The 144,179-nt window shown below is 43.0% G+C and overlaps 3 protein-coding genes across 7 annotated transcripts; all 3 read left to right on the forward strand.

The window, feature by feature from the left end:
* Positions 1-16,107: 16,107 nt before the first annotated feature.
* LOC117349183 (C-factor-like) lies at positions 16,108-55,258 on the forward strand. 2 transcript variants are annotated; one of them, XM_033922320.1, is made up of 6 exons: positions 16,108-16,371; positions 26,601-26,652; positions 40,033-40,220; positions 41,467-41,622; positions 50,410-50,580; positions 54,858-55,258. In XM_033922320.1, exons 1-6 carry the CDS (start codon positions 16,225-16,227, stop codon positions 54,969-54,971), a joined length of 828 nt encoding a protein of 275 aa, XP_033778211.1. In that variant the 5' UTR covers positions 16,108-16,224; the 3' UTR covers positions 54,972-55,258. The 2 variants fall into 2 exon arrangements, with proteins under 2 accessions (XP_033778211.1, XP_033778212.1); XM_033922321.1 differs by having other exon boundaries at positions 16,109-16,371; positions 50,410-50,520.
* Positions 55,259-60,439: 5,181 nt separating this feature from the next.
* On the forward strand, positions 60,440-67,855 carry AURKAIP1 (aurora kinase A interacting protein 1). 4 transcript variants are annotated; one of them, XM_033922556.1, is made up of 5 exons: positions 60,440-60,590; positions 60,733-60,916; positions 61,209-61,306; positions 64,477-64,913; positions 67,364-67,855. In XM_033922556.1, the coding sequence occupies exons 3-5, from the start codon at positions 61,255-61,257 to the stop codon at positions 67,472-67,474; spliced, it is 600 nt and encodes a 199-aa protein (XP_033778447.1). In that variant the 5' UTR covers positions 60,440-60,590; positions 60,733-60,916; positions 61,209-61,254; the 3' UTR covers positions 67,475-67,855. The 4 variants fall into 4 exon arrangements, with proteins under 4 accessions (XP_033778447.1, XP_033778448.1, XP_033778449.1 ...); XM_033922557.1 differs by having other exon boundaries at positions 61,212-61,306; XM_033922558.1 differs by lacking the exon at positions 60,733-60,916 and having other exon boundaries at positions 60,533-60,590.
* A 23,726-nt stretch (positions 67,856-91,581) lies between these two features.
* Positions 91,582-141,137, forward strand: MXRA8 (matrix remodeling associated 8). The gene is made up of 10 exons (XM_033922736.1): positions 91,582-91,770; positions 108,682-108,705; positions 110,981-111,286; positions 112,254-112,355; positions 114,214-114,672; positions 122,401-122,559; positions 134,023-134,053; positions 136,504-136,577; positions 139,216-139,293; positions 140,310-141,137. Exons 1-10 carry the CDS (start codon positions 91,722-91,724, stop codon positions 140,333-140,335), a joined length of 1,308 nt encoding a protein of 435 aa, XP_033778627.1. The 5' UTR covers positions 91,582-91,721; the 3' UTR covers positions 140,336-141,137.
* Positions 141,138-144,179: the final 3,042 nt, after the last annotated feature.

Here is a 144,179-nt window from a genome sequence, read left to right on the forward strand (position 1 = left end):
GCAGCTAAATGAAATCGCCAGACCCTGAGCGGCGAAGTTCAGCCTGGCAAAGATCCAGGTCAGGTCTTTACATGAGGGTCACCCTTATTTTGTGACCCTAATGTATGCAGCCTACCAAAAACATAAATGTTAATCCACAGGGTGTTAGCAGGGAAATAATCTGATGGCTACCTCCACAGGGAGAAGCCCTGTTAAATCTGCGGAGCTGCAGAACCCAGATATCTAGTCAGAGAAGGACTGGGATGATTTGGAGTCAGACACTATACCTTTGCTGTCTGGGGAAACATCCTCTTTGGAGGATTCAGTTTCTCATTTTGGGGCAGATAACTAGGAATCGGTGACCAGGGAGTCTCTTGGCTGTGCAAAGACTCTTCAAATTGTCAGATTTATCAGAGCTTATTACAGTACAGTCTCTGCAGGAGCTCAAGTTAGAGCCCCTGCAGGCTTCGGCCGCTCAACTTTTGCTGTTATGCAGTGACAAGTCTCAATCCACATGTTTCCCCTCACCCTGAGCTTACCAGGATGATAACTAAACATTGGTTTTTGACAAGAGCAATGCCAAAATTGCAACGGGCATCAATAATTTACCTGAGTATGAAATAAAGTAGGAAGCATGTTAACATCATGCATGGTTGCAGCTCAGCGCAAGTCTAACATTCCAAGAGACAAGATGTCAGGAGAGTCCTCGTGTGAATCAAGTAAGAAACTGATTGTTGCTGCTTCTGTCTCTCACCTTATCTGGGTAGGTAGGACCGATGTTTCAGCCATCATGCTGTGGCTTTCTTCAGAGTATGCTGTGAGGTATGCAGTTTGTCAAAGCAGCGTACAATGCACCACAGAAACATGAATCTACACTCATGTGAAAAACGTTAACTCTGCCCAGTCCCTCCTGTCCGACACTACCCCTTTTATAGATGGATGGATGGACGGGTTTTTCTTGCTTCCGGCCGGCAGGCTCGCCTTCATAGAATGGCAGGCCTGCTTCTTTAGAGGCCTTGAGCACCTGGGCCAACCAGAATCTTAGGCCTGTCTCCCAGTGCATTCTGGGATGTGCTGGGAGTGGCCTAAGATTCTGAGGGTCCAGCAGGAGAGACTGGGCATCCCTCCTGCCGTGATCGTTGCAGGGGGACAGCTCAGCGGCCCAATCCAGAGCTTATACCTGTTTTGACTTTGTCTAAGTTCTGTTCAGGCAACCTGTCAAACTTTCGATTATCACTGCAGGACGACTAAGTCTAGGTCGGCCCACTTCCATGCCTCGAAAAATGCCCCTTTTCACTTTGGGTGCACAGCGGCAGTGAAAAGGCCTAAGCTGCTTTTAGATACGTCTAAAACCCATTTTGATTATCGGCACTTGGACGACCTGCCTTTTTGATCGTCCAAGTGCTGATTTAGGTGGGATTTTAGACGTATTTTTGTTTTGATTATTAGCCCCTTGGCTCTTAAGAAATTTGAGATTGGAATATAGGATCTAACTTTCAGTTGTTTGAGTCTAAGGAATTTTGTTATCACCTGCTTTCCTCATCACTAACCTTTGTCTTTATTTTCATACTTTTTCACCCCTTACCTAGAATCAGACCTTATTTGCCAGCAATGACAGGAAGAAGGAAGTTAGAGGAGTGCTGAACCCAATCCAGTGGTAACAGGAGCAAGTAAGATAGTGTGCAGGGAGCTGGCATGTAGCCAGTGGTTATTAGAAGAAAGTACAGATGGGGCTATAGGTCACTGGGTATTTTTCCATGACTATCTTGAGTGTGGAACAGCAGGGGATATGACTTCCACTGCTAGAAATGGTATTAATAATGTGATCCAGAGGAACTAAAACAATCTGTAAATCCGGGAGCTATAATGGGTCAAATTGACCAAGAAAAAAACAGCAGCAGATCACTTGAATTGGGTGCTGTGCATCTCAGAATGCTGAAAGACCTCTAAAATAGATTGCAGATATACTGTTAGTATTCAGGTACTGTAAACAGTGGTAGAGAAGATTGCAGGGTGATCAGTCTACTACCCTTTAAATGTTTTTTTGAAGGTATGAATACACATGATTAAGGTGAGGCCAGTTGATTATATAGTGTATGTTTTCAAAAAGACAAATTTGGGCTAGATTCACTAACCCTCCAATCAGTGTACGATTGGAGGCAGGCTGACTGATGCGCCAACCATCTGCATGGAAATGGGGGCGATTGGAGGCACACCCCCAAACGACTACACAGATTGCTAGAGCCCTGACAGTAGTGACAGGAGAAGCAGCCTCCTGTCACTGCTGTCAGGGCTCCAGCTGGCTTTTAAATTTTTTTTTTTTTTTTAATCGGACAGATATTTTGGGTGTTTTACACACGCAAAATATCAGCCTGATTTAAAAAATAATTAAACCCCCCTCCCTCTCCCGACAGTGCACCTTCCTCTCTCCTTCCCCCAAAATTGACCCCGCTTTTAAAATTATGGTAGGAGGGTTCCCACTGCCTCCTCCCTTCTCTACTACTTCCCCACCGGCCCACCCCTGGTTGGGTCGGGTCTGGCCGGACCCACCCCCCTCCCTGTACCTTTAAACATGTTGAGAGCAGGAGGGGTGCCCAGTCCCTCCTGCTCCTTAGGCCTCCAGTGTTCTGATCTTCGGGAGCAGGAGGAAGCGCAAAGTCCTGCTGCTCTGCCTGGCCGTGACACAATACCGGCCTTACACCATGCCCTGGTGTATCATCTGATGCACAGTGAGGGGGTCTAAGGTCCTGATTGGCTGAGGTGCTTCAGGCTCCTCCCTTGGGAGGGGCGTGGGGCACCTCAGCCAATCCTGAACTTCCTTAGGGAGGAGGCTTTGGCCTGATTGGCCATAAACATTTTTAACTCCGGCACACTAAACGGAAAAGAAGGCCTCTTTGGTTCTCAAAAGTAGGTGAGAAGGTAAGGGATAAGAGGTTATTTTTCATAAACTACAAAAGATTGCTGAAAGAGAAAGACAGGCAAAAATATCTGGAAAAGTTAAGAGGCCGGTCGTGTAGTCAGGAAAGCAAAGATGCAAATGGAAGAAAAAATAGCTGACACGGTAAAATGGAGAGAGAAGACATTTTTTAGATATATTAGTGATAAAGAAGAAATGCAAAAATGGCATTGTGAGACTCAAAGATGAAGGGGAAGAATATGTAAAAGCTGATAAAGAAAAGGCTGAATTGCTTAAATATTTCTGTTCTGTGTTCACGGCTGAAGCGCCAGGAGCAGGACCACAGAAGACATAATGTGAATAGGTATGGAGGAGTAATATACTCTGATTGATTTTCAGAGAGTTTTGTTTGTGAGGAGCTACCTAAAATAAAGGTAGAAAAAGCGATGGGCTGGATGGTGTACATACAGGGTGCTGAAGGAACTTAGGGAAGTTCTGGTAGCTCAGCTGACTGACCTTTTCAATGTGTCTCTAGAGTCAGGAATGGTACTGGGTGGATGTGGTCCCTCTCCACAAAAGTAGAAGTAAGGAAGAAGTAGGGAATTACAGGCCAGTAAGTCTGACTTCTGTGGTAAGCAAATTAATAGAAATGGAGATCGCTCGGAGGAAAGGGATGTGCCTCAAGGTTCTGTTTTTGGGCCTGTTCTTTTTAACATTTTTATAAATGATATTGCTGAAGGGTTGTCGGGTAATATTTGCCTATTTGTGGATGATACCAAAATCTGCAATACAGTAGACACACTGGATGGTTTGAATAACATGAAGAAAGACCTGGCGAAGCTTGAAGAATGGTCTGAAATTTGGCAGCTAAAATTTTAATGGTAAGAAATGCAAAGTCATGCGTTTGGGCTGCAAAAATGCATGGGAACGGTACACTTCAGGGCAGGAGTGTCCAACCTTTTGGCTTCCCTGAGCCGCATTGGCCGAAAAAGATGTTTCTGGGACTGTGCAAACGCTGCAGCAAGACAAAGGAGGGAGCCGGCAAGCCGATCAACACCTGGGGGCAGCAGAGGAAAACACTGCATTGCCCTCGACTGGGGCCGCACAAAATACTTCATGGGGCCGCAGGTTGGACACCCATGCTTTAGGGGGTGAAGAACTTATGTGCCCGACAGAACAGCGAGACTTGGGTGTGATTGTATGTGATGGCCAAACAGGTTGAAAAGGTGATGGTGAAAGCTAGAAGGATGCTAGGTTGCATAGGGAGAGGTATGGCCATTAGGAAAAAGGAGATATTGATGCCCCTGTATAAGACTTTGGTGAGACCTCATTTAGAATATTGTATACAATTCTGGAGGCCGCACCTTCAAAAAGATATAAAAAGGATGGAGTCGGGCCAGAGGAAGGCTACTAAAATGGTATGTGGTCTTCATCATAAGGTGTATGGGGACAGACTTAAAGATCTCAATCTGTATACTTTGGAGTTAAGGCGGGAGAGGGGAGGTATGATAGAGACATTTAAATATCTATGTAATGTAAATGCGCATGAGTTGAGTCTCATTTGAAAGGAAACTGCAATGAGAGGGCATAGGATGAAGTTAAGAGGTGATAAGGTTCCAGAGTAATCTAAGAAAATACTTTTTTACAGAAAGGGTGGTAGATGCATGGAACAGTCTCCCAGAAGAGGTAGTGGAGCCAGAGACTGTGTCTGAATTCAGAAGGGCCTGAGATAGGCATGTGGGATCTCTCAGAGAGAGAAAGAGATAATGGTTACTGTGGATGGGCAGACTAGATGGGCCATTTGGCCTTTATCTGCTATCATGTTTCTATGTAAATTATAAAATTGCAAAACCAACAAAAAATTAAATTTGAGAGTTATTTATTTAAAGTTCTTTAAGCTTTGTATGGGTAATTGTAAGAATGGTGAAACTAAAGTAGATAGAATTCCTAATCAAGGCACTGGATGTGCTTTTTTATGAGTAAAAATTAACTCAAAATGTGACTTGATAGTCAACGAGCAAACATGCATTTCATCATCCACCATCTGCAGTTATTTGCTTTTTTTGGTTTAATTTCTGTCGGAGCTGAAAATCCAAAGTTTGCAAAGATAAGAAGATCCCAACAGTAACAAAGCCTTGATTGCTTTGTTGCTCAAGTTAGAAGAACTGTATAAAATAAAAATCTTGCTGTTTCTTTTCAAGGATCAATGACGTCAAAGAATGATTCTTGTCTGGGCAGTTGTATCCTTATGCGCACAGATGCTTATAACTTTGACAGACTCTTGCATATGCAATATATGTGTCATCTATTCTTGTGCATACTTATGAAGGGAATTTTTAAAAATAAAGTCAAATTCTAGAATCTCTTGTGCCACAACCGGAATCTCATCAGGGCACACCATGGCAAAGAGTTTGAGAGACACTGCTTTACACATACGCTGTTAAATCATACTTTCAAAGTGTTTGTAGAGAGTGTATGACTAACATGACCATTTATTTTTTCCTCAAAACAGGACAGGGCTCCCCCCCCTCCCCAGACCCTCTCCCGGATCCCCCCCAGAACCCGTTAAATATAGTGCAAACTAAAACAGCAGATATAAATTCTCAAAACTGATACATTTTGATCACTAAATTTAAAATAAAAATCATTTTTCCTACCTTTGTTTTCTGGTGATTTCATGAGTCTCTGGTTGCACTTCCTTCTGACTGCATCCTTTCTTTCTTTCTCTCTCCCTGCTCCCCCTTCCTTTCTTTCTGTTTCTGTTTCTTTCTCCCTGCCCTCTTTCTCTTTCTCTCCCTGCTCCCCTTTCTTTCTTTCTCTCTCCCAGCCCCCCCCCCATGTGTCTATCCCAGGACCTTTTGAATTCAGATACAGTCTCTGTCTCCACCACCTCTTCCGGGAGACTGTTCCACGCATCTACCACCCTTTCTGTAAAAAAAAGTATTTCCTTAGATTACTCTGGAGCCTATCACCTCTTAACTTCATCTTATGCCCTCTCATTGCAGAGTTTCCTTTCAAATGAAAGAGACTCAACTCATGCAAATTTACATTATGGAGGACGGTATTTATACATCTCTATCATATCTCCCCTCTCCCGCCTTTCCTCCAAAGTATACAGATTGAGATCTTTAAGTCTGTCCCCATACGCCTTATGTTGAAGACCACATACTATTTTAGTAGCCTTCCTCTGGCCCAACTCCATCCTTTTTATATCTTTTTGAAGGTGCGGCCTCCAGAATTGTACACAATATTCTAAATGAGGTCTCACCAAAGTCTTATACATGAGCATCAATACCTCCTTTTTCGGACTGGCCATATCTCTCCCTATGCTATCTAGCATCCTTCTAGCCTTGTGGTACCATAGTCAGCTCTCTGGTGAAATGTTGACATGAATATCCTTCCACTGAACACCGCTCTTCTCGATGCTCCGCACCTCGACGTCATTTGAAGCATTGGAGATTACATTCCCCATCAGTGCATCGATCTACCTCATCGAGACATCGATATTCTTTCTCTTCATCTCGACGTTTGAAGACCAGATATCACCGTTCTTCATCCCATACTTCAAAAAGTACCTCCTCCTCCTCTTCTTCGAATCGGTACCAGAGCCAATGCAAGTGCCGATCCTCTTGATGTACCCCATCACTGAAGCTAGATTATGATTCTGACTTGCAGACTGATACTGATGCTGATTTGGGTTCTTCCACTGAGGCTTACGATACTCCTTCAGAGCCTTCTCTGCAGAAATCTCCACCTAAGGCAAGATCTCCTACTGAAAGACTTTCCTTCACAAAATTTATTAGGCAGTTGGGCAAAACCTACCTTTTAAGCTGGAAGCTTGAGGCTGAATACCTTGAGGCTTTAGATTATGATGAGCCTCCTAAGGAACTTCTTAAACTACCATTGCATGGTTTCCTCAAAGAAATTCTTCATAAGAATTAGGAGAAACCCTTGCCTATTACAGCGGCTCCCAGGAAGCTGGATTCTTCAACACCAATCCTTAGTGGTGGAATCCACTTTGAAAAAGTCTTTTGCTTCTAAGGTCTATTTATTTATTTCTTGCCCGTCTTCCCTGAATCTCAGAACGGGCTACATAATGACATTCATGATGCAAACATTTCACAAAGGCTAAGGACATGACTAGACATAAGGTAGTGGAAACAAAGGGGAAAAAAAGTTGGAATTTCAGAAAGGTTAGAGTCAAGATTGGTCATTAAATGAAGGGGTACATGGTGGGGTTACAGAAGAGGAGGATGCATCATGGACAAATTTGGACGTTGCCTATATCAGTATTCCATGTTGGTGAACAGAGTCCTGAATTATTTATTTATTTAAAAATTTAGATACCACAACTATGCAGTTTCCATACCACATACATAAAATCTCATTTCCCGCCGATTATCACAAATAACATAGATATGTCTAAACAACATTGTTAATTGTCCCTATTGTAATAGGGACAGAGCACAAATTCTATCAATTCAGAAATACAAGCAAGCTATAAATCATACATTGATGTCAGAAAAATTCTAAAAGATGATAATCAACTGAAATATACCTTAGCATAAAAAGGCATTGGCAAATAATTGAGTTTTCAGCATTTTCTTAAAATTCATCCTCCCCATACAAAACTGCAGGATGCCAGGCAAGGCATTCCATAGTTGTACGCCAGCCACAGATATCATTGATGCTCTGATCCTAGCATGCATAGTTGACATTCTACCCTCCAAACTTAATTTCATCCCATTTACATCTCTAAGCTCTCTTCTCGGTTTATAGATCTGGAAGAATTCTTGTAAGATCTTTGGGGAAGCACGATACAATGTCTGATGTATAATCACAACAATCTTAAACTGCACTCTTTTTTGCATAGGTAACCAGCGTAATTTCTTCAACACAGGAGTTATATGGGTACTCCTAGGAGCCCCTGTGATTAATCTTGCAGTGGAGTTGATAAGCATTTGCAAAGCCCTCAACTTCCCTTTCACAACTCCTAAGTATAATGAATTACAATAATCCACCCTACTCAGGATTAATGTCTGAACCACAGTGCGAAAATCGTGTGCTAGTAATATTGGCTTCAATCTATAAAGCATTTGAAATTCCATGTATCTCACCCTGATTATTTTTAATATTTGGGTTTCCATTGTCAAACAGCTATCTAAGCACACTCCCAGGACAGTCGTCTCCTTTTTTACAGGCAGTTTTTCCCCCCATAACAACCACATTTTCCAACTCAAAATTATCTCTTTGGCCTTTCACTACCATTACCTCTGTTTTGTTAACATTTAGTTTCAAATCATGTTCACTCATCCAACTTCTGATCATTTCCATATACTTTTGTAAGCAAAGATCTATATTAGGGATGTCTTATCGGGAAGAAGAACAGAATATCATCGGCATATATTCTGTATTGCACACCCATCTCTTTAAATTTCTTCCCCAATTTCTACATGTCCTGCTATGTGAAACAGTTACTAAACAAACACTGAAGAGGCACTCAAGCATTTGTAGAATGATAGAATAATAAAATTCACATAGCATTTAGAACAGTGCTCAGAGGTTAATCTTGAATTTGTCAGACCGTTACACTAGGTGAATACCACGTGTTTGAAGGCTGTGACCAAACTCTCAATCATTGCACAAGTTCAGTAAATGATTAAGTTCTTCTAAGAGTAAATAACTTATCTTGTAGGGTCCTGACGCGTCTCGCCAGATGGCTGCGTCAAAAGACCCAAAGATAGCAAAAAACTTCAGTCTTGTTTCAAACAATAATGGTCTGGTACCATTCCCCTTTGTGTTGACTTTTTGGTGATTCCATTGAGGTAGCCACACAAAAACTCACTAGCCATGGAAAGAATTGGAATGCTTTGGTTAAAATCAAGTCTAAACCTCCTTCAACGTCTCAATCATTTAAACCCTCATCATATCACAGGCATTTTTCTGCCAACCCTTCGGTCTCTCGTCCGACTCTGCAGAAAAAACAAAAGCAACAGCGGCCTCAGAAGGCTCAACCAGCAGCTCCTCAAAAGCCAGCACAGTCTTTTTGACGGACTCATGGAGAGCACAGCTGCTGTTTCACTCTCTCAGCCTCTTCCTCAGCCGATCAGAGGTCGGCTCCAACTTTCCCATTAACGTTGGCAGTTGATTATTACGGCCCGGAGCACTAAATGCTCCAACACGAATAGGAATTCTATGAGCATTCAACCAATGTCAGAGCATTTAGTGCTCCAGGCCATGGTAGAAACCTCTACCCACGCCTAGGAAGTAACATCAGAGATAAAGCCAATACTGGCTTTCAGCAATAAAGATTTTTCAATAATTTAAAGTGCTTTCAAGTGCCAAGCTTATTATAACTTGAAGATTTAAAATAATATCAGACCAGTGAAGAACATAACACGTTAAGCTAACCACCATGAGAGTATGCTGAGTGGCGAGTGGTGTTTCTGAGGTCCGCAGTAGGGTTAAACCTAAGAAGAAGAATTTAAATACTGTTGATAGTTGGGACTGGAGGTTTGTTGAAGTTTTACATGTGGACCCAAGTTTAAGACTTAATATTAAGGGATATATAAATCTGATTTGGACCATTTAAAAAATTTAGCATGTGAGCACATATACCTGTTTTTGAAGGCAGTAAGGATTCGTACACTAATCCTGCGCTAGTCAGCACATGGTAATGTACTGTTGCAGTTGTCCAGGTCTCGCCACATTTCGGTAAGTAGAACTGGCATTTTAGCCATCATGCACATGGCTTTCTTCAAGATGTCCGGTGCAGTACATCTCCCCGCCACTGCTGTATGCCTCTCGAACCAGCAGCAGTGGTTGTAAACTTAAACGTAGTCATCACTGGACCTTGCTGCACCTCCCCGCAGCTGCCGGCTCTGCTCTGGAACAATGAAGTGACATTGGAGGTGCAACTATGGGGAGGTGCAGGAAAGTCCCGCCATGACTGAATTAAAAGTTTACTGCTGCTGCTGCTGGTTCAGGAAAGCAGCAGTGGGAGAATAGGGAAGGAGGTTCCGGACCTGGTGGGCAGGCTGTGCAACCCCTTAGAATGTGCAGCCGGGGCGCCTCCCTCCCCCCCCCCCCCCCCACACACACACACATTGTTACGCCACTGCTTTTACTTGTAAAGAAGTACAGGATAACATTTGTTACTTTTACTGAATAATTTTGCCAATTTTTACTACTTTTACCTAGTGAAAGTGGAAGGGAGATGCAAATGACAATTCCTCCGTAGACCAAATGAAACAGTCAAACTGGGAACAGGAGTTTGCTATTGCAAATCTCGCCATGCAAACAGTGGATCATCCCATCTTAAATTTTGCTGTTCAGTGAATATAGCCTATAAGAACAGTGGAGTTGCCTGTGTTTGAACTGGTTAGTTGAGTTGGGTCACTTTAAAGCAGAGATGAAGCTGAAGCTGGTAACAATTCTTGATAAAGACATTGTAGTTGCAGTACATTGTACATTGCAGTACATTGTAGTTGCATACCAATTACTGTAGACCGTGCCGAGCTCTACTTCTGTGGAGATGATGCGGTATACAAACTTAAGGTTTAGTTTAGTTTAGTTTTACTTTTTACTCAAAAACATTATTTCAGACACTTAAATCCTCCTTTGCCCCAAGTATATTATTATTATTTATTCTTATTCTTATATACCGCCATACCCAGCGAGTTCTAGGCGGTTTACATCAGTTAGATTAGGATCTGCGTTGACAGCAGATTTACAGCAATTTATCGGCTATATAACAAATTTAACCGAACCTGATAGAGGAGGGAGGGGGAATGGGGGAGGTCGGGAAAGGAGCAGCTATCGTAGAGGAGGGTAAGAGCAAGGGGCGAATTGGGGGGGCGAAGAGTAAAGAAGATTGGGGGTTCCTTAGGGGTCATGTTCACTAAAAAGGTAAGTTTTAAGTGATTTTCTGAAGCCGAGGTAAGTGGGGGCCTCGAGAATCATTTGGGCAAGCCATGAGTTCAGCTTGGCTGCTTGGAAGGCGAAGGTTTTGTCTAGGAATCTTTTGAGGTGACAAAGTTTTAGCGAGGGGAAGGCAAACAGCTGAATTCTACGGGATTTCTTGTTTGTGTAGTACCGGTTAAAATGAGGATTGATGTAGCTTGGAGAAGAACCATTTACCGATTTGTAGCAGAAGCAAGCGAATTTAAAAATAACTCTAGATTCAAATGGCAGCCAGTGAAGTTGGTGGTAAAAGGAGGTGACGTGTTCCCATTTCTTTAGGCCGAAGATGAGACGCACAGCAGTATTTTGGATTATTTTTAGTCTCCTGGTAGTTTTCTTCGTGGCGTTAAGGTAAATAATGTTGCAGGAGTCAAGAATGCTGAGGATGGAAGATTGTACAAGTAGGCGGAAAGAAGTGTCGTCAAAGTATTTTTTTATGGTGCATAGCTTCCAGAGTACGGAGAAGCTTTTCCTGACCGTGAGGTTAGTGTGGTTTTCTAAGGATAAGTTTTTGTCGAGTGTGACTCCCAGAATTTTTAGGGTGGGCTCGAGGGGGTAAGTTGTTCCTTTCAGTTGAATAGAGTGTCCTTGATTTTGTCATTGGGGGTGGCTAAGAAGAATTTAGATTTGTCGGGATTAAGTTTCAGTGTGAAGGATAGCATCCAGAGTTCAATTTGGTTGAGAATGTTTGCAAGTAGTCAAGTAGTTCTTGTAAGAAATTGGTTAGGGGGATAGTTATTGTGATGTCATCTGCGTATATGAAAAATTTGAGCTTGAGGTTATGTAGGAGGTTACCTAGGGAGGCCAGGTAGATATTGAACAGAGTGGGTGATAGGGGGGAGCCCTGAGGGACCCCGCAGGTGTTGTCCCAGCTGTATGAGAAGGAGTTGCTCTTGAGAACCTTGTAGGATCTGTTTCTAAGGAATCCCTGGAACCAATTGAGGACCTGGTCGGAGATGCCGATGTGAGCCAGGCATTCTAGTAGAATGGTGTGGTCGACTAGGTCGAAAGCACTGCTCAGGTCGAGTTGTATAATCAAGGCACTTGAGCCTTGACTAAAGAGCGAGTGGAGGTGGTCCAGAAGAGAGGCTATGATGGTTTCAGTGCTATGGTCTTCGCGGAAGCCTGATTGATAGTCGCATAGAATGTTAAATTTTTCTAGGTATGCGGCGAGTTCCGTCTTTACCAACCCTTCTGCTATTTTGGTAAATAGGGGGATGCTTGCGATCGGTCTATAGTTAGATGGGGAATTTGGTGATTCTTTCGCGTTTTTTATGATTGGGGTGATCATAATCTGACCTTGCTCAGGAGGGAAGTTTCCTGTGGATAAAAGGAAATTGACCCATGTCATCATGTTTGCTTTGAAGTGGAGCGGGGCGGCTTTCATGATGTTTGGTGGGCATGTGTCCAATTTGCAGGACTGTGAATATTTATCGTAGTAGGTATTAAAGTTGTGCCAGTCGATTGTAGCAAATTGTTTCCAGCTTAGGTCTGATCTGGTTCCTAGGTCTGGGTCTGGGTTCGGTATATCCGGGTCTGGGAGAATGGGGAACAACTCCAGGGGGTTGGGCCTAGTGGGTAGTGTTGATCTTAGTTGTTGGATCTTGGAGTTGAAGAAGTCTGCCAGGGTGTTGGCGGTTAGAGTGGATTCTTCATGTGTATTAGTGAGTGTCTCGGTGTTATATAGGTCATTAACCAGTTTGAAGAGGTTACTACTATTGGTTTTGATATTACCGATTTTGTGGGAGTAGAAATTTTTCTTTTTTCATTAGTGAGGTTTTTGTAATTTTTTAGTTTTTGTCTCCAGGTCAATCTATGTTCGAGGGTTCCAGATTTTTGCCATAGTCTTTCTGCTTTTCTTAGATCCTTCTTTAATAGCAGCAGTTCTGGATCGAACCAGCCTTCTTTGTTAGTGGTTCTTATTCTGCGGGTTTTAATGGGAGCAATCTCGTTTAGTATGGTAGTACTCTCCTTGGTCCAGGCGGCCATGAGTTGTTCTATTTCTTCGGTCGGAGTGGAGTTAATTTCGAAACGAGACCAAAATTCTATTGGGTCAATCTTTCCTCTGGTAGTGTGGGTTTTGGTAGTTCTAGTATTAATGTTTTTGGTGGGTTTGTGTTGGCATCCAATGGTGAAGGTACACAGACGGTGGTCAGACCAAAGAGAGTCTGACCAGTTGCCTTGTTTCCAGTAAAAAGTGGGATTTGTTAGTTCCTTGGAGGAGAGAGTCACCAGGTCTAACTGATGACCTCTTTGGTGGGTTTTGATAGGGGGGTGTTTGTCATAGCCTAGTTGGGTGAGCAGTGACCAAAAATCTGAGATTTCTGGTTGGTCGGTTAGCTCAAGATGGATGTTAATATCCCCACATAGTAGGTTGTACGGACTTGTTAACGAATTTGTTAGTAGGGTTTCAGCGAAGTCCTCTTTGGTCATGGTCCATTTTTTTGGTGGGTTATAGAATAAAGTGATGGTTAGTGCTGAGGGCAGTGATTTTGATGTTAGAGAGATGGTGAGAATTTCTGCGTTGGGCGAAGAAATTGTATTGAGAGTGGTACAGTTTAGATGGTCTCGGAAGATTATTGCAAGACCACCTCCTCTTCCCCAAGTTCTAGCTAGTGAGAGAATCTTGAATCCTGTGGGTAGACAATCTTTAATGATGATGTCCTTGTCAGATAACAACCAGGTTTCTGTGAGAAGGACAAAGTCGGGGTTAGTTTCAGTCAGCCAATCTTTGATCAAAGTCGATTTATTCCTCATAGATCTGATATTTAGGTAAAAGCCAAGTAAGGTCTGGTGGTTGGTGTGGTCAATTGGGAAGTAGTGGGAGTAAGTCAGTTTTTTTAGAGTTTGTAGTTTTTTTGCGTGGGGTTTGGTCGGTTTGTGAGGTTGCGGGGGGATAGTGGGCTGATTGATTTGTGGGTGGTCTTGTGTGGTGTGGAGAGTGTAAGGGATTTTGGGTTTTACTGATCGGTATGGTGTGAAGTGGATGGGGATGGGGGATGGGCTAGAGTTGTCTGCATTGCAGAGCCTAGTGGTGATCAAGTAGATTAGTAGTAGTGCTGCGCATTGGTGTGTGCTAGGCCTGGCCATTGCGGAGGGCTTGTCAAGCCGCAGTGGCTGAGGTTTTGCTGCTTGCGGAGGAGCTATGAGGGGCACTGGATGGGTGGAGGATGGCGCAGTGTGCTAATGGAGCGTTAATTCTCTTGTCTTGTTGTTTGGTTGATCAGGGGTAATGCAAAGTGGAGAGGACTGTTTGGGGGAAACTGCTGGAAGAGATAGGAAAAATGCTAGACTGAACCTGCTGGAAGAGATAGGAAAAATGCTTGAGTACCTGTCTGCAAACTGCTTAATACGCACGCCCAAGCAGTATATCAAATCCCAAAACCTTAAATGTAATTCCTTTGTTCTATGTCTGCTTATTAAGATCTTTGAACTTTCTCTTATGAGCGTGATAACTGTGTTTACACAGTGTCATGGTTAGGATTATCAGATGTCCAGGAAAACCTTTTTAGAGGACGGCCAGGTGCCCGGAGGGATTTCCAAAACTCAGTAGTTGTAGAAGGCCCTGAGGACAGGGTCGTCATAGGGTTACCATATGGCTCCAGAAAAAAGAGGACAGATTGAGACATCCGGGTTTTACTTCCATTGCTTTCAATAGAAGTAAAGACCAGATGTCTCTATCTGTCCTCTGTACTTCCATTGCTTTCAGTAGAACTAAAACCTGGATGTCTCAATCCGTCCTCCTTTTTCTGGAGCCATAGGGTAACCCTATGTCTAGATGGCCTCTGCACATGCTCAGATGTCAACATGATGATGTCACACATGGGGAGGTGCAGGTATCGGCCTCCCAGGCTTCCTTCTGCTGCATCCTGCCCTTACTTTTGTCACTTCCTGTTTCCTGTCTGTCAGGACACGGCAGAGGAAAGCCTGGGAGGCTGGTGGCAGCAGCAAAAATGGATCACTGCTGGCTCTGGAGATGCCTTTAAGGTACACCAGGGAGGGAATGGGTTCAGAGATAGGAGGGCAGATGCTGGAAGGCCATGGAGTTGAGAGGGGGAAAGATGCTGGATGCGGGTAGGTATAAAAACCTGTATTTTTTTTCATATCTCCAGGCTGAGGGGGTGGAATGGATCTTTCAAATCAACTGTGAGCCCATCCAAAATATTGGGTCTGGCTATGCTACTGCTACAAAGCACTGGTCTTCCTACTGTATCCCTATATCATACTCAGTAATGAAATAAAAAGGTTCTTTCTTACTCTAGCATCCCTCACCTCTCAGTCAAGGAGTATTCTTTCAATACTTTGCTTTCACTTGCCCTCTTGGGAAGGAGAAGGTAATTCCCTAGAAATATTTCCGCCCAGGAACTAATAGAGTTTTATTGTTCTGAGCGCAAATACACTGGAGGTGTTTAACTTAGATACCTGGTTATGGTTTCAAAAGTACTACTCTGTAACTTCGAGTGTCCCCTATTCTTTGTAAATCTTGATGAAGTAAAAAAATCGATCCACATTTACCCATTCTACACCACTCAGGATTTTGTAGACATCGATCATATCTCCCCTCAACCGTCTCTTTTCCACACTGAAGAGCCTCAACCTCAGTCTTTCCTCATACGAGAGGAGTTCCATCCCCTTTATCATTTTGGTCGCTCTTCTTTGAACTTTCTCTAGTGCCGCTATATCTTTTTTTTTGAGCTGAGAACAGAACTGAAAGTAATACTCAAGGTGAGATCACACCATTGAGTGATACAGAGGTGTTATAACATTCTTAGTCTTGTTTGCCAACCCTTTTCTAATAATTCCAAGCATCTTGTTTGCTTTCTTGGCTGCCGCCGCACATTGCATGCAAGGTTTCAGTGTATTGTCCACGACAACACCCAGATCTTTTTTCTTGAGCACTGACCCCCCAAGGTGGACCCTAGCATCCAATAACTATGATTTGGATTATTCTTCCCAATGTGCATCACTTTGCATTTGTCCACCTTAAATTTCATCTGCCATCTGGACGCCCTTTTCCAATTTCCTAACGTCTTCCTGCAGTTTTTCATAATCCGCATGAGTTTTAACAACTTTGAACAGTTTAGTGTCATCTGCAAACGTAATCACCTCACTCGTAGTTCCGACACAAAGCAGATACTGGGTTACCAGCAAAATTCTGTTCTTCATTTACACTACACTATATTACGTGGAGGTGGATCTTGGAATGGGGTGTGGTGTAAAAGTAGCTGCTGGGAGGTGTTTACTTTGCAGAGGTGACTAAGAGATGGGTGTAGAGTAGGAGTAGATGGATATATAAGACATGTGACAGCAGCTGAAGCAGGTTCAGCTGTTTGTTTTCTGTCAGCTATTCATTACACTTTGGACCCAGCCACACATTTTCCCTGACAATGGCAGCTGCTCCTCTCCGCTGCTCCTCCGTGCTAATTACCGGCTGCAGCAGAGGGTTGGGGCTGGGCCTGGTAAAGGGCCTGGCAGAAGCACCCAACTCACCAGACCTCATCATCGCCACATGTCGCCAGCCCGAGGCAGCACAGGTAAGAATGCCAGAGAAAAGCTCAGAAAAAGGAAGCATAAATTGAAAGAGAATGAGTGGCAGGAAATGTTAAGAATAAAAAAAAAAAAAAAAAAGATGAAGCAGTGAAGAAAAAGATATTTTCTCTAGCTGTCTGCATTAACATTGACAAAGAAGCAACTTCTATGACCTTGGATAGTGTCCTCCCTCCACAGAGACGGTTCAGTCATGTAAAACCAATAAAATTGGTCACTTGTGTTTTACAGAATGGCTAGAAATTAAACGCATGTGTCTAACATGAGAATGTAATATCTTCACTACATTGATAACTGTGCTTTATTCGTTAATTTTGATCTGTTGGACTTGTTCTGTGTCTGTGCCTACTTCAATGCCAGTTTTGCTCTATCATTTTCTGCTGTCAAATGTTTGCAACCCAGGGGCAACCTTGATTTTAAAGAAACTCTTTTTTTAATTTTGTCAGTGTTGTTTCGGAGATGGCTGCACTGAATCTTCTTTCGGCACAGCCATGCACTGGGTGGAATGACAAAGATTGCATGGGATAATTTTTTTTTTTCCCCCTCAGGCGTTGAGGGTTTTGAAACAGCGTTAGTGGAGCAATTATGTATGAGATAATTACCGTAGGCTGGAATTTCAGAACATAAGAACATACAATAAGCTATGCTGAAACAGACCAAAGTCCACTGAGCTGAATGGGAGTCCTCCACCTACTGTCCTACTAGTGGGAAGTGTGAGTTCAATATCACATTTTCAATAGTGAGAGACAGGCAAGTGCTAAAGTACTCTCCCTGTCCTCAGTGATTGAAAACAAAATATTGTAGCACCGCCTCCCACTGGCAGCAAATGCAGTTGGACAACTCCCGCTCAGCTTAGAGGGAACAGTGGTTCTAAGCAAAGGGCAAATGCCAAAAAGTAGACCTATTTCACATAGTTCATTTCCAGGGACAAACCATAGCTTTCCCAAATCTACCTAGCTAATATTGTAATATTTTATGGACCAGGTTGTACTCAAATTCTGTACCTTTCCCCATTATTATGTTTCCAGGGGTTTTTGTTTTCAGAAGAAACAAATCTATGGTTGAAATTTACCAAAGTTTTGGATAAAACCAAAGCCAAACACAAAAGTGGGCAGCACAGCCCCCCAGTCCCTCCAACAGAAAGCTGTCTTCGCCCTCCAGACCCCCAAAAAGCTACTCCCTCCCACCATCTGTAGGCCCTCCCTGGGCCTATCTCAGAAGCGCATTGTCATCTAGTGGCCTAATCAAGATAGGCAGGAGAATCCCCAGTCACATCTGCCCATGCTGGCACAATGGCTTCTGGGACCTCCCATAGCATGACAGCCATTTTGAAGTTGGAACTGGCATGAGCAGAAGTGATTGGGGATCACTGCTATCCTGACAAGGCTACTAGATCACCAAGGTTTCTAAGGTAGACCCAGGGAGGGCCTACACGTGGTGGCTCTTGGTTTGTGGGAAAGTAGAGAGTAGATGTGCTTTCTGTTGGGGGTGGGGGGGAATTCAGTTTCAGCCAAAAATGCATCATTTTCAGCTGAAACCAAAACATGGCCAAATGCAAAATCAAAATTTAGTCAGCCTCTATTTGGCATGGATGGGCAGACTAGGTAAACCATATGGTCTTTATCTCCTTTCATCTTCTCTGTTTTGTTCGCCTCATACTAATGCTGCCTCCAGAATGGGCTTGCTAATTCAGCTTCAGGTCCTACTGCTTTTAGTCAACTATACATGCTCTAGAGGTAATTTTCTGACAGCTGCCTGGATTTAGATGACAAGTAAGTACATCAATACAGGCATTCTGGTCAGTTACAAGCATGCATAACAATAATCTGGTTAAAACACTATCCTATAAGTATGTGCATATCTTCAATAGTGTGTACTTTGCAGGTGAGTGTTCACAAGGGTGGAAAGCACACATACACAGGTAACTTATAGAATGGTAGAAGTTATGCATGTATTTTCCCAATCAGTGTGTGAACATTTCCATGAGCTCTATGTCTTGACATTAAGTGCTCTTGCCTACGCACATAAACTCTGCCCAAAATACTTTGATAGGCCTAGTTGATACCCTATGTCATCTTCTAGATTTTGGCAAATATGTTCTTCTTGTGTCACTGGATCTTACAGCTCTCTTTGATTTAGTTGAGCGCAATGATCCAGGGCCTAACTCCATGTTAACGTCTTTTAGTAAAAGGTCCCCTTAATCTTACTAATTCTGAATTTATGACTTTCAATGGCAATACATCCTTTCTTCGATTTCCCTTTCTACACATGGTTCTGCTGCACGACTTATCTTCTGCCAGCCTAGCTACACTCGCCTCACCCCTCCTCAAATCACTTCACCAGCTCCCTATCCACCTTTGCTTACAGTTCAGACTCCTATTACTAACCTACAAGTATGTTCATTCTACAGCTCTTCAATATCTCTCCTCTCTTGTCTCTCCTTATACACCTCCCAGAGAATTCTGTTCCTCAGTTAAGTTGATTTTATCTGTACTCGTCTCCTCCACTGCCGATTCCAGACATTATTCCTTTCATCTCACTGCCTCGTATGCCTGGAATAAACTACCTAAGTCCTTCCGTCACACCCCTTCCCTTTGTGAGAGAGCCTTCAACTCATAATCCTACTCCCCTCCACTCACCACCCTAGCCAGCAACTTCAACCACCCCTTCAAGCACTTTGCACAGGTTCCACTTCTTCAGGATTAAACACTGGCATCATAAACAAGGCAGTCAGCAACTTGCCACCATGCCAACCTCATATAGACATGACAACACAGATCAAACGCATTGTGAAGAACGTATATGGCAAACTGTACTGGGTCAGAGGACTCAAACCCTACCTCACTTGTTAAGCAACGTCCAATGTAATAATAACCCTGGTACTGTCAATATTTAACTATTGCATCGCATTCCTACTGGGCATTCCAAAGTACATGATTAAACAGATTCAAATGGTAGAAAATGCAGCAGCAAGATTTCTGCTGGGACAATCGAAGCAGACGAATGCCACCCCGCTACTGAAAAAAAACTGCACCGGCTCCCAGTTGAAAGCAGAATGAAATTCAAGATCTACTGCTGACGCATAAAATCATTCGTCTTTCTGAAACACAATATCTAGCGGCCAGACTGCATCGGCACACAACACGCGCACTACGCACGAGCCAAAATCACCTGCTAGAAATTCCCTTCCTTCAGAGACATCGCATACAAAAGCATCAGGAAAAGAATGTTCTTGGGGATGGCTCCAAGGTGGTGGAAGACCCTCCCGAAGGAACTAAACCTAGAAAAGGACACCGGAAAGTTCAAGAAAAGGATAAAGACCATCCTCTTCATAGACTACTTTAGCCAATAAAACAACATAGAAGAGACGGTTGGCTAGTCCCCATTCCCCCTGCCCTCCCATGAGGAACACAATAGGATATAAATAGACAAAGCAGAAAAGCCCACAAAACTAGACTCTGAAAGATAATATTTCAAAGATAAACATAAAACACAATACAAATATGTGTATACTGTATAGATTATATTTAGTTGAAATGACCAGCCTCTTTGGAGGTTTGTAAATATTGTATACTTAGCTGCAATAGTAAACCTAATATTAGATGTGAATATACATAGGACGATTGATTTGGTATAAACATATGCATAGAAGTGGGATGATTTATTATGGCATAATTATGCTGGTTTTAATAACTCTGTATTGTAACACCTTTACAGAAGCTCATGCAAACCACTCTGAATTGATTCCCCAGTCATTAGCTGTATAGAAGCTCACAGTAAACAATATAGGCAGTTATATGATGAAGTCTTGAAACATATGATACGTGGGAGAGTGTGGCCCAATGGTTAAAGTTACAGCCTCAACACCCCGAGGTTGTGGGTTCAAACTCATACTGCTCCTTGTGACCCTGGCAAGTCACTTAGGGCTCCTTTTACTAAGTTGCGCTAGCGGTTTTAGCGCACGCTACAATGCCGCGCGCGCTAGACCCCAATGCCTCCATAGAGCTGGTGTTAGTTTTTCCACATAGCCCGGGGGTTTGCGCGCGCTAATCTTCAGTACGTACTAAAAATGCTACCGCAGCTTAGTAAAAGGCGCCCCTAATTCCCCATTGCCTCAGGTACATTAGATAGATTGTGAGCTCACCAGGACAGACAGGGAAAAATGTTTGAATACCTGAATAAATTCATGTAAACTATTCTGAGCCACCCTGGGAGAACAGTATAGAAAATTGAATAAATAGTGTGAAAAGTTTCAGCCTCTGATACCCAGAGCTGGTATTGTGACATCATAATGCCTCATTCCACCAATAAGAGTCAACCTCATCAGTGATGTCACAATGGCTTGACTGTCCTATACTTGGCTCACTTTTACTACATTTTGATTTCTAGAATGGTGCAGTGTTTAAATCTACATCCTCAATACCCTGAGGTTGTGGGTTCAAACCCAGGCTGCTCCTTATGACCCTGGTCAAGTCACTTAATCCCCCCATTACCCCAGGTACATTAGGTAGATTGTGAGCTCACCAGGATAGACAGGGAAAAATGCTTGAGTACCTGAATAAATTCATGTAAACCGTTTTGAGCTCTCCTGGGAGAACAGTATAGAAAATTGAAAAAATAAATAGTGTGAAAAGTTTCAGCCTCCAATAACCAGAGCTGGTTTTATGACATCATAATGCCTCATTCCACCAATAAGAGTCAACCTCATCAGTGATGTCACAATGGCTTGATTGTTCTATACTTGGCTCACTTTTACTACATTTTGATTTCTAGAGTGGCGCAGTGGTTAAAGCTACAGCCTCAGCACCCTGAGGTGGTGGGTTTAAGCCCACACTGCTCCTTATGACCCTGGGCAAGTTGCTTAATCCCCCCCTTTGCTCCAGGTATATTAGATAGTTTGTGAGCCCACCAAGACAGACAGGGTAAAATGCTTGAGTACCTGAATAAATTCATGTGAACCGTTCTGAGCTCCTCAGGGAGAATCGTATAGAAAACTGAACAAACAAACTGTAACCCCTGCCCTAGAATCCTGTTTGTAATTTGAGCAGGGACTGTCTCCTTCACGCTCTGCACAGCACAGCATGCATCTGGTAGCGTTCTAGAAATAATTAATAGTGGTATTACACTACCAGTCTCTCATGCCAAAAAAATTCTTGGAATAATTATGGACACATTGTTGAAATTTCATTAACAAATCTCACAAGTCATTAGAAAATGTTTTGGTGTTTTTTTTAAATTAAAAACAGATTTGATCAGTTACATAAGAACATAAGCAGTGCCTCTGCCGGGTCAGACCAGAGGTCCATCCCGCCCAGCAGTCCGCCCCCGCGGCGGCCCAACAGGTCATGACCTGCCTTAATCACCAGAAGGGGCCCCCTTGCCCCCTAGGTTTCTCATTGAAGTCCTATCTTCCCATCAATGTCCTAACCCTCCGGCCTTGCACCTGCACGACCTGGTGAGCTGTCTATACTTATGCAACACCCCAGCACCTCCCTCAGTACCCCACGATCCCCTTTTCCCTCAGGAATCTGTCCAATCCCTGTTTGAATCCCTGTACTGTACTCTGCCGGATCACTTCCTCCGGGAGCGCATTCCATTTGTCCACGACCCTTTGGGTGAAGAAAAACTTCCTTGCATTTGATTTGAACCTATCTCCCTTCAGTTTCTCTGAGTGCCCCCTCGTACCTGTCGTCCCTTTTAGTCTGAAGAAGTCTAAAAAGTTCATACTTTTTAAAAAAAATTTTTAAGTATTTTGTACTCATGTAGTTTCAATTACTGTTCCTACGTTATGGAACTCTCTACCATGATACATTATACTGGAATCTTCTCTGCATAATTCAAGACTCCATCTAAAAAGTATTATTTTGAGACGGACTATTTCTATATATGGAGCTCAAAATTGCACGTGGAACTTTGGGCATCTGCCCAATTTCTGAATGCAATTTAATTGTATAACAAGTCAATTAGCACCAATAAATGGGCATTGATAATAAATTCTTGCAACTAATTAGCAGCAATTCAAATATAGGTGCACATTTTTATGCACTGAGATCTGCATGTAAATTTTACATGTGGATCCAAAAGGGAGGCCTGGCCATGGAAAAGGCATGGGCGGACTCGGGCCGTTTATGGAATTGAACGCAGTTTTACAGAAAAAGGGAGATCCACACATAATTTAGGCACAATCCTAAAAATGGGGCATGGATCCCAGTGCCAAATGCTGTTCTATAAATGGCGCCCAACTCTGAACTTGGTTTATAGAATATTGCTTACAGCAAAATTTTATTGGCATTGCACAAAAACGGCAGTTGTCTTCAATTAGTATTTCTTATGAACATGAAAATATGTACTCCTTAGTGCGCGCCTTCGTGTGCCTCCATAGAGCACCTGGATCAAGTTTCAAGTTTTTATTAAAATTTGATAAATCGCCTATCCAAGTGGATATTCTCACTACCTCTTCTTGTATAACTCTATTTCCTTTCTCTGTTCATGACTCCAATTCAGTTTCTGCTTCTCATACTCATTCTCCCCAATCTTACTCTCTTTCCCTCTCCTCTCCACACCATAAGTCCTCACTTTCACAGGAGGCTCTTGAACAAACTTGAAGGGCTGAAGTTAGGACCCAAAGTGGTGAACTGGATTAGAAACTGGCTGTCGGACAGACGCCAGAGGGTGGTGGTTAATGGAAGTTGCTCGGAAGAAGGGTTCGGTGCTGGGGCCAATCCTGTTCAATATGTTTGTGAGTGACATTGCTAAAGGGCTAGAAGGAAAAGTTTGCCTTTTTGCGGATGATAACAAGATTTGTAACAGAGTAGACACCGAAGAGGGAGTGGAAAATATGAAAAAGGATCTGCAAAAGTTAGAGGAATGGTCTAATATCTGGCAATTAAAATTAAATGCAAAGAAATGCAGAGTAATGCATTTGGGGATTAATAATCAGAAGGAACCATATATGCTGGGAGGTGAGAGGCTGATATGTATGTATGGGGAGAAGGACCTTGGGGTGATAGTGTCCAAAGATCTAAAGACGAAAAAACAGTGTGACAAGGCGGTGGCTGCTGCCAGAAGGATGCTGGGCTCTTTAAAGAGAGGCATAGCCAGTAGAAGGAAGAAGGTGTTGATGCCCCTGTACAGATCGTTGGTGAGGCCCCACTTGGTGTATTGTGTTCAGTTTTGGAGATCGTATCTGGCAAAGGACGTAAGAAGTCTTGAAGCGATCCAGAGGAGGGTGACGAAAATGATAGGACAGGGGAGGGACAGGGCAGATATGATTCAGACGTTCAAATACTTGAAAGGTATTAACGTAGAACAAAATCTTTTCCAAAGAAAGGAAAATGGTAAAAACCACAGGACATAATTTGAGGTTGAGGGGTGGTAGATTCAAGAGCAATGTAAGAAAATTCTTCTTTACGGAGAGGGTGATGGATGCCTGGAATATGCTCCCAAGAGAGGTAGTGGAGAGGAAAGCGGTGATGTAATTCAAAGAAGGGTGGGATGAACACAGAGGATCTAGAATTAGAAAATAATAGTAAATATTGAAGAACTGGGCAGACTTGCACGGTCTGTGTCTGTATATGGCCGTTTGGTGGAGGATGTGCTGGGGAGGGCTTCAATGGCTGGGAGGCTGAAGATGGGCTGGAATGAGTTTTGACAGAGACTTCAGCAGTTGGAAGTGGAACCCAAGCACAGTACCGGGTAGAGCTTTGGATTCTTGCCCAGAAATAGCTAAGAAGAAAAATTTAAAAACAAATTTAAATTGAATCAGGTTGGGCAGACTGGATGGACCATTCGGGTCTTTATCTGCCATCATCTACTATGTTACTATCCTTCTTCTTTTCCTCTCCTCACCAGCCATCTTGTCATCTACCTGATTCACTGCACTCAAGCTCAAGCATTCTCTTCTTTTCACCCATCTTCGTCATTATTCCCCTTTGCTTTGGCATACTCTCTTACTCCTTCTGCTGCCAGGAATGTCAATCCAAGCTCTGGCCCTCTACTCCATCTGCTTCCCCACCTGTGTAACCGCCCTAACCTTATTCCGATTCCTCTCCTTCTATCCTCCTCTCTCCCCTTCTCATGTGCCCAATGGAATGCTCATTCTGCCTCCGACAAACTGCCCTACAGTCATGACCTCTTTATCTCCCAGTCCCTCCACTTGCTTGCTCTAACTGAAACATGGATTTGCCCTGAGGACTCCACTGCAGCTGCTGCCCTCTCACATAGTGGCTACAACTTCTCCCATCTACCTCATCCTACTGGTCGAGGCAGAGGTGTTGGGCTTCAGTTTGAATTAGGTATATACATACACACATATATACATATCTATCTATCTATATATATATATTTTTTTGAGACATTTATTATACCTCCCTTCATTTATCAGAGCAGTTCACTTAATGCAATTTTAATTTTAAAATGGTACAATTGTTGTAACCATCAGATAAACCTGTAGTGGGAATACAATAGGAGGGTGATACTTAAGGACCACAATATAAACCAGAAGACATTAGAAAACTGAAACAGCAAGGATACAACAATAACCTGATTGTGGGTCCCTATTTTTACATTTTTATTTACTGCAAAATTTTATTTATTTTGGGTTTTTTTTATCCCATCCTCCTCAAAGAGCTCAGAACAGGTTACAAGTTGACATCCATAATATACAGGTTACAATTTCCCATAGTTACAGTACAAGTTTTTATCCTAACTCGACACATATTAGGGTTGTGGGTTTAAATCCCATGCTGATCCTTGTGACCCTGGGTAAGTCACTCAATCCTCCATTGCCCCAGGTACGTTAGATAAATTGTGAGCCTACCGGGACGGATAGGGAAAATGCTTGAATACCTGACTAGAAACCGCTTAGATAACCTTGATAGGCGGTATATAACTTCCTAAAATATATATATACACACACATAATATTATATATACACACATAATATACAGTTTACAGGTTGTAAGGTTTCTCGATACAAGTTTTTGTCCTAACTCGACACAATCAGACCTTCTCAGCATGGCTGATTTTCTCATGGGTGATTGTGATCCTTTCAATTAAAGGTGTCTTGTGGCCCCTGGACCCTCACAACATGGAGAATGTTTCTCATGGGGATACATAGCCCTACATTACTTAGATGCATCTTCTGTCTACCATTTAGTTCACATTATATAAGGTAATATCACTACTATTCCCCACCCATGCTCTAAAGAAAAGACACAATGAAATGGCACTTATAGCAGAGAACCACCGCTTGAGTTAGGGTTATATTTTAAATTGCTTTGTAATCTTTACAAATCTGTCTTACCTTTTGTTCTACGGTATTTTAATTTATTTGTTGTTTTGTTGTAATTGTCTCTACCCTTTATTAGAAACTTTGTTACCGCTATGATTTTTAAGTATAATATGTCATATAGCACAGTTACTTACCGTAACAGGTGTTATCCAGGGACAGCAGGCAGATATTCTTGACTGATGGGTGACGGCACCGACGGAGCCCCGGTACGGACAATTTTAGAGTGATTGCACTCTAAGAACTTGGAAAGTTCTAGCAGGCCGCACCGCGCACGCGCGAGTGCCTTCCCGCCCGACGGAGGCGCGCGGTCCCCAGTTAGGATAAGCCAGCTAAGAAGCCAACCCGGGGAGGAGGGTGGGACGCAAGAATATCTGCCTGCTGTCCCTGGATAACACCTGTTACGGTAAGTAACTGTGCTTTATCCCAGGACAAGCAGGCAGCATATTCTTGACTGATGGGTGACCTCCAAGCTAACAAAAAGAGGGATGGAGGGAAGGTTGGCCATTAGGAAAACAAATTTTGCAAAACAGATTGGCCGAAGTGTCCATCCCGTCTGGAGAAAGCGTCCAGACAATAATGAGATGTAAAAGTATGAACCGAGGACCAAGTAGCAGGCTTGCAGATAACTTGAACCTTGATACACACAATATACTCAGTTGCAGTAATATTCCATAATTTGCCACCTGCTTTCATTTAGAGCAGTGGTGGGAAACCTCAGTGTTTGAGGGCCACAATCCAGTTGGGTTTTCAGGATTTCCCCAATGAATATCCATTTGTGGGCTGGGAGGCAGCTGGTGCAGCTTGAACGGATCATAGAGCCAAGAGGAGGTGGTGGCAAAAACAGTGGCCTGTGTGGGACTAGCTTGATGTAAATACAAGAAAAAAGCAAAACAAAACATATTATTCATTTGTTTTTAATTTTAGGAACTGCAGGAGCTAAGCAAGAGATATCATAACATCCGAATCCTACTGCTGGGTATGTCGGAGCACATTACTTCTCTTGGATTCCACTTTTCTTTTCTTTGTTGGCATTTAACCCTTTCAGGACCAAGGGACATATTTGTCCCATAACTTTAAAATCCTATAAATTTTGATTGGGATAGTCTACAGTTCTAAATTTGATATGTACGGATTCCATATGATACTGCCTTTATGTAAACAAACTGGTTCCGACATTCATTCATTAGCGTCGTTGCCAGATTGACGAGAAGATTCACTTGCCACACTGTCCATAAGCCAGAAGTTTGATTTTTTTTTAAAAAAAATAATGATATTTCACAAAAAAAATCAATTTTTTGGCATCTGCAAGCCCTTTTTACCATAAAAATGTCGTCAAAACCACAAAAATTGGCCTACGATCCTTATGGTCCTGAAAGGGTTAAACAATTATACTATATATATGTTAATCACAGTTCATTATATCCAAAACAACTATTTGAGATAATAATTACACAGTACTCAGACCCACAACCAACATATGTGGCAACAGTCCCGAAGCCCTTTAAGGGCTCTTTTTACTAAGCTGTGATAGCGGTTTTAGCACGCGCTTAGCGCGCACAGAATTGCCCCTCGCGCTAGACGCTAACGCCAGCATTGAGCTGGCATTAGTTCTAGCTGCGTAGCGCGGGCTTTGCACACGCTAAAATTCTGTGTGCGCTAAAAACACTATCGCAACTTAGTAAAAGGGGCCCTAAATCTCTATGGGCTTCGGGGCCATTAACGCAGCGCAGCCGCTAGTGCGCCTTTGTAAAAGAGGCCAATAGTGAACAAATGTGGCTGCCCAGTAGGACCATCAAAGCACTTGCTTGTCCAGCAGCCAATATAAGATGTCACACCATGAATCACTATATATATATTATAGAAAAAAATAAAAACTTATCTGAATAAGCTTTGCCAGGGCAGAATTAATTCATCGAGGGCCCCTAGGCACACAAGTACACTGGGCCCCCTGCCCCACCCCACCCCACCATGCGCCCAGGCGGAAATAGGAAGCTGCGTCAGAGGCAAGCAGCACCACTTGCACAATTACAGTTCCCGTTGCCTTTCTTACCCGCGTTGCTTGCTTGTCTTACTTTCTGTCGATTGGGGGGGGGGGGGAGGGGGGCATCATCGTTTGGAAAAAACAACGTTGATGCCCTCCTTCATCGGGCCTCCCTGACCATTTCGGGCCCTAGGTACATGCCTACTTAGCCTATTGGTTAATCCTGCCCTGAGCTGTGCGGATGGGTGCAGCTTTGCGGATGGGTGCAGGTCCCAAACTTAGGCAGCTATTTTTACACCTTATGCAATAACGTTTAAAACTCCCGAAGCTGCATTCATCAAGCCACCCCCCCCCCCCAACTTGAGTTTCGCTGTATTTTGCTTCCTCAGGAGCGGAAACTAAAATATATAACACATATACCAATTAGATATTAAGTAACCCTACCACTTGTTCACATTTTAATACTTCCTTATAATATTATAAAAACTAAATTCAAATCATAGAACCACATAACTCATAACAGCTTCTATTCTATGGATCTGAGCACTGTTTAATTATTATCTGAAATATATGTTTTGAATATAATGAACTGTGATTAGTATATATAGTATAATAGTGATCACGGGTATTGAATTGTTAACTCCCTATCTATTTTGAATTTAAAAAAACAACCCAAAAACAACCTGTCAGGTTATGTTCTTAGGCCTGTCGGCTCAGTGTCAGTTCTTGGTTTGATTCCAACCATTTTTAAAGTAGTGCACCTAGTGGCCAGGAGGACTCAAGCCCTGCAGCTCAACAGAGGCTGCTTTACTGATCTGGAAGCCCAAGAGTGTAAGGAAATCTCCAGGTCTAAAAGAAAAATGTCTCCTCCCCTTCACCTACTACAACCTAGTAGAAAAATACATCCATGATGATTAATCCAACAAAAGAGATTGTATTTATTTTTTATAAGTTAATTTGTAGACTGTTTTGAATGGCCCCTTAGGAAGGTCTATACATGAGAAATGGAACGTCCAGGTCAGGATGTTAACAATTCCCCAAATAGTTTACAAAAAGCTTTGCTGAACACAGAGGGCTCCTTTTACTAAGATTGCCATGCGTGCTAAACCCGCATTACGCAGCTAGAACTAACGCCAGCTCAATGCTGGCATTAGCATCTAGCGCATGCGGCAATTCTGTGCACGCTAAACCCGCTATCGCAGCTTAGTAAAAGGAGCCCAGAATCTTATGTAAAATACACATAAGAATGTTCCAACATGTATATCAGGAGCATCAGTTTCACAAATAAATATGGCCAAAAAGAAGAGCAGCATCACTCTGAGCTTTACATGTGGAAGCACTAGTAAATTCCGGTGTAAGTGTGGTGTTGCAATATACCATACACATATTTTTATCAGCACTTATACACTTAAGTATCTGATTTCACAAGAGGAGCTGTTAAGGAGCTGAATGAAACAACTTTTTCCCCTAGTTTATACTACACAGAGGTAAGCAAATTGCCCCCCTCAGCCACGCCTAGAAAGCCCAAGTTCAAACAAGCAGATATTTCTGAGCATGTGTAAATGCCAATGGAAAACCTGTTTTGTTTTTTAACATGTTGCAAAATGGAACACACGTATTATTTCCTGACCCACCCAGAACTTCACCCCCCCTCCCACCATGATCCTGCACATCCTATGGCAATTGTGCATATAAATTGCTGCAATGTAAGTTGTCAAAAAAAAAACTCCAAAAAATACTGCACAAGATACTAAATAGAAACTAGAGAATGACACGGTGACAAAATTCATCACCGTTCCCGTCCCCGCAGATAACCGTGGGAAACCATCTTCAGTACCAAGTGCTAAGATTCTAGAAAACTGTTTCTTATACACACAACTGCACATTTTATGTTCAAACAATTTTTATTGAAAGCAATGCAAAAGAGCAACAATAAAGATTTCACTGTGTCTTCATATGTATACAATATCATCCCTCCCCAACTCCTCCCACCAGAAACAATCATAACAACATCACAGAATTGTCAAACAATCTTACTACAACTGACCGACACATAGAAGTTCCTTCCTCTTTCCCCCCTCAAACCCCACAGGACCCCCTCCACCTCCCTCCCCTCAAACCCACACCTCCCCCCAGTAAAAGAGATGCCTCACACCCCCTTCAGCCATAACATCTGACCTTAAATACTAATCTAAGATGTTTTAAAGTAAACTACGTCATCTGGGTCTTGGACATTTACATCAGCTATTGATACGGAGTAACCGGCCTTACCTAAACGTTGGCGTGTAAATGCTGACTATAATTGAATTCTATAATAGCAATTGTGCACGTACTTGCCAATGCAGAATTAGTGCTTAGTGTGCAGGCATCCTAAATTTCAACAGCCTTTTCGGAATTTATGTATTTAGTTATTTCTTTATCAGGATTTATTTCCCGCCTTTTTGAAGGAATTCGCTCAAGGCGGTGTACAGCGAGAATAAGTCAAACATAAGACATATACAATTACAGCAGTAAAAATATTCAGATACCACTACAAAATATGTCATAGTATGCTACATTACAATGTCAACACAATGGGGGGGGTGTTATATTATTGCATTGTTACTGATTGAATTTAAGTGCTTATTTGTTGTTATTACTGATGAATATTGTATTGTACTTTTTGTTAGTTATGGAAAATCAATAAAGATTTATTTAAAAAAAAACAAAAAAACACGACAATGTCAACACAATGCACAACAAAATATTGTACTAACATAGGATGTAAGCAAAGATGCAACATATAGACAGGTAAAATCGAGTAACAGGAGTAAGAAAATAAGGGGAGGATTACAGTAATTTAAAGAAAGTTGCACAGGAGGTCAGAAAGGCGCTTGAAAATTATCTCAGCTAGGATAGGAGCGGATCTGCTTGTCCTGCTCAAGTACTGTCTATGCAGCTGGTGTCGCTCCTTGCATGTCTGTCACTAGCAGTTAGTTATTTCCATTAAAGGCCTTGGTGAAGAGCCAAGCTTTCACCTGATTCATGAAGTACCCAGAAAGGCCATGCAAGGATTCCAAAATGATCACCTCTAACTCGATTGTAGAAATTCAACTATACTATTCTCCTGTTACATCTAATATTGCTTTCCTAATACAAACAAATTGGTAAACAACCTAGCGAGTTTTCTGACTTGGCAGTATATCAAGTATAACATCTGTTTCCCCTTCAGATTGAAGAATCAGACATATTAGTTATAAATAAATTAAAAACCCAGATTCACTCATACCTTGAGAGTGGTCCACAAACTGGAACTGATGATCAGTTCTGGTTAAGTATTGGCCAGTTCCAGGAGGGGGACTGCAGATCAGTCCTGGAAGTCTGACAACAGGCATTTTTCTTCTTTTTTTTTTTACTGGGGCAGATATTGTGCATGTGTAACATACGCACATCTGTGCTATTAAAAAAAACACAAAAAACCCAACAGTTGAGTGACAGGAAGCAGCTTTGGGACTTCTCCAAACCAGCTCTGTGCATGCGTCAAAGTTGCTCTCAGAGCGACTGGTCAGTCGGGATTATGGTGAACCTCCGTGCAAATCATTTGCATGGAAACTTGTTGGAACATCGATCACTGTTCCACAATCAGCCCAAAAAATCAGCCAACCGCGATTTGCACAGTCTTAGCAACCGTATGTAGTGCATCTAGCCCTCTATCCCAACATATCTGGTAAGTGTTGCCCATTCCCATAGGAGCTAACATTTCAAAATTATTGGGGGTACCAAATATCCTCCCTCCCCGATCACCACCAAAAAAGAAATAGTCTTACATTTTGTTCAACTTGAAGGTGTAGAGAGTTCGCCTCAAACTGGGATACCACAAAAATCCAATGTACTGAGAAGCAGCCAACTCTTTGCTAATGGCCACAGAAACCTACAAAAACACACATAGAACCTACAGATTAAGCTTGTCATGCTATAGAACTGAAAGAGCTCAAACAACAACCCTGTCTATGAAGAGGCAGCACTTCAATATTTATTGCACTGAAATCTAGAGCAGTGGTTCCCAACCCTGTCCTGGAGGACCACCAGGCCAGTTGGGTTTTCAGGATAGCCCTAATGAATATGCATGGAGCAGGTTTGCATGCCTGGCACCTCCATTATATGCAGATCTCTTTCATGCATATTCATTAGGGCTATCCTGAAAACCCGACTGGCCTGTTGGTCCTCCAGGGTTGGGAACCACTGATCTAGAATATCAATACACCATCACCTTCTATAGGGAAAACAGCATAAGCTGCACTGCTATCAAAACAAGTTCTCAACAAATACAGAATAAGTAACTAAAAAGTAGAAATACAAATATGCAGTCAAAACCTGAACCCCTGGAGGACAAACCTTCTATATAGTAGAACACTGGAAAAATAGAAAACAGAAATGCATTTCCTCTGTAGAAACATAGAAAAATGACGGCAGAAAAGGTCCAAAGCCCATCAAGTCTAATGACCCTTCGCCTTGATTTTGCTCACCACCCCCTGCCTTTACATCATTAGAGATCCCACGTGAATATCCCATTTATTTTTAAAATCTGCCACGTTGTTGGCCTCAATCACCTGCAGTGGGAGTTCGTTCCAATGATCGACCACCCTTTCGGAGAAGAAATACTTTCTGGAGTCACCATGAAATTTCCCTCCCCTGATTTTCAACGGATGCCCTCTGGTGGACGAAGGTCCTATAAGACGGAAGATATCTTCTTCCACCTCGATATGGCCCGTGATATATGTAAATGTCTCAATCATGTCCCCTCTCTCTCTTCGTTCCTCAAGTGAGTACAGCTGCAATTTATTCAGCCTTACTTCATACGGGAGATCCTTGAGCCCCGAGACCATCCTGGTGGCCATCCGCTGAACTGACTCAATTCTCAGCACATCTTTCCGGTAATGTGGTCTCCAGAATTGAACACAATATTCCAAATGAGGTCTCACCATGTACTGTGTAAAATATGAGAAGAGATGCACATTCCCATAAGTTACAAATTCCAATTACACTCCAGAAAAATCAAATTAAAAAAGGCTTTGTGTCTATTCTTGTCTGAATATTAATTATACATGTTCTTCAAATTCCATAAGACTATCAGTGGCACTAGTATATTTGATACCCGGGGCTGATCATTTTTTAACACCCCCTCCTTTATATGAAAAAAATATTTTTAGTACTAATCCATGAGTCACACAACAAGGGTGTAATTAGGAAAAGGCAGCTTCTTAAACACTGCAGTGAGCACTAGAACATCAATACATCCACTGTAAAACTAAACAAGCCAGATTAGTATAGATTGATCCTGCACAGTCAATGAAAACAGAAAACCATGTCTTTTTCATTCATGCAGAACATAGATACACCCTCGTCCAGAATGGAATAAGTAATCACAAACCAAAATTAGAAATATGTAGATAAGAGTTAACCTGACCTGCCAAGAAGGCAGTGCAACACCCTAGAAACATAAACAGTGATGCATGCCCCCCAATACTGTGCAAAATATAAAAATAGCAGATGCACATTTGAAAAAAAAAAATGACAAATAACAATAACCACTTTATAAATTGACAAAGAAATAAAACAAAAGATGGAAAATAAGATACCATTTTATAGGACTACTACATTTTTCAATTAGCTTTCAGATGCTAAAACCAATTTCTTCAGGTCAGTACAGTATACTGCAGTTATGGTATCCCATCCTGACTTGAGGAAGAGGGTTCTGGTCTCTGAAAGTTAGTAAAAAAATATATTAAAATTAGTCTAATAAAAAGATCACCTTATTTCTATTTTCTATTTATAAATGTTTATCAACACAACTACAATACTACATTATCCTAAAGCAACAAAAAAAGAAAATTGTATTTTTTTCTACCTTTGTTCTCTGGTTTCTGCTTTCCTCATTTTCACTTTACTCCTTTCCATATGGCATCTGCCCTCTTTCACTGTCCCTTCCATCCACTATCTGTCCTCTCCCCCCTTCCATCCAGCCTGTTCCCCCTCTCTTTTTTACATGATTCATTCCAGCTTCACCCCTCTGTCCATTTTCTCTCTCCTTGATCTGTCTTCCTCCTCCTCCCATACTCTGGCAGGTCTCTCCTCTCCTTCCTTCCTCACTCCACCCACCCCATCTGGCACCTCTGTCTCTTTCCCTTCTATTTCCTCCTCCAATGGTTTGGCATCTCCCTTCTCTCCTTTCCTCCCCCCCCCAGGTCTAGTATCTCAATCTTCCCTTCCATCTCTCGCTCTCTCCCACCCCACCTTATAGTCTGGCATCTCTGTCTCTGTCTCTTTCCCACACCTTCCCCCCATGGTTACACTTCTGTTTCCTTCCATATCTTCTTGTACCCCCATGAACTGGCATCGCCTCCCCTCTCCCTGTGGCATGACATCTCTCTCTCCTCAACCTTCTATTCCTTTCTCTTTTCTTCCCTGCTCCTACCCCATGGTCTGGCATTCCTGTCTCCTTTCAACTCTCCCGCCCCTCTCCATGCTCTGGCATCTCTCTCCTCTGCTTCCCTTCCCTTCCTACCCAGTGGTCTGGCATCTCTTTCTTCTCACCCTTCTCTTTACTTTTCTGTCCCAGCCCCCACCCTATAGTCTGGTATTTCTGCCTCCTTTCCTTCCATCTCTCTCCTCTTCTCTGCTTCCCTTCCCCATGGTCTGGCATCTCTCTCTCCCTTCCCTTGTGGTTCTTCTTTCTTTCTTTCTTCATTCCTTCCTCCCTTCCAATTTGGTGGCTTTCTCCTTTATCCCTTCCTCTCACCCTCCCCTCCCTCCAACAAGGTGTGACATTTCGCTTATCTCTCTCTTTCTCTCTCTCTCTCTCTCTGCCGCTTGTAAGCTTCGGGCCACCAGCGACATTCATGAACACGCTGCCTCTGGCGGACTCAAAATCTTTCCGTGTGCTTCAACCTCATGTCCCCACAGAGGCAGGATGTTGCAGCAGAGCAAAAGCTTCCAGGACCGTCAAAGGCAGCATGTTCAGTTCATTAATGCTGCTGGTGGCCCAAAACTTGCAAGCTGTAGCATGGAGAGACTGGACTCTGGACTGGAGCATCCCCAATGAGCTGCCAGCTCAGTGGGTGTTTTGAATCCTGAATTTTGAGCAAGCTCCTTCAATATGTCTACGGATGGGGTAATCTGTATTGTGTACTGTTTAGCATCCCTATGCTGTGAAATTTGTGGTCCCTGATTCTACCCACTAAAATCAGCACTGCAGGTCTAATAATGCATCAGGATAGGGATGTCAGGCCTTCAGGACTGACCTGCAGTCATCCTCCTGGAACTGGGTGACTAACTGTGTATGATTTTGGACAATTTAGTGATTAGAACAAACCCAGATCCTTAGTGAAGGTGAACTAGCTGAGACTGTTGGGGGGTCACGTGATGGCTGGTTCCTGAGCGAACGCCGGTGTGCTCTGCTCCGCACTGATTGCCCAGATTCCCCTTGAATTTGTGAACCTGGAACCCTGACTACTTTATCGCCATTACCAGTACCTGCTAGCCTGAGTTGTGCAGACTCTACCTGGTGAGTTTTGGACCTCTATCCCTCTTGGAGCGGATGTTATGCTAACGAAAACAGCCTTGGGTTATAGAACATTGTGATTCTAGCAGGAACTTTCTCTCTAATGGTCGGCTGATAAAATACAAGGTCTTCTTTGGCATGCAGACAAACAAGTTCTCCTGAACGCCCCAGCTAGGCACAGAGCCTACTTTTCCCACTCCCAAGCCTCACATACGACAAAGTATGTAATATCATATGTTTTAGAAGACACACAATGGTGTCTTATTGCCTGTGTGGTGCTAAATAGCCTGATGCAGGACAGTTTATTCTGCCAGTTAGCTCCAGATTTGCCCAGCAGGGTTGAACCAGTTCTGGGTTTATCCTGATGTTTGAGTGACTTTAGCCTTACTTTTTGTAGGAAATTTGATTGTGAAATCACAATTATATGTCCCCATGCAATAAAGTAAACCCAAGACCAGATCATCCCTGTTGGGCAAATTGGCAGCAAGATGATGACCTAGTTTCATGGAGTACGTTCCAGATTCCTCGCTCCTGCCTGTTTCCTGGCTTTCTTTGCTGGGTCTCCTTTTAAGGAGGAGGAAAGGAGCATGGATGGACTTGTGCAGAAAGCTTAGAAATCTACAAAGGGGGGGGGTGATCTCTTATTTCTTGATATCTCAAGATTTCACAAAGGCAGTTTCTTCTGTGAAAATTCATTTTTTGGGGCTTGCATATAGTGTTCCACAGCATACGCCCACTGCTAAACCCTCTGACACAGGCTCTATTGTTACAAGGTACATATTTATCCGGAGAGCCTGAGAGGAATCCAAATCATTTGGTTTGTGGTTAATTACTTATGTATATAAAAAAAATAAAAAGAAAGATAGGAGGCCATCACTTCCAGACAAAACTCAGTAACTCTGTGTATCTAAGATGCTTCTACAAGTCTCCAATAACCAAGAAGTGCTCTGTCCCACAGGTAGCTCCTTTCAGTTCTTAGCCAGAAATTTCTTTATATTTAGTGTCTGAAAAAAATGGGAGCCCTCATAAATTTTCAAAACGACCCCCCAAATTAACAATTTTCATTGAAGAAGTGGCACAGGGCAGGAATGCTGGGTAGGAGTAACCATAAGGGGGTGGGAAGTAATTGCTGGGGGGCTGCTGCCAAGGGGAGGGGGGCTTTTTTGGTTGGGTATTTTTGTTTAAGGTTTTATTTTCTGTTGAAACCAAGCATCTAATTTTGGTTTCAGTAGAAACTAAAAATTCTAATTTCAGTTGGACTCTACCCTAGTCTTTGTATTTATTGAAAGAATAAACAATTGATTCACGTTTACCCGTTCTGCTCCACTCAGGATTTTGTAGACCTCTATCATATCCTCCCTCAGCATCCATGGTACGGCTCTCACAACCCGGAGGTACTGACATATACACCCTAATATCAAAGTATTTCTTAAGTGTTGATTCCACTAATATTGAATGATGTGGAAGCTGAGAACTATCAAATCCTGGAGAATGAAAGAGTTTATAAAGGGAATCCAGATGACTTGGAGCAGTCTTGATCGATAAAGGCATTTCCCAATTCTTGAATAGGATCTGTTTAAGTAGGTTGTGAATTGGCAACTGGCAGAATTCCTGAGGAGGTTCTTGAAAATGTAAAATATCCAGAAATGCAGAAGATGATACATCAGCCTCCATTGTAACTGATAAGTCTTTGCAGAGTTGATTAATTTAAGCAGTAAAGGCAAGTCCATCAGATGACGAACTGTTGGTGACAAGTGAGGGGTCAAAACCCATACTGTGAGTTGGTGGAATCTGAAAAACCCTCTGGAAAAGGAAAATTACAAGAAGCCCTGCGACGCTTCCAGTACCAGTCTGAAGAGGAGTCTGAAGTATCCCAATGAAGATCCTTCTTTTGCTTCATAACAGATGATTGTTTTGATTTGGAAGGAGAGGTCACATGATGTGCTGTAGCTAGTTGATGCCTTGAAGGTGAACGTTGAGATGATGTAGAAGTGGTAAAGAGATATCGGCGCTGGGAGAAAAAAGAACGATGCCTTGGAAGAGATCCTTGAGCAGTATTTTGGTGCTGCGATGGATCAATAGTTGTGGTAGCACGGGGCCTCGAGGTGTCATGATCCGAAGGAGTTGATTGCAGAAGATGCATACAATGCAATTTAAAAACAGTGGCAATCAATCTGTGGAAGAAGTCAAACTTCTGCCGGAAGGACTGTACCAATACCGATGGTTCAGCAGGCGGTACCATTGGTGTCACAGATTGTCTCAGTATGGGTGACTTGAAAGGAGATGCACACTGTATAGGAGATAACAAAATGGAGACTGACTCACTCAGTAAAGCCAACATATGAGAAGGACTAGCAGAACTGTCACGAAGCTCAGAGACTTGTAACTCTGAAGAGGGGAAGATTATCCTCTCTTGGGTAAAAGAGTTTTACATCCAATCATGGCTAGTTATGCAGTAAAGACAAGTCCAACTCAAGAAGGCAAATGTTTATAACTGCTTTCAATAATTTTTGAAATTGATTTGACTTTGAAAATAGTACAAAAAGTGATTGCATTCAGGTTGTACAGAAAGTGTGAAGGTCTACTTAACTTGTAAGCAAAAAATATATACTCAGGGTCCCGACGCGGCCCCGTTTCGGCGTCTGCTTCAGGAGACCCCGCCACACAAAAGATAATTGCTTGCAAAAAAATCACACTGGTATAGACATTCAAACTGTGGTCGGTCAAAAGATTGAAAAGTTCCGTGCAAACGGGGCCGCGTCGGGACCCTGAGTATATATTTTTTGCTTACAAGTTAAGTACACCTTCACACTTTCTGTACAACCTGAATGCAATCACTTTTTGTACTATTTTCAAAGTCAAATCAATTTCAAAAATTATTGAAAGCAGTTATAAACATTTGCCTTCTTGAGTTGGACTTGTCTTTACTGCATAACTAGCCATGATTGGATGTAAAACTCTTTTACCCAAGAGAGGATAATCTTCCCCTCTTCAGAGTTACAAGTCTCTGAGCTTCGTGACAGTTCTGCTAGTCCTTCTCATATGTTGGCTTTACTGAGTGAGTCAGTCTCCATTTTGTTATCTTACATTTTTTCTGACTCTGTTTGCTACATTGTCCCTGTTGTTGTGGAAACACTGTATAGGAGAGACAACTGGAGGATTCGCAGAACGATGACGTCATCTTATGGCCTGCATCAAGGAAATCGAATCTGTCAAGGCCAGCGACTGCTGCGGAGCAGCATGCACTGGTACTGAAGGCTCAGTAGCCGGTACCTTGGGTGCAGCAGGATGTCTCGGAGAGGGTGACCTCGATGAGACTACACACCTAGAGGGGGAGACATCCTGCGATGTAGAACAGTGGTGTCGATGAGCAGCCTGCATCGAGAGACTCGATGCTGTAGAGACCTTCGACACTTGTTGGGAAGAAGAATACTTGGTATTAGTTTTCTTTTTTTTTTTTTAATTCTTTATTCATTTTCAAAATTACATTAAGTGTATATATATATTCAATCACATTAATAATAAATACAACACTTACAGTCTATCATTTGTACAATATATTATTAGTATATGTACATGCATATGTATATGTATTAGTTTTCTTTTATGAAGAAAGACTCCCCGATGCCAAAAAATAAAAGCAAAGAAAACAAATTAAATAAGATAAAACAAAAGGATAAATACGAGAAAGTGGGAAGACAACGATGCCAGTCAGTCCAAAAAAGACTTCTTCGGTCTGCGGAAAACAAAGAACTGAGGTACCGCGAGTGGGCATCGGGCGGGAAGGCGCTCACGCATGCACGGTGCGGACAGTTGTGAAGTTTCTAAAAACTTAAAGTGACACTCTACTTTTAATGCTGTGCGTACCGGGGCTCCGTTATTTCCAATCCATTGGCTCCAGTTGCGCACGAAGTGGAAACCTTCTTCCTCACACCAGTGCCTCATCCACGCGTTGATTGCTTGCAGCTCCATCTGCCTCTTCTCATCAGCCCTGGGTACCGGCAGGATCTCTGAGAACGCTCCGGGCTCCGTGGATAACTTCACCCATATGTGAGAATCTGCTACCTGCTTGTCCTAGGATTACATAGTAAATAATGGCATATAATGGTTCATCCGATCTGCCCATTAGTTATACACATCATAATTTTAATTTATTAACAGCCTTTTTAGGAAGAGATTCACCCAAAGCATTTGTCTACTTTCCTCCGTTTTTCTTAGATTTATTTATTCAATTTTCTAGATCATTCTCTCAGGAGAGCTCAGAACAGTTTACATGAATTTATTTAGGTACTCAAGCATTTTTCCCCTGTCTGTCCTGGTGTGCTCACAATGTACCTGGGGCAATGGGGGGATTAAGTGACTTGCCCAGGGTCACAAGGAGCAGCATGGGTTTGAACCCACAACCTCAGGGTGCTGAAGCTATAGATTTAACCACTGCGCCACACTCTCCCCTATAGTTAATTCCATTTATATGTGATTCTTACTTGTAATTCCTAATTTCTTCATATACTGACTATTTATGTTCCGTTTTGATTTGTTCAGTATTGGTGATCCCTGAAGCAGGTGGCTATCTGCCAAAACATGGCCCCAGTCTTTTTATCTGTCAGAGCTTTGCTAATAAAAGAATGTTTTATATTTTATATCCACGTGCAGGAAAGTTCTTGGCCCACCCCTACTTCTGCAAGTTCTGTGGTTTTGCTACATAGGGGGTTTTCTCTTCTCTTTGGTTTTATATTAAACTGTACCTGCTGGACACCAGCTTGGGTGAATCTCTTCACAGAGGCAGCTAAATAAATCACAGTAAATAAATAAATTGTTCTCCTTTTTTTTGACAGATATAGTCAGTGAAGAGAGCAGGCAAAAACTGGTGAAAGAAGTAGGTGAGCTTGTCGGGGCTCAAGGACTTAATTGTCTCATTAATAATGCGGGAAGAAACATCTCAGCCTCTCTGGACAATGTCACAGCCGAAACCATGCTGCAAGTATATGAAACCAACACTGTGGCTCAGCTCATGATGACTAAGGTAAAGGACCCAGAGCTTCAAGGGGGACACACTAGAGATGCAGCAAAAAAGTTTATTCAGTTGTAAAGCATGATGTCTGATGCACAGATCCCTGGATCCTATATATCACACCCAAATTATAGAAGCGCTTGTATTATATCATCATTACAGAAACTTATGTAAACTGCCCTGAAATGACACCCCCCCCCAAAAAAAAAATTCATTAGTAGCAGTATAGAAGCTCCTGAGACTGGGGCTCTGGGGTTGGGAATTTGGGGTTTACTACTTGGTTTTGTTCAAAATCTTGAGATATGTGATGGACACATGTGCTTGTAGTAACGCTGTTTTGCTTTCTTTAGCTCAATAAAAATTATTTGAACATAAATTAAAAAAAAAAAAAAAATTTCCAACATCCTGGTCATGCTCCCCCCCTGTCCTCACTCCAGGCTACAGAAACCCCTGGAGACCCCCCAACCCCACCCAATGTATAGGTAGGCCCCCCCACAGGACCTATCTTTGTCTCTAGTGGTCGGTGGTGCAGAAAGGCACAGCTCCCTCACTCATATCTCCAGCGGCAGCTTATCAAAAGGCTGCTGTGACCTCTCGCTTGAGTTCGCACCCCCACTGGATCACCAGGGACAAAGGTAGAGCCCGTGGTGTAATAAAATTTGGCCCGCCAGAAAATTACCAATTTGCACTTACGCTGGCCCGCTGGCAGACATTTTTGTTACCCAATCAGGTGCAAGTGCCGCATCAGCTGTAGGTTCACAAGGCTTCCAAACTCACATTAAAGCAGCCTGCAGAGGATCGCTTGTCAGCTGTAGCAATCCTAGCAGGCTGCCGTAGCCTCAGCAGCATGTTCCCTCTGCTGCGGTCCTGTATGTCAGAGGAGGGGTGGGACTGCAGCAGAGGGAACGTGCTGCGGAGGCCGACAGCAGCCTGCTCAGATTGCTACAGACTGCTTTAATGTGAGAGCAGGAATCCGAGATCGAGGGAGGGAAGGAAAAGAGGGCCAAATCTCAAGCCAAAAGAAAAGATGCCAGACCTCCGGGGGAGGGAAGGGAAATGGAAGGGAAGAAGAAAGAAGGAGACCCTGACAAAAGAGTTATCAGAAGGCAACCAGAGCCTGGGACCACAACAGGCATGAACTAGGACCTAAAAGAGAGAGGGAAAAGGCTTTTTTATTTATTTATTGGAAGGTTTAGAACGAATATAGCAAAGCTGAACCCACATTCTGTATTTCACAATTCCTGTGATTCCTTTCTAGGCATTCCTACCACTGCTCAAACAGGCAGCCAAGCAGAGCAGTGGGATGGGGTGGCACCGGGCTCTTATCGTCAATGTATCTTCCATTTCTGCATCCATACAGCTGGTGCAAGAAAAAGAGATATTTCTTATGGTATATCCATACAGGATATCTAAGGTGAGTCCTTTCATGCAGAAAGAACATAGTGCAGATCTCTGGCATGTTTCTTCCAATGTTGTACCACCAGCAGCCACTAGGAGTCACTGTCACTGAAAGAACTCCTGTAAGGAATTTAAGTTAATGTACAGGTTTTTTTAGCCCCCATACTTTCAACCAAATGATTGTACAGAATTGGTTACAGTATTTAAAATCCAAAATTAATCAAGAACAACTATAATCCTGATTATTATCAACATTCTTAATCTCTGAAAAAGGACTAACACGACATATTTTACACAGATGAACTATTAGGTACAATGATAATGCTAATCATAACCTAGTATGTATGATAATGTCACATGCTAGTTGCTGCTTCAAAAGATCTTGTTAAAAATACAATCTGTAATCATGTACGTATGTAAAGTCATATATAACTTTAATGATATTGGTAACCTGCTTAGAAGTCTGCTTCGGGTGAGATACAAGTCAACACATAACACAGAAACCTGATGGCAGAAAAGGCCATATGGTCCATCCAGTCTGCCCTGCCATACCACTCACTATCTCCTCTTCTCCCTACAAGATCCCACATGCCTGTCCCACACTATCTTGAATTCAGATGCAGTCTTCATCTCCACCACCTCCACTGGGATTCTATTCCACGCATCTACCACCCTTACTGTAAAGAAGTATTTTCTTATATTACTCCTGAGCCTATATCTTTTAACTTCATTCTATGCCCTCTTCTTCTGGAATTTTCCTTCATTTGAGAAAGACTCACCTTCTGTATATTAATACTACAGAGATATTTAAACATTCTATCATATTTCCTCTCTCTCGACTTTCTTCCAGAATATACATATTAAGTTCTCTAAGTCTGTCCCCTTACAATTTATGATAAAAGCCATTAACCTTTAGCAGCCCCCTGGACTGACTCAATCCTATTTATATCTTTTTAAAACTGCAGTCTCCGAAATTGCACACAATATTCCAACTAGAGCCTTACCAGAGACTTATACAAGATGTACATAATCCAAATAGGATTCCAGAAATAATGTAACATTCTATAAAAATCTAGCTTTTCAATTGCTTTTGAAAAGTCATGTAATCATGTACCCTCCAATATTAGAACATAAGAATAGCCTTACTGGGTCAGACCAATGGTCCACCAAGTCCAGTAGCCTGTTCTCACAGTGGCTAATCCAGGTCACTGGCACCCAAAACCCAAGGAGTAGCAATATTTCATGCTAATGATCCAGGGCAAGCAGTGGCCTCCCCCATGTCTTTGTCAATAACAGACTATGGACTTTTCCTTCACGAACTTGTCCAAACCTTTCTTAAAACCAGCTATGCTATCCGCTCTTACCACAACCTCTGGCAATGCATTCCAGAGCTTAACTATTCTCAGAGTGAAAAAAAAATTTCCTCCTACTGGTTTTAAAAGTATTTCTTTGTAACTTCATCGGTGTCCCCTAGTCTTTGTAATTTTTGACAGAGTGAAAAATTGATCCACTTGTATCTGTTCTACTCCGCTCAGGATTTTGTAGACTTCAGTCCTATCTCCCCTCAGCCGTCTCTTTTCCAAGATGAAGAGCCCTAACCATTCTAGTCTTTCCTCATATGAGAGGAGTTCCATCCCCTTTATCATCTTGGTCGCTCTTCTTTGAACCTTTTCCAGCACCACTATATCTTTCATGAGATAAGGAGACCAGAACTGAACGCAATACTCCAGATGAGATCGCACCATGGAGCGATACAGGAGCATTATAACATTCTTAGTCTTGTTAACCATCCCTTTTTAAATAATTACCAGCATCCTGTTTGCTTTCTTGGCCACCGCCACACATTGGGTAGAAGGGTTCATTGTATTGTCTACGATGATACCCAGATCCTTTTCTTGGGTGCTAATCCTTAAAATGGATCCTAGCATCCGGTAACTGTGATTCAAGTTATTCTTCCCAATGTGCATCACTTTGCATTTGTCCACATTAAATTTCATCTGCCATTTGGACGCCCAGTCTTCCAATTTCCTAAGGTCCGCCTCCAATTTTTCACAATCCGCATGTGTTTTAACAACTTTGAACAGTTTAGTGTCATCTTCAAATTTAATCACCTCATTCGTCGTTCCAGTTTCCAGATCATTTATAAATAAGTTAAATAGCACCGGTCCCAGAAAGACCCCTGTGGCACTCCAATGTTTACTCTCCTCCATTGAGAAAAAAGAACCTAACGGATGTAGCGGTATATAAGAAATAAATTACATTACATTACATTTAACCCTACCCTCTGTTTTCTATCCGATAACCAATTCCTAATCCACAACTGAACTTTGCCACCTATCCCATGACACTTTGATTTTCTGAGAAGCCTCTCATGAGAAGTTTTATCAAAAGCTTTCTGAAAATCTAGATACACTATATCAATCGGTTTACCTTTATCCACATGTTTATTCACAGCTTCAAAGAATTCAAGCAAATTTGTCAGGCAAGATCCCACGGCGGAACCCATGCTGACTCTGTATCATTAAATCATGTTTGTCTACGTATTCCACAATTTTATTTTTTATAATTGTTTCTACCATTTTGCCCGGCACTGAAGTGAGGCTTACCAGTCTGTAATTTCCGGGATCTCCCCTGGAGCCCTTTTTAAAAATTGGCGTAACATTGGCCACCCTCCAATCTTCAGGTACTACAGATGATTTTAGTGAAAGGTTACAGATCACTAACAGCAAGTCAGCAGGTCAGCAATTTCATATTTGAGCTCTTTTAATACCTTGGTATGTATACCATCCGGTCCAGTCAATTTATCACTTTTTAACTTGTCGATTTGGCTTAGTACATCTTCCAGATTCACCAAGATTTCTTTCAGTTCCTCCACATCATCACCCTTGAAAACCATTTCCGGTTCAGGTAGATCTCTTACATCTTCTTCCATAAAGACAAAGCAAATAATTCATTCAGTCTTTCTGCTATGGCCTTATCCTTCTTGAGCGCCCCTTTGCTCCTTGATCATCCAGTGGTCCCACAGATTCCATCACAGGTTTTCTGCTTCTGATGTACCTAAAAAAGTTGTTATGAGTTTTTGCCTCTTTTGCAAGTTTCTCTTCATGTTCTTTCTTGGCTTTCTTTATCAATGCTTTACATCTAACTTGCCAGTGCTTGTGTTTCTTCTTATTTTCTTCATTCGGATCCTTTTTCCATTCTTTAAAGGATGTTTTTTTGGGCTCTAGTAACTTCTTTCACTTCACCTTTTAACCATGCCGACTCTTGTTTCCTCTTCTTTCCACCTTTGCTGATACGTGGAAACCATATGGTCTGGGCTTCCACAATGGTATTTTTAAATAACATCCATGCCTGGTTTACAGTCCTAACCTTTGCAACTGATCCTTTTAGCTTCTTTTTAGCCATTTTCCTCATTTTATCATAGTCACTCTTTCAAAAATTAAACACCCCTACAGTAGATTTCTTTTGCGATGTTACTCCCGGTATCAGCTCAAATTTGATCACATTATGATCACTGCTTCCCAACGGATCCAACAAAGTTAACTCTTGTACTATGTCTTGCATTCCACTATGGACCAAATCTAAAATAGCACCCTCTCTTGTTGGTTCCCAGACTAGGGGATATGATAGAGACTTTCAAAATACTAAAAGGATTCGACAAAATAGAGCAAAAAACATCATTATTCACATTGTCAAATGTGACTTAGACAAGGGGTCATGGACTGAAACTGAGGGGCACCAGGCCCAGGACAAATATCAGAAAGTTCTGTTTCTCTCAGCGAGTGGTGGACGCTTGGAATGCTCTCCCGGAGGAGGTTGTGTCGGAGACCACCATTCCAGGATTCAAGGGCAAGTTGGATGCACACCTCCTTGCAAAACATATTGAGGGGTACGGGTAAACAGGGTCTTTAGCAGGGAACACCGGGATTGGCCTCCGCGTGTACGGGTTGCCGGACAGGATGGACCTAGGGTCTGATCCGGTGAATGGCATTTCTTATGTTCTTAGTTGCTCCAAGAAGCAGTCATTTATGACATCTAGGAATTTTAACAAGTCAAGGTTGGCGCCAGATTTGCTTGTTTGGACTTTGTGTGTATTCTGTACGGATGGTCCCGACTTTGTGTCTGTGATGCAGGAAGATCTTAACTCCTGACGCAGCACAGCGAAATGGATATTTCTCCGTCGGGTTCAACTTGCTGCGGTGTTCGGGTGGTGAAGCACTGTTTGTTGGTGCTTGGGAGATAGCCTGGACCCTGTTGGCAGCTAAGTTTATCAGGTTTTTCTACTCATTAAGCAATGTGAATATTGTTGGTGACATTTTTTTTTTTATGCTGATGTGCAGATTTTTCCACACAAATTGTCTTTGATTTTGGCGTGCTTTATATATATGGGTGTTTTTTTTTTAGGGCTGCCACCTATGTTCATCTATCACACGTGTACAAGTGTTGTCATTTCTTTTGCCTTTTTTTTTAAAGTGGAGGGGTTTTTTTGCCAGATGAAGCTTAACTGAGACTTTTTCTCCACTTTTTTTCTTTTCTTGTCCCTTCTTTGAGTGAGTTGAGTGTGTGTGATAGTGTGATAGTGAGTTTGAGTTTAATTGGTAGGTGGCCTTGCAGTGTCTCAGAAGTCCCCGTTTTGTTCCTTATAGGGCATAATTGAGATTTTGAGTAATTGAAATCACCCATTATTATACTGTTACCAATTTCTCCAGCTTTCCTAATCTCTGAAAACATTTCTTCATCTGTCTGCTCATTTTGTCCCAGGGGATGGTACTATAACCCTGGTCCAATCCCTTGTTCTAAGTCAACTTGATTACTGTAACATCGCCTACTTAGCTATTTCCCAAAAAAATATGCGCCGTGTACAACTAATGCAAAATGCAGCGGTCAGATTAATCTTCGGACTACAGAAATTCGATCATGTATCACCCTACTACCAGCAGTTACATTGGCTACCGATGGAAGCACGCATAAAGTTTAAATTCACCTGCTTCTGCTATAAAGCGCTAAACGGACTTGCCCCTAAATACATAACTGACCTTTTCTCCTTCTCTGCCAACAAGAGAAGCTCTCATTCCTACTTCGTTTCCCTCCCAGTTAGAGGTGGTAAACTGAAAAAACACCATGAACACCTTCTTTCACATCAAGCAGCATTGTGGGGTAAAGACCTAGATCAACTGCTTCCGCCCACTATTTATGAGGAATTCAGAAAACGTCTATAAACTCAACTGTTCCTAAAGTATCTAGACAACTGACCCACTCATCTTCTTTCTCCTCCATAGTGATTCCTCTATCTTATTAATCTCTTTCTCCTCAACAACGCATTTCCGGTCCTATTAATTCTCCTCTTCCCCCTTCTTAAATTCAATCAATTTGTACCTCGCTTAATCTATTGTAAACCGCATAGAACGTAACGGTATTGCGGTATATAAACTGTTATTATTATTATTTATATTTCTTCCCTTCACACATGGAATTTCTATCCATAAGGATTCCACACTGCTATCTATGTCATGCAGAATGTTTATTTTATTTGATCCAATTCCCTCTTTAACATATAGCGCAACCCACCCTCCAATTTGATCTACTCTATCCTTGCGATATAATTTGTTCCCAGGTAACACAGTGTCCCATTGATTGTCCTCCTTCCACCAGGTTTATCTTATCATTCAGTGCTATATATTCTAACTCTCCTATTTTAGTTTTTAGGCTTCTAGCATTTGTATACAGACATTTCAAATTGTGTTTTTTCCTTGCAACTACGGGCTGCTGAGAAGACAGGGAAAATTTGAGTCTCTTACTCTGCCTTCCTCTTAAACCCTCCTGGCTTTCTTTCACCATTATTGGAACCTCTCTACCGGGACTCCCTAAATATCCTGTTTCAATAGTATCCTCCAAGGATACCTCACACCGAACCATCCGCTCCCGGGCGATTGTCGGCTTTCCCCCACATTCAAAACTATTTAAACAGCCAGTCATGACCGCTAACCGGTTAGATAGCATATCGGTGCCTAACTGCTAATATTCAGCGGGAAATAACCATTTATCTCTGCTGAATATTACCAGTTAATACCTAGTGCATAAGCAACTTATCTGGTTAGGCATCAATATTCAGGAAGTCACTTCAGAGGGGGTGGGAAAGAGCTGAAGGACTGTGGCATTGGTCAAAGCAGACCTGCTAACATTGCTAAGGCTGCAAAGGAAGCTTAGACTGACAGAAGAAGAAAAGGGAAGGCACCAGACTGCGGGCTAGAAGGGAAGATGAGGAGTGAGAGAGGTGCTGCATGCTGGGAGCAAGAGAGATATGCCATGTCAGACTGCTCAGAGAGAGAGGGAGAGGGGCAGTTTGGAAAGATCCCAGACCCACAGGAACTGGGGGAAGAAAAGAGAAGGGAGAGGAGGGCTGTTTGGTTAAATCAGGTAAGCATGGCTTGAGAAGCTTTTGGCATCCCCAAAGCTCAGTAGCCTCCTGCAACACTTACCATGCTTATGCCAGCCCTTACCCTCCCCCCCAACCTGGCATCTCTCCTTCCCCTCCCTTCTAGGTGGGAAAAAAATTGAACATAAGTAATGCCTCTGCTGGGTCAGACCAGAGGTCCATCATGCCCAGCAGTCTGCTCACGCGGCGGCCTATTAGGTCCAGGACTGTATAGTAATCCTCTATCTATATCCTTCTATCCCCTTTTTCTTCAGGAAATCATCCAAACCCTTCTTGAACCCCCAAACCGTACTCTGTCCTATCACGCCCTCTGGAAGAGCATTCCAGGTGTCCACCACCCTCTGGGTGAAGAAGAACTTCCTAGCATTGGTTTTGAATCTGTCCCCTTTTAATTTTTCCGAATGCCCTCTCGTTCTTGTAGTCTTCGAAAGTTTGACGAACCTTATGAAAAAACTAGAATCTAGCTGGATTAAATGTATAGCATTCGATGGAGGCTACCACTGTTTAACTTGCCTTATTTTTAAACTAAGCTTTTCAAACCAATCTCATACTTATAATGACTTCTTGTTCTACAAAGGCTTATGTGTAACAGTAGATCTTTAAGTCAGATTTAAATGTTTTATATGATGGATTCCAATGGCATGCAATAACCCCAAATGTTAAGCAACTAATAGTTGCTTAACAGTTGCTTAACATTTGGGGTTATCAGGGATCTCTTAACTGCACTCCCTCAAATCCTCCCAGTACCTTTCAAATGTTTTAGTTCTTTGTTGGCAGTGACTCATATCCCCCAGTAACAGTCTCTTAACTGTACTTCACCAAACACCCCCTGGTACCTTTTAAATCCTTCAGTTCTTTGCCAGAAGTGAGCAGGGATTAATACTGTCTGCTTGCACCGGCTCCAAGCCTGCCCTCTGATGCAATTTCCTGTTTGTGGGACCAGGATTTAAAAAGTACCAGGGGGTGTTTGGTGAAGTACAGTTAAGAGACCCCTGATTACTGGGGGAGAGGGCAAGGAGGGAGAGATGCTGAGAGACTTCAGCTGGTGGGGCTTGGGAGCCCCACTAACCACATTACAATTGTGCCACTGCTGGTCGGGCCTGAATTCAGTAGGTGTCCCCATCTGGGCCCACCTGGGGCTACACCACTGATTTGTGCCCAACAGCAGAAGCCTGGGCTGAGAATGTCAGACTCTTATCGGCGCCTACGTATCTCTGCTACCGGCATTCAAATAGACGACCTCATACTGCAGAGACATTACTTTTGAAGCTTAGAGGGACATAATCAAAACAAATATCTAAGTCCATTTTGGGGCCTAGGGTGCTAGTCATCCAAAGTCAACAGCGTCCAAAGTCCATTCGCGAAAAATAGTACGTCTATCTTTATACTACATTATCGTCCCAAAAAAATCAGCCAAGTCCCATACACCTAGAGCAAGACCTTTTGGATGTGGAAGGGGCCAGCAAAGTGATGGACCGGCCACCCAGACACGGCAACAGATTAGTGGGGCACCTTACAGGCACTTCTGTGAACTTCACAAAAAAAGGATGCCACATAAACATCTCAACTCCCTTACAGGTCATGGTGAGCCCCCCCAAAACCCCTACTATGTCCCCCTGTCTACAACCTTAATAGCCCTTATGGCTGCAGGTGCCACCTTTATGACAGTACAGTAAGATTTTGGGGTTTTTTGGTGGACTCACATTTTTTACCATGAATGCAGTGGTTAGAGTGACATATGGGCCTGGGTCCTCCTCTCTGTGGTTCACTAGCCCACCCCCCAGACTACTTAAGCCACCTCTGTGCAACTCTACTAGGCTTTCCTATGCCAAGTGCTGATGTTTTGGAGGCAGGTATGTATATTTTTATTCTGATTTTTATGGCGGTGAGGGGGGGGCAGTGAACACTGGGGAGCACATGTAGGGGTCTTTACTTTATCTCTGCAGTGGTTATCTGACCACTTTGGATACCTTCTGGGCACTTAGACCTGTTTTTAGATCACCTAAGTCACAGCGTATAAATTCCGTCCAGGCAGCCTCGTAAAACTTTCGATTATCCCTGCAGTATAACTAAGTCTAGATCAGCTCACATTCCACCCTAACCACTCCTTCAAAGATGCCCCTTTCAGCTCTTGGTGCACAGTGGGATTCAGAGACCTAAAATGTCTCTGGATACGTCTAAAAACCCGTTTTGATTATTGGCACTTGGACGACCTGTCTTTTAGGGCATCCAAGTGCCGATTTGGGTAGGTTTTTAGACGTATTTCTGTTTCAATTATGAGCTCCTTAGGATTTTCAGCTATGAGAATTACTGTCCCTGTGTAAATATCCTCACCATCCTCTTTCTGTCTTTCTTTCTTTGCTTTAGACAGCACTGAATATGCTGACGAAATGTCTGGCAGCAGACTTGAAGGAAGATGGGATTCTCTGCATCAGTCTGCATCCTGGTTGGCTTCAAACAGATATGGGAGGAAAGCAAGTGAGTGATCTGACTCAGACTGAAACTGCTCCCTGGTATCCAGAGCCTGATGGAGAGAAGGTCCAGTTTTTGAAGGATTTTCAATATACATAATGAATATAAGATATAGTAATGGCATATAAAAATGTATACAACACAACCCTAATAAAAAAGAGAACAAAGAAGCCCCAACTAGCTCCAAAGTAAACTCTAATGACACAATGACTTCTGTCTTCACTACACGGTAAACATCTGATCTAAGAGATGAAAAAGGACCTCAGGAACCTGCTCAGAATCTAGTAAAATGAAAATAGTCTGAGACTTGCTCCGAGACTTACTAGTTCCAAATTTCAATCATTGGTCCCAAAAACCTCTCTATACTACTTAATGTAAAACTATACTATTAATTATTATATAGTTTTTTGCTTTTATCATGCTTTTTATCTGATACTTTTTAACAATCACTCAACTAAACCATTATATTGTCACCTTTCAGACAACTTATGAATATTAGCCATGTACTTAAATACTAAATTCACAGCACCAGCATTGATACAAATAGATAATAAAGCTGAACATTTTACATTGTTCGTTCCTAATAATCAACTGAATGTCCAGGCTGACAAAATAAATGGAAAATGTAGTGCCACCAAAGTGACTTATTTTATTCTTCAGTTTCGTCCCAACGGAGCCCATTTCACCGAAAAGCTCGGCTTCCTCCAGGGAACGCTCTGAGGACTGGGTATTTCAACCTCAGGTGTCAACCATCCTGATCAAATGACATATACTGTATAAGGAAACATCAACCATCATTATACTATGCCAACACTCTACTTGCTGTGACATTTTGAATAAGTTAAATAAGACGACAAGTTGTTTTTAAATAACTACAAACATTTACCGTCTGGTAGCCAATTACAGCATCAACAGCGTTCTAAATAAGGGCCTACACTTTGGGAACGCATGCGCCATTTAAATAAAAAACAAACTTAAAACAGCGCTTGCGCAGTTTAAATAAAGACCTAAGCTTTCACAACACATGCTTACGATCAAATTCTAACATACTTCACTCGAGCCCCTGGAAAGGCAGTGCAATCCTGACTCTACAGTATTTATTGTTTAAATTTACAACAATGCATATGATCCATCATACTCAAGTATTTACTAAAAAATTATATCTTTATATAATTGTACTTTTTAAAAAAATCTTTATTTGTTTTTACATCTTACATCAAGTGTAACAATAATTAACATTGAAATTAAATACATCACTTGAATTTCTATCATATTTAACATTAAAACATAAAGTTTTAACCCTTCCCTCCCACCCTTACTATAACATATGTAATCAAATATATTTTATAAAAATTATTTTCTATTGATCTAAACATTTAATAAAATTCAGAAACCCCCAACCCATCCCCTCATTGCATTGAACTTATAACGGAAAAATGATATCTATTCATTGCAATAATCTATCAATGGCCCCCAAATCTCCTTAAATTTATTATAATTTCTTTTTTGTATAGCTATTGTTCTTTCCATTTTATAAATGTGACAAAGTGAGTTCCACCAAAAACTATAAGTCTACTCCAATTCTTCCAATTACTTGTGATATGTTGTATGACCCCTGTCATAATCAATAACAGCCTATTGTTATTAGATGAAATTTGGCTCTTTGTTCTCATTGACACTAAATAAAATCATGTCATACGATAATGCCACAGGATTCTCCAATAAACAATTTATTTGGCCCCATATTGATTTCCAAAAGGTCAAAATTAATGGACAGTAGAACAGTATATGATCCAAAGTCCCTGGCTCGAGATGACAATGCCAACATCTATTTGACTTAGAGCTATCCAACTTTTGTAAACAAACTGGGGTCCAAAATGCTCTATGTAATAAAAAAAAAGTTAGTCTCACAGATGCGGACACTACATCTCATTCTCCAAGACCAAAATCGTGGCCATTGAGACGCAGAAATTTGTTGCCTAATCTCAATGCTCCATATGTCTCTGAGACCAGTTTTTGTTTTTTTATTCATAAATCCAGATATCAATTTATACCACTGAGCGGCCTGATGTCCCAGGAAGTCCACCTGAAAGCATATGAACTCCAAACTATATTGATTATTAAGATTTTTCCATTCAGGGAACCCCACCTGAATAGCCTGCTTCAGTTGCAACCATCTAAAGTTTTGTGATTTATTAAGACCATATTTATGTTGCAACTGTAAAAAATCAAGCAGTTTACCATTAGAAATAACATCGTTTAAGATCCATATACCAGCTATCATCCAATGTTTCCAGATGACTTTAAATCCGTCAATTTGAATCTTGGAGTTTAGCCATATAGCTTGATTTGTTGATTTGAATGGTCTAGAACAGTGGTTCCCAACCCTGTCCTAGAGGAACACCAGGCCAATTGGGTTTTCAGGCTAGCCCTAATGAATATGCATGAAGCAAATTTGCATGCCTATCACTTCCATCATATGCAAATCTCTCTCATGCATATTCATTAGGGCTAGCCTGAAAACCCGATTGGCCTGGTGGTCCTCCAGGACAGGGTTGGGAATCACTGGTCTAGAAGACATGCCCACATGCAACATGTTGCAGGATATGTAGAACTACAATTCAAATGACATACATTGTATTTTCGACCATCAGCAGGATTTATGAACTAAACTAAACTAAACCACGGAAGTAGAGCTCAGCACGGTTTACAAGAACTTAAAAATGAGAAAGGGTAGGAAAAGGATTACATAAGTTTATAAGTTGAGTAGAAAAGTAAGGGAAAAAAGAAATTACATGTTAGAGAAGAGCCAGGTTATTAGTTGCTTGCGGAATAAATGGATAGTAATGACACAAATACTGCATGATAAACACCTAACAAAACCTTTAGGAAGCGGGGAAGACAGTGTTCTGATCCCCCAAAAAGATGAAGAACTTAATACGTCCTTAAGACTCTTCTCATGTGAATATGCGATTCTTATTTCAGTATCTTTAAAGACAGGATGGGTCTTAACTATACTCCATTTTTTCTTAATGATGTTTGCAACCTGTATGCCTGTACCATCATACTTAAGTATGCAGGTCATTATATCTTCCCATTATAGAATAGCACTTTCCCGGATGTACACTTATGCATGCAAGTGCTAGCTGTATTTTGACAGTGGTAAGAACCAGATAGGACCTCACAAAAGGCTGTCCTATCTTTGAATATTGTTTGGCACTTACAGAACTTCTGGCTCATAGCCACTGAGTCTGATCTCCATCCCCTCCCCCCCCCCCCCCCAACACACACACAGAGCTTATCTCTCCAATTTTTTTATTATGGTCTCCCAAATCACTTCCAGATTGCCCCCCATCTCTTCCATTTTTAATCACTCCAACACTGCTCTTTCAAACCCCCCCCCAATCCTCATGTTCCCAATCTCCTTTCATCTCCCACATTCCATCCTGCTTAGTAATTAATCAAGTTTCAAGTTTATTAAAAATTTGTTATAATCAAAACTTCTTAGTGATTTACAAAGCATTAAAAAGGGTATAACATAATGTGAGTAACCAGTCTCTTCATTTCGCCTACTCTGGATAGGGCAGTCATTCCGATAACTAGGAGCAGATATTGAAAATGCACATCTAGTTTGTTCCAAATGTATTGCTTTCAAGCCAGGGATGTTTAACAAAACTTTGATCTTAATGCCCTAGTTCAATTGTAAGCTTATAAAGTCACCTTCAAATAATAAGCTTCAAAACTTTGAGTCGATCATGAAACTTTGAACAGTATCTTAAATTCCATCAATAGCCAATGCAGTTGTATGAAACACAAGAGTACTATGCCCCCCAAAGCATAAAGACGCTGTAATAACCCTCGCTGTTGCATTTTGCACTAACTGAAGGGGGAGGGAGTGCCCTAATGGTGCTGTCAGGTGTCCATCACAGAACAATGGACTGAGATGTCAGCTAGTTTTCTAGTTTCTCGATGGAAGTGACTTAGAACACCGGACTGAGATGTCAGCTAGTTTTCTAAATGGCTTCCCGATGGAAGTGACTTAGAACACCGGACTGAGATGTCAGCTAGTTTTCTAAATGGCTTCCCGATGGAAGTGACTTAGAACACCGGACTGAGATGTCAGCTAGTTTTCTAAATGGCTTCCCGATGGAAGTGACTTAGAACACTGGACTGAGATGTCAGCTAGTTTTCTAAATGGCTTCCCGATGGAAGTGACTTTTGAGCACTTTTGACGTGTGCCACTCACTGAGTGGTGGGAAGCTGATCGGCCTAAGGTTGTTCCACATATTTTTATTTGAACAAAAACATGACAAATAATAAACTAGTTGTCTTTCTCCCCCCAGGCTCCCATGAAGGTAGAAGAGAGTGTTCCCAGCATTGTGTCACTGCTAGCCCGCCTCGGTGAAAAAGACAATGGATGCTTTCTGGACTGGAAGGGGAATACTATACCTTGGTAGTTCCCCCCTCATCCTTACCAGTTTGGTGGCAACAATAGCTGCAGCTTGTCAGAACCATTTGTCTTGACCTGTGCAAGCTGGGACAGGTGCCAGGGAGGAGTGTTTGTGGGGTGGAGCTGCCTCACCACTTCTTCCAGCTGTCCAGTGACATGCCACCTTTCATCTCAAATTATTATAGGCTGAGCACAAAAAAACCCCCTCAGGAATATGTGGTAACTGTACATAATTTTCATGTAAGTACTGATACTCGTCCTGTAGCACAATAAAATGTTTCTTCTTAAACTGCTGTGAAATTTGGTAACCTGTTTTTAAAAAAATTATTTTATTAATTTATCAATAATTACACGTTAGCCCCCCCCCCCCCCCTTTTACAAAGCCGCACTAGTGGCTGCTGCTGTGGTAATCGCTCCGACGTCCATAGGGAATTAATGGACATTGGAGTGTTTGCCGCGCAGCTTTATAAAAAAAGCCCTAAATCACTTTACAGAAACTTGTTTCCCTTCTTAGATAAAATAGAGGTATCAAATTAGAGAGGAAATACAATCATAAGACACAAGTTCTTCCTCAGACCACTAAATTGGGAACAGAATATGAAAACTAACCCCCTCTTCTACTAAACCACGCCAGCGATTTTAGCGTGGGGAGCCGCCCTGAATGGCCCGTGCTGCTCCCGACGCTCATTGAGTTCCTATGAGTTTTGGGAGCAGTTGCTGGCCATTCAGCGTGGCTCCCCGCGCTAAAACCGCTAGCGTGGTTTAGTATTAGAGAGAGTAAGAGTTACATCAACAAAATTTACATAAGGCCTAAATGGACAAAAATCCCAAACAATATTCTTCTTGCCCAAGGGTTCCTTTTACAAAGCTTCAGTAATAGCTGCTGCTGCAGTAATTGCTCCAACACCCATAGGGATTTAATGGACGTCAGAGCATTTGCTGTGGCTTAGCAAGGGGGGGGAGTGTAAGTTTGTATACTCCTGCTTTTATCTGTATTGGTAACACACACATTTATTCTTTCCACAGCTGTCACATTATGTGTCCCCAGAATTCAGGGATTGTGCTGAGTAATAAACTCAATGAGCATGCATGGAATAACAATTTTTTAATCCAAATAAATGAAATAAACTCCAGGGTTTATCAATCTTACTTCAGTATTTTATTAGAGAGAATTCTAGGTTGGGGCAATATGAGTTCAAATGTCAACAATTGATCATATATTTTATTTTAAAAAATGTTTAACGGGTAACTTATCACAATGAGGGCCATTTTCGATAGGAGATCTAAGTCCAACTTTGGACCTTTCCTGCAAAACGTCCAAAGTCAGGCGAAGAAACAGCTATTTTCGAACTAGACGTCCAAATAAATTTTTTTGAAAATCATTTACTTGGACATCTTAGCCACCAGAACGTACTCTAGACCAGTGATTCCCAACCCTGTCCTGGAGGAACACCAGGCCAATCGGGTTTTCAGGCTAGCCCTAATGAATATGCATGAGAGAGATTTGCATATGATGGAAGTGATAGGCATGCAAATTTGCTTCATGCATATTCATTAGGGCTAGCCTGAAAACCCAATTGGCCTGGTGTTCCTCCAGGACAGGGTTGGGAACCACTGCTCTAGACAGTCAAGACTTTATTTGCCATTTTTGACCACAAAACCATCCAAATTAAAAATGTCCAAATGGACACCATTTAGACATGGGAGGGGGCCAACATTTTAATGGATTGGTCACAAAGACATACCAACAGAGCAGCGAGACACTTTAGGGAGCACTGCTGTGAACTTCACATAAAGGGTGCCAGAAATACATCGCATCATAACTCCCTTATAATGTATGGTGAGCCCTCCAAAACCCACTATACCACCCCAATAGCCCTTATGGCTACAGGTCGCAAGCTTTTGGTGGGCTCACACCTTCTACCATAAATGCAGTGGTTAGAGTGGCTTATGGGCCTGGGTCCTTCACTCTGTGGCTCACTAGACCACCCACCAGGCTACTTAAGACACCTGTATGATGCTCTGCTAAAATTTCCCATACCAGATGCTACTGTTATAGACAGGTATGTACTGTTTCATTCAGATTTTGGGAGGATGGGAGGGCGTTAGTGACCACTAGGGGGAGTGTGGGGGGGTCTTTGCTTAATCCCTCTAGTGGTCATTTGGTCAGATTGGGTATCTTTGTGGCACTTGGACCTAGATTCACTATGGACACAGATCCGATCCGATCCGATCCTTGTCCAGGGAGCTGATTCACCAATTTCCCTCATGCAAATAAGGGCGATCGGAATCACGCCTCCGACTGAATCGGATCACTGAGCAGCAATCCTTGAGCATGCACAGACCATCTGTAGAACAAAAAATAGAAATATGTGGATAAAACTTAAACTGAACAAGTGCAACATCAGAAAAAAAGCGATACAAGTTTCCTTATACTGTGCAAAATACAAATATAGCAGATATATCAAAAATTGACATATTTCAATCACTACATTACAACTTAACAAATACATATAAAACAAAAAATGGAAAATGATACCATTTTATTGGACTAAATACATTGGAAAAGGAAACAAGTGATATTTTTATCAAAATTGAGTTGGTGACATATCTAACTTTGGGGAAGCAAGTGCTATATATGCGTGTAATCCTGCTTGAATTAAATGTTCTACAGCAGTGGTCTCTAATTTTTATGTTGGGGGCCATGTTGGATGCAAATGAGCTGAAGAAGAGCCACCAACTATCTTCCCATGTGAGGCTACAATACTGCTGACTGGTGCGTGCCAATGACATCAACCTCATTAGCCCATCTTCAAAATTTTTTATTAGACGTATCCTCAAGGAGGTATTCATTTCCAAATGAATTATCTTCATCTACTGAAAAATGCTTTCTCCTTCAAGCATGTAGTTTTTCCCCTCATCCACTTCCCCCTTTGTGTAGTGAAGTTATAGAGAGGCAGAGAGTAGCAGAAAAAACCCAGAATGATAAGGACAGAGGTCTCAAGGAGCTGCATTAAAGAACACTTTCTCAACTCAGTCCTGGAGTACCCTGTTGCCAGTCAGGTTTTCAGGGTATCCACAATGAATATGCATGAAATAAATTTGCATATAATGAAGGCATTGTATGCAAATTAAGTTGATGCACATTCATTGTGGATATCTTGAAAACCCGACTGACAATGGGATACTCCAGGACTCAGTAGAGAAACACTACTCTAGAGCGTCCTTTTTATGAAAGTTTACCTAGCAACATAAATTAATTACTGTAGATCAAAATATGTTCTTCCCGGTTTTCTCAAAAATGAGTTTAGCCACTTGATTCCTTTTGTCAGTGGAGAGCAGTACAGATTGCCCCTTCCCTCATCATAGGTCTCCTATTCCTCTTATTCCCTGGGATCTCACTAATTCTATCTTCTTTCTTCTCCTACCCCCTATCCGACATCTGTCCCCGCTCTCTTCCCACTTCCATCCAGCATCTGCCCCTTCCTTCCCATGCCTATCCCCTCTCTGACCCCTTCATTCAATGCCTGTCCTCTTCCCCCCTTTTATCCAGTCTGCTCCCTTCTCTCCTTTTTCTTTCAGCATCTGCCCCTTCCTGCACCTGTTCCCTTTCCCATCCAGTTTTTCCTTTTTCTCTGCTCTCTTCCATTCAGCATCTGTCCCTTCTCCCTCCCCCTTCCTTTCAGTCCCTTCTCTATGACCCTGCCTTCCAGAGTCTGAGACCACCCATGCCACTGCTGCTGCTCCAGACCAGCAAAACAAAGGTCACTGCAGGGCTGTGCAGATCTGCAACTTCTGGCTCTGCCCTGGAACAGAAAGTAAAGTCAGAGGGGCAGGGACCAGCTATAAATGTAATAATTAACTAACTAATCACACACATTTGTGTTTACTCTGACTATCTGTATTTTGTACTACATCAGAATGTAGAAATCTTCATACAAGTAAGGCAGATCATATACATATAAAAATAAATAAAATTCAAAGGAGAAAAAATTAAGCCATTTAATAGTACAACTGCTTAAGAACATATGTGTACAGAATGAACTACAGGAAATAGCAGGAATAACTATCACCAACAGAACCTGGTGCTGGTTTTGTCTTTATAAATTCATTTTACTGTTACTATTATTACTTTATAAATTATTTCTTTCTGTACCACTAATTCTTTTCTTTATGCTCATATTCAGCGGTTCCATTCATTTAAATTGCTACATTCATTATACATGGATAAAGTGGGGTGATTGCACATTTGTCTATTTTTGAAGCACAGAAACAGAAATTAAATAAATAAAAATGAACAAAAAGAATAAAGTGATACTTTTTTACTGAGCTAACTTAAAAGTTAATATTCAGAGCCGACCAGGTTCAGTCCATAAATCAAGTGAGGCCCTAGCCCAAGGCACTAGTGATAAAGGGCACCAAAATCCGAGTCCGGTATATTTTCCTCTCTGGGCCCTTTATCACCAGCATTAGGGGGAGGGACACTTAAGATAGAGGGGGAACCCTATTAGATAATAGTGTGTGTGTGTGCGTGGGTGGAGGGGGTTGCTGATGCAAAAGTTAGCTTAGACTAAAGTGGGTCATAAGAACATAATAACCTTACTGGGTAAGGTTACTATATTTTAAGAAAAAACCAGACACATGGATCTGCCCTGTTTCAGCGCCATCCCATCCAGTTCTGCCTCCAGTCCCACCCCATTCTGCCCCCATCTCTTCTTCCCCAACTTCTGGGTCACGTCTGGAGGGCCTCGAGCATGCGCAGATGTGTGCAACGTCATCTGCATGTGCTCAGAGGCCCTCGTCAAGGCTTTCCAAAACCCAAACTGCCCGGTTTTGGAAAATCTGTCTGGACACCTGGACAGTCCTCTAAAAAGAGGACATGTCCGGGTTTTCCCAGATGTTCTATTACTGGGTCAGAACAATGTCACCGTGGCCAATCCAGGTAACTAGTACCTGACAAAAACCTCAAAAAGTAGCAACATTACAATCTACTGACCCCAGTAGCCTGTCCAGGTCACTAGTACCTAGCAAAACCCCAAAACGCAGCAACATTCCATGCTACCGATCCAGAGCAAGAAATGGCTTCCTCCATGTCTGTCTGAATAACAGACTATGGACTTTTCCACCAGGAACTTGTCTAAACTTTTTTTTAAACCCAGCTATACTAATACTAACCACTGTTACCACATCCTATGACAACGAATTCCATAGTTTAACTATTCCTTGAGTGAAAAAATATTTCCTCTTATTGGTTTTAAAAGTATTTCTCTGTAACTTCATTGAGTGTCCCCTAGTTTTTGTCATTTTTGAGGATTTTATAGGTTTAAATCATATCTCCCCTCAGCCATCTCGCTAAAGAGCCCTAATCTTTCCCCATACGACAGGAGTTACAACCCCTTTATCATCTTGCTCTACCTATACTGGCCCCCAGTCTGCCCTAACTAACCTCCAAGTCTGCGCATACGTTTTATGGCTAAAATTATTTGCAGAACCAGCTCGAGCCTGCACACCGAGGTGGCTACACGCATGCGCTAGTAGAATCCAGGCAGAGAGTAAGTACGGCTGCGCAAAATTATTGGCAGGAAGGAGGAAGCGATACTTGGACGTGTTGGAGAATCCTGAATAGGTAGGTGGCTACCGAGAGGCTTGTACACGCCCAGGGAACCCCGCAGGAACACCTTTCATCCCCATCCCGCAAACCCCGTTCTCGTGCAGCTCTCTCCTTTTAACTTGTTCTTTCCCCCCCCCCCGGCGTTCTCCCTGGACAGCTAATCCGCTCAGCCATAGTTGGTGACGTCACACGGACCCGCGCAGTCTCGAGCCCCGGAAAGCCCTCTTCTGACGCTACTTCCTGTTTCCGGCAAAGCGGGATGTCTTAGAGGAGAGAAAGTGTATCAGGCAGACGGGCCACCGGAGAAGAAAAGCTGCGGGATTGTCGGTGGGCAGCCTCAGGTATGAGTTTGGAAGGAGGGGGGGGGGGGGGGCTTGAGGGAGAGATGGCAGACCACGGGAAGGGGAGTCCTCCCGTTTCCCAGATGCGCGTGAGAGTAGCCGAAGCGTGTGACCTGCAGGAGAGGTGGGTGGACGCCTTCTCGCCTTCGTATATGGAGTCTAGTAGATGACGTGACGTTGGGCTTGTTTTTGTGACGTTGCATCTCCCAGACCAACTGAGTTGAGCGGGAAAGGGGGGTTAACATAATTTTGGGGACGTTGTTCTGTGTAGTCGTCTTTATTTCTTCTCTAGCAGGTACCACTGGGCGTGAATATGGCCGAATGAATTTGTCACAGATATGTGGGTGCTACGGGTCACGTCTCAGGTAGCGAAAACTACAAGACTTGCAGGTAATAACTAACAGGACTGACCTTTAAAAGTTCTTCTCAAGCATTTGTCATTTTTGAACTAGTTCCAAAATGTATCATGAGTAAAAAAAACCAACAAAAAACCTTTATTTTCACAAGTATACTGCATATAAAATCGATATTCAATGATAATTTAATTTTCAGTCAAACATGTAATCAACAATAACAACAGACTTCTAGACCGCATAACCATGAGTTCTATGATGTTTACAAAAGATTATACTAAAGAAAAAGTAGATTTTATGAAAAGAGCAGAAACAGTTAATTTGTCAAGAATTTAGAAAAAAAGATAAAATAAGTTTTTAGTAACTTTCTAAAGTGCTCATATGAAATAGAATTTGTAGCTAGAAATTATACCGAGAAGTATATGTGTACGTATATGTAGAATATTCAAGTGTCATGATTTCTACATAAAATAATACTCCTAGGGGAATTCTGTGGAAAAAATATTAAATATTCTGCACATTATTTCTAATTTTCTAATGCCCCCCCCCCCCTCCCCACACACACACATACACTTTCCACAATTTCCTTCTTCAGGTTCCTTCTCCATTTCTCCAGCCCCTTGTACACATACACTATCCACATTTCTCCAGCCCTCCATAGTACACAGCTCCTCCATAGTACACAGTCTCTCAACTCCTGTAAACCGTGCCGAGCTCTACGATTGTGGAGATGATGCGGTATATAAACCTAAGGTTTAGTTTAGTTTAGTTCATCCACCTCATGGCATACACTTCTATACACCTTCCTGCTTCTTTCCACTCATCCACTTTTTTCAGGCAGCCCACCCCCCTTCCCACCTTGTACACTTTGCACTACAGTGTGAGAAGGAGCTGCTTCTCTGCTGTCCTGGCCCAACTATTCCTTTGAGCTCCATGGCTTAAAGGAACTGCTAGGGCCCAAGGTGGCAGAGGAGCAGGAAGCAGCCTCATGTGTGGTTCGGCAGCTCTTTCTCACACTGAAGTGGTGAATGTACATATGCCTTTCTACTAGAAAGAAGATTGAGGTAAGAACCTAATCTTCTTTTTCAAACTATGGACAGTTCAGACATTTTGGAAGCTCATTTCATCTAAACGGCAAAGGGATGTGGGGAGTGCAGAGAGAGGAAGTGGTTTGGGTGGGACAACAATACAGATTTCACATAAAGAATCCACATCTGTAGCAGAAAACCTGGACTTTGGGATTTAGACCTGCTCTGAGGCAAGAATAAGTCTGCTGTAGTGGCAGCCCTAAATAATAATAATAATAATAATTTTATTCTTATATACCGCCTAAGCCATAATAGTTCAAGGAGGTTTACAACAAGAAATACTGGAAAAGCAGTAGAAAGATACATATTATCCAAAATACAGTATTAAAATGAAAATGAGTTAAAACAATAAACCTTCAAATTATAAATTGATCAAACAACTGGGTTTTTATTAATTTTCTAAAAGTGAGATAAGAAGGCACATGCATAAAGATATTACCCAATCTGTCATTCATTTTGCCAGCTTGAAAAGCAAGGGTTCTATCAAAAATCTTTTATACCTACAAGCTTTTATTGTTGGAAAAGTGAACAAATGAATTTGACGTGTGGATCTATTAGAACAGTCCAAGGAAAAATGTGAAACCAGGTAGGCAGGTGCCATACCAAATAGTGATTTAATACAAATAAATATAAATAAAACTCTTGCCTCAATTGGAAACCAATGCAATTTTTTTAAAAATAAAATAAGGACTAATATGTTCTCATTTTAAATCCCAACATCATTTCTCTTGCAAAGACAAGACTCCTCTACCCTTCTAGACATCATTCCATAACCCTCTCTTTGACTTGCCATCACCTGATAGCTGTCACCAGGGTCACCCTGGTGGATAGCTGGACAGAAGCAATGCCCACTTGCTCCCACTTCTTGACCACTCATGACCAATATGGCTGCTGAGACCTCTATGGCCTGACTCCTAGCAGTAATACTACAATTTTAATGCTCGGTGTCTTGGCAGCTATATTGATCCCAGGTGACCATAAGGTGGGCAGTGAGTAGGCATCTCTCAACTTATTACTCACCAGGGAGTTTGGTAAGCCTGGGTATTGGGTTGGGAACTTTGCAATGTAACATTTATTTTGGTGAGCCTTTTTGATCCAGGGAGACCTACGCATGGGAGCCTCTTAGGGGGACCTGTTCGACTGTTGGTGAGGGGGGGGAGGTTGATTGCCTCTGGTTTAGCGGAGTAGGGGTTATGGAATGGTATTTAAGAATAGTTGGGAGGCAGTTTTAGAAAGCTGCTCCCACATCTATGTTGGGAGGGGAAGTACATGTTTTCCCCCCCATATCTAGCCTTTTAAAATTGTTGTTCCCTCAACTTAGAGGGACTGGGATGTACAGCCTTGCTCCTATTTTACAAGCCTTTACATTTGCAGAGTCTTTTTAAAAATAGCACGGAAATTCCATCCTGACTTGAATGTTGAAATTCCCCTCTGCACATCCTTTTTAAAATACCACAACACATATATAAGATTTTGATCATGTACAGCAAAGTGCAAAACATAGAGCTGCTATTTGAATATTGGCCTCATACTATACATTTAAATGGTGGTTCTATAAATTAGGTACTCAGATGCCCATTGCATGCATAATTTAGAATAATGGGATATACTCAACTTATATGTGCACCCATGCATGTAAATGGCAATATTCCATCTAGGTGCTATTCTGCCAAAAGTTGCTTAACTGACATAGTGAGTATTTATGGGGTGGCAGAGATGGTCAGGACTTCTGCTTATTATGTAAACTTATAGTGTTCTGTAATTATGTGCATCCCTGCCACATTTAGGTGCACTTATACCAGGTATACTTGTGTTCTTTAATGGAACTCAGGCACCTAGGTTCTGTTAAAGAATAGGCTCCTGCAATGCAATCTCAGGTTGCCTAAGTGGGATGCTCAGTTATAGAAATGCCCTTACCCTCTTAGAGGCATGGCCATTCATAATGCATAGGAGCTTCCAATAAGAAGAAGGAATAATAATATTGTTGCCATCTATTATTGTTGGGTAAAATAAGATCATTTGCAAAAATTATACAAAAACCAACTTTGTAGCCCCAGCTCTTTGTTGCACAACTTATTCTCATGTGTAAATGGCTCGTTTTTGGGTTTTTTTCCTTCAGGAAGTTTGTTGTTGGGGTCAGTGCGTGCTAGTGTGTGTCCCAGTCTTACCTCTGTGAATTACAGTACCCAACATAGCAGAAGCGTGGGCACCCCCCCACAGCGATGGTATGCGGTGGACCCTGAACTGGAAGAAATGCTAGTGCCTAGGAGAATGTCCATTAGCCCACTAGAAAGCTGGTTAACTGTTTTTTATTCTCTGCCAAGGGCAGAAGTCATTGACATTCAACAAAATATAGGCTATGCACCTGGTGGAGCTGCCACCAAGTACAACTGCCCTCAGCAGGAACTGGGAGAGCTCGACCATAACAGGGTGCAGTGTAAAAATGTGCTAAAGATACGCAGGAGGAAAATGAACCGACACAAGTACAAGAAGCATCAAAAAAAGACAAAGTTTTTACGACGAAAGATCTTAGAAGGCCGAAGGAAGAAACGCCAGGTAAGATACAGTTATACATTTTCAGAAAATACTGGTAGAAAACACAATAAAATGGAGCAATAGAGAATGTAACAACAGATAAAGACGCCAATGTTCATCTGATCTGTTCATTTACATTCCTTCTCATTGCTGTAGTTGGCATTTGCATTTTTCTTCAGTTTTTCCACAAGCAAGATCCTATGTACTATTATATATTTTTTTCTTTCCAACTCCATAGAAAAATGAAGGCAGATAAATATCATATGACCTATATACTACCCTTCCTCTCCCATAGAGATCCAAAGTACTTGTTTCAAAACTTTCTTGAATTCCATATAGTTTTTATTTCCACTATGAGGCCATTCCACACTTCACCAACTTGTCTGTGAAAAAGTATTTTCTGAGATTACTTCTGAGTCTTTCCTTTCACCTTCATCCTGTGTCCTTTCAATTGAAAGAGATTTCACCTCACCTCTACAAAATCCTGCTTGGAGTAGAATGGGTACAAGTGGATCGATTTTTCACTTGTCAAAAATTACAAAAACTAGGGGACACACGATGAAGTTACAGGGAAATAGTTTTTAAAACCAATAGGAGGAAATATTTTTTTACTCAGAGAATAGTTAAGCTCTGGAACTTGTTGCCAGAGGTTGTGGTAAGAGCGGATAGCGTAGCTGGTTTTAAGAAAGGTTTGGACAATTTCCTGGAGGAAAAGTCCATAGTCTGTTATTGAGAAAGACATGGGGAAAACCACTACTTGCCCTGGATCAATAGCATGGAATGTTGCTACTCCTTGGGATTTGGCCAGGTACTAGTGACCTGGATTGGCCACCGTGAGAATGGGTTACTGGGCTTGATGGACCATTGGTCTGACCCAATAAGGCTATTCTTATGGCACAGTTACTTACCTGTAGCAGGTGTTATCTGAGGGCAGCAGGCAGATATTCTCACATGTGGCACATGAGTCTAGCACTGACAGTGCAAAAGTATAATATCGTTTTAAAAGTACTAAAAGTGACATATTCCCATTCCGAAGCAGAGGTATATCCTGTGAGCCATCATTTTTGTGCTTAACCAAGTATTGATGTTAAATGGCACTCATTAAAATGTGCACACGCATCTGTGCATTATTTGATAAAGCACGGCAGCTAACTTTGATAAAGCATGGCATGCATCTCAAAAGGGGGCATGGTTGTGGGCATGGGGGGGGGCGCATTCCAAAATGTTGTTTGTGTAATTAAGAAAATATCACTTAACCACCTAAATCGGATGCCAGCAATTTTTAGCAAGTGTAAGTCCATCCCCCCAAAGTTAGGTGCAGAATCCACACTAAATGCTATTCTGCATAAGGTATGCACTCTTTATTTATAGCAGTGTTTCTCAAACCTTTTCAAGCTACGTACCCCCTAAGCCTAACAAATACCAACCAAAGACCCCTGCCCAAATTCTGCCCCAGACCTGCTGGCCCGGCTCTTCTCTCCAACATCAGAATTGACATCAGGGGGGAGGCTTGTGGGCCTGTGGCATGCAATCGTTGCACGTGCCTGGCCCTTCCCTTCCCAGAGTTGCAGTAGCAGGGGCTAATTAAATGGAGCAGGCGGTGAGCAGTAGCGGCGGGCTGTTTTTCTGTATTAGAACAGGGGGTATGTGGCGGTCAGCCCACCTACCCCCAACAGGCGATCTGCTCGCACACCAACAGGTGGTCTGCTTACCCCCTAAGGTATGCGTACCGCAGATTGAGAAATCCTGCTTTATAGAATAGTGGTTAATGCTGAATGGTTTTCAGCACCTAAGTTTTGGCACTTTTTATTGCCTTCTCTCTAAAGCGAACAGCATTCATTTTGAAACGGCTTCTCCTCCCTAGTAATGAGCTACTCAGATGGTTTATTTAAAAAAACATAAATTTTGAAACAACCTATACAGAGCATTTTTGCCTTTTGCCTCCCTTCCTGTACATGCCAGCTTTGATCTGGATTTAACCACTCCTCCATCACACTGGTACAAGATAGCTTTTTATGGTTCATGTGCCACCCTAGTCCACAGGATTTCTAAAACCACCTCTACACCAGTTCTTGAGCTGTGTATTGAAACTGTTGGTACTTTATAGCCTTTCTTTACACCTACAACAAAGAAGCTATGATTCTTGAACCACTTGCTAAAGTCCCTCCTCATTTTCCCCAAGTCTTCCTGTACTACATTAATTTTTATATCTGGCCATATCATGGCCCTAAGCTGGTCTGTGATGTCACCCTCCCATGTCTTCTTTCTGCTCAAGTAATACAAAAAGTATTGGTAGCAGCCTCTGTATTTGAGGATCTTGTAAGACTTGACCTTTTTGTTTACCTCTAATTGTGCCATCCTTGTAATACTGTTCTTGCAGAAACATTCAGTGAGTCTCCTTTTGTTAATTTAATATGCAATTTTTCAGGTTTGCTTATAGCTTTTCATTTGCTACCCTTTTTATTTTCCAGAAAAAGTTTGAGATGGACTTGAAGCGGATCTGGAGGAAAGCTGGTCTGAAGAAGCCAGCTGCAGGCTGGCAATTTCCTAAGATATTTGTGAGGCATGAAAAGTCTGAATGAATTGCCATATTCTCTTTGTTTTAAGAATAAAATGTATTAAATAAATATTAATAGGAACGTACTAAATAAATATTAAATGTTTTTGAAGCCTTTGATAAGAAACTAGTTTAGCTGTGGGGTAAACTCCAAGTGCTAGTGGTAATTTTTTCTGTATTTGTTGACCTAAACCAGGGGTCAAGAACCTGTGGCTCACGAACCACATGCAATGGCTATGGCTGTCCAGGCTCCAGCCCTTTAATCTCCCTACTGAATCCATGACCCCACCCCCTCCCCTAGGCCTACCAAAGAATCTACTGGTTCAGCGGGAGGTCTTTGTGGCAGAAGCATGGCCTTCTTACTGCTGCCTTCTAAAATGTCTGCCGCAACCTCTCAGCAGCTCATGCTACTGCAGCTGCAAAATGTTACGACAGCCATTTTAGAAGGCAGACGCATGGAGGCAGGAGTGAGAGGAGTGCACTCCTGCCACAGAGACCCTGCTGGACCACCAGGTACCTCGGTAGGCCTGGTGGGGGGAGGGAATTAAGGGGTTGGGCGGGAGATTAAAGGGTCGGGGCCTGGCGAGGGGAGAAAACCTTGGCTATGGGTTGGGGGAGGAGGACAGGTAGAAGAGGGAGAGAGGCACAGAGACCTGCGAAGGGTTGGAGGGGAGAGAAGCTAGACCTTGGTGAGGGAAGAAAGAGTGAGTGATCTGGAATATCTCAAACTCCCTTCTCTCTCCATTGTGACTCTTTATAAATCTTGGGTCAAATTTTTAGAATAAATCGGCTCTTTGCTTTAAAAAGGTTGCTGACCCCTGACCTAGACTGTATCCTACCCATTTCCTTTTAGAGAAGAAGACTTGGCAAATTGGTATAGAGAAGCAGAATCTTTTGTTTCTAACTATCCTGTTGTGTACCCTCCTTGGCTGATATACTGAACACATCCTATAACTTGCAGTTTAGTTAGGTCTGTAGAGAAATATCGAGGCTGCCTGTCTTCCTCAGAATGAATGGGATGGGCTGAAACATTTTAGTAGGAGTAAACTGGCTTACTGCAGCTTCTGCCAAGAATGCTTAGGTTTTTCCACTTTTGTACAAGCAGAAACTGCAATCAAACCTCCTTTTCCCAATATCTTACTGTTAACAGCCGTATGGACTGACTTGACAGGATGCAAAATCCTTTGATATCAATTAAAGAATTGTTGATTGCAAATGGTTTATTGAAATAAAGGGAACCAATAAAAGGAATGTAGTGTTTATAATTAAGCTTCTGAAGAGGAATAGCTGTAGACTAAGGGAGTCTGCTCTTTTCTGTGGTTTGACATTAAACATTGGTTAACAGCTGCCTTTATCTGTCATCAAACCAGCCAGAGAATTTTTTTTCTCCAATTTTTTATTCGAGTAATATTGCCAATTACAGCGCAAAACAATTATGCACCCTCATTCATTGGTGCAGTGCATGAATTAAAACACCTAGTCTAACATATAATCCCCCCCCCCCCACATACCTACCTACCACAGCACACTCAACATCTAATGTACAGAATGGAAGGTTAGCATTCCCTGGAGTCCAGTGAACCTCCTGTGACTCACTCCATTTGACACAAGGACTTCAGAATTTTAAGAAGATGCTCACTTTATTATATCGCTTGATAGCCTGGATATGATATGACATACAAGGTCCAGTTTAGATAGTACCTGCTGCCGAGTGGAGAATGCAGGGTGCTTCCAGCTCACTGCCAAAGTCTTAGTTTATTCATTTATAGCCCACTTTTATCAAGTGGGTTTCAGAAATACATACATATTAATCATTACAAACATTCATAAATGTATTTATTTTTAGCATTTATATACCACTTCTAGCTTAAGTGGTTTACATTCAGGTACTCAAGCATTTTCCCTATCTGTCCTGGTGGGCTCACAATCTGACTAATGTATTTGGGGCAGTAGAGGATGAAGTGACTTGTCCAGGGTCACAGGGAGCAGCATGGGATTTGAACTCACAACCTTAGGGTGTAGAGGCTGTAGCTCTAACCACTGTGCTACAGTTACAGAAACCTCCCCATAAACATGTCATTCAAATACTAAGAATATATGTGCTCAACGCTTAGGCTGCTGTTACTGAAGATACTAATCTATGGTACTGTCCCAGCACATCAGCTAATTTTAATATTCAGGAGACCACAAACCATATCTCTTAGCAGAGGAACCCCACAGCTAAAGATCATCTCCCACAAGGAATGAGCACTAGGGCAAGTCCACCAAATGTGTAGAAAGGTTCCCCACCCCCATCCCTGCCAGCAAAGGTCAGATGGTTGCATTAAGATGATGCAAGTGTTACGGGTGTTACTTTGAAATAATTTTATTGAACAAAAGATAAATATACAATATTTATCCCGATAAAGGTAACAGTTAAGTATTTTACATATATTTAACCAATCTCTTCCCTCCCCCTATCAACCCTGGCTATCTTTAAATAGTCTAGCAGTAGAACCTAAAAACTATACCTCTTTCTGTTCCTTAAATATTCAGACAGCTATCGCCAATGGCTTGGTGTCTTATGATCATTAGCGTTCACTAAAAGCAACATTCCAACATTTATTCCAACCCCTATCCCATCCCTTCCCCTCCCCTTTGAGCTCTACATTAGGCAATAGTACATACAACTATTATATAGAATTCAAAATAAGACTTCTGCCCTTAGGGGGTAAGATGTTGAATATAATTATTCCAGGTCTTCAAAAATGGTTGATTTAGTGGCTTATGCCTCCCATACCATAAGTTTATGGATTTGATTCCTCCACTGTCAGTATACAGGGACTGTATCTTCCACCCAATTCTGTAAAATATATTTAAATGTATGGGTGTACAGCAACTTGTAGCCATTTTCTATCAAGTTATTTGCAATGGAAACCTGTAACAGAGAGTGATTCAGTCTTCACGGGGGGTGGGGGGGGGGATCATAATGTTGCTGTAAAAGAGCCTCCCATTTAGAAATATACAAGATGGAGGGCTTGAGGGAGCAGGAAATACACCCCTCCAACTAGTGCCATCCCAAACCTGTTCCCACAATGCATCTTCTGCCAAAATATGTGCCTTTATCTGTGTTTTCAGAAAAAGGCAGATATTGAAACTGATCTAGAGATAACTTTTTAAAGGGAGATTGGTATAGAAGAGTTGGGTTTCACCCAAATAGTTAATCCATCTGTGATAACATGATTATCAAGTTGCAATGTAGGATGAATAACCGGAGGGCCGCCGCGTGAGCGTACTGCTGGGCATGATGGACCACTGGTCTGACCCAACAGCGGCAATTCTTATGAATAATTTACACCATTGCTAAACTGCAATGTTCCCTGCACCTTGCCAGTCATCCACAAACAAATGTATGAGTTCTTCATTCAAGCCCAGTCCCTGATGTGTGCCCTGTTCTGAGTTTAGTAAACTGTTTGTCTCAACATACACTTTACTGGTTCATTGCTGTTTTCACTCAAGATGTGTTGCTCAGGTTCAGTTTTAAGTAACCTTTCTGCTATTGTAGAGCCAGAAATATTAATCTGACAATGAAAGTTTACACTGAAGTATTACAGTAAGTTAATACTGTTGTGCCAGCTGATCATGCGAAGGTTTGAGCAAAATTTCCTTTTGCATGTTCCTTTGAACATGATTTCACATGAAAGCAACAGGAACATTAGCTCTTCTGACCACTAGGTGGAGCAAGAATCAAAGTACAGTAAAACCTTGGTTTGTGAGCATAATTTGTTCCAGAAGCATGCTTGTAATCCAAAGCACTCGTATATCAAAGCGAATTTCCCAATGGGAAATAATGGAAACTCAGACAATTCGTTGCACAACCTAAAATCTTTAATACAAAATACTATACGTGCTCATATTGCAAGACTTTGCTAATTTAGAAGTCACTAAATTTAATAAAATGTTTTGCTTGTCTTGCAAAACACTAGCAAAGCAAATTACTTGCAATCCAAGGTTTTACTGTACTTTACTATTCTTCATTTTCTGTTGAATTCACCATTTATAGAGAGAGAGAGGAAGGAAAGGAGAGTCTCGGTTAAGCGGGACTCTCACAACCAGCAAAAAAAAAGTGTCCCCAAAAGCGGCAGCAGCTTGAACTGCAAATCTTCCCCCAAGCCCCGAAACAGCTACGAATCCCGCTCCCTCTTGCCCTGAACTCGTGGCAGCGGTCCTGAGCTGCAAAGTTCTCCTCCCTCCCTCAAGCCCCGAAGTGGCAGATGCAGGCAGCAGTCCTGAGCCATGACCTCCCTCGCTCCCTTCATTCCTCTCTTCTGTACCCAAAATGCAGTGGTCAGCAGGAGGCACAGGCTGCTCGCAGCCAGCCCCAACAGGGCATTTCCTCTGACCTGTCGCTTCTGACACATCAGAGGAAAGGCCCTGCCAGGGCTGGCTGCAAACAGTCTGGTTTGAGGCTGCCTCCTGCTGACTGCAGTGCTTCAGGGAAGAGAGGAAGGGAGCGAGGGGGTTTATAGCTCAGATAGCCACCTGCTTCTGCCACTTCAGGGTTTGAGGGAGGGAGGAGGGTTTTGCAGCTCAGGACCACTGCCATGCTGGTTCTTTTGGGGGAGGGGGGATTTGAGAGTGTATTAGACAAGGTTTCTAACACACTTTCAAATAACCAGAAAAACAGTTATCTGGTATCTACCAATCCCTGTGGGTGCCAAAAAACTGAGATTCTACTGTAGACTGTGAACTTAAAAAAAACCCACACCAAAATGTTTTTTGTTGTATCTTCCACAGAACTCTGCCAATTCTTATGAAATTTAGTACATTGTGTCCTGAATGAAGTTAATGTAAAATGTTGTAAATATTTCCCACTGCACCACGACACTACTCCTACCGTGTGAAAATGAACTGTGAGCGAATAAAAACACATCAAAAATTTTTATGGCGTATCTTGCAGAAAAATGTAAAGTCAAAAAAATAGTGCTTCAATTAAGCAAATGTTCAAAGTGAAGGCACACACTCAGCCTGGGCTGCCACTAATCCATGAACTTGTCAACAACGCTCGGTTTCAGTTCAGCCTAAATTGATGAGGTGCTGTTTAAGGTTTTTGATGTCAGATATCACTCTCTAATGGATGCTAGTGCTGCCCGATTCACCTTCTGAAAAATTGGATTCGACAATTCAGTGAGTCCTGACATACCTCCGGGCGTCCTAAATTAGCAGCAACAGTGGCAGTGACTGGCTTGGCAGAGGCAATGTGGCGAACAGGCTTCTGGCCTGCTCCACCAGGGCCTTTCCTCTGCCACGGTAGAGAGAAGCCCTGGTGGGCAGACCGTGAGAAGCCTGTCTACTGTGCTGCATCTGCCAAGCCAGTCACCACTGCTGCTACTTTAGGAGGCCCGAATTGAGATGGGGGGGGGGGGGGGGGGTTAGTTGGAAGATGCTGCACAGGGGAATAGGAGGGATGGAAAACTTGCATAGGAGGATGGGAAGGTAGGATGAAAAGCTGCTACACAAGAGGTCACCTTGACACCTTCCAACTCTGTACCGTAAATGAAAATCCAGCAGGAGGGATGCCCATGCCTTCCTGCTGGCAAGCCCGCCTCTTCAGAATGGTGGGCCTTCCCACGTTTCCTGGGATGCACTGGGGGAGGGGCTTAAGACATTGGCTTAGGTGGTATGTCATGTCCTGAATGAAGTTGATGTAAAATGTAAATATTTTCCATCGCACCTCAACCCTACCTTGTGAAAATAATTTGTTGCTTTGGGATATGCGCAGAAACAGTTTGTAAACTGTCTCTTTATCAAAATGGTTTGTGAGGGGGCCAGTGAATACTGGGGGAGCATGTGCGGGTCTTTACTTTGTCTCTGCGGTGGTTATCTGGTCACTTTGGATACTCTTTGGGCACTTATACCTGTTTTTACATCATCTAAGTCTAAGTCACAACGTGTAAGTTCCATCTAGGCAGTCTTGTCAAACCTTTGATTATCCCTGCAGGACAACTAAGTCTAGGGTGACCCACATCCTGCCCTAACCGCTCCTCCAGATATGCCCCTTTTAGCTCTGGGCGCACAGCGGCATTCAGAGGCCTAAAAAGTCCCTGGATACGTCAAAAAAATAGGTTTGATTATCGGCAGTTGGACAACCTGTCTTTTAGGCTGTCCAAGTGTCAACTTGTGCGGGTTTTTAGATGTGTTTACATTTTGATTATGAGCCCCATAGTACCTAAATGCTATAATGTGCACTTTGTCAGGTCAGGAGTGTGTTTTATAGTTGCATGTATAAATTATAGAATATTATCAGAGCACATTGCCAACTTTAGGCATGACCATTTATGTACATCAGCTTTTGACATGACATAAGTGCTCATGCTGATTTGTGCTCTATTCTGTAAGGACAATTTCACACACCATGGCCATTATGGAATTAGTGCCTAATGCCCATATGCTTTTTTGCATCTAATTTCTGGCCCATTTTCTTGAACCTACCCCATAGAGACTACTGGCAAAGTGAGGGAGATGACAATGCAATAATTGTAAGACACCTAAGACAAAACAGCAGGCAGGTACAAATGGTCCTTTTCTGTTGATATGGCTAAGCAGAAGTCCTGAGAGTAGCGATTCTTAGTAGTCTAAGCGCAAGGTGATGAGGGTGTGGATAAGTGTTTTGGTAGTGTGCTTAGAGAGGAAGGATCTGATTTTGGTAATATAGAGGCAGGTTTTTGCGATATTTTGTATCTGGGTGGTGAAGGAGAAAGAGAGGAGTCAAAGATGATCCCGAGATTACAAGCAGACAAAACAGGAAAGATGAGAACTGTAGAACTCTGTTCAATTTTGTACTGGCCAGCTTTCTTAAAATAAGGAAGGGGCTGTCATTTCCAGTGACAGGTGGACGTGGCTTCCCAGTGGTGGCACAGCTATTGAGAAGTCTGTGTCTAGAAAGGAACACTAAACTTCAGATGTGAACAGAGAGGGAACTTCATGTTACAATATACTGTTAGCACTAAGGAGTGACTTTCTGTACAGTATATGGATGTGGGTGGGGTGACAGCTGGAATTTACACAGGAGTAGAGTTGGACAACCAGCCCCAAATTGTTCTACCATTTGCACATTTCTGTGGGTAAGTTTTTCTAGTCTGGGCCAGAGGGAGTGAGAGTTCCTCCTGGCTAGCCCTTTCTGTGGCTCTTCAAAGCTGAAAAAAAGCCTGAGCAGACAATTTGCACTTACAGACACAGTCCTGTGTCTTGAATCTCACCCTTTAAAGTTAAAAGCAAACGATTCTGTCCCCCCACTCCCAAAGAAATAATTTGAATGTCCTATTTGCAGCTCACAAGTTCCAGATTAGCCAGAAAGCCTATAAGAAAAATACTAATGAAAATTCCAGCTGAAGGCGGGTTTTTTCACTTCTCTGCCCTATTCCAGAATTGTGGCATTCGCTGCTTTTTTTTCCTAAGAAAAATATGTAAACAGTTTCCAAATTTGGAAATTAAAAAAAAAATGTTCAGAATTCAGGCTGTCTGGAACCTTCTTACAAATGCAGGGGATACAGAATGAGACCCTGCAAACTGGAAGTCTTCTAAGCAGACATGGCAAGTAGCCCTTAGAATGGGATTTGCCTGCATGGTCCTTCCATGTGCCAGTCTCTGGACCTACTGGCAGAAATACATCCTGCATTGCATACTCTCTGCTATCCCAGTACTGAGACTCAATTCAACCTGCCCACTACACCTAAGATACACACAGCTCTGCTAATAAATCTCTCTGCTAATAAATCTCACTCCTGTCCTGCTGCTTCTGTTAATTATGCACACACAAAGCTTGGCTAGCGCTGTTCACTCCTGCCCTGCAGCACCCCCTGCTGTTCCAGTACAGACATCCCACATGCTGCTCTTCTAAACTACCTCATCCCTGCCTTGCAGCATCCCCTGCTATTATAGTAGAGTAGGGCTTCTCAACCCAATCCTTGAATAAGGTTACCAGAATTTTGGCTTCTAAATCTGGGACACCAGCGTGGGGTTGGGTGAGGTCAAATGGGTGAGGCAGGTGGAGTCTTTCCATGCCAAATTTTCCACCATTAAAATTATAATTTTCACCTCTCTTCCCTCCATTCTTCTAGTTCAGCCATCTCTACCATTCTTCCCTCTTTCAATCCATTGCTTTCAATGGAAGTAAAAGCCGGATATCTCAATCCGCTTCCATTTTCTGGAGCCATATGGTAACCCTATGTGAAAGTTGACTGAGGACAAACACAAGGTTGAAGGTTCCCCTAGGGCAGGGGTGTCAAAGTCCCTCCTCGAGGGCCACAATCCAGTTGGGTTTTCAGGATTTCGCCAATGACTATGCACGAGATCTATTTGCAAGCACTGCTTTCATTGTATGCTAATAGATCTCGTGCATAGTCATTGGGGAAATCTTGAAAACCGGACTTGATTGCGGCCTCGAGGAGGGACTTTGACACCCCTGCCCTAGGGCAGAGGTTCTTGAAACACACCAAGCTAGTCTGGTTTTCAAGATCTCCACCAATGGTTATGCATGAGAGATTTGCATACAATGGGGGCAGTATGTGAAAATTTATCTCATGCATATTTATTGAGAGCATACTGAAAAACCTGACTAGTTGGATTGTGTCCCAAGAATTTGGGTGAGAACCTCTGGCCTAGGGCTTTGGTGCTCACTTTCACTCAAGGGCACTGACAGGTCAGGTTTTCAGGATACCCATAGTGAATTTGCACAAGAGAAATGCTCATAAAATGGGGGTAATAGGCACACACATCCCTCTCACACATATTTTTGAGGATATTCTGAAAACCTGACCCATTCAAGGCAGTGAAGACCAAGATCCTAGGGTAACTATTACTCTTGCATCAAACTTAGAGGAGGATTCTCAAAACTTACCATGCCTTTAACGATGGTCGCTAAACTGGCTCCAGCCGGTTTAGTGTGGCAGTATTTCGGCCAATTATCAGAACAGCTCACCGTGGTCTTTTCCAAGCTTCCTGGCAGACTCCAACAGGAACTTGACAAAATTCTAGACGAAGAAAATTTACGTGATCCACATCAACACGGATTTACCAGGGGAAGGTCCTGCCAATCTAATCTGATTGACTTCTTTGATTGGGTGACCAGTCATCTGGATGCCGGTGAGTCCCTTGACGTGATATATTTGGACTTCAGCAAAGCTTTTGATAGCGTCCCACACCGCAGGCTGTTGAACAAACTAAAATCGATGGGATTAGGGGATACATTCACTACATGGGTAAGGGATTGGCTAGATGGTAGGCTTCAAAGGGTGATGGTAAACGGTACCCCCTCGAAAACGTCAGCAGTGATGAGTGGAGTACCTCAAGGCTCCGTCTTAGGGCCGATTCTATTCAATTTATTCATAGGAGATTTAACCCAAGGACTGAGAGGAAAAGTATCACTGTTTGCAGACGATGCCAAACTATGCAACATAGTTGGCAAAAACAGTGTGCCTGACTTTATGACGCAGGACCTAAGACAGCTTGAACAGTGGTCATCAACTTGGCAGCTAGGCTTCAATGCTAAAAAATGTAAAGTAATGCACCTAGGCAAAAAAAATCCACACAGAACTTACACACTAAATGGTGAAACCTTGTCCAGGACCAAGGTGGAACGTGATTTAGGAGTGATCATTAGCGACGATATGAAGGCTGCCAATCAAGTAGAGAAGGCCTCGTCCAAGGCAAGACAAATGATGGGCTGTATCCGTAGGGGTTTTGTCAGCAGAAAACCTGAAGTCATAATGCCACTGTACAGATCCATGGTGAGACCTCATCTCGAATATTGTGTTCAATTCTGGAGACCACACTACCGAAAAGATGTGTTGAGAATTGAGTCGGTTCAGCGAATGGCTACCAGGATGGTCTTGGGGCTCAGGGATCTCACGTATGAAGAAAGGTTAAAAAAACTGCGGATGTACTCGCTGGAGGAGCGAAGAGAGAGAGGGGACATGATTGAGACCTTTAAGTATATTACTGGGCGTATAGAGGTGAAAGACGATATCTTCAGTCTTACAGGGCCCTCGGTAACCAGAGGACACTCGCTGAAAATCAGGGGTGAGAAATTTCGGGGTGATACTAGGAAGTACTTCTTCACCGAAAGGGTGGTCGATCATTGGAACGAGCTGCCTCAGCGGGTGATTGAGGCCAGCAGCGTATTAGATTTCAAGAAAAAATGGGATATTCATGTGGGATTTCTAGAATAGTAAGAATCAGGGAGTGGGTCATTGGTATGGGCAGACTCGATGGGCTATGGCCCTTTTCTGCCGTCATTTTTCTATGTTTTCTATCTATGTTTCTAACTCTACTATGCAAATGTAGTACGAGGTCATAAATATTAAAGTGGTAGTAAAATAGGCTCATGAATATTTAAACTCATAAATATTTAAAGTAGAACTCCGGGTGATTCTCTATCATCGCTGTGTGATTCCCCAAGTATGGCGCCAGCTTTTGACAACCGAAAATTACCAGCTGGTCCAGGGTGCCGATAATGTACACAGCGCGTCTCAGGCGTGTGTTTCTGGCTATAACTCATCATAAAATTAAAAAAAACAACAATATTCATATAAATCATAGGAGTTTGAGGGGAAAAAAAGATCTCAAAAGCACGCTTCTCAAGCGCGTATATTAAAGGCATGTCTTATGCGCGCTTGTTGAAAGTTGACACACCTCCTCTCCCTTCCCTTCCTCTTCATCCAATGGCGCTGGCACACCTATGATTGACACAATGGCATAGCATTTCCTGGTAGTTCTCCGCCCCTCATATGATGTGTGCATATATTGTGCTCCAATAAGGCACGGACACAACATGCGTGCCGACGGCATAGCTTTTCCCAGCACATGCGCACCTCTCTTACCGTGGTCTGTTCTGCGCAAGTGCCAATCACTATCACCAGCAATTCATCTTGTGCAAATTTGGTGCCCCTCCGTGAACCTCATATGCAAGTGCGGTTTTTCAAATCTTTTTGAAATTGTTACATGTACTGCCATGACAGCAGCCCATCAGATTTTACCGCTAATATTAGAGAATCTATCCCAGGGATGGGCAACTCCAGTCCTCGAAGGCCGGAATCCAGTCGGGTTTTCAGGATTTCCCCAATGAATATGCATTGCAAGCAGTGCATTCAAATAGATCTCATGCATATTCATTGGGAAAATCCTGAAAACCCGACTGGATTCTGGCCCTCGAGAACCGGAGTTGCCCACCCCTGATCTAGCCCATAGTCCCAACCCAGCTCTGTGAATGCCCCTAGGTCTTGGCCTGAGTTGCTGCTTACTGTCCCAAATCCGGTTTCAGTTTGTGTATTTTGGACATACAGTTGTTAGCACGTGCCCCAGTGCAGGCCTTTAACAAATTACTCTCTGCTTTAGTTTTTTACATTCTGTAACCAGTTTTGAGTTTGCTCTCTCAGCAATTCTACCTCCTGTTTATTATCAAGAAAAAATAAATCCCACTAATAGTTTGCAGAGGGACATTCCAAGTTAAATATAGGTAAGTTGCTCTGTAAATGCACTGCAGAACTTTCACTTGTTCTCATCAGCATTTTAAAGTCCCAAAACCTCAGAAGGAAATTACAGCTGTGCCTTACAGACTGCAGTGTCTGTGGCTCCCTTATTCCTGCAAATTTTAGGTAACTTATTGCAAGATCAATCCATAATGATCAGCAGGCTGTTTACCCAAGAAGAAGAGAAATCATTTATGCAAAAAAAGTTATTTAAATTGTTTCACTCTAGCCCAGGGGTGTCCAATGTCGGTCCTCGAGGGCCGCAATCCAGTCGGGTTTTCAGGATTTCCCCAATGAATATGCATGAGATCTATTAGCATACAATGAAAGCAGTGCATGCAAATAGACCTCATGTATATTCATTGGGGAAATCCTGAAAATCCGACTGGACTGCGGCCCTCGAGGACCGACATTGGACACCCCTGCTCTAGCCCTTTTAATCTATGAGATCCTGTTAAGTTACATTCCTAGAGATTTGGGACGATAAGTCCTCGACTAGGGCAGAATCTCCTTTTTCTTGGACATAGGGCCTTAACGCGCGGAATAGCGTGGCCTAAAATGCCACATGCACTAGCCGCTATGAGCAAGTGGTAGTTTTTTGGGTAGCGTGCGCTAATCCGGTGCGTGCGTTAAAAACGCTCACGCATCTTTGTAAAAGGAGCCCATAGTGTTTATCCTACATAGAAGAAATTTATAATCCTGAAGCCTATTTAATATACACTTATTCCTTTAACCCAGGGGTAGGGAACTCCGGTCCTCAAGAGCCGTATTCCAGTCGGGTTTTCAGGATTTCCCCAAATAATATGCATGCACTGCTTTCAATGCATATTCATTGGGGAAATCCTGAAAACCCGACTGGAATACGGCTCTCGAGGACCGGAGTTCCCTACCCCTGCTTTAACCTAGGAAGAGATCAATTCTTTACTCACAGAGAGGTTTATGTGCCTTGTGGCTTCACTACTAGTCTAGACTTAAGCACAATCAGTAATTTTTCTCATTTAGATGAAATCTCCAACATAAATCAGGTTTCAACTGTCAAGGAGATCCAAACTGGCAGGGCAATGCAGTCCCATCTCCATCCCACTTCTTTGCTGCTACCCATCCGTGGACTAATTCAGAGCCGAACGCGGCGGTTCATCACATCTGGTGCACAGATGGATCCAGAGAACACATAATCAGACAGTGCGTAAATGTGTTTCCATTTGTTTGGGTGGAGTGGTTGGCATGTGTTGGAAGAAGGAATGCCTCCATGAACTATTGAGATTTGGCTTTTTCTCTCCATAGCCATTTCTGAATTTTATTCACAAGTATTCTGACCTGGATTGGCCAGCTTGAGGACAGGCTATTGGGCTAGAACCACTGGTCTGACCCAGAAAGGCTAATCTTATGTTCTTCATAAGCAGACTGGTGTTGTTGATCTCCCACGTTGAGATAAGTGCAGTTTCTTTTCATGAAGATCAGAACCTATTACACTGCAAAAGGCTTGATAGCTGGTTAGTGTGGAGGTTTTCTATGCCGATGAGGTTCCTGTACCCCAATATAACTTATAATTAACATTTTACTGAATATAGGTGGGGATCTGAGGCCTTTTCCTCCCACTTACTGTTTAAACTAAGCATCGAGAAGCTAAATTCAATGTGGGAGCTCCGATTGTTTCAAAATAGTTCAAACTAAGATGCATGACAGATGTTAACATCTAGTTCATTGTTGAATGCTTTAAAAGAGTAGAAGAGTGAGCTGATTTATATGGGGAAGCGGTAAAGCGCGGATCTTAACCGCACGTCCTTAAAAATCTTCATTTATTGACAGCTAAGGTTTCATATTTCATGTGTGCAGGTCCGCGTTTTAGCCCCTCATTTCACCGCTGTATCTGTTGCCATTTCTGACTCCACGGATCTGTGCCGACAGTCATATATTAATAATAATAATAATAATAATAATAATTTAAGGATTCCTTCAGACAAGAACATATCCCTCCTGAAGTTGTTTCTCCCTAAATGTTTTTTCTTTTGGTTATTTTATTTTAAACAAATGTAATTTATCCTTCTATTCCTTATGTATCTTTAGATAATTATAGATAAGATTGTATGTTTTTATTGTTTAAATTGTTATTTGTCCCCCTAAAATTACTATTGTTAAACGCATTGAATTATTTGATATTGCGTTCAAATCAAAATTTTAATAAACTTGAAACTTGAAGTCAAACGATCTCAAATCTGACCCCTGGTCTAACCCCTGTGGAGTACCACAAGGGTCACCACTGTCGCCCATGCTCTTTAACCTCTTCTTATCCTCCCTTGGTACCATTCTAGATACCGTAAATGTAATAGCATTCAGCTACGCAGTTGACATAACCATACTCTTCCCCTTCGACTCCCTAGATCTCACCTCAACTTGTAACCCGAAAGCAACACTGGAAACAGTGGAAAAATGGATGCTGGACCACAAACTGAAGCTGAACTTGAACAAAACAAAATTTCTAATACTTGAAAAGGACAAAACCTCATCCATAACAGAAGTAGAAATAAATGTCACCAAATACCCCATACAGTCCTCTCTCAAAATCCTTGGAGTGACCATAGACAGATGCTGCACAATGCAGACCCAAATCAACAAAACCACTCAAAAAGCATTCTTTACCATGTGCAACCTACAAAAAATAAGAAAATTTTTCGACAAAGAGCACTACAGAATCATAGTTCAATCACTTGTACTAGGATTAGTGGATTACTGCAATATCCTCTACTTACCTTGCCTCACAAACTCGATAAAACAATTACAGTCCATTCAAAATACAGCCCTCAGGCTGATCTATTCTCTTGGAAAATTTGACCATATCACAAATGCCTACCTTGACTCCCACTGGCTACCGTTACGAGCACGAATTCAATTCAAATTATATTGTCTATTATTCAAAACAATAAACGGAACTGCTCCCACCTACCTAATCAACCGCCTAACCAGAAACCTTTCTCCCAGACCTAGGAGATCTCAGATCCTATTCTCCTCCACTCCACTCCACTCAAGGGCACTCAGCGCAAGAAGATGTATGATGGCCTCCTATCAACGCAGGCAGCGAAACTGGACCCCTCCATCTCCAACCTGTTGACAGCAACAATTGACTTTAAATCTTTTCGAAAAGAAATCAAAACTCTGCTATTCAAAAAACATATCCAGCCTTCTCAAGCCTCCCTCTCTTCTCCCCCCTTCCTTGCAATTCTCCCGTCAACCTCCTCCCCTCTTGTAACTCCCCTTCAATGACTCTAACCTGTAACCTTCCCCCACAACCGCATTTTCCCTAAAGGTATTCCTCAAATTTCTACCTATCCTCTATCATTCTAAAGCCTCTTCTATGTACCCAATCACTAATTTGTAACTTCCTGGTAATGTCCAGCTATCTTCAAATGTAATCCGCCTAGAACTGCCTAGAAAGGCGGAATAGAAGTCACTAATGTAATGTACTTTAGCTAAGGGAGATCTGAATTTGTGGATGCGGAGTTTTTCACTGCGTTTTACTCCAGAGCTGCAGCAAGAAAATGTATTTTTGTTTGGCTCAAGCTGTTCTTGAACCCAGATCAGCACGGTTCAAGACAACTGCCCTAACCTCTAGGCTACTTTGGTAGCTTGTAAAATAACAAAGTTTTGCCACTTTTAGTCTCAGCATAGGTCATAGCTCTGACAGCCCTCCATGTCACTTTAGCTCTGACTGACCCTGATTGATAAAAGGAGTCCTACATAAGAACATAAAAAGTTGCCTCCACTGGGTCAGACCAGAGGGCCATCGCGCCCAGCGGTCCGCTCCCGCGGCGGCCCATCAGGCCTATGACCTGTGAAGTGGTCCCTGACTATTCCTATAACCTACCTCTACTTTTATCTGTACCCCTCAATCCCCTTATCCTTTAGGAACCTATCTAAACCTTCCTTGAACCCCTGTAGCGTGCTCTGGCCTATCACAACCTCCGGAAGCGCGTTCCATGTGTCCACACCCTCTGGGTAAAAAAGAACTTCCTAGCGTTTGTTCTAAACCTGTCCCCTTTCAATTTCTCTGAGTGCCCCTTGTATTTGTACTTCCCCACAGTCTGAAGAATCTGTCCCTGTCTACCTTCTCTATGCCCTTCAGGATTTTGAAGGTTTCTATCATGTCTCCTCTAAGTCTCCGCTTTTCCAGGGAGAATAGCCCCAGCATTTCCAACCTGTCAGCGTGTGAAAAGTTTTCCATACCTTTTATCAGTTTAGTCGCACTTCTCTGGACTCCCTCAAGTACTGCCATGTCCTTCTTGAGGTACGGCGACCAGTACTGGACACAGTACTCCAGATGTGAGCGCACCATTGCATGATATAGCTGGTCCTGGTCATGATACCCTTTTTAATGATACCCAACATTTTGTACGCTTTCTTTGCGGCTGTCACACGCTGATGCTTTCAATGTTGTGTCCACCATTACCCCCAGGTCTCTTTCAAGGTTGCTTACCCCTAGCAATGATCCCCCCAATTTTGTAGCTGAACATTGGGTTCTTTTTCCCTACCTGCATGACCTTGCATTTCTCTATGTTAAAGCTCATTTGCCACTTTTTTGCCCACTCTTCCTGCCTCGTTAGGTCCCTTTGCAGGTCTTCGCAGTCTTCCGCGGTTCTAACCCTGCTGCAAAGTTTGATGTCATCCGCAAATTTAATAACCTCACATTTTGTTCCCCCCTAAAATCAATATTAAAACATACACAACAAATAAATAAACCAACAAGCAATATTAACAAAGCAGCAAATAATTCAACAACTTGTCCTGATGGTATACCAAGAGCAGAAAGTCAACTACAATCATCCCCTCACAAAGTTACTAGTCAGTATAGATTACAGAGTTCAGTGGGGATGGGTCGAGGTACCTGGTTGACTCCTTGATTTCCAGTGGACCCTGGTTTAAATTCTGAAATTCAAAACAGAAGGTTCATGTTTCTTTATTTTTGATATACCATCTATCAAATGTGTGTCTGAACGGTGTACAATAAAATGAGATTAAAAAAGAGATAAAAAGGGGCAAATTCAAAGAAATGTCTTATCAAATGTTAAAAATACTGGACAAGTTTGCATGGACGTACATGGAACGAGCGGGAAGTAGGGGAGGGAAAGTTTTTAAATACATCAAAGTGAAATAATAAAAAAGGGGAGGTAAATGAAGAATGGAGACACATTAGGGAGGGGATTGCTTCAAGAGACGTGTTTTGGGGTTTCAAGGCAAATCAGCATATTGTTTTCCAAGGGACTTCATGAGAAATAAGGGCATTAGAAGTGAAAGCTGGGACTAAAGAGAGTAGGCGTCTTTAAAGAGAAAAGTCTTAAATTTAGCAGTGAAACAGGAGAGCTTACCACAAACCCACATTTGTACATGCTTGCTCTGGTGTGTACTGCAACCTCGGGCTCAGTTCAGTTCAGTGTACAGTGGTACCTCGGAATCCGAACTTAATCTGTTCCAGAACCCCGTTCGAGTTCCAAGACAATTTTTCCCATTGAAAATAATGGAAACTAGATTAATCCGTTCCTTGGTCCCACAAACTCAGATTTTCAAACATACTGGATTTGTTTTGGGCTGTGCAGGAACAATGCACTGTGGCATACACAGCAAGATCGGGCCCCCACCGGCAGAGACAGCAAGATCGGGCCCCCCTGGCAGAGTCAGCAAAATTGGGCCCCCACCGGCAGAGACAGCAAGATCAGCAGTGGCAACTGCAAGCAGTGCTCAGCCCAAAGCTTCCCTCTGACGTGAACCGCCCAGGCAGAAACAGAAAGCTGCGTTGGAGGGGAAGCTTTGGGCTAAGCAACGCTTGCAGTTCCCTTACGTTTGGATTCCAAAGTAGCGTTCGGATTCCGGGGCAAAATTTAATTTAAAAAAACTAGTTTGAGTTTTGGGGTGTTCAGATTCCGAGGTACCACTGTATTTGATATGCTGCAAAAATAAAGCAAAGTAAAATCTAAGCTGTTTACAAATTTAAAAAAAATGAAGGGGGGGGGGTCAATATTCATGACACCAAAGACAAATAAGAGACATCACAAGATTTACAGAATAAAGGGGCAGGAAAAGTGACAATGTATATAAGGATAGGGAGGGAAGGGAGCTAACAGAAGGAGGGGAAGAACGGAGATGGTCGATTTAAGCCATAAGGATAGGGAGGGAAGGGAGCTAACAGAAGGAGGGGAAGAACGGAGATGGTCGATTTAAGCCATAAGGATAGGGAGGGAAGGGAGCTAACAGAAGGAGGGGAAGAACGGAGATGGTCGATTTAAGCCAGCTGCTTCTGGCGCACTTTTCTGGTCTTCCTATCTCCTCTCACTGTTCCTGCTGTTTCTGTTCCCCCTCTCTGTCTATTTTTATCTCCTTTCTTTTTACTTTGACTCTCCACTTAGTATCTTTTTCCATGGCTGAGGTTATAACATGACGTATTTAGTTTTGCATGTGTGTCCAGCAACACTGCTTTTTATGTGTGGGAAATTAAACTTTGAATGTTGTAGCTTAAATTAAGAAACTTTAAAGCCTAAGTCTGTCTCTGTCTCTCTTTCTCCTCTCATCCCTTCTCTTGGAAAGGCCATGGGTTTGCTTGGTTTTGGATGTTTTCACTCAGGAAATAGCCAGCTCGTTACAACACTAACCGCTGGAGGCTCTGAAGCAGTCATGAGAAGTCATTCAGAGTCCGATAAAGGTGCAGCTGACACCAAGAAAACAAGCAGCTGCTGATGGGCAAAACTTAGCCTTGCTCTCCCAGGCTCCTTGAGCATAAGAATAGCCTTATTGGGTTAGCCCAATGGTCCATTAAGCCCAGTAGCCCGTTCTCACGGTGGCCAATCCAGGTCACTAGTACCTGGCCAAAACCCAAGGAGTAGCAACATTCCATTCAGAGTCCTAAAGAAGAGCAAGATTCCGGAATCCCAAAGTGTAACAAAAGATTCTGGAACCCCAAAGTTCAAGTTCAAGTTCAAGTTTATTAGTATTTGATGAATTGCTTATTAGAATTACTAAGCGATGAACAAAATTAAAAATTGGGTGTATTACAAAAGGGCAAACATATTAACAAAATTCTGTCATATAATACATACATGAATAGGGAGGGAAAGAGGAATAGTTACAATTTTTGTCTTAGTGGAAAGAACAAGAAGGAAAAAACAAAAGGGAAGGGGGTAGTTAAAATTTTGGTACATGTTGAGATTTTTATTGAAGGTTTAAGTATTAAAAGCGTCATTAAAAAGATAAGATTTTAAAGATTTTTTGAACAATGTAAGATCTTTCTCATTTCTAATGTATTGTGGCAAAGAGTTCCACCATTGAGGGCCCATCACAGAAAACATGTCCGATCGTCTCGTGCCTATTATTTTCAAAGATGGAACTGAAAGGAAATTTTGGCTTGAAGACCGAAGTGGGCGTAGAGTATTATGTGGTATTAACAATCTTGATATAAATTGGGGTTCATTGAATGCTAAAGTTTGAAATATAAGCAACATTATTTTAAAAAAGATGCGATGGCCGATTGGTAGCCAATGGGCATCAATCAGCAACGGCGAGACATGGTCATATTTCCTAGCATTATATATTGGTTTGATCGCAGTGTTTTGTATGATCTTAGTAGCAACATTCCATGCTACCAATCCAGGGCAAGCAGTGGCTTCCCCCATATCTTTTTCAATAATAGCCTATGGACTTTTCCTCCAGGAAACTGTCCAAACCTTTCTTAAAACCAGCTACATTAATCGCTCTTACCACAACCTTTGGCAGAGCTTAACTATTCCCTGAGTGAAAAAATATTTCCTCCTATTAGTTTTAAAAGCATTTCCCTGTAACTTCATCGAGTGTCCCCCTAGTCTTTGTAATTTTCGATGGAGTAAAAAATTGATCCACTTGTACCCTTTCTACACCACTCAGGATTTTGTAGACTTCAATCATATTGTATTGTCTATGACACTCAGATCTTTTTATGAGCACTGGCCCCCCAAGATGGACTCTAGCATCTGATAACTATCTCCTTCCTGTACTAATGCATAGCACAGGTTTTAGGAATTCTATGAGTGTCGGAGCAGTTACCGCCACTGCCGGCGCTAAAACCCGCGCTATGTTTTGGGTTATTCTTACCAATGTGCATCACTTTGCATTTTTCCACATTAAATTTAATCTGCCATTGAGACGTCTAGTTTTCCAATTTCCTAAGGCCTTCCTGCAATTTTTCACCAGCTGTATGTGCTTTTAAACTTCTGGTTCAAGCCCTGTTGCTGAGTCTTCTAGACTATTGCAACATTGCCTATCTAACAATCTCCAAGAAAGACATGGCCAGACTTGTATTGATTCAGAACACAGCGGTCAGATTGATCTATGGTCTTAAGAAGTATGACTCCATTTTATTGTGAGTTGCATTGGCTTCCAATGGAGGCTCATGTCCTGTTTAAGTTGGGTTCTTTTTGCTGTAAGGTTATGTATGGCACCGCTCCATTTACATGGCCAATAGATTTTCTTTAGCATCGTTCAAATAAAGTAGAAGATCTCATTCCCTGTTTACTTTTCCACCAGTACAGGGCTGTAAAAGCAAGAAATTTCTTGACCACACTCTAGCATTTCAAGCAGCTTCCCATGGTAGAGAATTTCGATCGCTATTGCTTGGAGCTTGTTCTTATAAACATTTTAGAACTCAGTTGAAAACTTATCTTTTTTCAAAATACTTGGTCAAATAATTTTTCTTGCCATCATTAAATGGTCTCCTGTTTATAATCGTTTGTAAACTGCGTTGAACTTATTGTTACACGGTTAAGAAGTATGATGTTATGTTATATTTGAACAGTTTGGTGTCATCTGCAAATTTAATCACCTCACTCGTCATTCCAATGTCCAGATTATTTATAAATACATTAAATAGCACCAGTCCTAGTACAGATCCCTGTGGCACCCCCACTATTTACCCTCCTGCACCAAGAAAAATAGCCATTTAACCCTACCCTCTGTTTTCTGTCCAATAACTAATTCTTAATCCATAACTGAACTTTGCCTCCTATCCCACGACTCTTTAATTTTCTTAGGAGCCTCTCATGAGGCTGCCAGGAGTTGCTACTAATGGGTTTCTTCAAGATCCTGATCAGGGAAATACAGTATGTTGACAAAGTTCTTAGAACAGTCTCAAAAAGAGGTACCCGAAACAGCGACCCTCCTAGTGCTCTGGAAATGGACAGAAATTGGACATATTTTCAGAGCAAAGATGCACTGTTCTTTGGGCAGGAAGTTAGAGGAAAACTTTTGGCATGTTAGAATTTCACAGCCCAGGGCTGAATTTTTCCTTAAATGTCTAGTAAAAGGTGTAGTCAAATGTCAAGGGGTTTGATTGCCTTTGTTGATCCAGCTCAGCTAGAGCTTGAAGAGCACTCGGTCCTATCGATTGATGGTGTTTATCCTCAAAGAATTGAGTGTTCTCATTTTTCCCTTAAGAGTTGGAGTGATCTGTGGGGTTCCTTTTGGGTTTTTTAAAAAATGTACTTTAATTTATGCTGTTATCTTTTCTCATCTCTTTGATGTCTTAACATGAATAAAGCATGGTTATGACAGCAGGCTATGAACCAGAGATATCAGGGTTCAAATCCAACTAATGCTCACTATGGGCTTGGGCAAGTCATTTCCCTCTCCACTGTCTCAGGTACAGGCCCAAATACTTTTCTTCGAACTATCATTGAAAAGGCATGGGGTAAATTCTATTTATTTATATATTAATGGTTCTTTGATTTTCTACTGTAAATTTGCCTTTCTTGAGTGTTTAGAACAGTGGTTCCCAACCCTGTCCTGGAGGACCACCAGGCCAATCAGGTTTTCAGGCTAGCCCTAATGAATATGCATGAGAGAGATTTGCATATAATGGAAGTGAGAGGCATACAATTCTGCTCCATGCATATTCATTAGGGCTAGCCTGAAAACCTGATTGGCCTGGTGGTCCTCCAGGACAGGGTTGGGAACCACTGGTTTAGAACAACATTTAGAGCAGTGGTCTCAAACTCATGGCCCGGGGGCCACATGCGGCCTGCCAGGTACTGTTTTGAGGCCCTCGGTATGTTTCTCATAATCACAAAAGTAAAATAAAGCAGTTTCTTGATCATATGTCTCTTTAGCTATAAATGACAATATTATTATTAAGACTTAGCTAAAAGGAAAGATTTATAAACTATAAAAAGTTTTACTTCATGCAAAATTGTCACTTCTTTAATAAGACATTAACTATTTTTTTCTGAGGTCCTCCAAGTACCTACAAATCCAAAATGTGGCCCTGCAAAGGGTTTGAGTTGGAGACCACAGGCTTAACTGTAACCATGACATCCTGTTTGTCTTTGGGAAGCAGAGCTGAGATTGTGATGTCATAATGCCTCATTCCACCAATAAGAGCCAGCCTCATCAGTGATGTCACAATGGCTTGATTGTCCTGTTCTCCCCTCTGCCCTCCAACCCAGCCAGCAGATTAATCGTTCCCCTTAACTCAGTAGTCTCAAACTCGTGGCCCGCCAGGTACTATTTTGAGGCCCGCAGTCAGAATCACAAAAGTAAAATAAAACAGTTTCTTGATCATACGTCTCTTTAGCTATAAATGACAATATTATTATTAAGACTTAGCCAAAAGGAAAAATTTATAAACTATAAATAGTTTTACCTCATGCAAAATTGTCATTTCTTTAATAAGACATTAACTATTTTTTTCTGAGGCCCTCCAAGTACCTACAAATCCAAAATGTGGTCCTGCAAAGGGCTTGAGTTTGAGACCACTGATTTAGAGTGTGTTATGTATGGCAAAGTGTTTATATTGCTTTTACGATTTTCCTTCATAAGGACTAATACAACCATTTAAAAGTTAAATTATACTTTCTGGTGGGAATCTCTATGCCACACTTTTAAATTGGAACGTATGATGGCCATACAACAGGGACATTATAGGAAATTTATGGATGTTTGGGAATCATTGCCAAAATTCTGTAAGGAATGATAATTGATCTTATTTTTGGCCTTTTCAACATACACATCCAGGGTGGGTGGGTGGAGGGGGAAAATGCGCTATTATTTCAAATTGGGAAAGGTTATTGAAAGATTCTATGGCTTTGTGTTTTCTTGTTAATTATTGGGTGGGAGGGTTAAAATGATTGCTCATGTATGTCTGAAAGATGAATGTGCTTTTCTTGGTATTATTATATGTATACTAGTCATTAAGGCCGTTACATTAATGGGTGCTAGAATACCGTTCACCCTCTATGTTGCCCCTTCCATTCACTGCCCTCTCTTCTCTTTCCATCCAGTGTCCGCCCCCTCTCTCTCTGTCCCATATGGCCTCTCTCCATCTCCTCTTTCCTTTTCCCTTGGTCTGGCATACCTTCCTCCTTCCCTCCATGCCCTGCCATCTGTTCTTCCCTCCAAACCATTCTCTCCCCCTCTGCTCACTTTCCTCCTTCAACTACTTCATCGAGCAACAGCAGCATTCACAATTCATTGCTGTATGCTGGCTTCAGGTCTTCCTCTCTGGCGGGTCCTGTGTTCATGAAAACAGGAAGTAGGCAGGACCGGCCAGAGAGGAAGGCCTGAAGCCGCAACAGCAGCGAATTGTAAATGCTGCTGCTGCCTGAAGTAACCGAGGCAGACGCTTCTCTGCCCTCCCAGCTCAACCCCCGCTGACTCTACGACCCTCCCAGCGAGATGACTTTAATATCAAACCTCCCTCCAGCGTTGGCAGCCGCAGCATGCTAAACAGGCTGCTTCGCGGCTTTCTTCTGCTGTTGAGTCCCTCTGTCACGTCATTGATGACATCATCAGTGACGTGGCAGAGGGACTCAACTGCAGGAGAAAGTCGCGAAGCAGCCTGTTTAACGTGCTGCGGCTGCCAACGCTGGAGGGAGGTTTGTACCGGTATGTGCAGAAGCGATATGTCTCTCCCCCTCCAGTACCTGTGCAGCACTTTGCTGCGGCGCATCCTCCCATCCTGAGTCGGCCACAGTGCTCGAGTCTGTTTCTCCCGCTTTGTCTAGCCGCCACATACGCACTCTGGCCACGGACCTACAGATCACGGATCAAAGATTACAGATCACGCAGGTCTGAGTGCGCATGTGCGGCTAGAGTTTTATTATATAGGGTATATTTGTGTTTTGCATTATTGTTGTTTGCAAAATCAATAAAGATTTAAAATTTGGACTTGGAAGTCCTTACAGAGTACTCCAAAGCTGAACTAATAAGTTAAACCATGTCAGACAAGAGCCTGAAAACTATAGTCTGAAGTGCATTCTCCTGGATTTTAAGGAAAGCCAAGAGTGGAAGGAAAGATTAAAAACAAAAATACAACCCACAACTAAGCTGAAAAGAAGAGGGCTGGAGAATTGTCAGGGAAAGGCAAGCACAGCTGGATCCAGTAAAAACAGAGAGAATTAGTTCCATATTTCGGGAAAGGAGGGGGAGGTGGCGTTTGGGAGGAATGTTTTCCTTTAGACCCTTGTGCAATAGATTTGTTAGCCAGAGATACAGTGTCCATTTGGGCTGGATGAGGAATTTTTCTTACCAACGAATCTTTGAAGAAAGTTTGTTTATAAAGCAGGCAAGAGGCGGAGAGAGTAGGGAGGCTGGCTTAGGGAAGGAGGGAGTTCTGCAGAATTTGTGCTGGGACTCTCTCTCTGCCTGGATCCCGCTCTAAGTGCTGCTGATGTCAGAGTGTTTTTTGAGCTTAAAAAAAAACAAACCCAGTTCGGTCATTTGTTTTTCCAAGCACAAACTCAAAATCCGGCCGATGAGATGGAGGACACAGTTAAGCTCCTGATCTGGTACCTTTTACTTCTGCAGAGTAAGCTTTTCAGATTTCTTTTGAGTGGGGAGGGGAAGGTTAAGAATTTGCTGAAGTGGGGGTGGTGGTGGTGGTAAGGGGGCATCCTCACTTTTGCATCCTCTTACTCCTTGTGGTTGAGCTTACCTGCGCTTGAGTCACCATTCTGACCCTTCGCCCCTCTCCTGCTGTCCTGCAGTCCCCAGTCCTTTTTGTCCTGCATGGGTGTTTTTTTTTTTCCGGAGGCTTCTTAAGAAAGGAAGGGAGCCAAGCTGAGGCAGCAGAAGGCTGACTCTCCTGCAGCTGGGCTTAGCAGAGGTTTGGCACTACCTAGAAATGCCAACAGTGCAGTTCGGCTATATCGAGGCATATCTACTTTGCATTTGTTTTGCCTGATCCTGCTGTTTCACTAGTAAAAGATGTGAATTCTTTGTTTCCAGTGAGGTCCATAATTCCTCTGGTCTTTAAAAGAGAGCAGAAGGCTGTGCTAACCAGTCAGCACTGGGTTGAGAATTAGACACCACAGCAGACTATAAATATTTTTCTTCCTTAAATTATTTCAAAACTGTCCACCTAGTTACAGAGCTGCCAATATTGTTGTTTAAATGTGGGGTTGGGGGTTGGGGGGAAGGTATAATGTCCAGATTCCAAATATTACAATTACAAACCATCTATGGGTCAGCTGGACAGGCTAAGGCACTATCCACTAATATGGAGTTCCCACTTTTCCAACAGACATTGGAACAACAAGCTTAGAAATACAAAGGGATAAAACCAACACTGTCCATAGGGTTAAAGTCAGTTCAGATGTATGGTGCAAGAGCTCCAGAGTAGAAGCAGCAGTGATCTTTGAGGACTGGGGGTCAGGTTTCTGAGATCCTGCTTCAACATCTTATCCATTGGTTCTTTTCAGTCACCAGTCTCCTCCTGCTTTCAGCTCACTCAGATATGGGGCTGGAATTTGGTGCCCTGAACCTCCTTCATAGCTACTTTGGGACAGTTTTTTTCCTCATGCTATATATCTCTGCCCTCAAACATGTCTAGTCTGGTCATTGCAGGGACAGGGGCCAAAGGCCATACATGTTCCAGAATCACGGACCCTAAATCCAGCCAATAGGCGTCTTCCACAAAAAAATAATGTGAATTCCCTCAGCTCACTTTATTCCCCTGAGCAACTGCCAATGGAAAATAATCCGGTGATGTGAGCCAGTTGGTTTTGGGTATCTAGATTTTCAGAAAGCTCTTGATAAAGTTTCTCATGAGAGGCTCCTGAGAAAAGAGTCATGGGATAAGTGGCAAAGTTCAGTTGTGGATCAGGAATTGGTTATCTGATAGAAAACAGAGGATAGGGTTAAATGGCAATTTTTCTTAATGGAGGAGAGTAAACAGGGGAGTGCCACAGGGGTCTGTACTGGGACCGGTGCTATTTAACTTATTTATAAATGATCTGGAAATTGGAATGACAAGTGAGGTGATTAAATTTGCAGATGATACTAAACTGTTCAAAGTTATCAAAACGCATGCAGATTGTGAAAAATTGCAGGCAGACCTTAGGAAATTGGGAGACTGGGCGTCCAAGTGACAGATGAAATTTAATGTGGATAAATGCAAAGTGATGCACATTTGGGAAGAATAATCCAAATCACAGTTACCAGATGCTAGGGTCCATCTTGGGGGTTTGCACCCAAGAAAAGGATCTGAGTGTCATCGTAGACAATATGATGAAACCTTCTGCCCAATGTGTGGCGGCAGCTAGAAAAGCAACAAGGTGCTAGGAATTATTAAAAAAGGGATGGTTAACAAGACTAAGAATATTATAATGTAATGTAATTTGTAATGTAATTTATTTCTTATATACCGCTACATCCGTTAGGTTCTAAGCGGTTACAGAAAATATACATTAAAATTATAAGTAAGGAAGGTACTTAGAAAATTCCCTCACTGTCCCGAAGGCTCACAATCTAACTAAAGCACCTAAAGAGAATAGAGAAGTGAGAAGTACAGATAGAGGAAAGAATAAGAAATAAACATTCTAACAAGATTGTATTGAATTGAGTATTTTAGAAGGCAAAAAGAGAGGATAGAGAGGTATAGATGCAGAAGGGGAACCGTAAAACAATGAATTTTGGAGAAATTTAAATAGTAGAAGTAGAACAAGACAAAAAATTAATGGCAAAACAGTGAGTAAGATTAAAAATAATTAATAAACTGGAAAAAATAAAAAAATAAACATCAGTCTACAGTTTCAGTTTCAAAGATGAAGTGGATCAAGTAAGTTTTGGAGGAAAGATGACGTTCCCATAAAAAGGACTTCTTTATGTATGCTTCTTTATCGCTCCGTGGTGTGCCCTCACCTGAAGTATTTTGTTCAGTTCTGGTCTCCTTATCTCAAGAAAGATATAGCGGCGCTAGAAAAGGTTCAAAGAAGAGTGACCAATATGATAAAGGGGATGGAACTCTTCTCGTATGAGGAAAGCCTAAAAAGGTTAGGGCTCTTCAGTTTGGAGGACGGACAGCTGAGGGGAGATATGATGGAAGTCTACTAAATCCTGAGTGGAGTAGAACGGGTACAAGTGGATCGATTTTTTTTCTCTCCATCAAAAATTAGGGGACACTCGTTGAAGTTACAGGGAAATACTTTTTAAAACCAATAGAAGGAAATATTTTTTCACTCAGAGAATAGTTAAGCTCTGGAACGCATTGCCAGAGGTTGTGGTAAGAGCAGATAGCGTAGCAGGTCTTAAGAAAGGTTTGGACAATTTCCTGACGCATATATTTGACTCCATATTTTTCCAGTGTTTCATGTTCATATGGAGGTCAGATCCTGGCCGCCATATCCACTTGAGAAGATATCATTCTCCGAGGGTTAGTCATGAAAGTCTTTATTCCCCCCACCCCCCATTTACACAACCGCAAAACCGTTTTTAAGAGCTGGCACGCTGAATGTTCTGCACTACTCCCAACGCTCATAGAGTTCCTACGAGCACTGGGAGCAACGCAGAGCATTCAGCGCACTGGCCTGCGCTAAAAACTGCTTCTGCGGTTTTGTAAAAAAGGGGGGTAAACGTGATGCCTACGTCTAAATGGAAGCACATGCAGGAGAAAGAAACCCATCTGGCTGATAAACTGGCTGCAGGATTAGGATTCCATTGGGGGGGGGGGGAGAGAAATCACATAATGATCCTGAGCTGACAAGTTCTTTTTAAAGGTCCTGGCGCTAAATAACAGTTTAGGGACAGGCTGGGCAGGAATTCCAAGTTTTATTGTTATTCCGCTTATCCATTTTCTAAGCGGTTTATAGAGGTGAAATTATATAAAATTAAAATAAGGGGTAATACAAAACAAAAGTCATTAACCAACAATATACACATACATATATAGACATTACAGACTAACAGTAGTTACAAGATGATAAAGGGGAAGAAATACAATTTTAAATAGGATAGGGAGACATTTAAAAAAAAAACCATAGGAATAGCCTTACTAGCTCAGTCCAATGGTTCATCAAGCCCAGTAGCACGTTCTCACAGTGGCCAAGCCAGGTCACTAGATACAGATTTTCAGTCGCACTATTTTATTTATGCGACAGATAAGTTTGACTACTGTGATGTACAATCTAGCGTAGGCATCGGAATGGGGGAGGCCACGGGGACCATGGCCTCCCCCCCCAAATTTTCGGTCGCTGGTTGCTGCCCGCCTGCTCTCCCATCTCCTAGGGTTATGGTTTTTAATTCTTCGGGCAGCCGCTGCACAGCGTCAAACAGCAGGCCTGCCCTGGAACCCTTCATTCTACTTCCGGGGGGCAGGCCTGCTCATGGACACTGTGCGGCAGCTGCCTGAAGATTTAAAAATATGGCACTGGGAGGAGGTGGGTGGGGGACTCAGGAGCTGCTGAGGGGTTGTGCGCTAGGGCGGAGCCCCTGGGCCCCCCCAAGCAAAGCAGCGTTCCGCTTGCTATGCAATCTAGCATATACTGTATATTCCATAGGAATTGAGCTTGCTTAGTATAGAGATAGCAGACATAGTATAGACTACTCTTGCACTACCTGGATAATGTTGTTGCTGTCTAGGGTTAGAGTCAAATTCAGACAAACAGGGTTAATGGAAATATAATTATCATTTCATATGATTATAATATTTGGCTCAAATGTGCCTTCAAATTGTTTTCCTTATTTAATTAAATCAAATTTCTCATTTTTTTCTCTCTCCTTTTCATCACAAACCCAATTAATCAACCCTCAAGTGGTCAAATAGGAGGAAGGTATATCATAGAATGTCGACAGTTTTCTGTGCATAGGACCTCATATAACATACGTTATCCCAAGTCCACATTCTGTCCAATTTTCAACAAATAATCATCTATACCAATTCCTCCATCCCTTCCCTCATCTCTTTAATGTGTTTTTATTGGTGTGTGTCTCTTGCATAAAACCCATTGAGATATTTTTACTAATGTGTATCTCGTACTATTGAGTAAGAGATACACATTAGTAAAAACATCTCAATGGGTTTTATGCAAGAGACACACGCCAATAAAATGTGTGTCATGTTCGATGGTCGCTGTAACCTCATGCAAGCACTTTTCTGCGTCTGTACGCAATTGTAAGGTGGAGTCCAATCACATGCAGATGCAGGAAAGCACTTGCATGAGGTTACAGCAGTGACGAGGGCCACATTCCGGAACGTAAGGTAACCATTGGAGGCAGTGCAGCTTGTGCGTGTGTCCACTGCTGGAGGAGGTAGATGCGATCAGACACTCAAGGCACAAGTTTTCCACAAAGAATCATTCTTTATAATACCGAGGGCCTCAAAATAGTTGGTCCCAAATCTTGTCTCTTGCAGTTGATACTTTGATAGTTTTTCACTTTCTGCATGTTGCACTGCTTTCAGCTGTGTATAGCTAAAATTATCAGAAGCAATTAAGGAAAGATTTATCAACTATATGACAACTTTGCATGAGGTAAAACTCGTTATAGTTACTATAACGAGTTTTACCTCATGCAAAGTTGTCATTTCTTTAACCCTTTCAGGACCAAGGGACATATTTGTCCCATAACTTTAAAATCCTATAAATTTTGATTGGGATAGTCTACAGTTCTAAATTTGATATGTACGGATTCCATATGATACTGCCTTTATGTAAACAAACTGGTTCCGACATTCATTCATTAGCGTCGTTGCCAGATTGACGAGAAGATTCACTTGCCACACTGTCCATAAGCCAGAAGTGTGATTTTTTTAAATAAAAATAATGATATTTCACAAAAAAAAATCAATTTTTTGGCATCTGCAAGCCCTTTTTACCATAAAAATGTCGTCAAAACCACAAAAATTGGCCTACGATCCTTATGGTCCTGAAAGGGTTAATAAGATATTAACTATTTTTTCTGTGGCCCTCAAGTACCTGCAAATCCAAAATGTGGTCCTGCAAAGGGTTTGAGTTTGAGATTGCTGTCCTAAAACAATCATTCAGACAAACTGAGAGGCCCCGGTGTAAACATTACTCTCTGTTGTACCATTCTTGTTACCTTTCCAAAATACAGAGAATTCCACAATGCAGTGAAGTCAGCAAAATTATTCTGATTTTCACGTTACCCCCAGAGCCTCTAATATACCTAAAAAGCTGCATTTACATAATACCTTGTCATCTAATTCTTCTGACCCTCCAACATTCTGTCCCACTATCCTTCCATGAGATGCCCTTCAAAAAGCATGGATAAAGTTACACCTCTCTTTAGGATATTTCTATGAATTCCTCACCAATTCCAGGCGCTTCCCTTCTGGTCACTTTCAACCATACACAGGTATACACTTCAACCTGGTTTTTCTTTTCACGCCATTTCGCTTTATGCTGGCTTTAATGCTTCACTCTACTTCTTTCTGCTTGACCTGTGGCCTGCTTTCCTTAGCCATAAAGTGACCTGCCACTGTTTGCCTCTTGCACTCTCTTTGTCCAAGGTAGCTTTTTACAGGGCTCTGTAGCTACACACTTAAAATATGCTGTTATTAAGCTCTCCTGTCCTTTTAGGTTTTGTCCAATTTCTAATCCAACTTTCCTTGCCAAATTTCTTGAAATGCCTGTCCTTGACCAGCTTTCCCCATTTTTAGAGAACACCCTAGCACTACATCCAAAGCAGGCTGGGTTTTGAATGAAACAGAACAAAAAAAACAGTGGGGAAGGAACTGTACCCATCAGCCTCTAGATATGTAAACATATCATAAAAAACATAACACATAGAGCAGGGCTGCCTAAGTCCAGTCCTTGAGATCTACTGGCAAGCGAGGTTTTCAGGATATCCACAATGAATATGCATGAGAAGGATTTGGTTTCACTGCCTTCTTAGTATGCAAATCTCTCTCATGCATGCACTGCCTTCTTGGTATGCAAATCTATCATGCATATTTATTGTGGATATCCAGAAAACCTAGCATGCCAGTAGATCTCGAGGACCGGACATAGGCAGCCCTGACATAGAACATATATGCCTAATATCAGGGGTCACAAAGTCCCTCCTTGAGAGCCGCAATCCAGTCAGGTTTTCAGGATTTCCCCAATGAATATGTATGAGATCTATGTGCATGTACTGCTTTCAATGCATATTCATTGGGGAAATCCTGAAAACCTGATTGGATTGCGGCCCTCAAGGAGGGACTTTGAGATCCCTGCCTAATATGGAGACCTTTTACCTGTGTCTTTGTACTAGCCACAGTATAGAAAACTGCCTTACTTGAATGTTTAATAAAACTAGAAGGACCACCACAGATCAATTTCACTCAGTTGTATTGGTATTTCTAGAGCAGGGGTGGGCAACTCCAGTCCACAAGGGCCAGAATCCAGTTGGGTTTTCAGGATTTCCCCCAATGAATATGCATGAGATCTATTTGCATACACTGCTTTCATTGGGGGAAATCCTGAAAACCCGACTGGATTCCGGCCCTTGAGGACCAGAGTTGCCCAACCCTGTCTAGACCTATTATCTGCATTTAGCCTAGTTGACTACAACCTTCTTATTATCCATTTACAGCAGGGGTGTCAAAGTCCCTCCTTGAGGGCCGCAATCCAGTCGGGTTTTCAGGATTTCCCCAATGAATATGCATGAGATCTATTAGCATCCAATGAGAGCAGTGCATATTCATTGGGGAAATCCTGAAAACCCGACTGGATTGTGGCCCTCGAAGAGGGACTTTGACACCCCTGATTTACAAGAACTTGGCATGTGGACCCTGCCCTTATTTGGTTTGCCTCATACCTTACTTTATCAAATTTGTGTTGACTGAACTTATGCCTCCTATCTTACTTTCAGAACATACACCCCTACACTGTTTAACATTTTCTTTACCCCAACCCCCTTCCACTTATTTAGTCTCTGGGATGTAGCTTATTTGCTACACCAATGATATTCAGATTCTGTATCTTTATTTATTTATTTATTGCGGTTTTCTGTACCCAGATTAGGTTTTAAGAAATGATTGAAAACCCAATTTTTTTGTCGGCGTATTTATGTAATGGAGTGCGAATGTAATCAAGATGTGAAGCTGTGTGTATAGTCCAGGAAAGGGTTTGATTTATGCCTTTTGATGTTATTTTATGATATGTAGGATTTGGTTTAATAACAATTATGTTGCATTGTCAAATTTTATGTATGTTACTTACCGGTATGTAAACGGTGTAGGTCATATGCAGTATATAAACGTCTTGAATAAATAAATTATTTATTTTAGATTCTGTTCTCCCCAAAGAGCTCAGAACGGGTTACAGGTTAACATACAAGAATATACAGTTAACAGGTTACAATTTACCATGGTTACACTACAAGTTTTTTGATACAAGTTTTTATCCTAACTCGACACATAGGGAGCGGTTCATAGACAACCCCGCGAAAGACAAAGGCGCGCGCCGACAACTGAGCGCAAGACGGAGGCGCGCCGAAGAAAATTACAGTTTTTAGGGGCTCCGACGGGGGGTTTTGTTGGGGAGCCCCCCAGTTTACTTAATAGAGATCGCGCCGGCGTTGTGGGGGGTTTGGGGGGTTGTAACCGTCCACATTTTACTGTAAACTTAACTTTTTCCCTAAAAACAGGGAAAAAGTGAAGTTTTCAGTAAAATGTGGGGGGTTACAACCCCCCAAACCCCCCACAATGCCCCCACTATGCGGCGCGATCTCTATTAAGTTATGGGGGGGTTCCCCCCCACACACCCCCATCGGAGCCCTAAAAACAGTAATTTTCTGCGGCGCGCACCTCTGCGCTGCGCTCAATTGTCTGTTCGCGCCTTTGTCCCGGCGCGCTTTTGACCTGACACCATAGGGATCTAATATCAATATACGTTTCTTTGTAACCCATCGATCGTAGACAGGGGAGTTAGGTGAAGGGGTATATTTTTATTGCTTTCCTAAAGTTGAGGAGTCCTTTAAGGGGCAGTCGATTCCAGTGGCTTGGTAAGAAGTGGGAATAGGAATGTAGTTTGATGGTTTGCAGTTGCAGGGCATGACCAGGGGGCGTTATGAGGTATATTTCATCCTGGGAATGGAGGGACCTGTTTGGCACGTACAGAGGAAGCTTGGTTGTCATGTAGCTTGGCACCATGCTATGCAAGGATTTGAACACTAGCATCAGGCTCTTGAAGGCACAAGATCCCACTTGGATCTTCCCCTGACACATCATCACTAAAAAATTGCCTTCAACAAGTGGCTGGCTGGCTAAAAGACCATCAAATGGCCAGGAACAGCTCCTGGCCAGTTAAATAGTTTTGAATATTGGCCAGGAGGTTAAGAAGAACGAGAGGGGGTACCTTTATTTTAAAGGTTCTGTTGATCTGTCATCTATTCTCAGATTTTAGCACTAACCTGTTCATTTCAACTCAAATTATGCATAATTGTGTTTGTAAATCCGGACTATGTTTCATTATGGTGCTTTCTGTAGAACTGTTAAAGTATACTTATTTTCAAAATGTGTTTTAACCAAAAATCGATTTTAATTGCGGAAAAGTTGTAGCTCCTGGGAATGCCCAGTCTTAGTTCTCTTGTGGAATAGAAGAAACTGAAATTGAATTGAATCAAATCATCTGTTCCTCAATCATACCAAATGTGAAACATTATTTTTCCCAGTCCTACGTCTGTTTGTCCTGCCCTTCTCCCCTTTTGCTCTTGTCAATGGTTGCCCTCTTGGTTATCGAGATTCTGTGCATGTACTTGGTATGATTTTGGACCCCAACTTCTCCTTCAAGTCTCAAATAGACGCAGTAATTTGGTCTTTTTTTCTTTGTTTTAGCACAGGGGTGGGCAAACTTTTTGGCTCGTGGGCCACAATGGGTTCTTAAATTTGACAGAGGGACTGGACCAAGAGCATCTTTCTATCCCTCCATCCCTCCCATCCCCCTGTGCAGCAGAATCCTTGAGCACCTGCCCCTGCCATGCAGCTGAACCCCCCGCTGAACTTTCATCTTCCCTCTCATCTGAACCCTGCTGACCACGAGCCCTACATACCTCCCTCCAGAGCAGCATCGGGCTGGCAGCACTCTAAACAGGTTGCTGCACAGCCTTCTCTTGTCAGGGAATTCCCTCTTCTGCATTACTGATGATGTCATCAGTAACGTGGCACAAGGTAGCAATAGTAACGCAAAAAGAACCAGAAGTAGACAGAGTGAGATTTTTATATTAGTGGGAACAGCATCTTTTATGGGGGTGAGCAACAAACTGCTAGTGTGAACAGCTATGAAATTTATATATGGCATGTGTGGTAGAACGGATGACTACATGGATTACGGTTGAATGTTCAAAAAAACTGAGGTAATGATAGTAGGGAAAGATAAAGAACAGATTGAAATGGAGCGGATAACTGTGTTGGGGAATGAGTTAGCTGTTAAGAAGGAAATGTTGGTGCTGGGGATGTGGTTGGACTCCGCACTAACAATGGGATATCAAATCTTGAAAACTATTCAGTTGGGCTATACACAATTGCATATGTTGTCTAGGTTAAAGCCAATATTACTGCCATATGATTTTCATACTGTGGTGCAAGCGCTGATATCAGGTAGGTTAGACTACTGTAATGCGCGTTATCTGGGAGTAGTAAAAATGAAGAACAGGGCATTACAGGCTTTCATGAATTCTGCAGCAAGACTGATGACGGGTGCTTCTCGGCAGGTCCATATTACACCAATTTTGAAGCAGTTACATTGGCTTCCAATACAGCAAAGGGTTCAATTTAAAGTGTTATCTATTGTACATCAAGTCTTGTATCATAAGGCCCCTGGTTGTTTTCAGGGTTTGTTGAAATTACACCGTCCAAGAAGAGAGTTAAGATCAGAACACACTATGAGATTATCTTTGGAAAGGGAGTGTACTGTGAAACATGTAAGAGTTGGGATGTCGATGTTCTCTGTGGCAGGGATGAAGTTTTGGAATGCCTTGACAGGTCAATGGCATTTGTGTAGGTCTAGAGAGATTTTTAAAAAATTGTTGAAGACATACTTGTTTGTTGATGCATTCATGTGAAAAATATGAAGAAGGCTATTAAGTGAAGTTAGCTTGCTGCTATTGTTTTTATTCATTTTGGATGTTGATTGTAAACTGCTTTGATTTTTAAGCAGTATATACATTTTTTTAAACTTTAAATTCTTTATTTATACACATTCAAATAAATCCATAAGAATCCAATTGTTACAGAAAACAGAGTATATAAAACAAATATGGTTATCATTTCAAAGTGAAGAAAATAAAGTATATAGATATTCCATAAATTTTAGGTATTACAGTTCTATCATATTTTTAAACTCTTACAAAGTCCTCAATACCTTTGTGAAAACAATAAAAGACAAGGAGTAAAACCCTAGCCTACATTACCAGCATCTAAGTTATGTGATAGACACCGTAAGGCGTGATTCTGTTAATGGCACCTGTGTTTGACACCCGGATGGCGCCTTTTTTCAAGGCGCCTGCCGATTTAGGTACTGTTTATAGAATCTGGGCATAGTGCCTGATACACTAAGACATTTTTCCATTCTTTGTCTGAGATTAAGACAGAAACAAAAAACATAGTGAATCAGTCCCAGAATGAACCACTTTTGGACTATTCATATGCCCAGCACAAAGGAATGAATCCATTTGTAATATTTCCACCAGGATGAGGTTTGGCTCATTTATTTGGGACAACAAAGTTGGTGTTGTCCCTAAGGGAAAGATGTCTACAGACTTAAATACACTTTCTTCGCTACAATCACATGCTGTCTGTGGTGTTCTGACAGCAGTGGGGTGTCTAATAGAGATGACACGGTGACAAAATTCATCACCGTTCCCGTCCCCGCGGATAACTGTGGGAAACCATCTTCATGTCATTCTTTAAGGAGAGAGGAAAGAATCAGAGTATGAATGGCCACAACCACTGACCCGCAAGCTTTGCTTTGAAGAATGCTGGTGTAGAAGGACTGAGGTTGAAACAGGCACTACAGAATGACAGTCTCTGGTATTCAGAGCAGATATTGTGATGTCATAATGCTTCATTCCAAAAGTGCCTAAGAGCCAATCACATCAGTGATGTCACAATGGCTTCATTATCCTTGGCTCCCATAAGAATCAGAGTATGAATGGCCACAACCATTGACCCGCAAGCTTTGCTTTGAAGAATGCTGGTGTAGAAGGACCGAGGTTGAAATAGACACTAGAAAATGACATGGGATTATTTCCCGCGGTTATCCACGGAATTTTGTCACCGTGTCATTCTCTAGTGTCTAACTTGAGCAAGACAGTCAATCAACCTCAGGATATTACTTTAAAGGATATTAGGACCGAGGAGTATATAAAATCTACTATTCCACAACTTTGTAGGTTTGCCTGCACTGCCTTCTTGGTATGCAAATCTCTCTCTCATGCATATTCATTGTGGATATCCTGAAAACCTGGCCTGCCAATAGATCTCGAGGACCGGACTTGGGTAGCCCTGCTGTACAGTGTTCCCCCACGAATTCACAATTCGCGGACTCAGTTATTCGTGGTATTTTCTGACCGCCTCTTCCGGTCAAAAAATACAGGGAATGAGTCTGCGAATCAGCCGATTCCACCTCCTCTCCCCCCGGCCAGCCAATCAGCCTTCTGCACAGCCGATTCCTCCTCATCTCTCCCCCCACCCCCCTCGGAGCATACCAAGTACCCCGGCTGCCCTCTCCTGCCTTTTTACAGGTTCAAAACCGCATTTGCGGTTTTTTGAAATTTGTAGGTGTTCCTAGAACGGAACCCCCGTGAATTTCGGGGGAGTACTGTATATGCATTTCGGATATTTGTTTCTTCCTGAAATGTTCAGGCCAATCACTCTCCCCCCCCCCCTCCCTGTTTATTGACAGACTTCACGGTCACTAAGCAACATCTTCTTATCAGTTCGACAGTTATTTTATGACTCAGCACGCAAAACCATTTATTCTGTAGTCGCACCCACATTATGGAACGCCCTCCCAATAACTCTTAAGACAGGAGACTAATTCTAATCATTTCAAATCTAACCTTAAAACCTTTCTCTGTAAGAATGCATTTGAGATTTAGATAACAGGGTCTGTTTGAGTCTTTTCCTTTACCATATTGTTCTGTCCATTACCTCCTGATCCATGTCTTGCCAACTGAATTTTTGTGCCTATATGTCCTTCACCCTATTTTTAATTATTCTTTTTGTTGGTATTTAAAGCGGTATATCAAACTATAATAAACTTGAAATGGAAAGCCTGAAAACCAAGTGCTCAAGGAACAGAGTTCATCATCCTTACTTTAAAGGCTGTTGACTGATTTGAAACCAACCAGCTCGCAATAAATGTACAGGAGGCAGCGTCTGAAAAATTCCTACAAGTGACTTTGATATCAGGTCCCTCATTCGTCAGATGGTTCACCGACTCCCGTAACAATCCTTGTCTTATTTGCACAGACGTACCCAACTGCCCCTCCCAGCTCCCACTGAAATAGATACTGTGTGCCTTTTCATAAAGACAGTCTGCCATTTATAATACTCTGAAATTATAGGCGATGAATCCTATAGGCTTTCTTCTATGCAAGCACAATCCTCAATGGCAAAGCGGCGTCATTTCTTCTTTGTTGCTGCCCTGAGCAATTTTCAATGGAGTATTTACTCGTTTGGTGTAAAATAACTGTTTGTGTGGTACCAGGATATTGTTGTAATGAATGCCTCTTCAGCTGTAATTATACCCTCATCTGGTATCAGGCAAGATTTGCTGGTTCTGTGTAAATCAATGTTTAACAATAGCCTTTGAATATAATGTACTGTATAATTAGTCTGCAGGCATCCCAGGGGTGAAAAGGAGAGAGCCACTTCAAACTGAATTTTCACCCTCCTCTGAGTCTGCTGCCCAAACTTTAACTCTCAGAGTCCCAAAGGCGGATGAAAAGTAGCATCCTTCTGTTTAGTGTCCAAGGCAGCTATACGAATGTGAGGGCCACTGGGGACACAGGATTGGAGTGAACACTGTGGTATCACTGTGATGTAGAGAATGACAAGGGGACAAAACTGTTCTCATCCCTGCGAGATCTATTTCCATCCCCATCCCGAGTTTTGCCCCTGTCCTTGCCCCATTCATAAGAACATAAGAACTGCCATCTCCGGATCAGACCCATGGTCCATCGAGTCCGGCGATCCGCACACGCGGAGACCCTGTCAGGTATACACCTGATGTAGTTATAGTCACCCATAACCCTCTATGCCTCTCGTAAGGAGATGTGCATCTAATTTGCCTTTGAATCCTAACACAGTGGATTCCTTAATAACCTCCTTTGGGAGAGCATTCCAGGCGTCCACCACTCGCTGCGTGAAGCAGAACTTCATACTCTGATTCTTCCCTCTCTCTTTAAAGAATGACATGAAGATGGTTTCCCGCGGTTATCCGCGGGGACGGTAATGGTGATGAATTTTGTCACCGTGTCATTCTCTAATTTAGACATCAGGTCTGAGGAGGCATGGAAGGGTCAGCTCATTCTTCTGAGGCAGGATTTCAGAAAATTTAATGACAGTTTCTTCTTTTTTAGTTGTTGTAAACATAACAGTGCCCACAACTTTTAAAACAAAATGGGAGATGACAGCTCTACGCACATGTCTGAACAGAAAATAATTATATCTGTGCATGACTGGAATGTTGTTCAGCTCATAAATATCTGCCTCACAAAATTATGTGAAGAATTTTTTGGTGGGGATGATATTTGTCGAAAAAACATTTCAGTCCATGTGCAGAGAGCTGTGCTGACACTTTCACTCCGCTCAGACATGCCTACATTTGACAGGCTTCCCCTGATTAGTGCACACGTTCTTCCTGCTTCAGATTTGTCTATTAGCTTCCAGCATTGCACAGAATATTTTCTTAGTAAAAGTGAATCGATTTTTTACTCTTTAAAAAATTACAAAGACTAGGGGACACTCAGTCAAGTTATAGGAAAATACTTTTACAGCCAATAGGAGGAAATACTGTATTTTTTTCATTCAATGAATAGTTACTGAAACTCATTGCCAGAGGATGTGGTAACAGCAGATAGCATGTCTAGGTTAAAAAAAAAGGTTTGGGCAAATTCCTGGAGGAAAAGTCCATAGTCTGCTATTGAGACTGACTTGAGGGAGACCAATGCTTGCCCTGAGATCGGTAGCATGGAATGTTGCTACGTATTATTTAGGGTTCTGCCAGGTACTTGTGACTCGGATTGGCCACTGTTAGAACAGGATACTGAGCTAGATGGACCATTGGTCTGACCCAGAATGGCTCTTCTTAAGTTCACAGTGTGGAAATAAATATACACTAGTATGTTCTAAATTCTGGTCAGAAGCCAGCCTCTTATATTGAACACATGGAGGGGCATCTTCAATAGTGCGTCTAAGTCAGATTTGGGATGTATTCTGCAAGATGTCCAAATATCAGAATGGGGAACATCCATTTTTGAAATATCTAGAAGTCCCCAATTTTTTTTAATTTTTTTTTATGACCTATTTAGACATCTTGGCCCTTAGGACATCTAACTTTTTTGGCCCTCTTCAAATACAAAAACGCCCATGTTCAAAACTTCCAAATCAAGCCCATTTGGACATAGGAGTGGCCAGCATTTCAATGGACTAGCCCCGCAGACATCTCAACAAGGCAGTGAGGCACTGCTGTGAACGTCGCATAAAGACTGCCTGGTAAATATTTCACCAGAACCCTTTTTGGGGTTCATAGACTACGGCGCGAAAGACAAAAGCGCGCGCCGACAATTGAGCGCAGCGCGGAGGTGCGCGCCGCAAAAAATTACAGTTTTTAGGGGCTCCGACGGGGGTTTTTGTTGGGGAACCCCCCCCAGTTTACTTAATAGACATCGCGCCGGCGTTATGGGGGGTTTGGGGGGGTTGTAACCCTCCACATTTTACTGTAAACTGAACTTTTTCCCTAAAAACAGGGAAAAAGTGAAGTTTTCAGTAAAATGTGGGGGGTTACAACCCCCCACACCTCCCACAACACCCTCATAATGCGACGCGATGCCTATTAAGTAAAGTGGGAGGGTTCCCCCCCACACCCCTCCGTCAGAGCCCTAAAAACAGTAATTGAGAGCGGCGCGCGCCTCTGCGCTGCGCTCAATTGTCTGGGCGTGCCTTTGTCCTGGTGCGCTTTTGACCTGACACCCTTTTTAGTGTATGGTTAGCCCTCCAAAATTCCCCTTACTATATTCACCTGTCTACCACCCCAATGACCCTTAATGGCTGCAGGTGTAACCTATATGGGTGGGATTTGGTGGGCTCATACTTTCCACCATAATGTAGTTGGTAGAGTGGCTTATGGGCCTGGGTCCTCCTCTCTATGGTTCACTGGCCCACCCACCAGGCTATTTTAAACACCTGTGTGCTGCTCTACTAGGCTTTTCCATACCAGGTGAAGCTGTTCTAGAGACACAGGTATGTACTGTTTCATTTATATCTTTGGAGGGGAGTGAGAGGGGGGTCAGTGATCACTGGGGGAGTGTGGGGGCCATACTTTCTTTTTCCAGTGGTCATCTGGTCAGTTTTGGGTTTCTTTTTGGCCCTTATTCACTTTTAAAACAGGTCTAGCTCTGAACGTCTAAACCAGTGATTCCCAACCCTGTCCTGGAGGAACACCAGGCCAATCGGGTTTTCAGGCTAGCCCTAATGAATATGCATGAGAGAGATTTGCATATGATGGAAGTGATAGGCATGCAAATTTGCTTCATGCATATTCATTAGGGCTAGCCTGAAAACCCGATTGGCCTGGTGTTCTTCCAGGACAGGGTTGGGAACCACTGGTCTAAACGACGCCCTGGACATCTTGAAAAAGCTTTGATTATCCCTGCAAGACATCCAAGTGCTAAACCTGCCAAAATCTCACCCATACCACACCTCTTACATGCCCTTTTAACATTTAGACATCCCGGAGGGTGAATGCCCTGCAATACATCTACAAAATTAGTTTTGAAAAACAGCACTTGGACATTTTGGTGATTAAAACGTCCAAATGCTTTTTTTGTACAACTCTCCAACAAACAGTGGAAATATATCTGGGTTCAGCCAAAGCATTTGGATCCCAACCTATGAACACAGATACTAGAGGTGATAAATTTGCAAAATAATATGAGGGAAAAAAGCCCTCAAAGCCAAAGCTTCAGTGCCTGTGTGTTGAAACAACACCATTATGGCACATCTTCCCTCTCCAAAATATATATATATATATATATATATATATATAAATTGGTGCCATGCGTATATAGCTGAAATACCATGAAATCCTTTTATGTGCTAACTGTATGTTAAAGGCTTAATGTCCTTTAGTAAAAGGCCCCTTTAATTTCTTCCATTTTATACAGCTTTTCTAGTAATACTGCAGAGCAGTTTCCAACTAAAGACACAGCTCAAATTCTTGCACTATGTATTCTCTCCCTGCATTCACTGATCAATGTCTTTTTCTTCTTACAGGGTCTGTGGTTCATTTGTATTCAGGTAAGCAACAGCCTTTAATCTCTACATTGTATTTTTGCTCTTCTCTGGGTGATGTTTTTCTTCTGAGTTTTTACAAAATGCAATCTCCTAAATTCACCACCATCCATGAACTGAATGAAGACCATACACATTACCCGGCTCCTATGTCTTGCAGATTCTGTGATCTTCAGCGATCTCAGAATCAGTGTCCTAGCACCAGAATTCCAGATGCAGCACCTCTAACGTGCTGATCCTCTAAGTGCCCCCCACAGACCTGCCTCTGTTCCCCAGAGCCTTGGTTGATGTCAGCCTTGAGACATATGAACTGTACTGTTTGGTCCTGTTTAAGGTGTTGACAGGTAAGCAAACATAAAAAGCCACATTGCTTCTCAAATGTAACAGCAAAGGATAAGACCGGTGAATTCTTTGCTGCACTCTGGAAACTGCAGTTTTCATTTTTCACTGACGCATAGGAGGGGCCTTAAACAACCTGGGCCAATCAGAGCCTTAGGCCCCTTCCCAGTCCATCCAGGGAGGGGCTTGATACTCTGATTGGCCCAGATTGTTTAAGGCCCCACCCATAGGAGGGGCCTTAAAAAACAACCTGTGCCAATCAGAGACTCAGGCCCCTCTCTGGTGCATCCCAGGATGCACCAGGGAGGAGAAGGCCTGCCATTTTGAAGAGGCAGGCCAGCTGCCTGGAGGGAGTAGGCATCCCTCCGGCCAGCCATCTGAAAGTAAGGTAAGGGGGAGAGGACGTGGGTTTTTGGAGGCACAGCGGGTTATTGAGTGGCAGCAGGAGAGCTTTGGCATCTTTCCCGCTGCCGAGGTGGGGTTGGGTTGTATGTTGGTTGGCGGCGGGAGAGATTGGGCATCTTTCCTGCTACCGGAAGTTGTCAGTTGACAGCGAGAGACTGGGCATCTCTCCCGCTGCTGAGGGGGGCTATAATACACGCGCTCAAGAGTGTACTTTTACTACTCCCACACAAAAATAGACAATTTATGATTCATCAGGCAATTTTTTATGTTTTTTCATTAGCCACAAGATGCACTTTTAACAATGCTGTCACTGTACTGGCACCCCCGGCCCAGTTGCTGATTTTTGTCGCCTAAAGCTGATGCTGCTCTTGGAGAATGGCTCGGCAATGTTTAAGAAACCACCAGAGTGCTCATTTCAGTATTCAAGAGCCCATTTGCACTGCAGTGTCAGAGACTGCTAGAAATCTCACTGAAGACTGCTATAAGCCATTTTGATAATCCATCTCTAAAATGCATGTAGGCTAAACCAATGCAACAAGTTTAGCAACTGTATTAAAGTCTTGAGAATCTGGTCCTTAGTGTTCATTTCACCCCTAACATTGAGCTTGAATACTTAACACCTGCCAAAAGCTGGTATACTGTAAATGCTCACACCCAACTGAGGGAGGGAGGGAAGAGAAAGAGAGGAGAGAGGAGACATGCTAGAGCATGGAAGGGGAGGGGAGGAAAGGAGAGGAGAGAGATACTAAACCATGGTGGGAGCAGCGAGAAAGCAAGAGATGGAAGGGAAGGACACAGGGATGCCAGAGTATGGGAGGAGGAGGGGGAGGGAAGGAGACAGAGATTCCAGACTGTGGGGTGGGGTTTGAGAAGGGAGGGAGAGATGGAAGGGAAGGATGCAGAGATGCCAGTTAGATGCCCAAATGTAGGTAATCTACAGCATTGTGCCTAATTTCTGGGAATGTTCCTAACCTGCACATGCCCCTCCCGTGTTATCATCCCCCTTTTGAGTTGTGTGTTGGGAAATTTAGGTGCACATGTTATAGAAAAGGGTGTAGGGCAGATCTGCATGTAAGTCCTAATTACTGCCAATTAAGTGCTTGTTAACACCAATTATTGTTAATGCTTAATTAGTTTATGTGCGGAGCTGGGATCTGTGCTCAAATTTGGGCAACCTTTCCAGAATCTGTGGGCATGTGTCTAAGAGAATAATTCTTAGTATGGCTTGTTCACAGTAATATAAGGGCTCTTGGTCCACCTATTTGACCCAGTTACCTCCATTCTATTCTATTTCTTTCTTTCTTTTTTTTAAATCTCCCTCCCTTACCCTTACCACAGTCCTTTGTAAAGCTACAAATCCTTTTGTGATGTTCTAGAGATATAAGTAATAAAATCGTACTGTATACCAGAATACAATCTCCTTCCCACACTTTTAAAGATCTCTCTATAGACTAGCCCAGGGGATCTGACCAAGTTTTGTGATATGATGACCTTCCTGCTTGATAGACTATCTACTTGCCTCTTGTATGTTTCACAGTTCCAGCAGATGAATCAAATTCAGCCAGCGTGGTGGTTTCTGTATCTAATATCACTGCTGTGGTGGGCTCCAGAACTGTCCTGCAGTGCCAAAGCCACCGCATGATGTGGACCCAGGATGGTCTGAAAGATCGCCAGCGAGTTGTGCACTGGGACTTGTACAGTTCTGACGGCTCCTATAAGGCAGAAAGATTGGTTGACATGTACTCAGCTGGTGAGCAGAGGCTCTACAGCTCGTACAACCAGGGCAAGATCTTCATGCCAGAGACAGCATTCTTTGATGGAAACTTTTCCTTGGTAATAAAAGGTTAGCTGAGCAGCCTTGTTGCTTCATCTTACCCCAGTGATCCTGATAGTGGCTCATGTAATATATCTTTGTGCCTCAAAAAGATGTGGGGTCCATATCAAGGTGAGTTAACCAGGCAGGAAAGGCTCCTGCCTGGTGAAATCATGCTGAGTGGCTTGGGAGAGGCATTTAACTGGACAATGGTGCTGCATATCCACTTCTGACCACTTCGGCACTCTCCAGTTACCCCTGGGACAGTCCAGGTGCAGCTGGGAGTTGTGCAGGCAATATTCAATGCCAGGGCCGTTGCAAGCCATAACTGCGCCTTGTGCAACCATGCACTATGGCGCCCCTGCAGACTACCTCCCTGCTTCCCTCCTGCCTCACCCTAACACACAATGCAGCATCTCCATCCATCCCCTTCCACCCTTCCTCCCCGGAGTCCACCTCTCTCCAAACAGGGATGGGCAGAACTGGGTGGGCCTGGAGGCGGGTTGAGGTGTCCGGATTTTCTGATTGGAAAATAACTAACTGGGCAAGTTCGATCACATAACTGGTAGTCTTAACTTTGCCCAGTTATTATGTGAGTACAGCACTGGATTTTGGCTATATCTGAATAGTTTGCAGACAGTATTAAAGACCTGGATATTCACTGCAATTGCCTAGAGAGGACCCGACACTATATCTGGGTCTCATTTAGCCAGTGTCAGTCTGCATTCTTTCAAATTAAAATACTGCAGCCACCAGCTGAAAATTGACCTCATTGAGGTTAGTATGCTGAGGTCCCGTGAGGTGCCAAAGAGCTGAGAAACCTTTGGGTGCCATGAATGGTTGTTTTAGAAAGTCCTGCGTAAGTGGGAGTTTTCCATCATTCTCAAATTCAACTCCTCTTCTTAGATATGTAAACATGACCTGCTGTGTGTTCTGTAGCGTTAAAGAACGCCGGAACTCCCACAAATGCATTTCATGTCTTGGTTTCTTTTGGAAGGTGTTGCAGACCGGGACGAGGGGATTTACTCGTGCAATCTACATCACCATTACTGTCATCTGTACAAAACTGAGAAAATCCAGCTGGATGTCACTCACGCAGGTAGCGTCTTGTCTAGTACTGCAGGGCTCTTGCAACAAGAGAATGACATTCCATGCCATTCGTTTTACAGAATCTAAACTTTCCTTTTAACTAGCACGACACCAAAATTGACTTGATCTTTTAATCTAGGAGTGTTTTCATGGCACAGAAAAGAAAAGAGGCAGGAAAGGACAAAGAAGATTAAACTATCAGCTATAATTTTCCTTTTCACAAATTAGTATATATTTAGTATATTACTGTATTTTCCAGTATCTCTTTCATGTGTTTTTTTTATTTCTATCTTGAGCTGAATGAGAAAGAAATTGGGAACCAAAGATTCCTATCCCCATAGCCTCTGCCCAACCCACTTATCACATCAGGGATCTGGCACAGAGTGGCGTTCTGCTTTTTTATTTGCGTGTGAGAGGGGGAAAGGCCTGATTCTGCCTCCACTGGCTGTAATTCTTCTGTCTGTGGGCAGCATAGCACTTCCTGTGAGTAGGCAACATGACATAAGGCACCAGGAAAGGACAATCAGAGTCAGAAAACAAGCCCTGTATTGTGTACTTCTGACACTCGCATGGAAAGCAACACGTGGTCTAAACTGGAAAAGTGGATGCACATTTCCATAGGACTCTCCCTTTAAATTCTAAAATTAGGCTTGTCCAAATTCAGTCCTCGAGGGCTTCCAACAGGCCAGATTTTCAGATAATCCTACTGAATATGCATGAGAGATTTGCATACAATGGAGGTAATGGGCATACAAATCTTTCTCCTGAATATTTATTAGGAATGCCAAGAAATCTTGCCTGTTTGCAGCCTTCGAGGGCTGACTTTGGCCATGTCTGCTCTAAAACATATATAACTTGAACCAGAACATGCAGGTTGGATGTTATAAGCATCCTGTGGCCTTTTTCTTTAACTCAGTATCATGGGAGGTTCATTGGGAAGCAAAGACACCAATGAGTTAGCATAGACAATCTGTAAGGAAGGTATGGTGGCCAGGGGACCAGTGATCATTGTTGTTAGCCATTTCTGGATCAGGCTCCTCCATCTGGTGCTGCTGGGTAACTCATCCAAGCAACTTGTTTACTTGTAGCGACACCCAATGGGTGGCCAAAGCGCAAGGCTGGAAGGAGCTTGGATTGAGTGGTATCCTGATGCCTCATCTGATGGAAGTTACTGAATGGTTGCAACCTATTTCACTCCTGAGAGATGAGGGTGGGTCAGTGAGTGCTTGGGATACTGGACCCGATATTCAGAGCTATTTAGCCGGATGGGAATGGATCCTGGCCAGCTAAATAGCACATAGTCAGCTATCCATTGATATTCAGTGGGAGATCGGTGGCTGTCTCTCACTGAATACCCCATTCGGCAGATAGCCCAGTGACCAGCTGTGTCACGCAACATAACCAGTCACCACTAATATTCAGTTGCCCACTGGCTACGTTCAGTGGCCAGATTGACCTGCCTACAAAGCAGATCTATCTTTGGCTGCTAGGACTTAGCTGGCCAGTTGCTAAGTATTGCCTTAGGCGGCTATGATCTGCCAGTCAAAAAATAAGACAGAAATTCAATGCTGGTCACTGGATATGGCGCCAACATTGAATTTCCAGTTATGTTGCAGACTGCAGGAGATAGACGGCTGTCTCCCATGGTCTGAATATCAGCCCCATTATTTTTTATCACTTTAAAAACATTGGGGGGGGGGAGGGAAAGTTGATATAGAAATACAAAATAAAATGACTCCCCCCTCAAAGGGAGATGGTTAAGAGTTAGGACCAAGGCCATGCATAATTGGTTCTTGATAAGAGCTGGATGAGAGGAGGTAAGGAAGGAGAATGAACATAGTACAGGCAAGCTTGTTTTCTCTTTACAGCTGAGGAGGAGAAAATGTACTGGGATGGAGAGAAGATTGTGATGGTGGCTCTGGCTGGAAGCACAGTCATGCTACCCTGTGAAAATCGAAACCACCTGTGGACGGACCGGCACTTGGAGGAGGATCAGCAAGTGGTTCACTGGGACCGGCAGCCCCCAGGAATTTCACATGACCAGGCTGACCGACTCGTTGATCTGTATGCCTCGGGAGAGCGCCGCTCCTATGGACCCCTTTTCATCCGCAAAAAGATGAACATCAGTCACTTGGCCTTTGCTCGAGGGGACTTCTCATTGCGCATATCAGAGATGGAACAGGCAGATGAGGGCACGTATTCCTGCCACCTGCACCACCACTACTGCGGGCTGCATGAACGCCGAATCTTCCACCTGTCAGTGAAGCAGCCTGTGAGGGAAGAGAAGCCAGCCAACAAGACAGACCTGAACATTGCTCCCGCTATAGGTATGTCTAGTACTCATTAATACCATTTCCACACACTTTTAACATAAAAGTTAACATGCATCCACAGTAAACTCATTATGTCACCCAGTCTCCATGTTAATCTGGAAATAACTAATCCCACCCAGAGAGGGAGTGTCATTCCTGGATTAATTATTCCTTAGGAAATAATACTAGATTCCAGGTATGTTAGTATGTTACTGATGGTGATGGGACAAAAGCATGCCGGACAAAGCTGCGCTGCCATTTCGGCCCAGACAATTGCACGCAAGACTCCAGCGTGCCACTGTAAAAGTTAATTTTAAAGAGCTCCAATGGGGGGGGGGGGGGGGTTGTTCGTGCTGCTGTTGGGGGGGAGGTGTAGGGGTGCAACCCCCCACATTATACAGAAAACTTAACTTTTTCCTAAAATATCAGGTAAAAGTTAAGTTTCCTCTATAATGGGGGGTTCCAACCCCCCCAAACCCTCCCCCGAACGGCAACGCGAACACTATTAAGTAAACTGGGGGGTTCCCCCCTCGCACCCCCCGTCAGAGCTCTTTAAAATTAACTTTTCCGGTGGCGCGCTGGAATCTTATTCCCAATTGTCTGGGCTCAAATGTCGGCATGGCTTTGTCCCGCACGCGAATGACTGTGAACCGTTACTGACGCCTTGAAATCAACTTCAGAATTAGGTGTGAACACAAAACTAATTCAGTTTAGTTTTGGAGTCATTTTACAGTGTGAACAGAATCGTAGATTAATTAATCTAGAACTGAGCTAGTTCAGCATCAAAAAGGACTTTCCACGATGGTCAACTAATTAGTTCATTACCAGGCACACCCTTCTGCCACAGGGTATCTCAAGCTGCAAGTGGGAAGCCCTTTGGGATACAGTTTAGGTAAAAGGTACAACCCTGACTGGTTGCAGTGCACACCTACTGGCTTGGTGCAGTAGTGAGCACAGTCAAGTGTGCGAGAACAAACAGAAGTTGTAATACAGAGCTGTGTCCACAAAGTTATGGTCTCCATACTGCTGTCAGGTTAATTGTGAATGTTACCCTACAGGTGACTGCTCTCCAACTTTTAAATCACACTCATAGAGTTCTCAGGTTAACAAGAATCAACTTTATGCACTGTGGTGCTGTAAAGAGAAATTGGAATATTAAGCTCAAGCTGTGTTGTTCTCTGAGCTGGCCCTATCAGAGAAATTATTGGATAGAAGGTGACAAGCTGAAGACACCAGTAAAGGAGTCAGCGTAGTCTGTAACCCATCATGCATAGAAATTAAATTAATTTCATTAAATGTCTTGACTTACACATTTTATTTTCACAAGATCCGACTGTGGATAAGCATTGTTTTTTTTTTCTTTTTTTGTAATAATGCAAGGTTGAAATGAGAGAGCAGCTGCATGAGTTAATCTGTGCAGTTCTCAGATCCACACAGCTACTTTCACCAGCTAAGAGACCTCTAGCATGAAATTCTACACTCCTTCCAGGTCTGGTCAGTTTGGCAAGAGTTTATAACCTGGACATTATTTCATGGCCAGGTAATAAATGCCTTCACATAGCTGTCAAGTTGCCCAGGTTCAGGAGGGAGACACTGTAGCCAGTCCTGGTTTTGAACCTAACATCCTTTAGCTATGTGGAATTTGTAGTCCCTGATTCTACCCATTGAAAGAGATTGGGTTGTTGCAAATCCATAAGTGGCTTTCCCTATAACTAGGATAACCATGATGATCCAAGATACAAGTTAAGAGAGCCTTGAATTTTCTTAGGGAATTTATGTATTTAAAAAACTTATATTCCGCTTATACCTAAGCGGATTACAAAAAAACCCCAACCCAAACATAATCATAAGATAAAAACACCCAAAACACAGTATAAAACATAATAAAGCAAAACAAGATACAAATAACATTTCCATTAATCGCTTCATTCCTTCAATCACTGCATGTAAACTACTTATAAAGCTTCTACAGTAACCCCTCCGAATCCACGGTTTCAGTACCTGCGGATTCAGATATTCGCAATTTTTTTTTTTTTAGCAAAACTCTACATCGGACCTTCCCCTGACCTTTCCTGGTGGTCTAGTGGCAATGCGGGGCAGGATTGATCGTCCTATGCTCCTGTCCCGTGCAGAGCCATCATCAAAATGGGAGACTACAATGGTAACTCATGGCAGCCATTTTAATGACGGCTTTGCATGGGGCAGGAGTGTAGGACGATCGATCATGCCCCGTGTCGCCGGGTAAGGTCACATGTGCATGTGTCACCGGGTAAGGTCTGGGGAAGGTCTGGGCCACAGGAGGGAGGCGGAGATGAGTCAGAGCCAGCCCTAAAAATTATCTGCGATTTGTCAATATTCGCAGGCCGGCTCTGCCCCGCCCTAACCCCTGTGAATATTGAGGGTCTGCTGTATTGCGTAAAAAGAGATGTTTGTAATTTTTTAAAACTCTGAAAGTTGTTATTCATTCTCAATTGTCCAACCAGATTATTCTAAAGCTTCACCCTTGCCACCGAAATAGCCATCGCTCTGGTACTAGCATACCTCACCTGCTGTAACTCATCGGCAGATAAACACATCGTGTTCTTCAGTCTTAAGGATCGACGGGGCTGATGTAATGCCATAGCGTGTGAAAGAGATCGCAGTATCCCTCGGTGGATTGCTTGAAAAATCAATACCAACACCTCAACTACTCGCGATTTAAACGGTAGTCAATGCAATTTTCGTAGTAAAGGTGTCACACGCTCAAATTTACTGCCGCCAAAATTAAATGTGCGGCAGCATCCTGAACCGCTTGTACACATCTACATTAGAAACATAGAAACATATAAGATGATGGCAGAAAAGGCTACAGCTCATCAAGTCTGCCCACTCTGCCTACCCACCCCCTGTCTATGCCCTAATGACCCAATTTCCTTATCTTGACCCTCGTAGGGATCCCACATAGGTATCCCATTTATTCTTAAAGTCTGGCATGCTGTCTGCCTCGATCACCTGCACTGGAAGCTTGTTCCAATGATCAACCACTCTCTCTGTGAAGAAATACTTTCTGGTGTCGCCATGAAATTTTCCGCCCCTGAGTTTGAGCGGGTGCCCTATAGAAACATTAGGATGATGATATACCCATATGCTGTACATTGCTTTACAATAATCCAACCTTTGCACATCTGATCAAAAACTTCTTTTCATTCCGTCTCTAAAAGAATCCTTCTATACCAGGAATACTAACTTCGCCATAACTGCACCCACATTATGGAACTCTCTCCCCCAATTTCTTCGGGACGAAATCCAATTACCAAAATTTAAGACTATTCTTAAAACTTATCTATTTAAAGATGCCTATGTCAAATCTTAATCTTTTCCTCGTCCACTTGTTGATTTCTTTTTCCATCTAATTATCATCCTCAGAGCATATCACTCATATCAGGCACCCCCGCCCCCTGTGTTATATCCCTTCCCTCTATCTCATTTCTCCTAAGATTATGTAACTTTTTCCCAACCTCCCCACTTACCCTTACCGTCAGGTCTGTCCATACGTTTTATATGTTTCTATTTTTCTCACTAATCTCTCTAAACACATTTAAATATTTCTTTCTTCCTTATTTAAATTTTATTGTTAACCGGTCAGATATTTGTTTTATGATCGGGGTATAAAAAACCAATAAACTTGAAACTTGAACTACAAAACGAAAATCATATGGAGAATGCAACAGGGAAATCAAAACTATGGGCTCTTTTTACAAAGCCACGCTAGCCGTTTTAATGCACACACCGGAATAGCGCGCGCTAGCCGGAAATCTACCGCCTGCTCCAAAGGAGGCAGTAGCGGCTAGCGCGTGCGGCAATTTAGCCGCACGCTATTCCGCGCGTTAAGGCCCTTAGCGAGGCTTTGTAAAAGGAGCCCTATGTCTCCCTTCATTCACTGGGGATGAAACCAGGACTGGCTTAGCTTGGCCCTCTAGACATGCAGCTATAACGGTCATTCTACCATTAGGCATCACAAACTCTGCTCCTCAAGGGCTGTGAAAAGGTTTGGGATTTCTGGGTGCTATCCACAATGAATATTCATAAAATATATGGACTAAGAACTAAGGTAATTTGCAATTTTTCTTAACCTGACAGCCAGACATGTTTAGGGGTTCTCAAAGACTAGGGTTACCAGATGTTCGGATTTCCACGGACATGTCCGGACAGCTTTTCAAAACCTGGCACTTCATCTGGGGTTTTGGAAAACTTCCGACGTCGGGATGGCATCCGCGAACGCGCGAATGCAACACGGTGACATAGTGCGCGCACACGTGCATGCGTGCGACGTCATCACATCGCATGTGCGTATGCCATCCCGATGCACGAACAGCTTAAGGGGGGTGGGGCTGGGGGCGTGATGTGGGTGGAACTGAGTGGGCCTGGGGACGTGGCCATGGGTCCAGATTTTCCTTTGGGAAAAATCTGCTAACCCTATTAAAGACTGGTCAGCACTGCCTTTGCTATACAAATGTGTGTAGGCTTTTGGCTTTGAGACTTATAATTTTAAAAATGCTAATCACTGCTCTTTTCATGAAGTAACTTGCATTAATTGATGGGTTTAGGGCTGAACAGCAGAATATCTCAGCACAGATTGTACAGATTATGGTAAATGCTGGGCTCCCCACCCTGTAAACTTTCAGGCCCCAGGATTTCATGAGGTTAAGAGGTGATAGGCTCAGGAGTAATCTAAGGAAATACTTTATTACAGAAAGGATGGTAGATATGTGGAATAGTCTCCCAGTAGAGGTGGTGGAGACTAAGACTGTGTCTGAATTCATGAAAGTGTGGGACGGGCACGTGAGATAGGATTTCCAGATGTCCAGGAAAACCCGGACATGTCTTCTTTTTAGAGGACTATCCGGGTGCCCGGGGGGGGGATTTCCAGAACCCCACAGTTTGTCCAAGTTTTGGAAGGTCCTGAACTCGGGGCCACAGCTAGAGGGCCTCCGAGCAAGCACGGATAAAGCGCCATGATGTCACATGCATGAACACATGCGGGTAACATCATCATATTACATTTGTGCATTTTCGGAGGCCCTCCAGATGCAGCCCTGAGCTTAGGGAAGAAGAGACAAAGTTTGTGTGGGGGCGGGGCTGGGGTGGAATGGGGCAGGGCTAGGGGTGGAGTGGGGCGGGGCTGGGGTGGAATGGGGCAGGGCTAGGGGTGGAGTGGGGCAGGGCTGGGACAGAATGGGGCGGGGCCACATGGTCTTTTTTTTTCACAGATGAAATCTGGTAACCCTAATGTGGGATCTCTTAAGGAGAGGAGGAGAGAGTAGATGCTGCGGATTGACAGGCTGGCTGGGCCATTCGGCCTTTATCTTCTGTCATGTTTCTGTGTCAACGGGAGACATCATCTCAGTGTTTTGACGAGAATCCAGGAGATTGGAAAGCTGGATTGATAACCGAAGGAATCATACTAGGTTCACATACCTCTCAGCCTATCTTGCAGACTGACATTCTTATGGAGATAGCCACCCCCAATCCCAAGAAGGTCATTTCTTGGCACAGACTTTTAATGGCATCTCTTAGTAATGTGAGACGTTGTCCCCCAGATTCCATAGGTGGTGGCCAGAATTATGCGTGCAAATTTGTGCATGTGTCCAATTTGCACGTGCACTTTAAGTAATGAGCCAATTAGCGCCAGTAATTGGGTGCTAACAATCAGTTACCGCTGTCAATTGTGAACAATTTGGATTTGCGTGGGCCTCTTGCTAAGCAGTATTCTATGAAGGTGCATGTGCAAATCTTTTGGCGCGTAACTGAAAAGAGAACATAGCCACGGGGCATTCACTACAGATGTGCACGCTGCACAGTATTATAGAATTCAGAGGATCAGCGTCTAATTTGCATGCAAAGGATTTCTACCAGGTTTCAGTTGCTGTAAATTCTTACGCCTAAATTCGGACACTGATCTCGGTGCTACACACTGTTGCCCAACTCAGAGCGCCCTTTATAGAACAGTGCTCAGTGTGCATTTTTTTTTTCTGTGCCAAAATTTGGTTGCCCTTCACCGAATCCAGTTCTGCTTGTGTCACCTAGCATAATAATTATATCAGTGATGAATCTGCTGTGTTGTGACCATTCTTATGCTGGTCATTTACTTAAACAGGATTTACACTCGATGGATGTAATGGCGTAGCCACAGGTGGGCCTAGATGGGCCCACCCAGTTGCTGAAGACCTAGATTGTGGCCGACAGGGATCCGCAAGCCTTGCAGCTAAAAACTCCCAGTATCTCTCCCCTCGCTTACCTTTTAAACTTCACTTCACCGGCAGTGAGCAGTGACTGATGCAAGCTGCTCAGTACTGGCTTATTGCCTTCCCTCTGATCCCCCTCCCCCCCAAAAAAAAAAAATCATTCATATATAAGAGAATGTTTATTCCTAATCTAATACAATGTTTTATTCCCCAAATACCTCATAAGTTCTATGCAGATCACATAAGAAGAAGACAGTAATACCTGGGAAAATACATATTTGACCTTTTTCATAATATAAAAACCAGTAGCGTAGCAAGGACAGAACGGTGGGGGCGGTCCACCCCAGATGCAGATCATAAGGGGTGCTCTGGTCCCTTTTGCATGATGCACCCTGCAATCTTCAGCTGCCAGCAGCATCATTAAGCTAAACATGATGCCTTTGGCGGCCCTTTTCCTCTGCGGTGTCCCACCTCTGCAGGGACAGGAAGTTGAAGCAGAGGGAAAGTTTCTGGGGCTGCTAAAGTCAGCATGTTCAGCTGACTGATGCTGCCTGTTGTCCGAAGATTGCAAGCAGCAGCCTGCAGGGAGGAAAAAAGAGAGAGAGGTACCCATCCAGGAGGGGGTGGGAAGAAAGAAAACCCAACCCTCTGAAGGCCCTGAGGGCACTGCTCTGAATTTGATTGGCTGAGCAGGCAGCAGGCAGTAGCTGCTCAACCAATCAAATTCAGATCAATACACTTCTCCCTCGTTATTCGCGGGGGATACGGGCAGAGCTGGACCGCGAATAGCGAAAAACCACGAATATCCGGCTCTGACCCACCCCCACCTCCCTGCTTCCTTCCCGGCCTTACCTGGTGGTCTAGAGGACTTTCGGGGCAGGAGCGATCTTCCTACACTCCTGCCCCGTGCAGATCACCATTAGGAAATGGCTGTGGGAGTTCCCGTCGTAGACTGCACTTACTTGAGGAAGGAGGTTTTAGCCTCTGAAAACTAATTGAAAAATGTATTAGAACAATAGAATGTATTATCTTATTTTTCACATTTTGTTTTATTTCTATTTGCTAATTTGTAAAGTAGTGATTGTTATATGCCATCTTTTTTCAAATTTACATCTGCTGTCTTTATATTTTGCCCAGTTTTAGGGTACGTGTTACTGTTTCTGTGGTGTTGCATTGTATGCAGTCTGGCTTCTTGGTGGTTCAGTTTAACTTTTGACTACATATTTCTATTTTTAGTTTGTGATTACTTATACCATCCTGGGCAAGGGTGAATCTGGGTGTATGAAAAGGACATGGCTTTCTATTAGCATTGACTATGTAGGACTGATTTGTATTAATCTGGTTTATTTAGTTTTATAATGGGTGTATTGATGTTCTAGTACCCCTGAGTTCCCTCTCAAAAAAGGCCCTGGTTGTATGTTGGCCTGCTTCTGGTACTCTGCTGGTACAGAGTTTAGGCCCAGCTGTGAATAACAATCTAAACCTCTGCATTGTTGCCCACCGCATTTCTTCATTCCAGATTCAAATGTGGGAAAAGAGCACAAGGTAATCAATGTCATCATTCCTGAGAGCCGCATGCATTTCATTCAGCAGCTGGGATACATCCTGGCCACCCTCCTCCTCTTCCTCATCCTGCTGGCGGCTGTAGTTCTCATCACCCGTAGGCGTCGCCAGAGAGGTGAGTGGGCCTGGCATGAATTTAGTTTCAAACTTGAGGTTTAATCATCTTGCTTTTTCTGCAGCTGTAATATTTTCATGTTTAGAGGGGTTGGATATCAGGATATAAACTCCCTCGTGCCATTCACCCCCATATCCTATACTACACAGATTCTTCATTTTAACCAGAAGGATAAAAAGAGACCATCTTCAGCTCATAGCTTAGATTAGGGATGCAGCAGTTTCAGCCTTGAGTGCTGCAAACAGGCCAGGTTTTTAGAATATTCATAATGAATATATATGAGTTATATTTGCATGGATACTACCTCCACTATATGCAAATCTATTTCATATATGTTCATTGAGGATATAATAAAAATCTGACTGGCTAAGTGTGTCCCAAGGACGATGCTGAGAACACCTGATTTAGATTCTATGCTGGGATCCCAGTAAAAAAAAAAAAGCAAAGTGCGGTAAATTCAGTTTATCCAGTCCAAAGAGCATCCAGAGAATACACATTTAATATGGTTCCACGTGCTGGGGTTATGAGCATAAGAACCTAAGAATAGCCTTACTGGGTCAGACCAATGGTCCATCTTGCCCAGTAGCCCGTCTTCACGGTGGCCAATCCAGGTCACTAGTACCTGGCAAAAACCCAAATAGTAGCAACATTCTGGAACCTCAAAGAGTATCAAGATTCCGTGCAGAATCTGAAAGAGTAATAAAATTCTAGAACCTCAAAGACTAGTAAAATTTCAGAATCCCAAATATTTATTTATTTAAAAATAAATAAAATACTGCTTACAAAACTAAGCAGTTTACAATCAACCTACAAACTTATTTAAAAACAATACATCTTATAACTATCAAAAGCTACTGCTATCCATATTGCTGACTAAATTATGCTTATCCATGTAATACCATTATTACAGCATTAATTCCGCTAATCTTTACCCATATCACCGCTCCTGTATAACAGTCCTACAATTGCAACATAGAACATGCTACCGATCCAGGGCAAGCGGTGGCTTCCCCCATGTCTGTCTCAATAACAGACTATGGACTTTTCCTCCAGCAGATTTAGAATATGGCGGATTCCTGGCTTACCAGGATCATTGATTCCCAAACCTGGTCCTGGAGGCACCCCAGCCAGTCAAGTTTCAGGATATCCACAATCAGTGGCGTACCTAGGGGGGGGGCGGGGGGGGCGGGCCGCCCCGGGTACCAGCCCTGAGGGGGTGTTCCCGGCCTTGCCGCTCAGTCCCCCCCCACGCCCGAAGGACCGCTCGCCCCACTGACCTTCCAGCACACCTATGAAGCAGCCCGCAGCAGGATCGCGACGTCAGCAATCCCTCAGCTGCTTGGGCGCTGCTTCCTCTGACGTCAGAGGAGGGGGCGGGACCGCGACGCAGGAAGCAGCTCCTAAGTAGCGCAAATATAGCTGACGTCGCGATCCTGCTGCGGCTGCTTCATAGGTAGTGCGGGGAGGCCAGGGGGGCGAATGGTCCTTCGGGGTGGGTCGGGGATCTGACCCAGTTCTAATACCTCTCCGTCTCCGTGCCGACCGACCCCCTCAAGGACCGACCCTTGGAAACATGTTTTCAGGCTTGGAATCCAGTTAAAAGGCAATAGACGCTCTGTCTATACCTGGGACCAAACTGAAAGAAATTTGTCCAGCCCTGGCAAGTTCAAACCCAACTCAAACCAAATTCTGCACTCCTGGGGAAGGGGGAGGTTTTGCTTCTGAGAAAGTGCTCCTTAGTACATCAGAATCTCTGTCTGCTTCTTGGCACCAGCACTGGAGAAATAATGAGACGCCCTACTTTCTTTCTGCATGTGAAGCCATCTGGAGGGGGGGGGGGGTGTTTGTGAGTACCAGAAGGCACTGCGAGGAAGGAACGGGGTATATTAGTAGATCTGTGTGTGATGGAGGGCACTAGGGCCAGCAGGAGTGAGGTACATAGTTAGAGCTGTAGAGGGGGGGGGGGGAAGGAGGGTGTCCCTATTGCAAGGGAGGAGTGAGGTTTTCCCTCGCCTTTTCTTCAGTCCTAAAGTTCACATTTTCTGGCTTTGGCTGCCTTCAGCAGTCATGCGACCGGGTAACAAAGCCCCCCTGACCCTGCACGCTGTCTGATTCGGCTGCTGTTGAACAGTTTGCGTGCCGGAACCCTTCTCAGGCTGAGTGGAATTTGGGTTATGAGCTGCAGGGAGTGGTTGTGAATTTCTCCGTGAGAACCTTGTGCATCCTCCTCCAGCTTGAGTCCGCACTAGACGCCCGCACTAGACGTCCCCACGTAGACGTCCGCACTAGACGCCCGCACTAGACGTCCCCACTAGACGCCCGCACTAGACGCCCCCACTAGACGTCCGCAATAGACGTCCCCACTAGACGTCCGCAATAGACGTCCCCACTAGACGCCCGCACTAGACGCCCGCACTAGACGTCCCCACTAGACGTCCCCACTAGACGTCCGCACTAGACGTCCCCACTAGACGTCCGCAATAGACGTCCCCACTAGACGTCCGCAATAGACGTCCGCACTAGACGTCCCCACTAGACGTCCGCAATAGACGTCCGCAATAGACGTCCCCACTAGACGTCCGCAATAGACGTCCGCACTAGACGTCCCCACTAGACGTCCGCAATAGACGTCCGCACTAGACGTCCCCACTAGACGTCCGCACTAGACGTCCGCACTAGACGTCCCCACGTAGACGTCCCCACTAGACGTCCCCACTAGACGTCCCCACTAGACGTCCCCACGTAGACGCCCGCACTAGACGTCCGCACTAGACGTCCCCACGTAGACGTCCGCACTAGACGCCCGCACTAGACGTCTACGTGGGGACGTCTAGTGCGGACGTCTAGTGCGGACGTCTACGTGGGGACGTCTACGTGGGGACGTCTAGTGCGGACGTCTAGTGCGGACGTCTACGTGGGGACGTCTAGTGCGGACGTCTACGTGGGGACGTCTAGTGCGGGCGTCTACGTGCGGACGTCTACGCGTGCGCGTCCTCGTGCGCGCGTCTTACATTCAGCACCAAGTGGCAGAAACCTAAACCCCAAACTCAGATAAATGCATTCCCAGGCCTTGTTCTCCCCTCCTCCAGGTCAGATTGCTGTTGAAAGCTGAGGCAACAGGAAATACGTCAGCCTCGGGGAGGATCGGAACTCAAGCTGGAGGATGATGCACAAGGTTCTCACGGAGAAATTCACAACCACTCCCTGCAGCTCATAACCCAAATTCCACTCAGCCTGAGAAGGGTTCCGGCACGCAAACTGTTCAACAGCAGCCGAATCAGACAGCGTGCAGGGTCAGGGGGGCTTTGTTACCCGGTCGCATGACTGCTGAAGGCAGCCAAAGCCAGAAAATGTGAACTTTAGGACTGAAGAAAAGGCGAGGGAAAACCTCACTCCTCCCTTGCAATAGGGACACCCTCCTTCTCCCCCCCCCCCCCCCTCTACAGCTCTAACTATGTACCTCACTCCTGCTGGCCCTAGTGCCCTCCATCACACACAGATCTACTAATATACCCCGTTCCTTCCTCGCAGTGCCTTCTGGTACTCACAAACACACCCCCCCCCCCTCCAGATGGCTTCACATGCAGAAAGAAAGTAGGGCGGCTCATTATTTCTCCAGTGCTGGTGCCAAGAAGCAGACAGAGATTCTGATGTACTAAGGAGCACTTTCTCAGAAGCAAAACCTCCCCCTTCCCCAGGAGTGCAGAATTTGGTTTGAGTTGGGTTTGAACTTGCCAGGGCTGGACAAATTTCTTTCAGTTTGGTCCCAGGTATAGACAGAGCGTCTATTGCCTTTTAACTGGATTCCAAGCCTGAAAACATGTTTCCAAGGGTCGGTCCTTGAGGGGGTCGGTCGGCACGGAGACGGAGAGGTATTAGAACTGGGTCAGATCCCTGAAGAAGCTCATTCTCCTTCTATCAGTTTGGTTCGGTGCAGTGGCGTACCTAGGGGGGTGCGGGGGGGGCGGGCCGCCCCGGGTACCAGCCCTGAGGGGGTGTTCCCGGCCTTGCCGCTCAGTCCCCCCCCACGCCCGAAGGACCGCTCGCCCCACTGACCTTCCAGCACACCTATGAAGCAGCCCGCAGCAGGATCGCGACGTCAGCAATCCCTCAGCTGCTTGGGCGCTGCTTCCTGCGCCGCGGTCCCGTCCCTCCTCTGACGTCAGAGGAGGGGGCGGGACCGCGACGCAGGAAGCAGCTCCTAAGTAGCGCAAATATAGCTGACGTCGCGATCCTGCTGCGGCTGCTTCATAGGTAGTGCGGGGAGGCCAGGGGGGCGAATGGTCCTTCGGGGTGGGTCGGGGCATCAGGCCTTCAGGGTGGGGCGGGCGGGCGGGCAGGCAGACTTTCAAGGGGGAGGGGGGGTGACAGGCAGGCAGGCAGGCCTTCAAGGGGGGGTGCAGGTCTTCGGGGGGGGGTGCAGACCTTCAAGGGGGTGCAGGCCTTCAAGGGGGGGACAGGCAGGCAGGCCTTCAAGGGGGGGACAGGCCTACAAGGGGGGGGGGACAGGCCTACAAGGGGGTGCAGGCCTACAAGGGGGGGGACAGGCCTTCAAGGGGGGGACAGGCCTTCAGGGGGGGGGCACGCCTACAGGGGGGGGTGCCGACCTTCAAGGGGGTGCAGGCCTTCAAGGGGGTGCAGGCCTTTGGGGGGGTGCCAACCTTCAAGGGGGGGTGCAGGCCTTCAAGGGGGGGGACAGGCCTTCAAGGGGGGACAAGCAGGCAGGCCTTCAAGGGGGGGACAGGCCTACAAGGGGGTGCAGGCCTTTGGGGGGGTGCCAACCTTCAAGGGGGGGGGACAGGCCTTCAAGGGGGGACAAGCAGGCAGGCCTTCAAGGGGGGGTCAGGCCTTCAAGGGGGGGACAGGCCTACAAGGGGGTGGGACAGGCAGACCTTTAAGGGGGGACAGGCCTACAAGGGGGTGGGACAGGCAGACCTTTAAGGGGGGATAGGCCTTCAAGGGGGGACAAGCAGGCAGGCCTTCAAGGGGGGGTCAGGCCTTCAAGGGGGGGGACAGGCCTTCGGGGGTGCAGGCCTTCGGGGTGGGTGCAGGCCTTCGGGGTGGGTGCAGGCATTCGGGGTGGGTGCAGGCCTTCGGGATGGGTGCAGGCCTTCAGGGAGGGACAGACCTTCGGGTGGGGGGTACAATCCTTCGGGGAGGGTGCAGGCCTTCAGGGGTGGGGTTTAGGCCTTCAGAGGGGGACAGACCTTCGGGTGGGAGGTAAAGTCCTTCGGGGGGTGCAGGTCTTCAGGGGTGGGGTGTAGCCCTTCGGAGGGGGGACAGACCTTCGGGGGAGGGGGGTCCTGGTGTAAAAGTACACAGAGGGAGAGAGGGAAGGGGGGGTTCAAAGATACGTGCATATGCCAGACTTTGGGGGTTAGAAATAATGGGTCTAAAAACAGAGGAGTGGGAGAGAGATGGTGCATAATGGGATTTAGGGAGGGAAGGAACAGAAAGGGAGAGAACTTGGAAACAGGGGATGGTGTGGAGGGGGGATAGAGATACTGGATAGGAGGATAGTTGGGAACAGAAAGGGAGAGATGGTGGATCCTGGGGTGGTGGGGAGTTGAGAAAAGGTGAATCTGTGGATGGAGACAAAAAAAAGGAAAGATGCCAGATCTCCGGGAGAGGGAAGGGAAACGGAAGGGGAGAACAGAGATGGCAGACGGATGGTTAGCACGGAGAAAGGAGACCCTGGCAAGCAAGACAACAAGAGCCTGGGACCAACAAGATTTGAATATTGATCAGAGAACAAAAGGTAGAAAAAATAATTTTATTTTCTGTTTTGTGATTACAATATGTTAGATTTGAAAAGTGTACATGAGACAGCTTGAAATGGGAACTTTTCTATTTTTGTGAATGGCAAGGCTGAGTTCAGTTAAAATATATGCTTTATAAGAAAATATAATAATGTGTTTTATAAAGTTTATAAGCATTGCTGGCATACTCGGTGAGGTGTTCCTAGTGTTGGTGGTGGTGGTAGCATGTCAGTGTGTTGAGAGGAAGAGGTAGTCTGGGAAATTCTGCTGAGCAAACTCTGGGCCCATTTCCACCCCCAGTTAGTCCACTCCACTCAACTGGTTCACACACTGAGTGGGTCTTTGGGTGTTATTTCTGGGTAGTTGTTTTAGAATCTCTTCCAGTGGTTTGTCAGTATCTCCTTCTGGTCCAAGGAAGGAAACTTTGTCAACCTTAGCATTGACCTTCAGAATATGTTTGTAACAGCGCTGCTTGTGTGGCATTAGGCTATGTAGTGATCGAAAGAAAAAAACAGACCTTTGCACATTTTTGCACTATATGGTGGGTGTATGAGGAGATTCATTTCCTGCACAGTTACCTTGTGCTGTATTTGACATCTAGCAAGGTCTCTGTTTGGAAGGAAAGATCTAAGCTTAAAAATGAAGTGGCCAGAAGTTATGTTAAAAGTAGATAGCGTAGCTGGTTTTAAGAAAGGTTTGGACAAATTCCTGGAGGAAAAGTCCATTGTCTGTTATTAAGACATGGGGGAAGCGTCTGCTTGCCCTGGATTGGTGCACTCAGTTGTTCCCACTTGGAGAACCTATTGACTTTTACTGCTTTTCTGTGTGGCTTTAACATTTTTGCTATTCAGTATACCTAAATTATTATTCAGTAGAAAAAATTTGTTTGTTCAATCAAATCCTGTGTGGACATTGGACTTCTATGAGTGAATGTTCTGCTTGATTGAACAAACTAAATTTTTTCTACTGAATAATAGTCTAGGTACAATGAAAGTAAATAGCAAAAATGTTTGAGTAGATAATTAAGGAAATCTTTTTCATATTGCTTGCTTATGGACTGGGAAAAAAGACTGTTCAAGCAAATGTCTCCAGAACTGCTTTAATGGAAAAATGTGATTTTTTTTTTTTTAAGTACTTTGTGAAATTTATTGTTGTTGTGAAATTTATTGTTATACTTTGTTTAAACTTAAAAAGCGGTGTCATTAACAGTGAATCTAATCGAAAAATCGATTCAACAGGGTGAATCGGATCGAATGAAATATTTTTCTCTGAATCAGGCAGCACTATTGGCTACCATGAGAATGGGCTACTGGGCATGATGGACCATTGGTGTGACCCAGTTAGGCTATTCTTATGTTATGTTCTCATCTGTAGGGGCCTTTGTTTTCACTTCTTATTTTAATGTATTTTTTTCCTGGGAACTTATCAGTGTTTTTTTATAATGGGAACAAAAATGGAAGAGAATTAATGTGTGTGGAATGGGGGGGGGTAACTAATTTCTTCAGCTAAATAATTCAATCCACTTCAAACAGACATAGGAGAACTCACGCACCATTCACACACCCTCCAACCAAAAACGTCAAAAGAAAAAAACTGTTCGACAACCTCCTAGCCATTCGAGCTGCAACACTTGACCCCCAACTCTACAACCTATTGACCTCGACCACAAACTACAAAACCTTAAAAAAAGAAATAAAAACCCTTCTATTAAAAAAACACATAAAACCAAACTAACATAATCAGAACTGTCCCAAGCATCACCTGCAACTACTCCATATGTACTTCTGATGTCATGACAATTCAGACATAATTTATGTTATGTTATGTTTGGAATAATGGTTACATAAATGAGGTTCAATAAAAGAAAATTTTCTGTGGGAGCATTTGTTGGAACTTCTGTTATCCTGATTTCTTCTATCTGTGGGCTTTCTTTAGCTAACCTACTTATCTGGGGCTTTCCACTTCTGCAGCTGCCCTTTTCACGGTCCACTTTGCGCTTGCACTCTCTGGGGAGGGGGGGTTGGGTCTGGGCTTGGTGGGGTAGGTGTGTCTGGTAGTTTTGTCTGGGTGGTGGCTGGGTGTTTCTTGGGTGCTTGTTGTGCGGATTGGTGTGTCTGGTGAGCGGTCTGGGTGTTGTTGCTTGTGGGGGTTTTTTTCATTATAAAATATGGCTGAGGGTCTAGTCCGGCTTATTATTCTTGTGGGTTCTGGGGTGGGATTTGTTTGCTTGCCCCAAGTTTTGGCCTTTTGTTGTGTATTGCTATGCCTCTCATTGGCAATTTTCTCTTGGGAGAGGCTTGTTCATGCTTGTTGTTGCTGTTACTCTCATTCTGTGTTCTTTTTGATAATGTATAAGTTTCTGTACAGACCATGGTTGCTTGTCTGGACCTTTTGCCATTCTCAATAAAAATACTTTGAAAAAAAAAAAAAAAAAAGAAAATTTTCACTGCCTGTTTCTATTCTGACCATTTATTCCATTTCATGGTTATTGCAAAAAAAAAAAAAAAAAAAAAAAATTTTACATGAGGGGGGGGGGGGGGTGTCAAAAAATGATGGGCCCCGGGTGCCACATACCCTAGGTACGCCACTGTCCACAATGAATATTCTTGAGAGATTTGCATGCTGTGGAGTCAGTGCATGCAGAACTTTCTCATGAATTTTCATTATGGATATCCTGAAAACCTGACTGGCTGGGGTGCCTTCAGGATCAGGGATGGAAACCACCGACTTAGATTCATAACAATAAAAATATCAAATATTGCCTACAGCAGCGGTTCTCTCACCCATCCAGTCAGGTTTTCAGAACATCTATGATGAATATGCATGAGAAAGATTTGCATACTCTGCTCACTTGATATGCAAATCTGGGGTTACCATATGGTTCCAGAAAAAGAAGGACAGATTGAGACATTCAGGTTTTGCTTCCATTGAAAGCTTGACTCAATCCGTCCTCCTTTCTCTGGAGCCATATGGTAACCCTATACAAATTTATTTTATGCATATTCATTGTGGATATCCTGAAAACCTGACTAGATGAGTGCACCCCAAGGACTAAGGGCTGGATGCACTACACTGGATCAGTAGTACTGTGTGGGTCTGCGCCGATTCTAAAAGAACTATCGATGCACCCAAAATTTTGCATGCAAATGATTTGTGTGGAGGTTCTTCGTAATCCCCGTCTCTCCCATCCAATTGATCACTGTGAGAGCGACTCTCACACAAGTGCAGAGCCAGCAAGGGAAGCCCGAACAGCTGAGAGGCAGGACGTTGAGCCATTTTGTACATCGGGTCAGGAAATGCGATTGTCGCTAAAGCAGTCAAAACTGGCTGTAATGTATCTAGCTCTTGTGGAGAAGCACTGCTTTGAAGAGTGAAAAACAGAGATATTTAAAGCAGAAATGTTTTTTAGTCACTGCACAGCTTAGCATAATACGAGAAAAAGCAGACCCAGCAAATTTATTTTATTTTATTTTAGTTAAGTCGTCCATGTTCAGCTCGCTTTTTTCCTAAGTTTATTTTTGAAAATTTGGGACCCTTATTTACAAAATATATCCTCTAGAGCAGCGGTCTCAAACACATGGCCTATGGGCCACATGCGGCCCCCCAGGGACTATTTTGCGGCCCGCAATCTGTCCTCTCCACTTCACAAATTTTCCGATTATGGAGAGGACAATCGCGTACAGACTGCGACTGCTGTAATTGGACTTGCAGAAGTCTCTCTGGAGGGAATGACGGCAAATGGCTTGCAGCTCACCTAAAGCAGGGGTCCCCAATCTGCTTCCCTTCCTATCTCAATGCCCTCCCTGAAGCCACCGCAATCGGGGAACAGGTCAGTGCCGAAGTCTTAGCTCTCCCTGCTTATCTTCCCCAGCTCGGAGCCGACCAATTCTTGCCACCCGACGTCAATTCTAACATCGGGTAGGAAGTTCCGGGCCAGCCAATCGCTGCCTGGCTGGCCCGGAACTTCCTCTCCGACGTTAGAATTGACGTTGGGTGGCGAGAATTGGTCGGCCCCACGCTGGGGAAGATAAGCAGGGAGAGCTAAGACCTCGGCGCTGGCCTGTTCCCCAATTGCGACAGTGGCGGCCTGTTCCCCAACAGTGATGGCTTGGGGGAGGGCAGGGAGAAATAAAGAAAGAAAGAGGGGACTGGGAGACATAATGAAAGAAGGGAGACGGGACACAGACAGAAAGGGGCATGGAGAGAGAAAGACAGAAAGAAAAGGCGGACATGGAGAAAGAAAAAAAGAAAGAAAGGGGGTATGAAGAGAGAGAAAGACAGACATATAGAAAGAAAGGGGACATGGAGAGAGAGAGAGAAAGAAAGAAAGAAGGGGGCAGGGTGAAAGAAATAAAAAGTTGGGGGAGGGAAGGAGACAGATGCTAGACCAGGGGAAAGGTGGAAAGGAAGGAGGGAGGGAGAGAAAGGAAAGAAAGAGATGTCAGACCAAGGAAATAGGGACGGAAGAAGAGAGATATAGAAGGGGACAACTGCTCAGGCAATAGGCCTGATGGGCTGCCGCGGGAGCGGACCGCTGGGCGAGATGGACCTCTGGTCTGCCTCAGCGGAGGCAACTTCTTATGTTCTTAAGGGAAGGTAAGACATGGAAACGTAGATTTTGAATAGAAAGCAGAAAAATTGAATATTAAGTTAATGCCAAAGATGGATGCAGGGCAGAAAGTGAAGACGGAGAGAAAAACAGTCAAAGGACAAGAAGGCCCTGGAAACATAGTTAAAAGCACAGAAAAATAAAGTCACCAGCCAACAAAGGTAGGGAAAATGATTTTATTTTCAATATAGTGATTGAAATGTGTCAGTTTTGAGAAAGGAAAGATATTAAACTTTAAATGTGAGGGCTGCAGAAAAAATAGGGTACTTGGAGGGCTGCAGAAAAAATAGTTAATGACAATTTTGCATAAGGTAAAACTCTTTATAGTTTATAAATCTTTCCTTTAACTATTAAAGAAAAGATTTATAAACTATAAAGAGTTTTACCTCATGCAAAGTTGTCATTTCTTTAATAAGACATTTAACTATTTTTTCTGCAGCCCTCCAAGTACATACAAATCCAAAATGTGGCCCCACTAAGGGTTTGAGTTTGAGACTACTGCTCTAGAGCAAGAATTATGATTCTTAATGCTTTACATTGAAGCTTTGGAAATGTTCTTTGCATTTTTATACTTGGTATTTGATGTCACCTTTCATTCTAGGGTAGGGGTGGGAATAGGAGGGATGATAGTAATATGTGTGGAATTACTTGAATTGTATTTTTGTTTAATTCATTTATTACAATGTTATAATTAAAATTAAAACAATGGGGGGGGGAGAATGGGGTGAAAGGGAAGGGGGAAGGGGGAAGGAAACAGGGGGAGTGTATTGGAGATGTAATAGGTAATTTGGAAATTATTTTGAAGGAATGATAGACATATGATGGAAAATTAATATGGTGAAATTAAATGTAATGACTATTTTATTGTATTATATTATTGTATATTTATTGGATTTCCTCAATAAAATGTTATAAAGTAAAAAGAAACAGCCTTTGGGCTCATTCCGGCACTTCATTTTGCTTCTCCAGCCTCTTGCTGCCCCACTCCTACCCTGCCCCCCTTTGGTAGGTGCAGGGTGTGGAGTGTGAGAATTATTTTGTCATTCCACCGCATTTGTTTGGTCTAACTGGAACTGTCTTTTGCTTTCCATTCAGGCTTTGGGTATGATGTGAGGAAGTCTGAAGAGTGAGTATTTTACCTACCTCTGCCAGCTATTACTTGGTTAATTAAAAGGCTACGAGTATTGTGAGGTTATGTGTACATATAAATAGGCATATGTATAGGGTTACCATATGGCTCCAGAAAAAGGAGGACAGATTGAGACATCCGAGTATTACTTCCATTGCTTTCAGTGGAAGTAAAACCTGGATGTCTCAACCCGTTCTCCTTTTTCTGGAGCCTTATAGCAACCCTACATATGTAAAGACTCAAAAATGGGGATGGGATCTGATATACTGCTTTTTCTGTGTGGTTTACACAATCAATGCAGTTTACATGGGGCAATGAAGTGTTAAGTGACTTTCCCAAAGTCACAGGGAGCTATTGTGGGAATCAAGCTCACAACCACAGGGTGGTGATGCAGCTGCTCTAAGCACTAGGCCAGGGGTAGGGAACTCTGGGCCTCGAGAACCATATTCCAGTTGGGCTTTCAGGATTTCCCCAATGAATATGCATTGAAAGAAGTGCATGCAAATAGATCTCATGCATATTCATTGAGGAAATCCTGAAAACCTGACTGGAATATGGCTCTCGAGGACCGGAGTTCCCTACACCTGCATTAGGCCATACATGGGCAGCTCCGGTCCTGGAGGGCCAGAATACAATCGGGTTTTCAGGATTTCTCCAATGAATATGCATGAGATCTATTTGCATGCACTGCTTTCAATGCATATTCATTAGGGAAATCCTGAAAACCCGATTAGATTCCGGCCCTCGAGGACCAGAGTTGCCCATGTCTGCACTAGGCCATTCTTCCACTCCAGTTTTGCATTTGATTCAATCAGATTTCCTTACTTTTGTTATTAGCATTCCCATAGCACTCCCTCCCTAAATTCATGAGGTGTTTTGCCACTGCCTTAGTTTACAGCAGGGGTGTCCAATGTCGGTCCTCGAGGGCCGCAATCCAGTCGGGTTTTCAGGATTTCCCCAATGAATATGCATGAGATCTGTGTGCATGCACTGCTTTCAATGCATATTCATTGGGGAAATCCTGAAAACCCGACTGGATTGCGGCCCTCGAGGACCGACATTGGACACCCCTGGTTTACAGAGTTGCCAAGTTACCCAGTTGCAGGCAGGAGATCTTTTGGAAAATTCCTAACCATTGAAATCAGTGCTGCGGGAACAATAATGCATCAGGGTTAAGTTGTCACAAAACTAGGACTGGTCTAAAACTTTTTTCCTGAAAGTATGTAACTTGGCAGCTAAGAAGGGGATTTACTTTGCCCTATAGCAGGGGTAGGCAAATCTAGTCCTTGAGAGCCCCAGGCAGGTCAGGTTTTTAGGATATCCACAATGAATATGCATGAAATAGATTTGCATGCACTGCCTTCTTGGTATGCAAATCTGTCTCAAGCATATTCATTGTTGTGGATATCCTGCAAACCTGACCTGCCTGGGGCTTTCAGAGACTGGAATTGCCTGACCTGCCTGGGGCTTTCAGAGACTGGAATTGCCTACTCCTGCCCTGTAGCAGTGCTTCTCAATCCAGTTCTCAGAGCATTGCCTCAGGTTGTCAGGATAGCCACAATGAATAATCTAATCTAATGATTAGTCTTATATCTAATCTAATAATTAGTCTCTTCTCCTAAAAATAGGAGTTCGATTCGGTTTATATAATTAGATCACAAAGAAAGATCCATTAACATTCATTGGAGCTATAGCCTAAAAAGTGATGAAACATAGTGGTTTTTAAGGTTTTGCGAAAGATCTGAAGCGATAAACACGATTTAATTTGAGCAGGTAGTCCATTCCATATCGGAGTTAGTAAGTATGGAAAGGAGTGTGAAACTTTACTATTGGACTTGATTCCTCTTAATGATGGAAAAGAGAGCTTATACATATGAGTTGTTCTCATGCCTAAAAATCTCATGGTGTTTAGAGATAAAGACATCAAAAGAACAAATAATCCATGTAAAAAGAGATTTGCATATAATGGAAGTGACAGGCATGCAAATCTACTCCATGCATATTCATTAGGGCTATCCTGAAAACCCGATTGGCCTGGTGGTCCTCCAGGACAGGGTTGGGAACCACTCTAGATTGAATACCTACTTAGTCTTACAAGTTCCATTCAAATAACACATATAAATTAACTGAAATCAGGTTACAATAGGATACAATCAAAAACAGTCTTATATAAGTACTAGCTGAAATCATGCCAGTCCCAACATGTTACAGAAATGCAGCCACAAACAGCTGAGTTATCAGCTGTTTCTTGAAACGTGCTCTATACTTCCATAATCTCAAAACTCTTGGAAGAGAGGTCCACAGTTGTACTCTCACCACTGAAAACATCATATCACCAATTCTCGTATGCTGAATCTTAGTTGCTTTGTTTACTTCTTTTATTTTTAACAGTTAAAATTTATGCATGTTATTAATCTTGTGGTTCTGTTGGGGGGTTTTTTTTTTAGGAAAGAGGTGAATCTGGACTATGCAGTAGAAACTATGGATCAGAACTTATACAAAAGTGAAAACATTCAACTAGGTATGTGCTAGAACAGATGTGAGCAAACTATGGCCCGCGGCACATATCTGGCCCATTTAGTTTTTTTTAATCCAGTCCACCCAATTTGGTGGCCAGGTTGAAGATCTCGATGGAGCCGTCTAGGCAGGTCACGGCCAAGCCCTCCAAGCGGCCGCAGTAATGCAGACAGTGAACTCCTGAGGGCACATAACGGAAGAAGCACACCCGGTGCACCTGGAACTCCCCCATGGCCGGCCACAGCTCTGCGAGATGCACGCGCACACGTACATGTCGGGCCACCAGCCGGAAGCGGAAGTGACACCCGGGAAGCGGAAGTGGCTCTTGGTCCGGGCCTTCTGTCAAATTTAAGAACCCATTGTGGCCCACGAGTCATAAAGGCCTGGGCATCTGAAGGCAGTGCCAAGCGAACCATCCAAAACCAGAGCTTACAAAGTGATTGGCAGAGATGTGTTACCTAATTAGGGAATGTTTAGAGATGCATCTTTTGGGGCACATGAAGTCTTCAAGCATGCCAGTAAGCCTCTGGGCTGGCCCTAAGCCTCATTTCAAATCTGTGTAGCCTTAATAGCTCACTTTCTTATCCAGCTATGATCACAATTTGCTACAAATAGCTCTATAAATAATCTCCAACATGAAAAATTGGTAACAGGTATTTGGGATCCTATTTGCTAAAAAGCCTTTTATTTGCCAGATGAATATGTCTTTTAGGTCATCAAAGTGTTGACTTGGACGAGTTTTTAGATGTGTTTAAGTTTCAGTTATGAGCCCCATAATATACAGTTTACTGGTTACAATTTGCCATAGTTATCCTTACAGTGGTTTTCAGTACAAGTTTTATCCTAATTTGACACACAGATAATTTACAGGTTAGATTTGCCATAATTACAATGCAAGATTTTACAATACAAGTTTTCCTTACATGACACATACTGATTCTGGTATCAGTATACATTTCTTTGTAGTCCATCGGTCAAGGGCAGGGGTTGAGGTGAATAGGTATTGGGTATGTGCCTAAATTTGTTTGAGCAATTTTCAGTGCTTTTTATAGAATTAGGAGTAGGTCCACTTCCCCTGTGCGAAAGTGCGTTTGAACATACAGCATACAAAAGATAAGTGACTTTGGGGCATGTCTCAATGCTCTTTATTTCTAAAGATTCAAGTTGCATCTTTAAATTATCAGCGGTTATCTCCCATGATTTTTAGTGCCGTTTTCATAGTCAAAAGATAAAAAAAGATAAAGGAAAATAAATGAAATGAAAGAATTAAAAAAAATTAGAAAAACATTTATATATAACAAACAAAAAAATGGAAATCAACCAAAAATATATCAAACAACTAGAGGCTTATTTATTGAAGGTGCATGCCACTGTAGCACTACATGAAGGAAAAGGATCTCAGCAATCCAAACCATGGACAAAGTTGAAGTCCATTGGTTATTGCAGGATTAGATTTTCTTTCATTGATCCAGAAAAACCTTCATAAATCTTTTTCATATATATGAAAAATAGGAGCTCAATTCCAGAAAAACCTTCATAAATCTTTTTCATATATAAAAATAGGAGCTCAATTCCAGAAAAACCTTCATAAATCTTTTTCATATATATGAGAAAGATTTATGAAAGTTTTTGTGGATCAGTGAAAGAAAATCTAATCCTGCAATAACCAATGGACTTCAACTTTGTCCATGGTTTGGATTGCTGAGATCCTTTTCCTTCATGTAGTGCTACAGTGGCATGTACCTTCAATAAATAAGCCTCTAGTTGTTTGATATATTTTTGTTTGATTTCTATTTTTTGTTTGTTATATATATTAAGTGCTCAAACAAGAAATATGGACATTTACTGTTGACCAATAGGGAATCAGCCACAAATGCTATTTCCATGTTTTTATTCTTACTGTTTTGCATGTCTCAGTCACACTAGACATTTTCGCTATTTAAAAATGATTAGATTTCTAGCCAGAAGCAAGTTTTTGTTTCCAGTTTGAACTTATAGTGGAAACAGTCAGTGGTGTAGCGAGGGTGAGAAGCATCCGGGCTGCTGGCCCCCCACAACCTACATGCTCCTGCTCCGCCCCCACTGTCGTGCGCATGCTGATTCCCTTTCCCTATATCTCTGTAACATTCCTGGCGTGAGCAACAATCCCCAACCTGCTGTCGCGCCTGCGTGGGCTCTCCCTCTAATGTCACTTCCTAGGGGTGGGTCCAGGAAGTGATGTCAGAAGAAGAGCCGATACAAGCGCGACAACGGGTTAGGGGTTACTGCTTGCCACTAGAAACTTTATAGAGGTGCAGGGAAGGGACAGTGTGTGCATGTGGCAGTGGTGGGGGGGGAGCAGAGAGGAGGATGGGTGCCACGCCCCTATCAAGACGGCATCCGGGGTGGACCCCTCCCCCCACTACACTATTGGAAACAGTGACCAGTGGGAAAGCAGGTGACTTGGGCAACCAGTCAGAGCAGAGCAGGGATTCCTGATGCCAGATGAAGAGTAAAAGAGAGCATTATCTCCTTCCTTGCCTTGTGTACAGCAGACATTTTACTATAAGGTGCACCCTTAACAAATTAGGAACAATATAGAAGGATGAACCAATATAATACACACTTCAAGAAACTGATATAAATATCCTTTCTTTGTACAGATTACAAAAATAACATTCTGAAGGAGAGGGCTGGGCTGGACAAGCTTCTGCCTGCAAAGAACATTGACTTAGACAAAGGTAATGTCTTGTAAACCCTCCACTTTCCCTTACCACTAAGTACTGGTTACACATTGCTTCTCCTTGTTTGGAACCTACTCTCATGCTGTGGATGAAAAGAGAGTCCTAAAGGAGTCATTCTTCATATTTATGAGCTCTCATCACGAAACCACAGGTTACACGTGGTCATTAGAAATGACAGGGTTCCGGACGGAGAGAAACTGAAATTGGCTGCCTCAGCTGGGTTAGGAGTGTCCTCTTCTAGCTCTGCCCTAGGGCTCTGTGCAATGCACCCTGGGCTCCCATATGAAAAAAAAATTATGATCCCTCCCTGGATCAAACTCCTGCTTCGGAATGGGCTGAGATCAGGAGAGCTGTGAAAAGTGCTAGAGCCCCCCAGCAAAATGCAGGGGCAAAATACAAAAAGCGAAGGGGTCAGCACCATGCATATCAGCAGTGGCATCTGGCACAGCAGTGGCACTTCAAACTCCAGGATCCCTGCCTCCATGATCCGTGCTTCCATGTCATATATGTGCAGTAGAAGGAGCCAGCAGCAGTTTCCCCATTGCCCTCCCTCGCGACGCTGGCTCCTTCTACTGTGCATGCGGAGGAACCTTAAGCACAGACGCACGGAGGCAGCGACCATGGTGGCGACTCCCTCCTCCCGCCCTCACTCCGTCTAACAGGACCAAGGAGAGCACAAAAATAATGGAAGCAGGCATGCCAACGCTCTGCATCCGGACTGTAGTTGGCGGTTGTTCAGGCTAGGGAGGAGGCAAAAGGAGTGATTTAAGGGTAGGTGGGAGAAGGGGGTTGTAACTGAAGCGTCTCAGCACATGAGAACGAAAGACAGATACACAGAAAGACAGCGGGTAGGGAGAGACAGACAGAAAGAAAGAAAGACAGACAGACAGACAGGGGGCAGGGAGAGAGACAGACAGAAAGACAGACAGACAGGGGGCAGGGAGAGAGACAGACAGAAAGAAAGATTAGGTGATGTGCTATCCCCTAATAATAGTTTTCTTCTTTGTCCCCAGAGTTTAGGAAGGAATATTGCAAATGAAGACTTGGAAGCTGCTGGCTGGTCCAGAGCTGAAGTGCAGATGCAAGAAAGAGATGTGCGCTCCTTTCCGTGTTACATACATGTAGAAAAGACATGAGTTTTCACAGCTGCTTTTCACACTTGTACCTTTCTGTTTGATTTTGCCTTTCTTTGCGCTGGGTTAGGGGTAGCACTGTTTATAGGAACCTACAATGCCCATCTGATGATGAAAATAACCCTGTAAAAAGGAGCTTGTGATGGGCTCTGTTTAACTCTTGCATGACCTCTGACTCATATCAGCTCATTTTGGTGATAAAATCATTGTTCACACACGAGTCAGGTGCAGCACACAGAGCTCAGGGTTTCTTTTCCTGTAATAGACATCAAGTATTTAACCAAAAGAACACATTCTAAGCTTTGTAGGACAATTTCTCTGTGCAGGAAATGTGTCAGAATAATCCAGACAATGTAGAAAGTCATAGAACAGTCACCTACATGTTGAACGAAGCTCTCCTTTTTAACACTGTGATTTTTTAGCTTCAATGGGGTACCTGCGTTTCAGTTTTTGCTAAGCTGAGCTGGCTTTGACAGCACAAATTAACGTTGAATCATTTATCTTCATGGAGCTGCTGCTCGATATGATTTTGTATCACCAATAGAAACTGACCAATGGTATCAGTGTTTTCCAGCAGGAACCTCTGGACAAGGACTGCTTGGAGTGAGAACACAGCGCTGTTTGAATAATGTTCATGCTTTTCCCAAAAAAAACCCAGCATACACCTTTTATTGTATGGTACCTTAGAAATGATGCCTATAACATGCAGAGTCATACAAAATATTAAAAAGGCACTTTTCAAAGTGACTCCCATACATTAAACAGTTTTATGTACAGAAATAAGGATTATAAAAGTTACCTATCCTATCCTCAGGTAAACTTGCATATGTAGGTAGACTAAACTATGTGCCTGAATTTACCCAAAACCAATGCTGCTGTGGAGATTGCCTATCACGTATAATCACTCAACAAATGGTAACTCCAATGCCCATTAGAACATAACATAAGAATAGCCTCACTGGGCCAGACCAATGGTCCATCAAGCCATTCTCATGGTGGCCAATCCAGGTCCCTAGTACCTGGACAAAACCCAAGGAGTAGCAATATTGCATGCTACCGATCCATGTCTTTCTCAATAACAGACTATGGACTTTCCTCCAGGAAATTGTCCAAACCTTTCTTAAAACTAGCTACGCTATCCACTCTTACCACAACCTCTGGCAATGCGTTCCAGAGCTTAACTATTCTCTGAGTAAAAAAAAAATTCCTCCTATTGGTTTTAAAAGTATTTCCATGTAACTTCATCGTGTGTGTCCCTAGTCTTTGTAATTTTTGACGGAGTGAAAAATTGATCCACTTGTACCTACTCCACTCAGGATTTTGTAGACTTCAATCATATCTCCCCTCAGCTGTCTTTTTTCCAAGCTGAAGAGCCTTAACCTATTTAGGCTTTCCTCATATGAGAGGAGTTCCATCCCCTTTATCTTCTTGGGTGCTCTTCTTTGAACTAGGAGAGTTTGAGGCAGGTTACAATTAAGGAGGATATGTTATGTAGTAGGTAGATACAATGTGGATTCGGGAATGGTATCAGTAAGGGGTTTGAACCAAAAGAAGTACGAAAAGACACTGGAAGATCTGAATGTGTATACACTGGAGGACAGGAGGGACAGGGGAGATAATGATACAGATGTTTAAATACTTGAAAGGTATTAATATAGAACCAAATCTTTTCCAGAGAGGGGAAAATGGTAAAATTAGAGGGCATAAATTGAGGTTGCAGGGAGGAAGACTTAGGAGTAATGTTAGGAAACTCTTTCTCATAGAGAGGGTGGCTGATGCCTGGAGTGCCCTCCCGAGGGAGGTGGTGGAGAGGAAAACAGTGACGGAATTAAAAAAACAGTTGAGATAAACACAGAAGATCTCTAATTAGAAAATGAATGGTAAAAATTGAAGAACTAAGGATGGTACTGGACAGACTTGCATGGTCTATGTCCCGTATATGTTGATTTGGTGTATGATGGGCTGGAGAGGGCATCAATGGGAACTCCACTAACTTGGAACATGAGGATGCTATTGGCCAGATTTTACGGTAGGTATCCTGCAAACAAAGGGATGGTTGGATAGGCTAGCCACTAGAGTGAGCTTGGATGTCAACTTCAGCAGTTGGAACCTAGGACAATACCAAACGTTACAGTCTATGGCCCAGAAATATCAAAGAAGAGACACGTTAATTTAATCATGTATTTTTAATGAGTATAACTAATGGACAGGCTGGATGGACTGTTCAGGTTTTTATCTGCTGTCATTTACTATGTACTATGTTACATATTATAAATTTACAGTGTTGGATCAGAAAAAGGTAGATTAGTTACATAATAGGTAGGTACAATGTGAAATCGGGGATGAATTCATATGTTACATAGTAGCAATTTATAGATAGAAGAATAGTTGTTAGTAACGAATGGTTCATATATTATAACTTGGGTTTCTGAATATTACATGGGTGTTGGCATGAACCTACAGTGAAGTTTGGGTAAAACTGAGTTCTTTGATATAGTTTCTTGTTTTCAGGCTTACCGGGATATAAATAAACTGTTTTTAAAAGAGTTATGAGTAATCACAGGTCAAAAACCTCCATGACAATAAAATGTATGAAAACTTTGCTCTGATTATTAATATTGCAACTGCAAAAAAAAAAAAAATAGTACAGAGCAGGGTAAAAACATCACTTATCTGTGAAAGTGGCCTTTTCTACGAATGTTGAGTGATTATAAGTGAAAGGCTGACTCCACAGCAGCACTGGTTTTGTGTGACACAACTGTATTTTTTTTTGTGGAGCATATTTTCCTGTTGTTTTTTTTTTTGTTTTTGTAGTATTAAAAGTCCTAAATGTACCCACACATTGAGATGGTGTTCTTGGAGGTACTGGGGTTGGGGTAGCCTAGACATACTGTACGTGTGAAGTTTTGTAAATCTAGGTTTCACTGGAAAAATTAAAATTGATGGGGGCAGGTCCATGCACAATCCTTTTCCTCATTTAGGATCTACTGAGCGACGCTTGTGGCCTGTTCTGGCCACTGTCAGAGACAGTGGACCTTAGTTTGATCCAGCATGGGTTTTTTTTTCTTAGCAATCAGTTCTGAAAGGGAGCTTTTTCCTTTTGAAAACTGATGTTCAGTCTGGGTAAAAATTATCCAAAGATTTTAAATAAAGCTGCATTAAAAATAAAAAAAATTGTCCTTTAAAAGTACATTAAACTAGGAAGTTCATAGTGTATTGGGAAGAAAGAGAGTTTCCAAATAATCCGGTACCTACAAGGAGATTTTTGGCACAGACAGGGCAGATGCTGGACAAAATGGAGTCCCAGGCAGGTAAGGGGGTTGTTATCAGCATTCCCTTTCTCTTTTGGGCTCATGTGTTCACAGACTCATAAGTTTAATCAATGCATTTTTTCTAGCAAAAATAGTAGCAGTACTCAAATATCAGGCTATTCTTCAAGGATAGGATCACTGAAGGATCCACCCTATAGTAACCAGCCAAAGGATCAATGGAAAGGCAGCACTGACTGTACAGAACCTGAGTTCTTTTATTAATACTTGGGGACCATAGGTCATTTTTATCAAGCAAAGGAAAAGAAGCCAGTACTCAGCACTCCTGAGTACCCCCTCAACCCTGGGTAAAATCAATAGGGAAGCCTATGCATCATTGGTTGTTCCAGTCAGTGCATTGTGAAGGTAGGAGGCGCCTGGGGCAATGGTGCACCCCCCCTCCATGCCCTCCTCTTCACCCCCTCTGTTCCTTCTGTGCCCA

Source organism: Geotrypetes seraphini, chromosome 15, assembly GCF_902459505.1.
Source record: "Geotrypetes seraphini chromosome 15, aGeoSer1.1, whole genome shotgun sequence".
NCBI classification, from domain to species: domain Eukaryota; kingdom Metazoa; phylum Chordata; class Amphibia; order Gymnophiona; family Dermophiidae; genus Geotrypetes; species Geotrypetes seraphini.

Excerpts from the sequence above, each read along its gene's own strand:
- LOC117349183 (XM_033922320.1), top strand. The coding sequence starts at position 16,225 with ATGGCAGCTGCTCCTCTCCGCTGCTCCTCCGTGCTAATTACCGGCTGC. Across the intron at positions 40,221-41,466 it reads CTCAGCTCATGATGACTAAG|GCATTCCTACCACTGCTCAA; the intron begins GTAAAGGACCCA and ends ATTCCTTTCTAG. Across the intron at positions 50,581-54,857 it reads CAGAGCCTGATGGAGAGAAG|GCTCCCATGAAGGTAGAAGA; the intron begins GTCCAGTTTTTG and ends TTCTCCCCCCAG.
- AURKAIP1 (XM_033922556.1), top strand. The coding sequence starts at position 61,255 with ATGTGGGTGCTACGGGTCACGTCTCAGGTAGCGAAAACTACAAGACTT. Across the intron at positions 61,307-64,476 it reads GAAAACTACAAGACTTGCAG|GAAGTTTGTTGTTGGGGTCA; the intron begins GTAATAACTAAC and ends TTTTTCCTTCAG. Across the intron at positions 64,914-67,363 it reads GCCGAAGGAAGAAACGCCAG|AAAAAGTTTGAGATGGACTT; the intron begins GTAAGATACAGT and ends TTTATTTTCCAG.
- MXRA8 (XM_033922736.1), top strand. The coding sequence starts at position 91,722 with ATGGAGGACACAGTTAAGCTCCTGATCTGGTACCTTTTACTTCTGCAG. Across the intron at positions 122,560-134,022 it reads CCGTAGGCGTCGCCAGAGAG|GCTTTGGGTATGATGTGAGG; the intron begins GTGAGTGGGCCT and ends CTTTCCATTCAG. Across the intron at positions 136,578-139,215 it reads AAGTGAAAACATTCAACTAG|ATTACAAAAATAACATTCTG; the intron begins GTATGTGCTAGA and ends TTCTTTGTACAG.